Here is a 110,572-nt window from a genome sequence, read left to right as displayed (position 1 = left end):
TTGTCTTCCAGCCTTTTGGTGTTCCTGGTGCATGTGTCTGGGGATAGGGCTTGGGTAAAGGTGGGTGCAGATGGTGGGGGGTAGTATTCCTGTGAGGGTGAGTGTTTGGGTGCTGTAGTGGAGGTCTCTGGAATTTCGACCACCTGGGGATCTTTAACGTGCACTGACATCGCACGGCACACGGGCGCGTTTTGCGTTTCGCCTCCATCGAAACGTGGCCGCCACGATCGGATTCGAAACTGGGTACTCCGCGCTGAGCCACCACCCACAAAACACAAGAAGGGCTACTCAACGTGTAACAAACGTCTACAAAAGTATATGGTAATGTCTAGAAGAAATCTATGTTCAGATGTTCTGTAGACAATGAGGCAAAAAGAGGCGGTATATGCCTGCTAATGCACCGCCAATAAACATTTAGAAAACTTCTTCGTTAGAACTCGTTAAGAACATGCTTAGACATTTTTATTTTTAGAAATGGCTGTTTATATGAAGCCTATAAACTCAAGATCAGTATGCTATATATTTAGAACCCTCTAGAATCAACCAGTGGGATTTCATTAGGTTTAGTGCTCATGCTCTTTTTAGAGCTGCAGATTTTGTTTGCTCAGTTATGTGCAGTATAGTTCGAACTGCAAAGGGCAGGCAACTGCTGTTTGCAGCATAAATACAGATCCAAATGAGGCAAGAAAACCCGCTTCATCAGTCTCTGCCACAGTTTCATCAGTTTCTGCCAGTGGTGTGTGTGGAGCTTGAAACCGGCATAGTCGTAGAAATTGTCTCGCTCTACTACCTACGATACGTCCGACGCGCACTCTATATTGCTCTTGTTACTCATTGTATACTGACTTCGAAGAAGGATGCTGTTTGCAACGTTCGTTGCGTGGGCATTCCTGCTGCCCTAACGGCCGTGCGCAATTATCCTGTTAATTGGCGCTGAGTCACGTACTACATGACTAGCTCAGTTGTCACTAATCAAAGATGCGTAAAAATTCATATGACTGGACTTAGGTTCACTGCGGCGTTAGTTCACATGTACCGACTGTGTACGTAAGTACTTGGACATACATGCAAAGATACGTTCAGAACAAATTGCTGTTAAGAAACCTCGCTAAAATGTTCCCGAGTAAACTTCTCGTCAGAGGAATTTAAACGTTTATGAATAAACCTCTTTAGAAGCGCGTTTTTCAAACGTTTGTGGATGAACCTCCATTGCTTAGATGTTTTTTTAAATGTTTCAATCTAGAGTTAGGTGTTGCTAGATGTTTGGAGTTGTTTGAAAACGTTTTATAGAAACTGTGTTTCGTGGGCGCGGCTGGTCGGCCTATTAATTGCTGGCAACGCAAACGCAAGCAGCGCACATATCTCTCAACTACAACCAGCGGGGCACTTTATTTTTCTTTATTTTTTATGCCCAACCTAATCTGATCACTACGACCACATAGCCAAAGCATGACTGAAGTGTCCATTGACCTAGGGAGCCAGCTATGCGCGGTTCCATTCCTTGAATTTTGCGCACAGAGGAAGGTGGAGATGAAGACGGACGACAGGCAGTGTGCAACGCGTCAGCGTCAATTTCACAAAGGCGTCATCGGTTGCGGGGATAGCATAGTGCTGTCGTGCAGTGTGGCCCGCGAACTTGATCTGTTCGCGAGGGTTCGAAATCCAGTCGCGACAATATTTATTTTATTTCGGCAGTTGTTGTTGCCTCAAATACGATGGCACATACCCACAGTGGCGGGCTGGCCAGGGCAGCCAGGGTTTAGGCAGTTGTCGCTGTTGCCTCAAATACGGTGGCACATACCCACGGTGGGGGATTGGCCAGGGTTTGGTGCAGATTCAAACAGGAAAAATCTCGTCCAGGTTTATCTCAAGCGGCTCATAAATTTAAGTTGTCAGAGAGGCTTCAAACAAGCATCGTTTTTTTTTTTCAGGACTGCTAGTGAAGTAGTGCTTTCACGTCAAAAGAGAACTCGCATGGAACGTACTGGCAGTAATACTCACTATTATTGAATTCCAATCGCAGGCCCGGAGCGGTCTGCACGCTCTGTGACAGAGCGCCTGAATCCGGCGCAGAGCGCGCGACCTGAAATTGCGATTGGAGTACACTTGCTCTGGCCAGAGCATATGTAGGGCGCCGCTATCGCCGCCGCGGGGACAGCACGCCATCTCGAGCTGGGAGGACTGGGAGGTCCTGCTCATGTCTACAGACCCGACATCGCAGCTTGCTGCGGTGACTCGGGCTGCCGATGTCATGTCCCGGCATGACCTACTTGATGCAGTGCGGGACCGCGCAGTGGCCCAGGGACCCAGCTGGGTCTAAAACTCACTTGCTGAATAAAGTTTTTCTGTCTGTCTGTCTGCATAAGAACGTCACGCAAATTTCCGGTCGGATCCGCCGATTTCGGCGGAGCAGTCCCGACTAGCTGCGATCCACGGAGCAATCTCGGCTCGATCGGCAACCGCTCCCTGTCTACGATTGGAAGACGCGATCCGTGGCTCAGATCTGCGTTTGGAATACAGTTGCTCCGAAAAGAGCAGGAAACGTTGCTCCAGAAGTGCTCCGACTCTGCGATTGGAAGTCACCATATATTGACCCGCCGCGGTGGCTCAGTGGTTAGGGCGCTCGACTACTGATCCGGAGTTCCTGGGTTCGAACCCGACCGCGGCGGCTGCGTTTTATGGAGGAAAAACGCTAAGGCGCCCGTGTGCTGTGCGATGTCAGTGCACGTTAAAGATCCCCAGGTGGTCGAAATTATTCGGGCGCCCTCCACTATGGCACCTCCTTCTTCCTTTCTTCTTTAACTCCCTCCTTTATCCTTTCCCTTACGGCGCGGTTCAGGTGTCCAACTATATATGAGACAGATACTGCGCCATTTCCTTTCCCCAAAAACCAATTATTATTATTATTATCACCATATGTCACGCGGATAGTACTACTGGTCTAGAATCACCACACAAGCGACTACACTTTTCTTTCCTTGCTCCATCTGGCTACCTTGTGGTGTGTAGACTCCAGGCAGATCCAGTCCAAGCCAGCATTGGATTTTTTGTGTCCTCGGCTCCTCAGTTTCTTTTAGTTTTAGAAACGGGAGGATATCTTCGGCCTTGCATTTGTTGAGGTCCTTGTAGATTCATCATGGCATACGCTATAAGGTGAGTGAGTCACTGGCGTCAGGCGAGGACTTTGCTTTCAAGTTCGCCATTTAGTAACGAGCCAGTCGCGCCCGTTGTTGAGGTGAAGCATTAAATGTGAAAGCAACTCGCACCCGGTCTGGGTGTCTTTACCACTTTATTTCCTCACTGGGCTGTAAAAGCATGGCACTTTAACAAATACCTTCTTGCATACAGCGAAGTTTTTAATGCGTGCATTTTAACTTCGACCGTATTTGCGAGTGGCAGTGTACTTGCTGTTTCTCTTGTAGTTATGCGGCAAGGTCATGCGTTTATTAAGTGCATTTGTAATATTATTTTCATTTTGATAACTTTTATAATGCACAGTTGCAGCTTTTCTGTGTAACAAGCAGAGCATCTTAACTGAAACAGCTGCATTCAGTTGGGCTGTTGCTGGTCGTCTGAAAACAGTCGCAATTAGTTACAGCTACTAGGAATGCGGAACAGTTGTGTACTAGATTTTACTAGACTATAACAGCTTCCTATATGTACACTTGTGTTCCTTCTTTTCAGGCTTTCAAACAGAGCAAGTGCTGTATCGCTCCTGAGACCGGCGACGGCATTGCCTACAGCATGGTAACTTCCCCTTCTGGTGTGAATTAGTTCTATAGTATAAGCATCAGCTTCTATAGTATAAGGTTAGATCTCAGTGCGTACCCGACCCCTGTAATGTATTCGGTGACTTGTGGCAAGGTTTGTAACTCTTAAACCTAGTCCACCATTTTGAAGCCCATGCAAGGGACCTGTAAGTCACGTTTTAAGTCTCGCCCTAATTATTCTATCAGTTGCCTCACGAGTTTTGAGAGAGAGCAGTCATCTAATTCTTCAGCTGTGAGAAGCATGTATTGTACGAATGTTGCGTTCACAATCTTGCTGGCCAGCAGTGGTTCACTATCTTTATCCTTCGTGCACCAATTTGCTACTGCCTAGCCTATTGACATAGTGTAGTAAATTGCCTTGTCTTTAATTTTTCCCCCTCTGTCTTGTTTCTAGCCTTGCCCCCATGTCTGGCATGAGCCCCAAGCAGGCAGCAGCAACTGAGCATTTCTTCAGCAAGAACAAGTCTCTCAAAAGGCCACTGTCTCCTCACTTGAGCATCTATGCGTAAGCATCTCTGTTTTCTCTCTACCATTGTTATTGCAGCATTGTTTCATTATAATGGTGCTAGTGGGCTTACTAAGGAACAGCCCAGCCCTGTGCAGCCTTGAAACGCCAGCCACTTTAACGTGATCGCGTTTTAAAGCTCCCATTCTACAGAAAATCCGGCAGCGGTATTGTTGGTATTGTGAATTAAAAATCCGTGGGGAAGCAACCTAGGTGGGCCACACAGACCACTTGACCTTGTGTCATCATCACAACCTGCCCACCAGATTGTGAGCAAACTGATTGCCATGGCAGGTGGCATTTAAATTGATTTGTCACAAGAGGTTGCTCGCACAAGCCTCACTGGTGGCAGCACCTACCATTGCAGGGCAGTGGTGTATCCCTTAACCACTGCGCCAGGAGTGTTGTGAGGACTCCCAGGGATCTATGAATGTAAAAGTCGAGAAACCAATTCCGCATATGTGGGCATTAACCCATTAACACTATCACGTCATGCCCTTAAGGCGGAGCTTAAGTGTCCCTTCCAATTTTTTAAGTAACACGCGAGCATAGACTGCCCAGTGCTCCTGTCCTGGAAGGCGAGGTGAAAGCATGCGAGGGCAGAGACATGCCCACAATTCCTGCTACTGAAGTGAATGTCACCTGCCAGGCTGTTCTGATTAGTGTGAAGCAACCCGTGCCCATTTTTGGCTATTATGCATCAGAGCTTCAAGAATTGTGACCATTTGTTTTTATCTGCTGCATATAGTGCGGGGGACACCTAACAAAGCACACATTTGCGATAAACAGCCTAGCATGGCCAAGAAACTAGTTGCAGTCATTTCTTGCGATAAATAATTGTGAAAGACCCTCGATACCTGCGCATTCGTTAGGTTAAAATTCACTCGAGGCACTACCCCCAAATGCAAAGGGGGCTGCTTCATGCTTGCCACGTTATGGGTTTGCACCAATCCAGAGCCACAAACATGCAACATATGGGACGCAAGCAAATTCTTTCAGAACTTGGCCATAAAACTGGCTTTGTGGGGGTGGCTTTGCACGAAGCAGAACGGCAATGATGCTCACTTCAGCAACATGATCGGTGTGCATGCTCATTCCTTCTCCTTATTTCCGTTCTGCTTCACCTCTGTGCCACTGCACTAAGCAGTCAATGCTCCCATTTTAAAAAGTGGCCTGCTATGTGCGGTATGCTGTTAGAGAGAAAAGAATGAATTGGCATACCTGCTGCGATGATCGATGTAGTCACCCCACACACTGGCGGCACTGTAGGGGAGATTCATTTTGTTTTTACCAAAACTCAGGTAAGGTGTGCATTGCACATGATGAAATATCTCTCCCAAGTGTCCCTGTAGTGAGAAAAGCAATGGACAAGGCAAGCACGGCCAGCCTGTGACATTCAAGTTCTATACCAATTAAAGGCGTTCTCCTTCCCTTTGTTTAAGGGCAGGGCAAGAGGCCAGGAGTTTTTGCATTACTATTCTTTTGCTTTATTCTGGGAACGGCTTGGGAAGAGGCGCCCGATACGGCGTCGCTTCGACATGTCCAGACGTGACGGGCGCGTCCGCCAGGCCGGCGCCGGTCAGACCTCCTCGCCTCCCAGTTGGGGAGCTCCTCTCCCCGGCTGCCGCGCTTTGACAAGCGTGGGCACCAACATGCACACACACACACGCACGCACGCACGACGACACGTGGCACTGAAACCTGCCTGGACGCGCTTGGCGGGAGGCGTTGCGGCCGCGATGAACGAAGCCGCGGCGTCCGTTGCATCCGCGCCGGCTATACCGCGCGTCGAAGGCGAGACGTAACAGACCGCCCCGCCGGGAGAAGGAGATCCCGATGGTCAGGGGACTGCATCCGCTGTCCAGAGGGATGTCGCTCGATGATGCTCGTAATCGAAACCGATCGTCCCTCGACGTTGCTTGAGCGCAGCGCTCAGAGAAGGCCTCGTTCTCGGGTTCAGGATCACACAGGACACTGCAAAGTGACTTCGGGAGAGTTGCCATTTTTGTGCTCGTTCCCAGCAAGCGTTAGAACTACGCCGAAACGCAACCGCTCAGTTAGCAAGTACGAGACAACCCTCACTAAGCTCTGCCAGGCTCTTTCCCTTTTTATACTACTGCCTAGTTCCTTACAGTAGTCAAGCAGCACTCAGAACGCGTCCACAAATTGGAAAATTGCACTAGAAAGCACATAATCACTTTGAAACACTAAACAAAAGCAATATGTTAAAAATCCTGCCTCAGGAAGAAAACATCACTAACAAACAACTTTGAGGCGGATTCCTACGTTAGGGGCTTCGACTTAAGCCATCGGCGTTACCGTTGAGACTCCCCTTTTTGTAACGCACCTCAAAGGAATATTGTTGCAAAGCGAGGCTCCAGCGCAGGAGGCGGCCATTTTTGGGAGAGATGGTCTGCAGCCATTGGAGAGGGCAGTGATCCGTCTCAATGATAAACCTCGAGCCGGCTAGGTAGCATGACAATTTCTGAACGGCCCACACGAGACACGCACACTCTTTCTCGGTGGCGCTGTACGCCTGCTCACGACAGGTCAGCTTACGACTAGCATACAGGACGGGGTGTTCCACTTCTCCATTGTCCCTTTGGCACAGTACAACGCCCATGCCTCGCTCACTAGCATCGCACTGAACAACGAACCCTTTTGTGTAGTCTGGCGATCGTAGCACAGGCTGGCTTGTTAGGGCGCTCTTTAGGGCGCTAAAAGCTCTTTCCTTTGTCTCGCTCCAGACGACTGTTTGGGGCTCTGTTTTTCTTAGAGCATCCGTCAGGGGAGCCGCGATATCGGAGTACCTGGGGATGTACCTCTGATAGTAGCCGGCGACACCTAAGAACGACCGAATATCGGTCTTCGTGCGCGGTTGCGGGAAGTCTCGCACAGCGGCCACCTTTATTTCAGAGGGGCGGCGACGACCCTGTCCAATTACGTGACCGAGGTAGACAACCTCGGCCTGTGCTAATTGGCACTTGGGAGCCTTGACTGTCAAGCCCGCTTCGCGCAGGCGGGTTAGCACTGCCCGCAAGTGTGCCATATGCTCAGACCAGGAGGCGGAGAATATCGCTACGTCGTCTAAATACGGTAAAGCGAATTCTTCCTGTCCCCGCAACACTTTGTCCATGAGGCTTGAAAAGCAGTATGGCGCGTTCTTCAAACCAAAACTCAAAACTTTAGGACGGAATGTTCCCATTGGTGAAATGAACGCCGCATACCTACTAGCCTCTTCTGTAAGTGGAACCTGCCAATAACCCCTGACAAGATCTAGGGTGGAAATAAACTGAGCGCTACTAACTTTCTCAAGGCGCTCCTCGATGTTAGGGATCGGATAAATTTGATCCTTAGTAATGGAATTAAGCCTGCGGTAGTCGACGCAAGGACGAGGTTCCTTGCCCGGTACCTCAACTAAAATCAAAGGGGAGGTATAATCACTCTCACCCGCCTCAATAACACCGAGCTGTAGCATTTTCTTTACCTCCGCCTCCATAATATCGCGCTGGCGGGGTGACACCCGGTACGCCTTGGATCGTACTGGCTCTGGGGAGGTAAGTTCTATATCATGCGTAAGGACAGAAGTCCTACCAGGCCTCTCGGAGAACTGACCTTGAAACTCTTGTAAGAGTTGGTGTAGTTCGGTTTTCTGGTCAACTGACAGCGGTGCTTTAATGATTAAGTCACTAATGACCTGATCAGTGTCTTCCCTGTTCGTCACTGAGCCTAGTCCCGGAAGCTCGACCGGAAGCTCTTCGGGAACGTTTACCATCATACACACCACTGCTTCCCGTTGTCTATAGGGTTTGAGCAGATTACAGTGGTAAACTTGCTGTGCTTTCCGCTTTCCTGGCAGACTCACCACGTAGTTAACCTCCGACAGTTTTTGAACAATCCGTGCTGGGCCCTCCCACTGCACGTCGAGTTTGTTTTTTAGCGATGTGCGCAATACCATTACCTCATCGCCCACCTCAAAACGACGGGCCCTGGCTGTCCGATCATAATAAACCTTGGCCCTCTGCTGGGCCTTTGCCATTGCTTCACCTGACAACTCCTGTGCCCTTCTTAAGCGTTCGAGGAGACTAAGTACGTACTCGACCACGACTGGGTCGTCGCCCCTGCCTTCCCACGAGTCTCGAAGCATGCGAAGCGGAGACCGCAGCGAGCGACCGTACACCAGCTCAGCTGGCGAAAACCCCGTAGCCGCATGCGGCGCGGTCCTTAATGCAAACATCACCCCAGGCAGACACAGCTCCCAATCACTTTGTTGCTCAAAACACAATGCTCTCAACACGCGCTTCATGACGGAGTGGAGCTTCTCAACGGAATTCGACTGTGGGTGGTACACTGAGCTGTGTAACAGCTTTACCCCACACCTTTCGAGAAAGGCTGTCGTCAAAGCGCTGGTAAACACTGTGCCCTGATCTGACTGGATTTCCGCAGGAAAACCAACTCGCGCAAATATGGACAGTAGTGCATTGACTATCTCAACTGAGCTGAGTTCTTTAAGAGGCACTGCTTCAGGGAACTTTGTCGCTGGGCAGATCACAGTCAAAATGTGTCTGTACCCCGTGGCTGTTACCGGCAGAGGTCCCACTGTATCAATAACGAGCCGTCTAAAAGGCTCCGTAATGATAGGTACCAACTTCAACGGCGCCCTCGATTTGTCCCCTGGTTTGCCAACCCGCTGACAGGTGTCACATGTCCTCACAAAGTGTTCTACGTCACGAAAACACCCTGGCCAATAGTACTCTTGCAAGAGACGGTCCTTAGTCTTCTTAACTCCTAGGTGTCCGGACCACGAACCGCCATGCGACAAGCGCAACAGATCCTGACGGTAGCACTGAGGCACGATCAGCTGATCGAACTCGACTCCCCTGCGGTCTAGATACTTCCGGTACAAGACCCCACCTCTTTCCACAAAACGAACATTTTTCTTGGCGATACCTTCCTTGACATTGCAGCGCATGTTTTCTAGGCTGCCATCCTTTTTTTGCTCGGCTATCAAAGCCGACCGGCTGACTTTTAGCAACCTATTAAGTCCATCGGACGTAGGCGCGATGAGCAAATCTGCAGATAGCTCTTCTAACTTTCCCGTGTCGGGCGTTTCCTCTCCAGTACCTGGTGCCTTAAGCGCTACAGGCTCAATTTTATTCAGTTCGGACGTGCTCTGAATATCAGCTTGCTGCGCCTCCGACCCTTTCTCATTGTTCGACAACGTCGGCCCCGCAACTACCGCCTTTGCAGCGAGCTCCCGAACTCTCGATCTGGTTAAGGCCTGAACGCTAGCCTCACCAAACAAAAGACCCTTCTCGCGCAGGAGGTGATCGGACCTGTTCGAAAATAGGTACGGGTACTGGGGGGGCAGCATAGATGACACTGCGGCCTCCGTCTCAATTGCTCCGAAAGGTCCTTCAATAAGCACTTTTGCTACGGGCAGACACACGCTGTGAGCTTCCACGGCTTGCTTGATCCATGCGCACTCGCCCGTGAACATATCGGGTTCTACGTAAGAGGGGTGAACTACATCCATTGTAGCTGCGGAATCCCGAAGCACTCGGCACTCTTTCCCATTCACGAGGAAGTCTCGCATGTAAGGCTCGAGAAGCTTCATGTTCTCGTCAGTGCTGCATAATGACAAAAACACGACTTTTGTTTTTGTTTCTGGACACTGCGCCGAAAAGTGACCCGGCTTCTGGCACGTATAACACACGCGCGCTTGCCTCGCCTCGAACCGCTTTCTGCGTTCGGCTTCGGCTGCCGCCGTCTCCTTACGTTCGGTCGGACTGCTTTCACTCGCATCCGCACTACGCGTGTCCCCTTGCTCTCATGGGTGTGAACTTCGGCCTCTCAGACTAGGAGCCAAATTCACCCTTTTGACCGTCCTTAGCTCCGCGAGCCCGACGCGTCACAAACTCCTCGGCTAGCTCGGCGGCTTTAGCCACTGTACTAACGTCTGGCCTATCCAAGACCCAGTACCGCACGTTCTCAGGTAACCGACTATAAAACTGTTCCAGCCCGAAACACTGCAGAATTTTCTCGTGGTCACCAAACGCTTTCTCTTCTTTGAGCCACTCCTGCATGTTTGACATAAGCCTGTAGGCAAACTCTGTATATGACTCATTTCTGCCTTTTTCATTTTCCCGAAACTTCCGACGGAACGCCTCCGCTGACAGCCTGTACTTTTTTAGCAGACTTGATTTCACTTGGTCGAAATCCTCTGCCTCCTCTCTCTTCAAGCGAGTGACTACGTCGGCCGCCTCGGCGGGTAACAAAGTGAGCAAGCGCTGTGGCCACGTTTCCCGAGAGAACCCCTGCTTCTCGCACGTTCGCTCAAAGTTAACCAGGAACAAACCAATGTCCTCTCCAAGCTTAAACGGCCGCATCAGGTCAGTCATTTTGAACGATACCCGTTCTCCTGCACCGTGTGCCTGACTTCCATTACGAGCGCGTTCCATCTCTACCTCGAGACGCTTCATTTCCAAAGCGTGTTGACGGTCGCGCTCGTCTTTTTGCTCTTTACGTTCGCGCTCCTCTTTTTGCTCCCTCTCCTCAATGGTCTCAAGGCATTCCGACAGCTCGTCATCTTCAGCCTCCAACTCAAGAATAGCCCTTAGCAGTTCTGGTTTTCTGAGTTTGTCTGAGACATCCAGACCCAACTCTCTTGCAAGCTCCAGCAATTTCGGTTTGCGCAACGACTTCAAATCCATGGCTGCTCCGAATGCTGCTTTCTCTACTGCCTACTATTGTCTTGCCGCAAACTAACCCGGCAGCAACGACAACCACAATTACCAGCTCTGTTTCTGACACTAACAAAAGCCTGGCAAAACTCAGAAGAAGAAAGTCCCGCATTCACCAAACCTCGCAGCCAAGAATTCAGCGCAGTCGTTCCGCTGCAGGCAACCAGTCATCACACAGGGCTCGTTGCACTGCTCTTGGATGGTCGTTGTGCTGCTCAGCATACAGTTGACCGCATATCTTCGCTGCTGGCCTCCGTTGTCGGGATCTCACCGCTGGCAACCAGTTGTTGCAAAAGGGTTGCAAGCCCCAAGGGTAGCGTTGGCCTGGCGGCCTGGGGCAAAGCTGGAAACATCCGAAGGTCCCGGCAAAGGATGAGTCGACTGGCAACAGAACAACTTGTTTATTCTGGCATCGCCAAAAGAGCAGCCGGTCAGGGCGACCACGTTACTCGAAGGAAGGAATCGAAGTCTCTCTCGGCGTCCGGGGCAGCGGCTTTTATACCCTCGGAGTCGAGGGCAAGAGGGAACGGCTTGGGAAGAGGCGCCCGATACGGCGTCGCTTCGACATGTCCAGACGTGACGGGCGCGTCCGCCAGGCCGGCGCCGGTCAGACCTCCTCGCCTCCCAGTTGGGGAGCTCCTCTCCCCGGCTGCCGCGCTTTGACAAGCGTGGGCACCAACATGCACACACACACACACGCACACACGACGACACGTGGCACTGAAACCTGCCTGGACGCGCTTGGCGGGAGGCGTTGCGGCCGCGATGAACGAAGCCGCGGCGTCCGTTGCATCCGCGCCGGCTATACCGCGCGTCGAAGGCGAGACGTAACAAGGCTTAACTATTGTGAATATTGTGAATCACTTGCACTGTGGGTTTTAAATGGGTCTGGAAAAGCTTTCTTACAGTGATATATAGCTTTTCCTGTCATTTAATTGTCGTCAGCATCTGTTTTAACCATAACACCTCCAGCTTCTGCAAGGAATGTGTGATCGTGCTTGAAAGATGGCCTGTTTCCTCCTGCAGAGCTAGTAGCAGTGGATGCTTTGAAACACCACAAACATCCATTTCCTCTCTATGACTTGTAGCAAGTGCTGTTTTGGAGAGAACAACTAAGCAGTGTGCAAAAAGGCAGACTGCAGCCATATTTTATTATGAAATGTTTGCAATCTTGTGGCTGCTAGCCAGTTAAAATGGCCAGCAGTACAATTGCCAACAGGTGGACCTGTGGGGAATTGTTCTTCTCACTGAGCAGTTTTGTTAATTCAGCCTCTGGTTAACTGGCTTTATTTCTAGCTTTCATAATGCTGCACACATTTAGTGAGGCATGAAAATAAGGCGTTCAAGTGCTTCAGGCTGTGTGCTGTGTGAGGAAAAAGAATAGGCACTACATAATGACGTATCGTATCGTGATGGCATCATGTGTCATTGGGTAGCAAGGGTTGCAGCTTCCAGCATGCTTAGGAAAAACAAGAGGCTTTGAAGGCAGCGAAGTGAGACTTTATGTTCATTGCAAGTCCAGCTATACAAAGTGCTGAAGGAAAATTCTTGCAGGCAGGTTTTTTTTTGGAAGCATCCCCATTTGTGCATCTTGTAAGTTTGTTGAAATTTGCAGAGCCCATACAATGTAGCAAGCTCTGCTGGCCGGTAATCCAACTTTATTTAGTTTTGTTTGTTTTGCAGGCCACAGATGACATCAATGCTTTCACTGACCCACAGGGCGACTGGCTGTGGCATGGCAGTGTGTGAGTATTCGTCACAGCATGCATACTGCACTGTGTCGTGTGCCTAGGAAGAGGGGCAGAGCTTGGAATCATGAAGCAGATGGACACACAAGGCTGACCTCTAACCTTATCTGATGCAAAGGAGAAAAACCTTCTACTTCTTCTTGAGTCATTTGCAGAAGTGGTGTTGGGCGGAAGTTCAGGGACCATTTGGAAGGGCTTTTATATGTGAAGTGGTGTAGTGGAGCTTTGTTTTACTTGATTTAGTGAGTGTTCAGATTCTGCTGGTACAGAAAAACAAATGGCACAGTTGAACCCCGCTAGAACGAACGTCGCTTGAACGAAATTTTCCATTCAACGAAAAATTTACAATTCCCTGTCAGCTCGCCATAGAAAGTAATGGAGCAAATTTCTCATCACAACGAACCATTTTTGGGGCGCGCTTCCGCTTCAGCGAAATTTTTGCTATGCGAAGCTGGGTTTAAAAATCAACCTTACAATAAAACATTATCGCCGCCACTGTGTACTTCCGTAGGTCCATGCTGCTTTGTTTCCCTAAACTTTCGCCGGAACCAATTGATCCACTCATTCAAATGCACATAAACACCGCCACTGCTTGGTGGTAATGACAGTCGGGCTGGCCGCCCTGCGACAAGGCGCTGGTGCAAGTTGCCGTTTTCTTCCAAGCCAGAGCCGCAACTAATCTGTCGCCAAAGGACGCAGCAGCCTGGCAACAGCAGCAGCGCATTTGCCATAGTTTTTTTCACTCATGCTTGTGCACTGCTATTGACACACGAGCATGGCAACTTTGTCTGGGAAGCGGAAGTCCCCTTCTCTTGAAGAGAACGCACGAATTATCAGTGCGGCATCCAGTGGCAGGAAAAAGGGAGATGTTTCAGCGGACTTGCACGTATGTTGCAGTGGAAAATGCACCAGCCCTGCCGTCTGCATTGCATGTGATGGACGCATTTGACACCATTCGTGCTTTCATTGGTGCACATGACGACAACATCGCGATGCAGTTGTTGGCCGAGTGTGAAACTCGCGCCATGATGCTCATGTCCACTAAAAGGACGCAAGCCAAAATGACCTAATTTTTTGGAAATAAATGATAGTTTTGAACAGTGCAGTCAGATCTTAGTTTTTTGGGTTGATTGCTTGAGCATTGGAAGGGAACACTGAGCAGGTGAGCTGTAAAATTGCTGTTAAGTTGCAGGATTCTATATGTGCTGCTCGCAGTTGGAATGCAAAATCAAGTGTGCACAACACTTACGTGCATCCGTGTTCACCACTATAACCATTCAATATTGTCCCAGTCTTAACTCACCTGAAATGTGAGTGATGTGCTGATGCATCTGTTTGCATGATATAGCATATTTACTACAAATTTCCAAAAGTTCTGCGCAGTGTGATATAGTGTGGAGGGCAGCTCTGAGATCCACACCAGCAGCTGTGTCATCTCACCTGCAGCTGTCACTACAAGGCATGGTGCTTGCCTTTTGTGACCATCTAAATTTCGGGAAATCGATGGAAGTTACGATGGAGACTTTCAGCTTGAAAATGAAGCTTCTGCATGGCTGCAGCTGATAGCTGATGACACTGAATGGCTTACACATGTACGAAGCACCAACATGAGCACACACCGGGCATATAGTAAAACAACCGAAAGCAGTAATTGATCCATGCTTCTTGTCACCCGTGTTTAGGGACATTGAAAACAGATGTAAACTGAGAAGGAAATGGGGCACAGACTTTTGTCAGTGTTCGTTGCGGATGTGTCCACCCAGAGTACCTTTCCTCAAGGCACACTGGAGTTGGCAGCGCCGTCAAATTTTTTTTTCTTAGTAAAAATTAATTCTATGGCTCATTTTGGCTATACCAGTGTTTGTCTGTGAGAAAAAGGTGCGTTTGTTGCTGAGCGAAATGGATTTAAAATGGAACATTTTTTTCCCGCCACTAAATTCAAATTTATGACGCCAGCATAGCAAAGAAATTCAGTAAGATAGTCACACCAACTAGCCCAAAGTGCCACTTTCATGTCATCAAGGCCAGAAAGAGCCCAATGGTAACTATTTGGAAATAGGTGACAACGTGGCCTATCCTCTAGGATCCGAGCACAGAAAACTGTCTTGATGCTTTGCATTTTGTTTCCAAAAACAACTGGTGATAGCAATACCTATGTATTCCATATTTTTTATGTTTCTAGGTTGTAAAAGCTCTGTCCAATAAAAGCAGTGTCTTTATTATTAGTATGCAGTAATCCATCGATATACAGACTAGCTTCAATTATCCCTCAGTGTCCCTTTTAAGGCAGGCCAACTCTCTGGACAAGCAGTTGACTGTTACATGTACAAAACAGCTGAAGATGTGCACGTGGGTGTCGGAATAGAATGGCAAGTGAAGGATTTTCATGAGTCAAGGGCACCTGAAGAATTACAGGTGCATTTGCTCAGCTGTAAACAGACCAGGCATGCATAATGTGGCCTTGATGTGGAGAACATCAACCCCAGCGTGTGATTGAGGGAAAGAGTGAAATCTGAATATTGTACCAGTATTCTTGTGTTTGGCAGTTTTCTAGGACATCACTCGTTCAGGTTCCAAGGCAGTGGGGTCATTTAAGCCTGTCTGTTTTAATATTCCTTATTCACATTTCACAATGCCATATGATTGTGTTATGTACCTGACTGAACCCCTGGTTGTAAAACTTAGGAATGTTCATTTTATCATTTACGCAAATTTCACTTAGACTCAACAAATTTAATTGTGCATATTAAACAAGCTCGGGTGCTTTTGGATAACACATTGTGTCTTTTTCAGAAAACACATATTATAGTTCATCTTCTTTTTCGTTTGCTGTTACACATACATATCTGATAAGAGAGTTGCACAGATTATGCTACAGAAGCTATTTTTTTGCGAAGATTGTTCTCTCACATCTGGCACTTAAATTTATTCTGCAGTGCTTGGTGGATATCCCAAACCGCCATAATCACGTCGACTTCATTAGGGTTTATGCCTGTGCGCAGATTTTTTCCCTTTGTTTAATTACTTTCAGAAATATTCAGTACAACAATAACAGTTTTGGGGACAGACAGGTCTTGAGTCTTTATCTGGAGAAACCTGTGTATTACTGCTTCCAAGCATTCTGTGAATAAAAAATGCGAGCACTGTAATCGTGGGCCATGTTGGACAAAATTAAGTTGAGCAGATCTGCCAAGGGCCAAGTAAAGAGGTGTCGTCTTTGCTTTTAACTGCTTCGGGCAACCTGAGACATGGTTAGCTACTTTATTCTTAGCTGAAATTGTTGAGCTAAACTTGAGCAAAATGCAGTTGATAAACTCCAGTTCAGGTTCAGTTGTTTATATTGCATGTGCTGTTGTGCACCCTTTTAAGAACTGAACATTCTGGGGGTGCACTGATCCAGCATTCTGCTAGAAATGTCTTGTATCATACCAGCTGTACCTGTTCAGTTGTGCTTTTAATTATGCGTGTCAGCTGGTTTGGTAGCCTGCAGCAGTTGCATATGTAGTAACAGTGATGTAATGCTATAGATGGCGCTAATAATTACGGAATGTGCGCCTGCAGGCATGATAGGTGGTGCCATCTAGGTAACTTACACTGTACTCTTGCATACTATCGGTGCCACCTGTAGCGTTCTGCTGTAGGAGCCAGAGTCTTAACTGCAGTGTTTCCTTTCCTTGTCACGAAACCAATGCCCAGTTGTATATGGGATGGGTGTGATGCCCCTGGTGTGCTCGCACCACTTCCCACACTACGTGGAGGCCCTGCAGTCCATGCACATCTCACCCGTGCTCACCTTCCCGGTCAAGCTGGGCCTGGCCTTTGCTCTCTGCTACCACACCTTCAATGGCATGCGACACATGGTCTGTAGACGCTGCCTTTGGCAAATTACCTAGTGGATTTAGAGATGGGAGAGACCACGTGTAGACAGATGTCACCATACTACTACTGTGTTTATACACTGTTGAACATTGAATGGAGCTCTGTGGCTAGCCTCATCATAGGTTTTACCAGTGTTCCCGCTGACAGTTTATATTTAGGACCCTTAATTTTCGGGTAAAACCTTGTTGCACCTAATTTTCCCACCCCGAGCAAATTTTTTAAAAATCGGGTTAAGCTCAATTTCTACCTGAAAGTAAGCCTTTTAGGAAACTTAGTTTTCCTGTGGACAAAGCTGTAGACACCGCAGGAAAAGTAGCGGACACGTTGTACAGATATCCAGAGTGGTGTTTTCAGTCAAGGGGTCATTTTAAACTTCTTTTAAAGCTTTTTATTTATGACGGTGCTTAGTTTGAAACCAATGGGATGTCTCATTGGCATCACTGTATCAAGTGCTACCAACACTAACGGTGTCCTGTTCCTAGACTCTTCTGCATTTAAAATTATGCATTTATGTTGAAAGAATGCTGTCACACTGCATAAATAGAGGCAGATAGGTGTTTCATGGACGCACAAGTGCTGTGCAGTAGATTATCATGTGCGTGGCAAAATGATAGCAATAAATAAGAAAAAAAATATTCAATTTATAGAAGGCTTGCTCTGCAACCTGTTGTTTTCATATTGTTCACAAAACAATATACAAGAAAATAGAGCATTTTATGTCCTTGACAAAAACAAGCACTTATAACATATTGTCTTCTGCTATAAAATATGACCTGATAAAACCTGAATTATGGAACCTTTTGTTGAATAACCCGGTTTCTGCCCAAATTTGAGGTCAGAAAATATCGCCAGATTTTTATGGTGTGAATTTAAAAAAATATCTCGAAAACAAAGGGCCTTATTTATATCTCCGCACCATGCAAACATCCAGAAGCAAAGGCAGTGCAGAGCCTTGTCACCTGTCGTGCCAAGTGTGTGCAGTGGTAGCTGCCATATAGTTTCCACTGAACTCCTGCCACTAGCAGGCTTTTTCAGGGACTCCATAACTTTTTTTTTTAGTTGGGAGGAGTTGGGGGGATGCTTTGAGTTTTTTTTTTTTTTTCATTTTGTTTATTCCATATTTTAGTGTGCTGTGCAATGTGATGAGTGCAAGTTAAAGATCCCCGGATGGTTGAAATTATTCCAGAGCCCTCCACTATGGCACCTCTTTCTTCCTTTCTTCTTTCACTCCCTCCTTTATCCCTTCTCCTATAGCTCAGTTCAGATGTCCACTCATATGTGAGACAGATACCGAGTCATTTCCTTTCCCTGAAAACCAATTTTCATTTATGTATTCAATTTTGTTTACTTTTTGTTTATAGTTGTCTGTTATGGCAGTTTACCGATATCCCTCAAGAGATAAGGATACAACAGCTATATTTTACCGGTACTCACCTATGGGGCAGAAACATGGAGACTAACAAAAAGGGTTCAGCTTAAGTTATGGACAGCGCAGCGAGCTATGGAAAGAAAAATGATAGGTGTAATGTTAAGAGACCAGAGACCCGAAGCAAGCAGAGTGGGTGAGGGAACAAATGCAGGTTAATGGCATCCTAGTCGAAATCAGGAGAAAGAAATGGGCTTGGGCAGGGAATGTAACGCGAACGCAAGATTACAGGTGGTCGATAAGGGTAACGGACTTGATACCAAGAGAAGGCAAGTGTAGCAGTGTGCGGATTAGATCAAGAAGTTTATGGGGATACGATGGCCGCAACTGGCAAAGGACAGGTTTAATTGGAGAGACATGGGAGAGGCTTTTGCCCTGCAGTGGATGTATTCGGTCTGATGATGATGACAATGTTCAAAAGTGTATTTGTTAATTCATATAAAATGTAAATTGAAATGGGCAGCTTTGTAGAAATGCACAATTGAGGAGTGATTGACTGCATTAAAAATGTTTGAGCATGGTCTGTTTCATTTCTGCTAATCATGCTCATGAACAGAGTCAGTCAATCAGCAACTTGTGTTGGGACATGACTGGTTTAGGTTACTAAAATTAAATGCTTTACGATGGCTACGAAGTCAACTAGCCAACAACATCGTAAAACTGAAGCACCTGTCATAAATCTGATATGAGTGCGAGCAGTTAGAGACTGGCGGGACATTGCCCCCCTCTGGAGAAGCCCCCCCGCCTCGGCTGTTTTGGAGTCCCTTTGCTACATTAGTGGTGCAGCAGCACGTCATGAGTAAGGCAGTCGAGGCGTCACGTGGTGGAACTGTTGAAATCAGTCTGTTTTATCTGTGAGTCAGTGTCCAGACGAATAGCCAAATGCTTAATGGTGCACAACTTTACTTGTTCTTGTGAATCTTTCTGCCATTTTTGTGTATGTGAGAGAGTGCGAAATCTGCTGAGGCGTTCATTTGGAAACATTGCGTCAAAGTAGGTTGTTGCAGTGTGCTTAGGGAACTTCTCTGATGTACAGTAGCTTTTCAGTTTGTAGAATAATTATAACATTGATATGCACCAGAGCACAACCATATGGCTTCAGTGGAAAGTTATGCATTTTTTTTGTGTTGTTGGTTGAAGGCACATTTGGCCTGAACCTGAGACCATAGCTTGCTTGTGGCAGTTGCTACCATCTAAGCTGACCAAGGCTGAAAACGGTGACTTTAACAGTGGAAATGAAAGATGAACACACTGACACAACAGACAGCAAAGGTGCTGTTGTCTGTTTGCATGCATTATTAGATTTATCTTTATAGGACGTGAACCAACAAGGTCAGCACCTTGTTTTATTAAACTAACCAGAGCATCTAGCAACTGGGAGGGCAAGGCCAAATTGACAACTTGAAGCAGGAACAATGTTAGCGTTGAATTCCTCCTGGTGAAATAGATTTCAAGCAAGAATGGATAATATATTAGAATTCATCTGGCGCCGGGGAAAGTTTTCTAAAATCTGCATTATTGGTCTGTTCTTCTCTTCACCAAATGTGAAGATTCTGAAAGCTTTGTCGCCTTTGTGACTTCCACTTGTTGTGTGGCTCCAGTCAACTGAATGTGAGTGGTAATTATTTCCGTGTATGGATTCCACTCTGTCTCTCAGAATTGCCCTGAAAAACATTGGTCTTATGCCGTTCCCACTTCGAGTTGGTAATCTGGCTTCGCTGTGCCAACTGCCAGCCGTCCTAGTTGGCTTAGTCCAAAGACGAACTATTGCAGAGGTGTAGTGTTCCAGGTGTAAGCGTTGGACCAGGACAAGGTTTTTTTTCAGCTATGATAGCAATGTTATGCAGTTTTCTGGAAAAGCAGCGCTGAACAGACGAGGACAGAGACGAGGCGACAAGGACGGGCGTTTTGTAGCTGTTGTAGCTGTTGTAGCTGTTGTAGCTGTTGTAGCTTTTGTAGCTGTTGTCTGCTGGGTATTCCCGTATTAGAGAAGGATCTTCGTATCATGGGGTATCATACCTGTGAATGGACCTGTGCAGTTTATTGAAGGTTTAGCTGTCCAGCATTAGTGGCACTAGGAACTAGAAGACGTTCTGCTAAGTCCATACCTTGAAAACATCTAATGCCATTCAGCTTCAGGGTTGTGAATCTGATGTGATTACTAATATTACTAATGCGTGTTTGTGCTGGGAGAGCTACGCGCGTATGGATGGCAGCACTGGACGAGGTGAAATTTTTTAGTCATGAAAATTGCCCAGGTATTATAAGCCAGCGGCAAATCTTTAATTGCCGTGAGGTGTGTAAATGTGACAAGACTAGAAGTTAACTAACTACAGGTGACTATAATTCAAAAATGCTTGCTCTTGGTGTTGACAGAACCAGAGTGTCTGTTCGAGTGAACCAGAAGTTTGAATTAATGATAGTACACTGTATTAGACCTGACTTAAGTGCTTACTAATTAAAATATCCTGCTGTTTTTCAGGTATTTGCCATCATTGGTACTACTTTTATGGTGAACCATCCTTTTATCTCAAAAAAGCTTGTTTTAAATATTACCTGCAATCTTTGCTGAAATACCTAGAACAGTCACCTGTGAAATTGCAGCCACTAGTGAAATGTGTTGTTCATGCACTGCCATGAACTTACTTGCAGGCCTGGGATTTGGGCCTGGGATTTGGCCTTAAGGAACTCTATGCAACCGGCTACTTTGTCATCGCCCTCAGCCTGGCTGTAGGAGCAGTGTTGGCATTCAAGTAGACGCAGCCTGAGTGGACCCACAGCATCAAGTCTCAAGACAAAAATTCCCAGTAATTGAAGTGCTTCTTTCGCACAAGCAGAAGGGATGCATAAAGAAGAAAGGTACAGGATGATTCTGGCCTGCATCTGTGTGCCAAATGCAGGGCCCTGCATCCATTAAAGGGTAATAAAAGAACTGCACTAACTGTGCTGCCTTTTTTCTTTGACTGACTGCTGTTTCTGTTACACCTGATATTGATCTCCTTTTGCCTGCTGTTAAAGTAGGGAGAGCTTTTTTTTGCCACTTGCCAAAGTTTTGTTCATGGCCAGCACCAAAACATAAAAAAGTTCTGAAGGCACTGAAGTCTGCTTATATGGAGGGATGCAAAAGCATGTGTTTTGAGGAAAGGAAAGGAGGCAGTAGCCCGACATCTCGGTGGACACCGCCCTAAAGCATGCAACTGAATGTGCATATGTCATCTGTCCGAGCACCTGTCCCATGTCTCAGAAAGCATGCAATTGAAGGTGCATATGTCATTGGTCCGAACCCCTGTCACAAGCTAGCCTCCAACTTGACTAAAACATGTAAGCTACATATACAAAGAGAAATGCTACGACTCCAACCAGAATGCTGTACGACTAACGGTTGCTCAAAGTTCGAAGGTCAACTGGTGCGACAACCTGGTGGACCACATATGGTAAGGCCCATAGCCACACTTGATCTCTGGCTAACTTGAAAGTCAACCGGAAACACACGGCGAAATCTGCTTTACCTAGCGTAGTGAACCTTTCACTTCAAAACGGGTTTGTGACCAGTTGGGTATGACGGGACACGGACAGCATAGAGGTGCATACAGGGAGAATTGCTGGTTCTGTCCACTTCTCTAAACCATTTGTATCCTATGATATCGTTTAAACTCACCGCGGTGGCTCAGCATTTAGGATCCAGGCTCAGTCCCGGCAGCAGCAGCCACATATCTGTGCAAGTGAAATGCACAAGGTGTCCGTGTGCTGTGCGATATCAGTGGTGTGGTTAAAGTTATTCTGGAGCCCTCCACTGCAGCCCCTCTTTTTCCATTTTTTCTTTCACTCTTTCACCCCTTCCATCATGGCGCAGTTGAGGTGTCCACTAAGAAGCAAGGCCCTTACTGTGCTATGTCTTTTTCTCAAAGCCAGTTTTCATTTTTTCGTTGTTCAAGTTGGCCTACCCACAGTACATCTGTGATGCTGCTGTTCAAACTTTTAAGCATGTTATCCTTTTAGCTCCCATTCTCTGAAAAAAACTGGTGAAAACTGGACGAGCTTGTCCAAAAATTCCACCAAACTTTTTGGTCCAAATGGAAAGGAGCAGAAGAAAAGCAAGCTTTTAACCCCCAGTGGGATTCAGACCACCCGTGGTGCACTACTGTTTTATGTATTACAGTGTTTCCATCTTGTGCCAGTTAAGGTGATGACTTTTTGCTCCATCCATGAAGTTCCATTGCTTATTCATTTAAAGCCACCCTGCAATAAAGCTTTACTGAGTACAAAGGCTGCCATTTTTTTTCATTCACATTTACTGTACATGAGATGGAACATGTCTTTAACACGTCGAACTTTATTCCGAGTAGCTGGAGTAGTTCACTGATGCAGTGACAGTCATGATCGTGGAATGCATGCAGTTACTGTACTGATGTGGCTCCTTGTGTGTTATGTTGGGTGTCTATTGATGTCGTGCGTGTGCCCAGTATGTTGCTGCGCAGACTACCTGGTTCTGCTTAAAACTCTGGCCATTCAAATTAGTCTCTTGGCTATCTGATTTGTTGGAGGGGTAAAATTTTGAAGCTTGTAAGTGGGAGTTAAAATAAGTAACTTGTGGCCTTTCATTTCACGCGTTGTTTTCAGAGCTAGGGATAGGGTGCAGAAGGCAACAGCAGCCACTTCAACTCTTTAGGTGTCCATGCCAGTGACAATGAATGCAGCTGTTTTCCCCTGCATTATGGCTGTTCTTCATCAGAAGCTTGGGCATCAATGGTTCGATGCTTCACAATATTGCTCAGTCTACTTAAGCTTCGGGCTTGCACGGGCACACTCCAGTGCATCTTGATCATGAGCACAGGTGATGCCAGAGCACAGAGACCAAGGAGAACAGTGAGGGCATTGCGCCAGATGAACAGTGGGTCGGTGATATCACTGTCTTTTGATTTCGGGCCCTCTCCTTGTGGCACGGTGAGCAGCAGTACAGTTGCCACCAGTGCTGCGGCGAAGACCCCTGCAGCCCTGAAATGATACAAAAGTAAATTGTAACATTACGCCTGCACACTAGCCAGCGGTACCTTTAGATGTTCTACAGCTAGTGTAGAATCATAGGTTGTTCCCAGCTTCAGATTGAAACATGTGTGGTTCATCTCTTCGCACCTGCAAGCAGTGTTTGCAATAAGTGCAATTGTAAACTTTAGGACTGGTCATTTTGGTAAGGTACGGAAACAACTGTGCAGCACATCTCGTACTGACCACAAAATGGTAAGTTCAGCAGCTTTAGGATGGCCGCTTTTCGGCAGTACAAAAAGGCCTGAAAAATTTTGTTCTTGCACCATGCAGATTGTTAAACGGATCCTGCAAGCACTTCCTTGGGATCTGCTTCATGAATATGCTCCAGAAAGAATTTTTCTGAATGTACGTACATCATAGAAGCTGGGTCATCTTAGGTCAAAATTTGAATTTAACGGTGTTTGTGCCTTCCTTTTCATGAATTTTTGTGCCTTCAAAGGTCAGAAACAGCCATTTCTTAGCTGACATATGCAGATATGCAACACAAAGAAAGATGAGAGTTGCTGTGGCTCAGCTCAGCTGAGACAGGACATACAGAGCGAAATCTCTGTCACTTAAGCATTGTTGTACACGGTTTAGCTTTGGTTCGTCTTTATTGTTTCAAGATTTCAGAGAAAGCAAATTGTTTCAGCGAGAGCAAATCGCGTGATGCATCACGTGCCACAAGTACAAGAATGAGCGGCGGTCGGCGAAGTGGCAGACGTGACTGCCAACCTGCAAGAGCAAATCACGTGACATGTACGTCACATGTCACAACTGGCGAGGAGGAGTGGCCGAGCAGTGGCCAGCACAGCGGCGGACCTGACTGTCCAGTGCACAGCTGTGGCGACGAAGGTGAAGATGAAGATCAAGGCGTCTGCCACACACAATTTTGCACATGCGGTGCACCTCCCGTTTGAGGTCAAATCTAAGAGCCATATGACCTTCAGGCTCGGCATGGGAGGAGTGGAGCTTTTCGCTCTAAAAGTCGCTGGGAAGGGCTCGCCAACTTTCGAGTGTCATAAGTTTTCTGCTGTATGCAGAAGTGTATTATTTGCCTCAGATGCCCGTGACAACACAGTCTAGCACAAGGTCCTTTTTTAAGTTCACTATAGCAAGTTTTGGAGGCTAATTTACAGATACCGCACAAATCTGCTGTCACCATCGTACTGTTGCCATAGTACTGTGGCATTTGTGTGACTGCAGGAAAATCTGTAGAAAGGAATTGGAATTTATATTAGGTACTTGTGGAAGCTGAAATAAAAATTTTAAAATTCGAAATGTTATTATATATCTGAAGATGCTGACTAGGCATTTTCGCAGCTAAACATTTGCAGAAGATGTAGCTATTAGAACTGCAGTAGCTATCAGAACTGCTGAAAGATACAAGAAGGACCTAAGACAAAATGTGAATTACTTGTGTGACACGGCACACCTTTCACTAAATGTACAAGTTTACCCTAGCTGACACAGCGAACTGTGGCATATTCAAACATCCCGCACAATATATGGTACATATAGCCCAGCAAACACGCTGCCGTCTTTTAAATAAGTTTCATGCTGCAAAAGGATGTATGTGCTACTTTAGATTTCACCGTGTTTTCACTGCTTCCTTATCTCTTTCGTTCCATAAAGTGTTGACCTGATTTCAATAACCAATGACATGTTTTTCTGTGAAGCATATTTTTCTGTTGCTTTTTGTTATTTTTTGTGTACGCTTCATTTCCTCGTCTTTTCTAATGATTGTGTATGTATGTTGCCTGCTGCCCTGCAATGTAGGGGCCGAGGAGCATGTCAAGGCACAATTTCTGGCTTTTTTTCCTCGACCCTCAACCATGTATACATGGGAAATAAATTGAATTGAATTGAAGGTTACATTGTGCCATATGGAAAAAAATATCTAAGAGGGATGAGTAAGATAAGGAAAAGAAACCTTCAGGAAGCAATCACATAGTAAATATATATTAATCTTGATAAGTGACTCAACATTGTGCGGTTTTGTTGCAGGGGAATGGTTACGTGCAGGTCTACTGCAGTGGAGGAAGGAAGAACAGTCAATTGTGACCTAAGACAGTATCCAAGGGCGGTTCCCAAGGCCCCCCGCCCCATTTTTTTTTTTTTTTTTTTGACGGGCATTACTTCGGAGCATGTACCCAGAGCAACCTCCTCCCTTCCCCCTGCTTGGTACAAAAAGTTCTCTCCCTCTCCGTACCGAGCCCGGCCAGTTTATTTTCGGAAAAAGCGCCGCTTAAGTTACGAAATCTGCCGGACAAGGGGCGGGTTTGAGGGCCACTCGATCAGAGGAGGGCGGCGTCTTGATATGGGTTCGCAAAGTCCGGCCATCTTTTGCCGTAGTAAGGAAGTTAAATTTTCGCGATTCCGCTTTGAGTGTCGCGCTAGATTCAATCTGTGCGTCTTCAAATGTACAGCCAGTGCTGTCAACAACATTCGAAAGTGTGAAAAATTATGGTTTATGGGGGTTTAACGTCCCACTGTGACTCGGGTTATGAGGGACGCCGTACTGAAGGGCTCCGGAAATTTCGACCACCTGGGGTTCTATAACGGGCACTGACATAGCACAGTACACGGGCTTCTAGAATTTTGCCTCCATGGAAATTCGACCGCATCGGCCGGGATCGAACCCGCGTCTTTCGGGCCAGCAGCCGAGCGCCTAGCTCGGCTGCTGCGGCGGCGACAAAAAAAAAAAAACTGCACTCAGAACAAAGCTTACGCTGCATAGCCGCCAGGGTACAGTGTTGGTGGTGTAAAACATTTATTTATACTATTTACAAAAGAGGTATTGCTTGGACCGCGGCGGCCCGGGCTCTTGTCACCAGGGTTCGTTGGTCCATGTGATACGTATCCCCAGACGCTTTCCCACATATTGAACCCAATATTCTAGTTCACTGTGCCCACTCGCCCGAAAAGGCCAAATTGAAACTGCCGGGCACAGTACCGTGTTGGTGTAGAGGCGAAGAAGCCAACGCTACTCCGCCTTCTTGCCTTTACAGGGGGCTGGGTATCGGCCGTGAGCGGTTTGATACAAAGAGATCTGCCGAAAAAAAAAAAGTTGCGAGACAGAGCTTTTGTCCCCTTTGTCCCTTCGCGCTGAATTTACCGCCAAAATGAACTACACGCAACTCACCATTCTTCTGCGAAAACTGATAGCCGGATTGAAATCGGGAGCCGGATCAGGCAGCGGGAGAGGCGCTGCCCGGTGGTTAAGCGCGCGGGCGGTAGCGTCCGCTACCTTATTTCCCTCTATCCCCGCTGGGGCCCAGATGATGGTGCTCGGGGCTGGGAAAGCCCTGTACTCGCATCTATGCAAAATCTGGAAGGCACGATCTGCAAGTTGTCACTGTTCGAAATTGCGGCAAGCTCCCCTGGTGTCGGTGATAACTCGAGACGCTGGATCCGCGGCTGCAAGTGCAAAACACCACAGTTCAAGGCCTTGCCTTCCGTGCCTCCAACATTACATTCGCGGAGGAAGGGTACGGTGGCGACTATGCCTGCAGGCGTTCTGAACTAGGCGCAAGGCGCGCAGCCGTCCATGCAATGCAGGTGCGTACTTAGGTGCGGCCCGAACGCTCACTCCGGTTGTGCACCGGCCTTGCTCTCAAACGCGCGCTCAAGGGCGTCGCACCGCACAGCCACGCCATCGGCACTAGTGTATTGTAATCGAACTCACCGAGAAATTCCTTGTGTCTTCGACAAGAAGACGCACAACAAGCAGCACACAGCCCAGAGCACGGCGAGAATGAAAACACCAATGCCGACATCGAACACGCGTGGCCCAGCCATGCCGTCAACAGAACACTGGCTGCCATGGCAACCCACACCAATCGCAACACCTTCCTCAGGCAATGGGCGCTTTGGATGCCAGCTGTGCAATTCACACTTTAGAAGCATGGCATCTTTTCTTGCACAAAATAGGCCTACTGAATGAAGACTGGTGGATGATATTCATTCAGGGAAACTCACCCCTGCTAAAGATTAAAGAATACAAGGTACATATGTCAAAACATTTATTGACCAGGAAACTACTTCGCAGGTGCCGTTGTCTTCATCTTTATCTGGGCAGCAATCCGATCCAGATCTTTCCTGCCCTGGCTGGTCAGCTTGCGGCCACTGCAAAAGGTAGGACAACGCAGAGATCAAGGACTAGTGTCCTCACGTTTACAATAATCAACTTGCCCTAGCAGCAAATGAAACAAAGAGGGTCAAGTTCTGCAAGTGCAGTAAAACACCAAATGACACACGACAGCCTGCATTGCCTTCTCTCAGGTGGTCATGCCCTGTGCAGATGTCAGGTTCAGATGTGTGCTTCACACTTCATGCACTAATTGCTCACCATTTGCAACAAGTGGGCAACCTTAGATTGAAATGAATTTGAATACCGAAATCAAAACTGATATCACAGGGGCATCCTCAGATGTGGCCACAAATATTGCCAGAAGCCAAACAGCAGTTATTTGTTTACATCGCCTCACTCTTTTATGCATGAAATACATCAGCCCTGAATTTGTGCTTGCGTCACTGAAGGCAGTGCCCAAAATCTTCAAGGAAAAAATCGACTGCATGAAAATGGCATTTTTGAAATCTACAGCCCATCTTCTACATATGTACTATCTACAAATTTATTCATTCCCTGGGTCAGTATTTTCTTTGTCCCCTTTTATAAGGAGAAAATCAGCTCATCTGTTTTTCGTTGTTTCCCCAAAACAAATTTGTTTGCTAGTTTACAAGGAAGCTTGCACCTAGAGCTGATAAAGGAATAATTTTTATTATAAAGTAACATGCTGCTAAATGGTTGAAGTATACAATGTTTGGTACAGATTTCTCAATTTGTGCTTGCTAATTTTTATGCACCCCAATTTAAACTGCTCGTCAACTAAGTCCTCCCTACACTGGACTTGAACATATTGTAAAATATCCAATATTGGCTTAAAGAAGTACATACTTCCTACATTATATTCCTTGCACTGTACACTATCTAGCCACATGTTAATAATAGTTTTCTGATCAGTTTCTTTCTATTGTTTTATCAAAGGAGTGATATTGTCTAATATCTAATTGATATATCATAAAATAGGTTACACATTTTAAATCAAACTTATTAAGACTGCACATTTTCATTGCATTTAGTCCAAAAATAAAAAAGTTCCAAGACCACTGTTCCCCTTGGAGGGGAGATCGTGAAAATTTCTATTTTTTATTGTAATGAAATTAGGTGTGCATATGTATTTTTTGCACATTTTCAAAAATATAATTAACTTCAGTATATTTCGGTTTGGGTTGGTTTATGGGAGTTTAACATCCCAAAGCGACTCAGGCTATGAGACGCTGTAGTGAAGGGCTCCGGAAATTTCGACCGCCTGTGGTTATTTAACGTGCACTGACATCGCACAATACACGGGCCGCAGCCGGGATCGAATCCGCGTCTTTCGGGCCAGCAGCCGAGCGCCATAACCACCCGGCCACCGCGGCGGCCCTCAGTATATTTCAATTAGTTCCCACATTATGGGAAGATAACAAGCCTAATTAGGTAATTTCTTTTAGGTCATTATAACACATTCACTCATTATTATTCAGGTTCTGACTGAAAGGCAACCCCTATTGTTTTCAATTGTGTTGCAGTGCCTTAACTATGAAATATAACTAGGTGACACCATTGTCCACAAAACTGAATCTGTTCAACTCCACTACAAAAAGAATAACAGCTTCACAGCTGTTTTCTAAACTCAACTCAATGGCACAAGGTTGATTTAAATTTCACACATAAAACAAAAACTTCCATAAGGCTAGTCATGTTGACAAGAAACACTACGCCTAGAAAACCTCGTCTAAGTGCGCGTGCCAGCCATTCGGAGGTTGTTGTAGAGGCCTCAGACATTGAAATGCGGACACTCCAAGACAATTTAACAACACGGCCGGGTTGCAGAGATGAGTGACAGATGTGGCAACTGGGGACGCGTTTGTGGGAAGCGACGGTGGCAAAGTTATGCGGCATTTTGCACCCAAACTGCCATTTCAGTGCTTCGGAGACATATAGGTTTTTCATACTTTTACAGGCAGGTACTTTACTTTACAGTATACTGAACCTGAATATGCCCTTTTTGAAAAACTTAAAATTTCTCATTTTCTTTTATAATTTCAAGACCCGCGTCTCTCCTTAAAACTGAGCAGTCTACAGCAACCTCTGAAGGCTAAGCATCTTTCGATGCAGCTATATACCTGTATGGCCTTGCATTTATCACAGTTTCAGGCTTACTGCCGTCAAAACTGCATTACAATCGGTTCTGACAAACCCCCGAACACAAAAACATCCTGAAAGAATTCCTAATATGCAGCAGATAAATTAATAGGCTATAGTATTGAAGTATAGTATCCAGACAGCAAAATGAATAAAATATGCAATGTTGAAAGTTGTTTTTTGATTTTAATTTTACAACTCTGCGAACTTTGATCTTCAAACTGTAGTTACCAACTGGTTCCAGTTAAAACACCAATTATCCTGACAACCAATCAAAAATCTAACATTGAATTCATATCACAATAACCTTCTCATTGCAAAAAAGAATTATAGCTCCTCCACTGAAAAAAGGAGTATCTTGTACCTAAAACTGAATTTAATCGTGACGGCACATTATTGATCAGAAGCATCTCCACACTAAGTCTGCCATACAGTCCTATGCAGAGCCTCTAAAGTTCAGCGTAGCATGACATCAACTAACACTGATGCTACCAACAGCAGCAGCCACTGTTGGCCGTTGTCACCTGAACCACGCAATCCGCCTTTTTCACGACGCGACTGCGCCCACCCCCTGGCGGCGGTGTCGCGAAACATATTGAAAGGGTCGCGCGCTCCACTCGAGACCGGCCGTGGAAGTGTAAACAAACCGCTTCTTACGCGGGGTGTGTTGCTGCAGCCGTCCGGGCGTTCAGCGAGACGAATTTGGCGATGCATACGACATGTGTTACATACGGCTGCAATGCCCAAGGGAAGCAAACTCGGATTTTTTCGCTTTCCGAACGCTTTCCGGGACCGCCTTCGACGCAAAGCGTGGATAAAAGCAGTTCGCCGGCTCGACGATCGTGGCCGCCCTTGGGCACCGTCAAGACTGTGCGAGAATAACTTTGTGACAGGTACGGACGAGGTACTGCGTTAAATGCATGTGCAGTTTATCACGAAAGGTTTTATTCATGGCCAGGAAGGCCTTGAATGTCACCGCGGCACCCAGACTTCGTTCCGACGCTTTCTGCTTTCTCAAGCAAGAAGGCCGAATGGGCATGTGTTGTGAGCCGCTTTCAACGCGCGATGGAGTGGACAACGAAAAAGAAGCTACGAGAGCATTCACGCATGGTGCTAGAATTTTGTCATAATCTCCTATTGAAATTTCCTTGTTTATGCCACTACACCCTGGCCAATCCCCCCGTGTGGGTATGTGCCATGTATTAAGAGGCAGAAGAAGAAGGTGTGTTATGCGTGTGTTCGCATCATATCCATGATGAGGAGCTCATCATATCCATGATGAGGAGGCACAAGAATATGCTGTGGCATCAAGCGCAACACCACAGTGATGGAGCCTGTCATACCATGCGAACCTCAAGAACGATAGCCTGTGGCTGGACATGTCAAAGCCTTCGACAGAACTTGCTATACCATCTTCCATTTCTTTTGGAGACCAAATGGCCTTCATGAAGTGCACAGCAGCCGATGAGACATTGAAATTTGTAAGACATCTTTGCCTTGTATCTTGTCTCCCGTCGATTTCCGTTAACGATTTCCGTTAAGTAGTTCGAAGTTGACTGGCACAGCAGGGAACGTTTCGCTCGCAAGCGTACGAAGACACAAGTGCTCTTTATACTGCTAACTCCTTGTAGGATCACCGACCATCGTGCCATCATAGTTTTTCATCGACCGTGGCGATCATCTGACCAGCTCCTTCAAAGGTTAACTGGCACTTGAAGTGCCACTTAGAGTTGCTCTGCTGTTCGGCGCTTGTAAATCGAGGCGCGTCAAAAACAAAACAATGTTCAGACACGAAGCGCCATAGCAAACCGAAACTCTCCTGGTCGCCTGTGGCGCCACCAGACATCGGCTTTCTTTGCTTCCAACATTCAGGTTGTCCTTGGTCTGTCTTCCATGTGTGATAAAAGTGAACTATCGCTTTCAAAACAAAATTTACTTCAATATTGAACCGCGCAACCTTCCTTTGTCAGCCTCAGAGATTCGTGGCTCCATGGAGTAAGGAAAATTCCTCCAAGGTGGCGTCTCTTGTCCTATAACGTAATCACACTTGTACTTGCGAGAGTGACCTGTGGCGGCGATACCTGTATTTTGGTTCTTGCTATTTTCTACCTTACAAAAGCCCCCTTTTTTCTTTCAATAAGAGTGGCATTTTTGTGATCAGGAGCTGGTATTCTAATGATACAAGCCAACTTCAATTTCTCCTCAGTGTGCTTTTAAGAGTACATTGTGTTGGGCAAGTTGAAAGTAATTCATATCGTGGACCAGCACAAAACGGACAACGGATGCTGTCTAGCACTAAAATTTAGTTGCTAGACAGTGCCCGTGTCGTCTTCTCTTTCCTAGGTCCATTGTCCGTTTAGTGCTGGTTCACAATATGGAAACAGCAAGTTGAACCTCTTTTACACCTACAGCACCTTTTACAGCATGATGAACCTCTTTTACACCTACTTCTGTGATTCAAGGCTCCAACTGCACTCAGCAAGGCATCCAAGATGACGCTCGGCACTGCTCACAAAGTGACTCACCCGCTGGGGTCCTGCTCAACAAGCTTGAGCTGTTCAAGTGCCTGGAGAGCCTTGCGAGCCACGCTAGCAGAGGCTGGGCAGAAGTGGGACGGGCGGACACCACGGCGGTAGCGGCCACCATAGATCTTGCGCATCGACTTGACACCTGATGGCGAGCGCATGTACAGGTGCCGTGCCACTGATGCTGCAAAGACAAGTAGACATTCCAGTTATCAATCACTCCTAGTCAAAGCCAGAAAAGGTAGCTAAGCTGCAAGTCAGTGCAGCTTTACCAGTGTGTAGTAAATGCCTGTTTTGGCAATGTTCATGACATTGAAACTCGAACACAATAGCTGCAAAACTAGGTCATTCAAGGGTCTGCTGGGGCAGCAATTTGTGTTTTCAGTGCTAGGTTTATTCCTGCTGCCACGAGAGCACGCAAGCCTTGACAAATCTGCAGCAGATATGTGCTCCTGGCCTCATTAATTAAAAAGACTAGCACATGTAACTAGGCCACAGACATAGAAGACAGGACGAGCCCAGCTTTGCACCTCGTTGAGACAGGCGAAACAAAAAGCTGAGGGGCGGGGTTTCCCCCAGGGCTGGAATAAGACCACAAGGTCGGCAGAAAAACGTCATCGTAATAAAAACCAGCGCTAAAAAACATACAGAGGACGAGACGAGACACACGTCGTTTTTTAGCGCTGGTTTTTAATACGATGGATCACCACAAACTCGCCCAATCCTCAGTTCTTAGAAAAACGTCTGATGCAACAGGAACAGCACCGCGCAGCCATAAATACGTTTTATAATAAACTGCACACTTCCAACCAAAAATGTTAACTTGAACCTAACCGGGGTGTGTTGGGAAAGGCGCGCGGGGGAAGGGGGGTTTAGGCTGGTAGTCACACTTGATTCTATGGGCTCTTGCGAATTTGCGGACGTCGTTTTTATGTTGCCGAATTCTTTCTTTGAAGCTACATCGGCGAAACCAAAAATTTCAAAGAAAGAATTCGGCAACATAAAAACGCCGGCCGCAAAAATTCGCAAGAGAGCGCAATCCAGTAGCCGAACATTCCGATGACTGGGACCATAGAATCAACTTTGAGGAAACCGGCATCCTCGGAACCGAAACAAATTACCACAAGATGCTCCTTCTGGAATCCTGGCATATCCAGACCACCCTGAACAATATCAACCGCACAAAAGGAAACCTGCCCCCAGTATATGCCCAGGTACTTCGCTCTTCAACGCAACGAAAAAAAGTCGCCATGCAGCACCTCCCTGCAGTGCGCCAGCGTGACTAACAGCCTAAACCCCCCTCCCCCGCGCCTTTCGCGACACAGCTGCCGTTCCTTTGACCCCCCCCCCCCCCCCCCCATAATTAAAAGACGCTTGCTACTGCCCTCAGTCACCCCTGATGAAGGAGCCGAGTCTGCTTCGAAACGTTGCGTTAAAGTTAACATTTTTGGTTGGAGATGGGCAGTTTATTATAAGTCTTCAAACCCAACCAGACAGGTAAATCTGTGAAATTTTTCCAATAAATAAGTTTTGGTCCGAGTGGACGCTGGGCACAATGTGCCGCGACACCTGCGACACGTTCGATCTCAGGCACGTCGCTGAGCATAAACGCACGACAAACTGCCAATACAATAAGTGCTGACATGCGGTAGCAAGAGCACACGGTTTTGTGTGCTTCGCCACAACGCTGTGAAAACTTGCCGGATTACTTTACGACGTGTACGCGCGCAGGGAAAAGCGGGGAACAGTCGCCTCAGAGGAGGCAAGCACGAGTTCCAACTACTAGCTACAATAAAGGCGCATGAACACGGCGACCAGGCAATACCGTTAGTTATAAAAATAAACGTTATAATTAATGGCGTGAACCCCACTAGTCGGTAGAGGCAATTAGGCATGCACAATGCTCCGTCGGAGGTGCTGAACTGACCGCATCGCGTGTAGAACCAGTCCTCGTCGTAAGGGGCCAGCTCCTTATAGATTGCAGTCTTCACGACATCAACCCAGTCAGGAACCTTCAGTTTGCCTGACCTGTAAAGCACAAATATTGCAAGTTGCCAAGCCTTCCTGAATACAAGCTCGGAAGTATGCCGGAACATCCTGAAGGCTTACTTTTTCAGAAAGGCGGATAGCGCCCGCACAAATGCTTGCTGCTCGACGTCTTTGACTCCGACAGACGGCATCTGAAAGATAGGAAACGACACGTTCCGATCTACATTACGGTGATCAGTAGCACGGCATGCATTCAACATGAGCTCATGTCACATGGCAGATTCACCCGATATTAGGCCAGAACAGCGGCATACAATACACTGTGCACTCCCGCTACGTAAAGAACACCAACTCAGCAGCATGATAAGCATCACTACAAGGTTATTACGACGTTTCTGCGGTATTGAATGCTGTAAAACGGCGACCCACAATAGGCTTAAGCTTACCTCGTCGGCGCTTGCGGAAGGAAAGGACAAAAAACGTGTAAGCGCGCAATGACTGTTGGGAATGACGAATGTGTGGATGAATAGAATGAACAGTTCTCTTGAAGCGTGGGGTGGCGAGACGCGCCGCTGGCCACAGTAAAATTGTAAAATTGTCCCTGGATGCCACCCAGTTTGAAACAATAAGGACTACATTAAACAAAAATAAGTGTACACACATAATTTTTGAAAGAATAAAACAGTATACAAACGTTTTCAATTTTTTGCCACTGGATGACACCCAGTTTGAAACAATAAAGGCTACATTAAACAGAGAATAAGAGTACACTAATTGTAGAAAGCATGAAAACAGTATTCAGACATTTCAGTTTTTAAATAGAAAACATGACTTCACGGACAGCTGAGAAATATGGCAGCCTACAAGAGCGCGTCAAGGGTAACCATCATATCAAAGTAAAGCGTGCCGAAACGTGAGTGTGTTATTAAATCACCGCCAATTTAGCAGCGATTTTGGTCGCATTTGCATTGTGAATCGATAGCAGTGGACAACCGGTGAATAAATAACCTCGCCTTGGCGCACTGTCGTGCTCATGACCATGCCATGGTCTAATACTGCGATCCGTAAAGAGCACACACCACAATGTGCCGTTTAAGTGCACTTATTAAGTATCCTAACTAATATTTAAAATAGCTTGATTTCGCTTCAGCTTGCTCAGCATTTTTCTTTACATTAATCTGCACCAGGCATGTTAAACACGACATGTAGTTTAACTACGTTCACTTAACTTGTGCCTGGGGATCTTGGATTTTTCACTTTCGTTTACTTCCAATTTCGTATTGAGAACGTAAGGGCAACATTTAATTTGTGTGATTGTCACTGGCGTTAGAAACCGCAATTAGAAACTGCCGTCCAACATAACATAACCACACTTTTCTTTCCAGTGGAAGCCCGAGTCAAGCCGCCTGACTGTGGAGGGAACGAGCGGCGTCTTCTCTTGGTAGTGCAAGATGAGGCTTACAGCGTTGTTGATGAGGCTGCAAAATGAGATCTACTTCCGCAAAAGGTTGTGGAAGAACAGAAGGACCCTGCGGAAGGTGATCAACACCGCGACGCCGAAGGCCCTTTTGGACAAAGGAGTCGAAATACACGACGCCCGTGACGTCGCGGCGAACGAATTTGTGCCGGAGCCGTGAGTGACCTGCTGATAGTACCTTATCCTACCTCACTGTTGTGAGATGGATCGTTGTCATTGTGCAACAGATAATTGCACTCCTTCAGAGCGCCATGTTTGGGCTGCTTGAGAAATGGTACTGTTTTCTTTACCCCCCGCCCACCCTCTACGTTTTTAATGCCTCTTCAGAGGCCTTTGAGGGCTAATAAATTATGACGGTGATGATGATGTGCAATTTAAAAGTGTCCTTAGTGGCCTATAAGACCACCTTAAATAGAGATGAGCTGTACTATCTCAGTGCCTTTCTTTGTCATGACCTTAGAGGATAAACAGTTGACTTGACATAATATATTTTTTTATTTGTATGCACACATTCTGTAAACCTTGAAGTGGTTGAGACACCAAATTTTGAAACCATAAACAGCTTGTTATGGGCTTCCTCTGTATGTAAGGCCACCCGCAGCTAAGTATTATATGCGACCAGTGCTTAAAATATATTTTAATTAAACTCCAAAGACTCCTTAAATGTTCTTCCTCATAATTGAGACCCATTGCTAGCGCAATAGTGCCATGAAAACTTGGGAACAATATCAGTGAATATTTGTGACATCATAGCACAGTAGCATGACGTACTATAACGGCGATGCGAACATTGGCAGTCCGTAGGCTGATCGGCAAGTATGGCATAGCTGGCACACCAGCCAGCATCAGCATCGGCAGCCAAGCGAAACCTTCACATCGATGAGATGACAACCTGGCTCTTGCCTGTACTTTTGCCATATTACAAATAAGCGAGACGAGCGACTATACATTTCGGATGTGTGGTGTCGGCGATTGTGGAGAGCGAGTTCACATGTTTTGCTGAATACAAATGGTCATTGAGCATAGTTTTGACAACAGCGACCTCAGATCAAAGCACCACTGGTAGGTGGTGTGAGCCAGTCTGCCGACCAATGCTGCAGGCGCCCGACAGCAGTTGTTGGCATCGCATGTGGACAGGGTTGCCAGATTGGCCTATTAATAGCCAAATTGGGCTACCTTTTGCCCGGGTTGGTATCAATTTTTCTGTTGGCTGTGTGGCTATTTTTGGGCGACATTCTATTTTTGAGCTGCAGCCTTTATCGGCTTTGTACCAGCAATCGATGCATCTGTGGAATGGCTATTTTCTGTGTCGAATCTCTCATAGCTGATAACAAACTTAATGTGAAATACTGTGTGGGCCTCGGTACAGACAGGGCAAGTGTCCTGTGTGGGCAGCCCAACAGCCTTTACACAAAAATTAAGGCAAAATATGCGTACTTCTAAAACGTGTGCCATTCCTCAGAGCTAGCTTGTAATCTGGCGATTGATGTGCTACCCATCCACATTGACTGCCTTGTATATAATGTACTAGAATACTTGTACACGAAACTTTCAAATGGATCACATATTCTATAAACAAGCAGCAAGAGTATGGGGAAACGTACGCCACCGTCAGCTTGGGTGATGTCACTAATAAATATTTGGGACATAGCTCGAGGTGATGGTGGCAGTGTTGGACATCTTGTGATGACCATCTTATTATTGCACAGACATCCACAAGCTTCTGTGTGACAAGATGGCTGAGCATTGTACCTGCCTTGCGATCAATTGTTAATCAATGGGTTGCACTGGAAGCCCATGTAGCAAGAGTACATGTTAAGCAAAATGTACACTGATGATAACAAATTTTTTATTCACTTTTTAAGACCACTTATCAGTGAAATTAAAATGAATGAACAAGCTCCTTCAGTGAGAGGCCCCGGCCCCTGTTGGGCTAAATGAGAAATTTATTTCTTTTGTGAAAACTTTAATGGCAAGAGTTGTAATGCTTGAAGCTACGCAGAATGACAATGCCGAAAGGGAGCAGCACATATTACATTTCAGGGCATGTGCTATGGGAGTTCTTTTTCTCGGCAGCCTTGACACGGCTTACCTCAGATCCTCTGACTAACATTTTCTGTTGGACAGATGTGCACCTTTATTTTTGCATGCATTAAAAATGCGCTGAAGTGGCTTCCTGTGAGCGTAAAGATTGTGAGCGTCTTGTGCCTTCCCAAACCAAAAATTGCAAAGTACTTCTTCGGTTTTGTCCGTCGCTCATTCAATGCTTTTAGAGTGACAAATTCAATTTGTGCAATAGAATTATACCGCAGCGGTGGCCTAGTCGTTCGAGCATCCGCCTCGCATTTCGGGAGGTGCAGGGTTTGATCTGCAGTGCCGCCAAGTATCCGCCGGTGATACAATGGGTACAAGCTTTCCCCTGCTTGGTGCTCGACTTCTTTACGGTGAAACGCTTTGGGAATGGGTCTTTGACCCCACCTTGAGAAAAAGAAACCTTGTGCCATGGTGCTCTTCGGCCACAGATGCCCTTGCGCCATAAAAATTCATCAATCATCAGAATCTGAGCATCGACTGCTCCAAACGAAAGTCGACTATCTGGCAGAGGATACCCGGTTCAAGATGAATTTTGGTGGAGCGTGATAAATACAAAAAATGTTGCCGGCAAGCCGACGTCCACTGATGCATGAGCTGGCACTCTCTCTTTTGTCACTACCTTTGTCAAATGCCATCATCGAACAAGTGTTTAGCTAGGTCTCACTCACTAAAACCAACCTGCAAAACAGAATGTCTAACTAGACTTTGCAAGCACTCCTTCGCATGAAGTTTGGCCTGGCCAGGAGTGGAGGCTGCTACATGGATTTTAAACCAGCCAAGAATTTTTGTCCCGTTTCAGCTCTAGGATTTTGTATGGGCCAAGTAGCTCCACTTCAAAATCAGCTTATGATGCCTGAGACTCTTTAGCCTACCTTCTTCCGTCTATTGCTCTGATTTCCTGCTAGCCGCCATCTGTACTAGACTTTGTCCTGCAGTGTATTGTAGTGTTTGTTTATTTTGTTGTGTTCAGTGAAATTGTCATGAGCTGTAACTATAATGCATGGCTGAATGCATACCATTGCTCAGCGAGTTCATTGTGCGAGGCTATTTGTGCGTTGTTCATTTTGTGATTTTTTATTCTTTGAAAAAAAAAAAGACATTTGAGATGAAGATGGCATTTGCCTAATCATGAATTCGCTTGCATTCCAGCTGTCCTCCACTCCTAATAATAATACTCAGATATACATGGGGAAAATAATTTGCACGGCTAAGGGGTTACCTTAAAAAAAAAATACAAAGCTTCTTGGCTACTTTTGGGCTGCCTAAAATTTTCGCTTTTGGCTACATTTGGGCTACTAGGGAGGCCAATTTGGCTACCTGTGGTTGGAGCTACCTTGCAACCCTGCAAGTTGTGGACAACAAATGAAGCCTTGTTAGTTATTGGAAATAGGCATAGTATTTATGAAATAAATAAATAGATAATGCAATTTAAAGTCAAGTTTTGGACACATCAAAAAAAGCAGTTACGAGTGAAAAGTGCCAGTCCTATGCAGTGTCAACAAGCTGGCTATGAAGCATTACTGAGGCCGAGCTTGCATTCATCGGAAATTCTTGCAGAGTTATCGCATTGTTTAACCTAAGTAGAACGCTGCAGATTACAGTTCATGCCGAATGAACACGCAATTGCTACTTGTACGCATGCAGATATGTAAACAAAAGTAGCGCTGAAGTGCATTCATCGCCATACTTGCCAGTAAATTCCAAATCCTGTACACAATTGTCCTGAAGCAGTCATTTAGCAAATGCACAGATTGTTTGCTAAACAAGCAGTAGAAAAAAGTGCGCAGCAAGTATAGTAATCAGCAGCCACGGAACACTGAGCAGTCGCGCAGCAAGGCTGTGCAGGCAGAGCGAAGTGAAGACTTAGTGATGGGTGTTGGTCAGTACGAACATTGAGGCATCGTGTAGTTGTAATGCGACCAGGGGATAGGCCGACTGATGCATTGTCGGCTACAGCCACCAACACAGGTGTCCGCTGTGCATCAGCATTGGCATAGTGTGGCGAAGATAAATACAATGCAGAAACCACATTGGCATACGCGGTATGCCAATCAGCTCAAGCGAGCTGCTTGGTTTCAGAACTCTGTGTAGTCCTGCACTCGCTTGGCTTTTCTCAGCATATTGCAGTGCCGACCAAGCTTGCCGGCATATCGAAAGGCGCTGGTATGCACAGCATGTGTACGAGGCAGACGACGCAGCAGTCTATGTGTCACAACTTTTGGAGCCCACGTTGCTACTCTTCCTCGGTTGTGACGTCATAGCACACCCCGGTGCGGCCGCCGTGGTGGCTGAGTGGTTATGGCGCTCGGCTGCCGGCCCGACAGACGCGGGTTCGATCCCGGCCGCGGCGGTTGAATTTCGATGGAGACGAAATTCTAGAGGTCCGTGTGCTGTGCAATGTCAGTGCACGTAAAAGAACCCTAGGTGGTCGAAATTTCCGGAGCCCTTCACTACGGCGTCCCTCATAGCCTGAGTCGCTTCGGGACGTTAAACCACAATGACAATGACACCCCTGTGCTCAGAAACCGAAACTGATATCTCACAGTGCAAATAATGCAATGATAAATTATTTATCACGCATATATGAATTGTGGAGGATGTATCACGCGCCCTGGGGCAATACGCAACGCTTGAAACAAGGAACACGCCAACCAAAAATTTGGTGTCTCCACTCCTTTTAGTCTGGTATTGTGGTTTGTAATACTAAGCGCAGTGTCTGTCTTTGGGGGGGCCTGCCCTCTCTCCTCGGCTTTTTCTTAATCTTACAACACTGTTATCTGTGTATGTGCACACCTATTCGTTCTTCAGACCAATAACGTATGCTGCAGCTAGCGCAGACCCAGAAGACTGGAAGGCTCAAATGCACTTCAATGTTTGATTTATTATTCCCTGGCTGCACTTAACGTACTTGCAGAATATTCAGTGTGCCTGCTGTTCGTGCTGCTGCAGGTTTGAGCTGCCGGAACCCCATGGCGTCCCAGATGCAATGCGCAAAGACAGCAGGAATCCCAACTGGCATGACAAAGAGGCGTACTTTGTGCACACAAACAGCCGGCTGATCGAAGGTTAGTAGTACTTGTAGTGTCAGACAATGAAGGAAGCCGTTTCAGGGAAAATGGTGGAAAAATTAAAAATATCCACCCTGCTAAAAGCAAGGAAAGCATAGCAGTTTAGCGCAAATAGAATTTCAAGTGATTTCACGTGGCTATGGCCTCGTAAGATTGTGATTCTTTCTGCCCTGACAGTCCAGATTTTCTTCACAGCTGTCATCGATACTTTTTTTTTTGTGTGTGAACTTCAACTTTGTTTTCAGATCGTGTAGTTTCCCTGCAAGAATACTCTTCGAAGTATTTGAACCTACAACCATTCAGTAATTAAGAAATTCCTAATCATCTGAACTCGTGGCCAAACATCGCAGCATATCTAAGCGGCATACTCTAGTCACATCAAATAACTTGTTGTTCTCTCCTAGAATTCACTTCCAGCAGGCAGCAAAAGTGCACTGGTGGTTATGCTAGGCCTTGCATAAAGCCATTGCACTGACTGCAATCAAGAGCCACCACAGTGTGTTCACTGCATGCTCGCAGATCGTGAATCAGCGTGCAACACCGACTTATCACGCGGGGCGTCATTGCTCCATACCAACATGTAGTCGATGACTGCCTGTTAACACGCCGGTAAAGAGAACGGGTGCCAATGCTACTATCGTTTCCTGTCACTGTGATAGGGGACGAAGTAAGCGAGTGCTGCAGTTGTTTCACGGCGACTGCTTGACAATTTTCGTCTATTGGAATCTGGAAGATGTGTATCTTGGGACACTGTGGACAGAAAAGCTTATGAAATATAAGCCTCAAAGCTAGCCAGCACAAATCGTACCATGCTCAGCCACGGCCGTGACACAGCGCATCCCTCGCGCTGTCTTGCAGCGTTTCTGTGTTTTTGGTTTGCAACAACGTCAACAGACATTGCAAGGCTTGCAGTGCAGAAAAACCGATACACGAGAGCTAAGTGGGCTGTGTGTCATCGGGAAAGCTGCATTTTAGGTGGAATTCCACAGCTGGCACTTTGTCTTGAGGTGTTGCAGAGGGGCCGTGAAGGGTTTGTCTCTTTCACATTACTGTCCATTAAGTTGGTGCTTGTGTGTCCGTTTCACAAGCCATGTTGCTGTGTTTTGCCAGCAGCGCGCTGCTATGCACCAAGAAAGGACTGCTGACATTACTCTTCCAGTAAGCCATAATCTGACCATCTTACATTGCTTTGTGGTCTCACTGAGTACCTGACAGCTGTAGCATAAAATTCTTCATGATAGAATTCAGTAAGCTCCTTTGTCATGTGTTAACATTAATGTTTTCCATGGAAACTTGGGAAGGATGGAATCATTCGTGGAACAAGCAAGCCAACGCGGTGCTGACACTGCAACAAAGACACTCGAGAAAAGTGACACAACTGGCCTGCCTCACCTCGGCACACGCTTCAAACCTAATCTCTCACAATCTCATCTCGCTGCGTCCAGTATGCAGTGTTGCGGGTGCCTATGGCAGCTATAGTTAAGAATAATCTCATTGCTTCAAAAATGGTGGTGCTGCGGATTGCTGCGATGGCACCAGTGCAGAGCATGGAGCTGCTGTGGCATTTGAAAAATTGCTTATTCTATTAAAAAATGACGGTTGCCTCGAGCCTTGGCTAAAAAATAACTTGTAATTAAACGATACTGTGGGCTTCCAACGTTCAGTTATCGAGCGATTTTTTTCTATATGATTACATGCAAAACTGATGGGACCAACACTTCACTTCTAATTAATCAAAAATTCTAATTAAAGGGACTATGCAATGAATTAAAAGTCACTTGTAAGTGTTTCAATGCTTAGAAATGCCGCTAAGAGGCGTTCACACTAAGTATGAGTCTTCAGAACTGAGCCGGCAATTTATTATGAATTTAAAAACCGTGTTTTTTAAAATTCGCAGGCCAATTGGTGTGCTCGTAGCGACCGATTTTGGAACTAAAATCATGAAAATAGACATCACTAGTTTATTGAAGTCGGCATGCCACCGCACGCTGTCATTCGTTGGAGCCACGGCAGCCACGACGTTATGGGCACACTTCCGGTAGCCAAGAAAGTCGCCTGCTCGTGCCGCCGCGCATATGGTTTCAATTTACCTCTGCCGCCTCTTTCTGACGGGAGTTCTGGAGCCACTCGCAGTGTCTTTTTCGTCCGCCCGAGATGAATATGCCTTGCTCCAGGTCCATTACTGCTAACTACAACAGACGAGAAGCAAAGAAATCCGACACGCGCCGCAATCCAGGAAGGCGAAGAGAGACCGGAGAGATGCCGCCGATGCTGCTGCTGGGGCGCTGGGTGCAACAACCGGAAGTCTCAAACCGAATGTCAGCGGATGACGTATTCATGGGCGGGACCCAGTCCCAGAGCTGTTTTCTTGATTTTTTTTTTTTTTGCTTTATGTAACCTCAATTAATTTAGTGCATAGTCCCTTTAAGCGAATATTCCAGTTAAGTGGCTTCATATTATCGGGAGTCAACTATATTAAGTGGTAATAAAACATGTACCTTACATAACATGCCCTCTTTGCCAAAAGTAACCGATCAGTGGCTTTTGCTTCTTAGCCATGTGGCAGCACACTTATGGCAGCCCGTAAGCTCTAAATCTGTGTAAGGTAAGAACCCTTCTCCTCCCATTTCATGACTTTTTGGTCCATAGGCGTGGCATAAGGGCTCCACAACTCGGCTGAGAAGCTAACCCCGCTGTTCAGTTAATTTTGGCAGAGGGGGTACATGTGCATTTGGCAAGTTTCTTGACAAGTTTTTGGATATGCAGGTACATGATATGTTACATTGCATTGTCACACTGAGACACTTTACTGACTAAGATGTCTCAATTCATGTTGAGTGATGTGTAAAAATGGATTGAACGAAGCATGTGAATGTGTATAGGGTTTCTTTTTAGCTGGACAAAGTTGGTTTAGTTTTGTTTGTGTTAATTTTCAGTGAGGATGATGTACTCCACGAAACTATTGTACACAATGTTTCAGTGGCTTCCGATGTTAATTCGTTTATTGTTCGAGCTGTTAGAATTATACTCACATCATCTGCATATTCAACAAATCTAGTGTTACTTTCATTGTTCACAATAACGATTACATAGCGATTAAACAGTGTCGGTCCCAGATTACTGCCTTGCAGTTTGCTTGAGCGAATTGGTTTTGTAGGCAATGAAGAATTGCTAATTATTTCCAGTTGATGGTGGTGCTCTAAATATGTTCACATAAGCTGAAGGAAGCGATCACCACAATCCGTACTGCTCACGTTAGAGCAACAAATCTTTGTGATTTATGGATTCAGAAGGTTTTGAAAAATCCATTAAAATGCCAAGATTGAGTCATCAAGTGACTCAATCTAAAATAATTTCTTTCATGGTTATCGAAGCTGTTTTGGTTGATTTTCCTGTTGCAAAACCAAACTGCAAATCTGAGATAACTCTGAACTTATTAATAAAGCTACTGGTACAGAATTGTATTGATTTCTCAAAACATTTGGAAAAGCTGACAAGGTAGAGATGAACTGATAGAAAAATTATGTTTGTCACCACCTTTAGGAATTGCTGTAACATGGTAGTCTGTAAATTTTTTTACAAGGTTCCGGAGGAAAGCATCAGGTTTGTTATGTTATTCTTATAATGATGCAAGTATGGGGAATGTATACTTTGTTGAAATAATTTGGAGATCGTTATTACCCTTGCTTTTACTATTTTTCAAAGATTATAGTATTGACACAATTGTATTAGTTTTAACAGGGACAGAAATGCGGTTTTCCAAACCTTTTCGCTGATACTATTTGTACATTGTTTGGGTATGCCGTAAGCAAGAATATCGGACTTTGAACACTTGCGATACAACATTGGTGTGGAAAGATCATCTCCTTTCTATCCAGTCTCAGTCTACCCCCTCTCTCTGTGCACATGCATGTGTGTGTGTGTGTGTGAAATTGTACCCCCCCCAGTGCCCCTAGTGGATTGCAGCAGATCGGGGCACCTTCTGGGTCCGGGGTGTGCCCAGCAGGGTTGTGTTGTATGCCAGTTTGTGATCCATATTGAAAGTGTGCTTCGCAAGGCAAACAGGGACAGGACGATGGAAGAAAACACACTGCAGGAAATATATTCTTTTTCGCAATATTTAATGTTTGCCATAAACTCCCAGTTTATCACTCTTTGTTCTAATGGCGGCATCACCATTCAGAAACAGTGTGACAGCCCTGACAGCTTCCGCCTGGCTGGCACTTCTGAAGTTGCTGTGCATGATGGCTTTATGCAGGTAGATTGGGATGCATAACATGCGAGCGGCACTTTGCGTTCTCGCATATCGATTATGTCTTGACAGCACTTATTGTGTAGCTTGCCTATTTTGGTAGTACTTCCTGTTGAAATAGTGCTGCACGTGAAAACAAGTCAGTCTTTTCCACCAAAATGTTTACATGACCAGGCACAGTTACTGAAATTTTCAAGGGGCGTTGCTGCAGTCTTCCACTTTAACGTGATTCTCTGGCTTACCCAAGCTGTGTCCATGCTAAAAATGATATACTTGCAATATTAGCGAGATGAGATAACTGTCTCATCTTGCTGGACACAGTATTCCCCTTTAGGGCCCTTTAGCAAGCCAGAGATAAATGCAAGAGAAAATTAATTTGCAGATACACCCACGAAACGCTGGGTCCAGCTGCTGCAGGAATGCATTTCCATTAATTGATCACAGAGGCCTCCATAATCTGTTGTCCATCTTCTGAGCTCTCCCAGATGACACATATGACCTATCCTACTGCCGTTGCGGTAATGTATGCATGGTCATCTACACTGTGTACTATTTTAAACTCATGGATGGTCCCTATTGTTACCCACGTGACCTTGGACTCAGTTGTTATGCAGGGCCTGTATTTTGAAATCGGTAATTATGGTATGTGCCGATTAGTAGTTGGAGCCCCAAATGCGGAGGCGATGTCTGTGTGACAACAGCTGATATGGCTTCCCTGCTACATCATTTCAGCTTAAACTACTCCTTCCATGGCATCAGTAAAGGTAGTGCACTAGTGAATATTACAAAACTTGTTTTGTATATACTTCTGACCTATATTAAAGTTTTCGAAAGCAGAAACAGGAAACTATGTGCGACTTGAAGGAAGCATGAGCTTCTATGCAACTAATGTGGTTCAAGGTGCTGGCAACAGCATTCACCATGTTTTTAGAGCAATAGAATGCACCCAGTTTAAGCCGTGCCCATTTAGACACGCATCCATTTAGCAGGCGCTTCCTGGGTACAGGCCCAGGTAATCACAGCAGTGTGCATGCGAAAGTATTGCCATGGAAAACTGGTGCACAAGCCTGCACCGATATTTGCACGTTAGAAATGTCGTTGCCTCTATTATGCAAGCCCCATTATAGCCCCTGCTCTTCCTCTCCAACAGGAGACAGGCACATGTGTTTGCTCACCAAGACTGTCCGATACGAGGGCCTTCCAGCACCACTTGCAGAGCATATTGCACGGCACGCACTGGGAGAGAGGCACCAGGCAGCTGCCAAGGAGGCCCTTACCCAGGTGCACCTCTATGACTGCACCCAAATAAAGCTGCCCAGGAGGCTTGACCTAACCAAGCCCCACTGGCGGTACGCACGAGAGTTTGGTGTGCCAGTCCAGCGCAAGGTGTAAGTTAGCTCTACTCTGTCCACTTCATTCCTTCACTGCAGGGAAACTGAACTGCAGTCTGAGAAGGTTCTTTCTTGGCTGCGGTTCATGTTGCACTGCTTCGACTTAATAAATTTGTGTACTCTTTCATGGGCAAGCTAAGAGAGAACAAAGGCAACAGCGTGACGCTGGGAACTTGAAAGGTGTAGTGTAGAGTGATACTATGTTTCACGCTTGACTTGTGTGTGATGTGTGCCTAGGTTAGTGTGCTGTGGAACCTTTCATGACAATCAAGCCACCAGCCACACCAGTCCCCATAAGAGCCACTTGTGCCAACCGTACATAGGTTCATAGCGAGGTCTCTTTTCTTTAATGCCCAGTGGCAGCAAGAGAACACACTGCTGCTTAATTGTTTATTTCTTTTTTCTTTTCTTAAAGACCTTAGTTGCACAGCTTTCTGACTCTAATGCAGCCCACTCAAGAGGCCATGTTTACAAGAAGTCATGTCAAGAAGTCATGTACTGTTTGGACGAGCTAGAACTGAAAACGGAAGCTATTGGCCCATTTAATTCCTGGGTAGTTGGAATAGAAGCTATTGTTCCATGCAATTCCTGGGTAGTTGAAGTGTCCTGTTAAAATCATAAAGACACGAGGGAACCTGTTGTGAATGTCTTCTAATTCAGTAGTAATGAATGGAATGAAGTTAGAGTCGGGGACTGGAAGACAATAGCAAACATTAATAAGAACGGAAGAACGTGCCGACCTGGAGCGTACCATGACCCAGGAGGTTTCAACGAAAGATGGCACAAGCACACTTTTAGAGTGAATTGATTTTCGAACAGCCACAAGAACACCACCACCACGTGCAGTACCTCTGTCTGTTGCGTATATGTTGAATTCAATGTGAATCGTCAAAACACACTCCGGTACTTCACTGCTGAGCCATGTTTCAGTGCTTGTTAAAATATCAGTCGCACATGCTGTCATAGAACAGACCAGATCATCCTGCATAGATAAAATACTGCGAGAGTTTGCTGCCAAAAATGAAAGCGGGGTAACACTTACGGGCTTGTTTTTATTTTGAAAGCATCACATCCTCATGTAATTGTGAGCCAGACGGTTGCATAGAATCGGATGGCGTGATTGCCAAAGGGATAACCGTGCCGGAGGCAAAATCAAATCAAAGACAAGGCCGTTAGTTGAAAGGTTGTTGAACTTCAGTTGTACATTTTGTCCCTGTTATGGAATTGTGTACTGAAGTACCACAATCTCTCTCTAATTCTGTGCATCTTAGACAGGAAATCGTCCTCGAAGCACACCTTTTCATCTTTGTGATCTTTTAGTTTCGACGACTTAGAGTGGACTTCCTGTTTGCTTTTGAAGTTCAGAAACAAAATGATGATTGGCCTGTTGAAACAGCTTTTCGGATGCCCAAGACAACGCAATCTTTCAGTGCTTCCTACTCGAAGGTCCAGTTTGCTTGAAAAAAGATAATTTTTTTCGGTTTTGTCCCAAGTCTCCGTTTTCACCTCTGGAATTCCTTTCACATTTAGGGTGTCGCACCTTGATCTGTTCTCTAGGCGCCATCTGTTGTCTATAACGCCCGATAGTTGGTTCATTTTTATTTGCAGTGTAGTAATGCTTGAATGTGTTGCAGTAACACTGATTTTTAACCTGTCCACATCTCTAATCGCAGTTTCAAGAGTGAACACAGGTTTAGCGAGGTCATCAATTTTTTTCTGCAATGCCATTCAGCTGGAGCTTGGTATCCTTTTGGAATTCAACACTTCTTGCGTCTGAAGCCTCTAGTTTAGCAAGAATAGCATCAAGGTGCTTTGCTGTCACCAGGACCGGGGTTGGGCTCAGCGCCACCACAGCACAAGAGCAACCTAGTGACAAGGCAAGCAGTTGAAATTACACACTCTAGGATCAGGGCAAAGCAGAAAATATGAGTTACAAACAGTTGACCGATGCAAATATTTTCTACGTTGAAATTATGTAAACGTGCCTGTACGGGAGCGGTAGGCAACAAGATTGTCGCCCATGATTAACATTCCACGCTTGTCAGACACAACAAGAAAGCAGGGGGGATTTATGACCAAACAGTGCAAAATTTAAGGTCTTTTTTTGTAGCAGAAAAAAACACTCGCCTAGAAGTGAAAGCGGAAGAATTAACGATGTGGTGGTATGGTTGCAAATCTCGATGCAGACGACGAAAGACTGTATTTTATCTCGGGGGTGCTGAGAGGAATAGAGCCGTATGAAGTGCCACCACGATGACACTCCACATGCCGGTTCGGTGCACGCACACTAGTATCGGCACGAGCACATGTAGCCGCAGAATTGTCTTTTAGATGAACAGCAGCCAGAAGCGTCCACGCCGCAGTATACACAAAGTTATTGTGCTTGCATAGGTCCTATATATAGTTCACACTCGTTGGGCGAGCCGCAGGGAATCCAGCGTCCAGGTAGGCCACTGGACGGCCACTAGACTAGAAGTGAGAGTGGAAGAATTAGTGATGCAGTGGTATTGTTGCAAATGTATGAATGCACTGAAACTAACTGGCAGTATTGCCAAGAAACATCTGTGCTAACTTACAACTCCAGCTTTGTTCTTTTGTGAAAGTTGGCGTCTTACTTTTCTTGGCTTGCAGTCCTCATGTGCTTGCCAGCTACCATCACCTTTGTGACAGGCTTACGACCCAGCTGCCAGAGGTCATGGATCGGAACCGCTTCTCCAATGTGATCAGCAATGCTTGCTTCCAAAAGGCAGGTGTGTTCTTGGTGAAGTTGTACTCCGTCTCTCTCGGTTTTGTTTATTCTTTGTGTGTGCTGGCTTGGTCATCTTCACTACTGTTTCAGTGCTATACGAACCACTTTGTTAGCACCATGTTTTGCAACCAACTTCATCAGTGTGAATCTTTTAACCCAAGTTGGGTTATGTGCTTAGTTCGGGCTGCCTGATGTGCCTGTGAAACATTGGCTGGAATGACTGTGCAGGTAGCAGTTCAGTAAGGTGGTGTCGCTTTTGTCATACCAATCACAAGGAGGAGAACATGTGTGCTCTTTCTTTTCTGTATTTATTCATGTTTTCATACATGGTACTCAGCACTTCGTTTGTGGGAAGCAGAAAAGGGGGTTCTTTTGCAATGCTGTTAGGGTTAAATGATTCCTTTGAATGTCGTAAAAATTGTGATGCCTCAAGTCAGAAGATTTTTGCAGGAACTTAGTCTATGGCACTGAAGGGAATTTGAGCAGCTGTGAGGTCAGCTCACAATTTGCTTCTTGGCTGATCCAGCCTGACTTTACCTGGTCCTCCGAATAGATTTGCTAGCATTCCCATGATAGCCTAGCTGTGACATATCAATGCAAACTCTTTTTATTCAGTGTGCTCGATTTCAACTGCAATGCTTGCTTCAGAAAGTCAGTTTCATGTGAGCCAGTGTAAGACATGTTGAGGTGTTCTTTAACCACCAAAGACATTACCATGTCTTGGTGCTGCCAGTGTTATGTTTGCTGCCAGTTTTATATTTTAGAGTGTTCAGTTAGAAAGTAAAGACTACCACTTTCACGTAGAGTGCCATAACATCACTAAAGGACCCAATGGTTTTACCTGAAGGACCGAAACAAAATGAGCCATTTCAGTGTTGCCTTGTCCCGCAGCCCTCAAGGTTAACTTTTATCTTTTATTTTTTTTTCTTGGCTGGCAGATGCAAACACGTTGGTGTTTAAGAGTGAAATTGATACCTTGACTACGAGCAAGGCACCACTGCCAGCCTTCAGCTGCCCACAAGAGGTTCAAGCCACCGCTGATCAGGCGATGCCAGACCTCTACCCTGCCAAGTACACACTTGACCTGGACAAGGGAAACATTTACTGGATGGATGACGTTTATCGTAAGTTGATGAATTCAGAGTTTTATATGTCAGTGCGATCAGTTGAACTTGTGGGGAACCTATTTTGCTGCACTTCATTTCCATTGCAGTTTTAACTGAGCAGGAAGGTTCACTGTGCAATTGCACCTTCTTCTTCCTTCTGGGGTTGTGGAGTGGAGAATTTTTAGTGTAATTGATGTGAAAGTTGGCAATGAACCCACAAATTACTAACTTGTGGTGGATTCAATTCAAAGAAGCTTTGCTCAGTGGGTGCCAATTTGTTTTTTCTGGGCTGAAATGAGCCGCTTAATGTTCTTGTCTCTCTGTGTGGCTGACTGCTGTGCAGCTGAGTTTGTTGCGGTTCTTTCCAACCTGCAGCTGTGCCAAGGATAGCGCTGAACCAGCACCCACACACAGTTAATGTGACACACCCGCACCACTACTTCTGGTTTCCCAAGGAGAAGTTGGCCCGTGCCATCCTTGCCTGCTTCACTTTTGCAGCTTCCAGAGCCAGGCAGCTGTATGGGGTGAGGCCTCTCTTTTAATTTCTCTGATGGCCACACGAGTACAAGACTGGAGTGTGGTCTTGTTCGTTTGAGCTATGTGCTCCTCAAACAAGGCTGCATACACACACGCACGCATGCATGCATGCACGTGAATGGGATAGGAGTATTGGTCTGTTTCATTTTGTCCAGCATAAAGGCTGTCCACATTATTTTTCAAAAATGCTTCGCACTGTTGATCATCACTGGTTCCTGTTAATCATTTACTGGTTTCTGTCCAGGACAGCTAAAAAAGGTTGCATACTGACAGTACAGCACTTTGTTCTGAATGATGAGCAACTGGATTCGCTCACATCAGTCTCTTCCTTCTGGTGTACCGGTATTCCTAACTATAGGTGGTACGTCTCTTATAAAAAGACTCCGCAGGGGCATCTGCTACATGCAGTTGATGTTGAGTTGCAACACCACGGTTTCCCGTGCATCTGCAGGGAAATCCCCAGAGGGGATGTTGTGAGAAGTGCCACCATGGACCAGAGCACCCATGCTTAACCTTGCGTGGCTCAGCTGTGTCCGGAGAAAACGGGATCCTGTTAGTTGAGCCGATGCCGAACATTTAGACCTTTATTAAGGACCCTCGGCGGAGGTAACACACTACTTTGGCCCCGGCTTCCCGTAGACGGCACCTCCGGGCTGACCTGACTGGGAGAAATCAGCACTCGCCTTTTTCTGCCCTCTCCTCTGGCTTTCACTTTCCTACCTACTTTCCCACAACTCTCGTGTCCCCTCTCCTCTTCTTGGCATTTCCCTTTTTCCTGGCAGCTAGGGTTAACCTTGTGTGGCTAACTACTTTGTGTTACGCCGTATTGCGTTATAGCTGGGTATACAGCTGGCATAGGCAGGGCTTGCTTGCAAGTTTCTATTCCGTCCCCCCTTTGGGCTCCATGATGGGTGGCTGGCACTAGCCAAAAAACATGCACATATTTTATGGCTCCCACTCTTTCATCAAATGATGACCCTCTCAAGAGAGGGCAGACCAATGTAACCAAACAGTCCCTTCAGAGAATAAAACATGTCTTCCCGAAATACCAAGTAGTCCACAGGGAAAAACCAGAAAAACCAGCAAGGAAAATATCCCCATTCCTAGTTGCTAAATGTCTTGAGGAAGCCTTAGGCCCCAGTTTTAAGGTGACAAAACTAGCTAATGGTGACTTGCTCCTAGACCCGTGAAAAAGTTCAGATGCTTAAACTCTCCAACATTCTGTCATTCGGGTGCATTAATGTCTCCGTACACCCTATAGGCCACTAAACACAGCCCACGGTGTGATCTCGGAAATCTATTTTCTGGATCTCACCGAAGAGGAAGTGCTGGACGGTGTTGCCGATCGAAATGTCACCAATGTCAAAAGAATGAAAATAAAAAAGGATAACAAAGAAATCTCGACAAAGCACCTTGTTCTATCACTTGTTGCACTCTCCCCGACTTCACTGAAGTGGGGTGCACAAGGATTGCAATGTGTCCATACATCCCAAACCCCAGACACTATTTCAGCTGTCAGATATATAGCCATCGTTCCCAGAGATGCCGCGGCCACAAAACCCATGCAAAATGTGCTTCAATGGAACATGCCTCTGAAAACTGCAAAGCTGCATTCTGCTGCTCTAACTGTGAAAGGGAGCACTCTGCCTACTATAGGTCTAGCCTCTCATGGAAGACAGAAAAAAAAAATAATTACATTGAAAAAAAAAAGAGAAAACATTTCATTTAAAGAGGCAAGAACACATATCCGAATGACAAGCAACTTTTCTCTCACCCTTTATACAAACTTCGCTAATATAGTGCAACAGGGCGATGCATCACACCAACCGCTAGCACCTGCCCAGACCACACACTGAGGCTGTGGCGGGGTCATGCTTATTCTCACTACGCAGGAGGTCTCTTGCAAATCCTGAAGAAATGAGTTGGCTTATTTGCGAGTTAAAGCTAGAATTCACCTGATGTGAGCATGATCTGCACAGGGCATTCTTCAATGCAGCACTGGCTATGCTCCACTTTACCAGCTATGAGTGGGCACAAGAGAACGGGAGTAGGCTTTTTTGTGAACAGGGTGTGCACCGCCAACAGATGTGGTCTTGACATATCACGAGCGTCAAGTCCAGGAATCGAAGCTGATTATCCACAGGAAGTTCGGTCTTTATTGTGACGCCTTCAAGGCAGAACACTGAAGTTTTTAGCTATCTTATACGCTTGTTAGGAATTTTTTATTGTTGCTTGTTTCCACTTGTTTTGTTGCTTTCTGTGGCTTCTTTTTTGAGATCCCCTTAGTAGCCAGTCTGTACATGTGCAGTTTCCTCTATTATGCCACATTGTGCACTTTTTGGAATGATTTTGTTGCTCATATCTTGTCAAACTTATATATGTTCCTGAGCTTCCTAGAATAAAATCCGCCTATTGATAGTCAGCACTCATGATGTCTCCTTCCTTGTGTCCCGTCCGTTGCGCTGTTTTAAATGTGAAAAAAAATGGCACGGCTTTAATGTAGTTAAACCTAGTAGACGAGCGAAAGCATGTGTTTAGCCTGGTTGGCTAATGGTTTTGCTTTGCTGGGTCATCGGCATGTCTGGCGACGGTATTAAGCTCGGGTTAAACTCTGAAGCTAAGCTAATCTGATCTGTTCGCGTCGCAGATGGAAGTTGATGAAGACGTTGATGCGCAATGCACAGTGCAAAAATGAGTCAACACAAGGCATGATCCGCTTGGCATAGTGCTCTGGTGCACTAACCAGCAAAGCACGCCACCGCGGGATCGAATCCCAGTCACGGCAGTATTTATTTATTTATATTTCACACACAAGAAACTAACCTGGCATTGCTGTTGCTAAGCAACAGCTCCAGACTATAAGATCGGATGACAAGATTGATGGTCGGAGTTGGTAACGGTATGAGTGCTTTCGCACTGAAATAATAGGGGGACATTCCATTATAGTTTCTAGCTTCTCACACTACACACAGACATTTTTAAAGTATAAAAACACAGCCGAAAAACAGACTTCCAACTGGTGGCAGCACGAACATACGTTTCAATTACTGTAGTTTAATTACACTCCTAGAGTGTAATTGCACAATTAGAGTGCACAATAATTACACAAATTACAGAATTATGCAAAAAGAGTGCTGTCTGCTGGCAAACAGACTGCTCCAGCCCCCGACGAAATATTTCACAAAATGTTGGCTCATCTGTCTGAATGCTCTGTAGAAGCACTTTTGAAACTTTTTAACAAAATATGGACACTAGGAATAATACCTGAGGCTTGGAAAAAAGCCTTTATTGTTCCATCCTTGACACCTGGGAAACTGGCAGCCTCCGCTTGCAGTTACAGTCCCATAGCCCGTACGAGCTGTCTCGCTAAATGTTTCGAAAGCGTTCCTAACATTAGATTGATGTTTGTCCTCGAATCCCGTGAACTTCTCAACGTCCAACAGCACAATGGCACCCTTGTTGCAGGCAGACACGCTGGCCCTCCCGGAACCCCTGGCACTGCAGTGCACGTACAGCGATGTTGAGACATTTGGCTTCTTGGCATACCAGCTGAACACACTCGACCTCTCCAACGACGAAGGCATTAAGAACCAGGTCTGGGTGGAAGGCGAGCCACACAAGCTCTTTGACCACTGCAGCCACAAGGAAGGCATGGTGGGGCACAATCCGGCTGTATTCCAGCGCGTCCTGGCATTCTACACCAATGGGTTTAGCCAGCTGCCATCCACTGAGGCATAGTGTGTGACACATTAGGACACCTAATAAAGTATAATTGTACTAACATATGCCAACCAGCCTGCAGTATAACGCTATGTGGTTTCTGAACGTGTCGAAGAAATTGTGCTACCACACTCAGTGTTGCTGAGCAGTTCCAGATTGAGTGGTGATGGTGCAAGTAAAACCTCTGTAATTCGAACTGGTATAATTCGAAGAATTTCTGTGGGCCCGTAATTTCTAATATAAATTTTACAGGATAATTAGAAGCGACGGTGTGCACCAGCCCAGTTAATTCAGAGATCTGAGGTGCTATGCGAGGATGTCCGATCCCGATTTCATCGCAGAATGATAAAGTGACGGCCTCTCAGAGCCACGAGACGGCGCTGCAGAGCAATGCCGATTAGTGATGCCGATGCTCAATGTGCGAAGTGCCGCAGCCCCAGTACTCTCAGCACAAATACAAATCTGGTACGGCTTGCGGACTGCTGAAGCACATGCCTGCAGAGAGGACATGCTTCACTGCATTGCAGGCATGGCTACTGGTTCCAAAGTAGCGTACTCTAAGTGTTCCGTCAATGCACAGCCGGACTGGAGCAAAAGGTGCATGCGCTAGTCGGTCCTCTCCAGCCTGGCTGTGGTCAAGGCAGCGTCTGGCAGAGGCACTGGCATTGAAGCACCGCCCACTCCTAACAGCGTCGGTGAGTATCATGCGATGTGATCATTCTTGCTTCGTGCTCACAACGGGTTGACCGTGCGCAATGCCGTGGTTGAAAAGTTAGGTCAATCTTTCTTAAAAAAGGACCATCCTAATGCTCTGGGTTGACATATACACAGAGGTGACCTATTTGTGAGGTCTCGGGTAGTTTTAGACTAGCACCTTATAGTACGTGCCTGTGCTGGTGCCCGTTCCTGGCAGGACGCATGACTGGGCTCCTTACGTTAAAAAAAATGTCGTTAATTAGTGTGCAAATTGGTTCCTCTGAAAAAAAATTCGATTTGCGCGCTGTGTGCTGGCTGGCACTTCCTTGGACGAGCGGTAGGTAGCGCGAGGACAAACTTCCGATTGCAATCATCTCGCCAGAATTTGAAAAACCCGAAACTACGGGACTGCTTGCAGTTCATTTCACCGCTATACAATCTGACCGGACGCGAGTGTGGAGGTAGGGTGGAACGCCGCTTTTTCGCTTTTGATCTCCACTGGCTTCGGACTTGTGTCCTTGTGAATGCATTGTTATGTGTTGCTTTGGGTTCACTACAGAACAAAAATTCATGCAGGTTTGTCACAATTCTTTCGAACCTTAACGCAGAGCAAAAGCTGCTTTTCTGAAATTCGTTGATACCCTCGACCTTCTCTCTGCAGCAGGTGTTGTTGCTGTGTATCGCTGTAGCCGGGAGGTGAACAATGAGCGGGTGCCAACGGAAACGGTTATTGCCACTTCTGCGGGTACTGCCCGCCCCTCAGAAATAAAAGCATGGCCCCTAATCTTCCGTGTAGATCCCCTTCCGTCTAAGCCACTGCAGTGCAGCAATTGCTGGCAATATGGCCATAGCGCTCGTGGCTGCAAGTCCACCTTGCGCTGTTGCAAATGCGGCAATGGCCATCCAGCAAATTTATGCTCTGATCAAAACGAGAAGTGTTGCCTTTGTGGTGGATCTCACGCTGCAAATTCCATGGATTGTCCTTCTCGGGATCATGAATTGCAAGTTCTAGACATAACCGACCGCGAACTCTGTTCGCGGCGCGAGGCAATATCAGAAATTAAAGAGAGAGCTCACGGCTATGCAGGTGTGTCAGCCCGTTCAGGAGTGACGCTAGATTCGTCTATCTCTCAGGCAATAGTGACTGCTGTGAAAGCCTGTATGGCTAAGATGGTTGACAGGATAGTTTCCACTGTCACAGAGTGCATATCTAATGCTCTGGCAAAGCAGATTACCCAGGCCATGCAAATTGGAATGACTTCTGCCATGTCAGCCATGCCTTCGTTAATGACCCAACACTCCTTGCCTGAGCAGTCTCAGCCCCAAGAACAAGTTACTGCTGTTTCTCCACTTCCTCGGTCCACTAATTCAGATAATGCTCAAATTATTCATCATGCAGAGATGGTGGATTCGGATATGCGAATCCTCAAACGCAGTGTATCCCCCATGTCTAACCCTTCTTCTTCACATCCTCAGCCGAAATCAAAGAAGCAACAGATTGGCTCTAAGCCGAAAGAAACTATTTTAGGGCAGGCAGTTAACGCAGAGCAAAAGCTGCTTTTCTGAAATTCGTTGATACCCTCGACCTTCTCTCTGCAGCAGGTGTTGTTGCTGTGTATCGCTGTAGCCGGGAGGTGAACAATGAGCGGGTGCCAACGGAAACGGTTATTGCCACTTCTGCGGGTACTGCCCGCCCCTCAGAAATAAAAGCATGGCCCCTAATCTTCCGTGTAGATCCCCTTCCGTCTAAGCCACTGCAGTGCAGCAATTGCTGGCAATATGGCCATAGCGCTCGTGGCTGCAAGTCCACCTTGCGCTGTTGCAAATGCGGCAATGGCCATCCAGCAAATTTATGCTCTGATCAAAACGAGAAGTGTTGCCTTTGTGGTGGATCTCACGCTGCAAATTCCATGGATTGTCCTTCTCGGGATCATGAATTGCAAGTTCTAGACATAACCGACCGCGAACTCTGTTCGCGGCGCGAGGCAATATCAGAAATTAAAGAGAGAGCTCACGGCTATGCAGGTGTGTCAGCCCGTTCAGGAGTGACGCTAGATTCGTCTATCTCTCAGGCAATAGTGACTGCTGTGAAAGCCTGTATGGCTAAGATGGTTGACAGGATAGTTTCCACTGTCACAGAGTGCATATCTAATGCTCTGGCAAAGCAGATTACCCAGGCCATGCAAATTGGAATGACTTCTGCCATGTCAGCCATGCCTTCGTTAATGACCCAACACTCCTTGCCTGAGCAGTCTCAGCCCCAAGAACAAGTTACTGCTGTTTCTCCACTTCCTCGGTCCACTAATTCAGATAATGCTCAAATTATTCATCATGCAGAGATGGTGGATTCGGATATGCGAATCCTCAAACGCAGTGTATCCCCCATGTCTAACCCTTCTTCTTCACATCCTCAGCCGAAATCAAAGAAGCAACAGATTGGCTCTAAGCCGAAAGAAACTATTTTAGGGCAGGCAGTTGCTGCTGCCCGGATTTCTCAACCATAGGGGTGTTAAGAGTTCTCCAGTGGAACTGTTGGTCACTTCTTTCAGCTTCAACAGACTTCGTGTACCTTATATCTCAACATAATACAGACAATTATTTTACAAGAAACTTGGCTTACATTCGAAAAACACTTCCATTTGCAAAATTATTCTTCATTTTGACAAGATCAGCAGTCAATAGGAGGAGGCTTACTCATACTAGTCTCTTCTAAATTTTGTCACAGGGCCAAGATTACTTTTCAGTCCTTTACTATAGACTGTGAGTTATTGGCTTTAGACTTTGAGATTCCAGGGTGATATCTGTTTTCATTAGTAAATGTTTATTTTCCTTGTGATGTGCAGGATACCAGGCTGCTAGATCTCCTGCTCCTTAATTGTCGTGGGGCTTTAGGACAGATTTCTGTGGTAAGCGCCTTTGGGATTGGGTTACTGATAACAACCTTTCGTGTATGAATTCAGGTTCGGCCACATTTCTCCGCGCACAAATTCGATCTGTGTTAGATTTAACTTTCACCAGCCCTAGTGTTCCTGTACTCAATTGGTCGACTGTGGATTGTGGAACATCTAGCGATCACATACCTATCGTTTATGATGTTAATTGCCGCTTAACTCCGGTGTGCTCTCAGCTGAGGTCATATATAAACTATGACCAGTTTCAGTCCTCTTTGCGCTCCACTCTTGCTTCAGCGGTTAATTCTGCTGAAGAACATACAGCAAAATATGCTTGGCCATTGAGGAATGCTGAAAGAAGTCCGAATTTTTGGTACGTGCATCAAGAGGGAACACTTTGGCTAGATGGTGGAATGCACATTGCTCGCGGGATTACAGACGCAGAAAGGCTGCATGGAAGAAGCTCCTACACAATCAGTGCCCAAAAAATTGGCATGATTATAAGTTCATTGCGGCTACATTTAAACGCACAGTCTCACAAGCGAAAGAAAATTATGAATCCGAGCATTTTGATTTCCTATCAAAATCAGGAAATCGTCGCACACTTTTCGGTTTCTTAAGATCACGGAAAAAGATTCCAGTTTCAGAAAATTCACTCTCATGTGTTTTGACCCCGCAAGAAGCAATAGAAACAGTTGAGACAATTGCCAAAGGATTAGAGCAGCGTTTTGCCTCTGTACTTCCTTTGCGCTCCACATTTGTGGCGTCAGTGGACAAGTTTCAGCATGTTCCCCCTATTACCCTTCCCGAGCTTTCCCCGATAGTATCGAGGTTACCAACTGCTGCTCCTGGCCCTGATAGGGTAACATCGAAAATGTTAAGGATCCTCTTTGAGGAGTCCCCTACATCCTTATTGCAGCTGGTTAATTTTTCAATCAAACATGCATGGATTCCTCCTGAGTGGAAAATCGCAAAAGTGATCCCTTTACCTAAAAACAATTGTGGTGGCTATTCACTGGATAATATTAGACCCATTTCATTGACATCAAACGTGGTTAAGTTAATTGACAATACTCCTATGTGTTTCGGAGTTTGTGGACCGTAATAATATCCTTAGTCCCTGTCAAATTGGTTTCCACCAAAAATGTTCCATATGGAATGCTCACACCGATCTTGAGAGTCGTATTCGTCTTGCGCGGCACCAAAAGCATGCTGCGTTGGTGACATTAGATGTAGCCAAAGCTTACGACAGCGTAGACACTACATATTATTGCAAAGATTATATACTCTGCAGTTTCCGAATTACTTACTTGCGTGGATATCTGCGTTCCTTGAAAACAGACAGTTTTTTTGTATACTAAATGGTGTGAGTTCTGGAAGATATAAACAATCCAGAGGTGTTCCACAAGGGGCAGTCTTGTCGCCTGTGCTCTTTAATATTCTAATGAGCTCTATATCCAGCCATCAAAACATTTGCACGTTCGTCTGTGTGGACGACATTGCATTTTTCACTGCTGCAGCTGACATTCAATCTCTGTGTGTGCACCTGCAGTGGTACCTGAATTTGCTTGAAAGCTGGTTGTGTGACTTACGTCTCACCTTAAATGTAAACAAGTGCGCTGTACTTGTTTTTCAAATGAAAGATCCTGTTCATCTGTCTCTCAGTTACCAGCGACAAAATATTCCTCAAGTTAAGTCATTAAAATATCTTGGTGTAATTTATGATGACAGCCTCACATGGCGCTCCCACATTGACCATGTCGCAGCGAAAGGGGCTCGTGCTGTGGGCATGTTGCGTAGATTAAGTAATCCCCGGTTTGGAATGCGAAGAGGTGCACTTTTGCTGATATATGTTTTGTATGTCTGACCAATTTTAGAATTTGGATCTGTGCTGTTCTCTGGTACGGCTGCCTACAAAATTCACCCACTCGTTCTTTTGGAGCGGGAAGCGCTTCGGTAGTGCCTTGGCCTCCCCAAATGTGTGGCCAATAACGTGCTTTATCTTGAAGCCCGTATTCCTCCTTTATCATCTAGATTTCAATTCCTAACTGTTCAGATGTACCTAATGATATATGAATCAGATTTACACTGCTCCTTGTCTGTTTTTTGTTGCCAGCCGACTTCCTTTTTTGGAGTCCACTGGCCTAGATTTCATACCCCGCAGGTAGTTATGGTACAAAATTTGCTTGAACCTTTAAATGTGCTTTTGTATAACATCCTTCCATCAAAAAACAGTGGGTGCTCTGTAGAAATTGTCTGTGATGACATTTTCCTGAAAAACGCTAAGCATTTACCTCCCCACATTTTAAATGAATTATTAGAAGACCATTTACAAAACCTACCTATTAGCTTAACTATAGCTACTGACGCCTCCCAATGTAGTGAAAAGGCAGGGGCAGGAATATATTGCCCGCTTCTAGATTGGCCTTTTTCTGTGTGGCTTCCCGACTACACCCCAATTTTCCAAGCGGAGTTTCTGGCGGTGGTGCTTGCTCTTCGCAAACTAGAGCCAGCTTTCTTTTCAGTGGCTGTCATTACAGACTCTCTTTCTTTGTGTTCGACCCTTGCTTCGGCTGTAGATTCGCCAATCCTAAACACCTTCCATTCATTACTCCCTCCGCATTTGAGCCTTGTTCACATGATATGGGTGCCAGGTCATAGCGGTGTGACAGCCAATGAAGTTGCAGACTGCCTGGCAAAGGTGTCCCTCAATGGCCCCATGCTACCTATCGTTCCGGCTACAGCGTACATTACAGCTGCGAGGTTCCGTTGACAAAATTTGTTAAGAATAACAACTGGATCTCTTTTAAGATCTGATGATTACCTGCACCTGAGGTATTCGTGGAGCAGGCAATCATGCCATTCACGGCAGGTTGAGGTATTTCTATAAGGCTCCGCTGCCAGATCCCACCCTTAAATTTTTGTTTGCACAGGTCTGGGTTGGCGCTTAATCCCGTCTGCGTATTTTGTGGTGAGCACGAAACCATAGACCATTTTTTGTTTTGTCGCCAGTACACCATGATGCCAAGACGGTTTTTAGAGAAACCTTTACAACAGCTTGGCCTTTGTTTGAGCAGCCCAGTCTTATTGTCGTTTGGAGCCACCATACTTGGGTACAGCCACAAGTCTGTTTTTACTGCTGTGCAAAATTTTTTAATAGAATCAAGACGACTACCTTGGTTATTTTTTTTTTCAATATTATTTTTATTCTTACAATTATCATTATCATTCAACTACTCGGCTATAAACATCAGTCTCGATCTCCTGCGTGCGTTCTGCATTTCCCATTTCATTTCGTTGTTCCTTTTTGTTTACTTCTTCCGTCCTTACCATTCATTTTAATTTTGTCCAGGAATTATTTACCTCGAAAACTCTCTGTGCCCCCCAATTCTTGGCCAATCCCCCTATGTGGGCATGTGCCATAGTACGAGGACAACAACAACAACAACAACAAACTGCATGGTTATTGGACTGATCTTTGAACGCAAAGACCTGAATGAGCTCGTCGGTCGTCGAACAGAATGCCTGCTGCTCTCAGTCGCGCTCAAATTAATGCCAATATAAGACACCAAAAGCAGCTAAAACCATTTGGAACAATGTGGAAGCAGTTGTGCATGGCCGCAATCAGTTGAGATAAGTCTGGTCACATCTTATGTCACAAGGAAAATGATAAAGCAGAGTGCCAGCAGCTTTATGATTGTTTGAACGTTCTGCATGTTCCCAGCGCCGATCTAGCCTAATCCCTGTTTTCGACAGACTCTTCTCCGTTTCTTTGACAATTTTCTAGTTCGCTTCCTCATTTTGTGTCAACATCCCTCCAGTACAAGCAACTGCAAACTTTCCTCACTGTTTTTCCCCTATTTCTCTCAACCACTCTTCAAATTCTATTTTGCTTCTAGCTTCCCTGTCCTCGAATAATGTTCATCCCATGTCACCTCTCTCTGATTTGGTGCATTTCCATTTGCTTCCAAAACAAGCCTACTTAGCCCACGCTGCTTAATCTCGAATGAACGAAGTATCGACATACACAGAGCTGCCGTAGCACGCAAGGCATTGCGGCACCGAGCAAACGGCGGGTGGCGCGTGTCTGCAGGCAAAGGTGCCTGTAGCGTGAATGCACCTCATCCTGGTGAAGTGTTCTCCAGTCGGAGTCTGAGGTAAACCTTTATTACTGCAAAAGCACACAAGCAGGATAAACAGTTAAGTGATAAAGAGTAGAGAGAGTGAAGAGAGTTTATTTAGGGTAGAGCTCTATAGTCATTTAATGTCCTCACGTAGCTGCTGCGTACACGCTGTGACCAGGGAGCCTGGAGCCGCGGGAATGCATGGATCAATAGTGGTATTCAGTGCGGAGCGGCATCGAGGCACCCTAGGTGAACTTTGTAATGACAGTCCTCTTTCGGCAAAAAATCTTTGGCCTGTGTCCACGAAGCCTACCTCCAGAGGGTTGGATGGATGGTTGGAGGTTCGTCTTTGAAACGGGGTGGTGGCACTTGCCACCATGCCTGGAAAAGCTGAGGCACATGTAATCGAGCTTATCTTGTTCTATTCCATTCAATTTGCTCCAGTGTATGGCTGCCATGTAACAATATTACAGCTTCGAAATATAAGTTTTGTCTTGATGAGTGAAACAATTTGGGCGAGTTGGTACATATTCATTATTCACAACAGCTCAGGAAACAGTGCTTGTTTTGTCTATTCTCTCCTGCGCTGTTGTGAATAATGAAGTTCCATCTTCCAAGCCAAAAAATTCTTACCATAGCCATGAGGCACTGCACACAATAATTTTGAGCAAATTAGATTTTGTCACAGGACACATTCCGACCTTATTTGGAACCACTCAGCCGCTGTCAAGGTCTCCAACGGCAGGGGCTCTCCGTATATTTAGCTTCAGGGAAATCGGACCACTTTCTATCCCATGAGGAACCCCATGTGTCCTGGCATCCGATGGCTAGCAAGCATGCAAAAAATAGCCTGCAGTCACACAGCCACTATCGGAATGTTGAAATTGAATTAATGACTAGCTATGTAGCAAAACAGTCTTTTGAAGCTGGGCCAATTTGTTACCGATTCCCAGCCAACAGTAGGCTGTGTATACTAGTCCCAATATAATCTCTTAATCTTATCTGGGGAATATGGGCAATCCTGATAAGAAAATGCCCACACATCTTTTCTATGAGACAAAATTTACCTCTTTAATCTTACCAGCTGCAAAACTTTCCATAGGGTCCTTGTTTCAAAAAGCTGGTCAGAGTTCACCAAAATTCGGGCGTTTATAGATTGCAGCAGCATCCATAGTCCATAATGCAAACTGCACAACAAAAATCCATAAGCTTAAGGCAGCTTGAATTTGCAGCTTTCAGGTAGCACTGCCCCCTCCAAGCACGTGAAAAGTGGCTTCTGGGACTAAGTTCTTTTTGGAGTTTCCAAAAGGCATAGCGTAAGCCTCCCTTGTCCTTTCGCTCTGTACTTCTTGCTGGCTGCAATTCGGGTGCTTAAGACATTTGATAGCACTTCCCGCAGCTGGCAACATTTTTGGATTTTTCATCAATAAACCACTACATCCAAGAGCTCTGGTTTACGAAAGAAGCCACCATTCACTCCATTCAGATATTCCCAGATGCCAGACCAGCGACAGCTGCTCTAGTGGGCCTGCTGGATCGTGGCAGCACATTGAGCCCTGGACTGAGGGCTCCACTCAGGAAGAAAAGAATACTAGTATAATGGAAGTTTTTCCTCCCCCTCCTCTCTACAAGACAAAAGGGGGCAAAACTTGCGTTAGAAGTACACTTTATTTAATCTGTTTGCTGGACTGCTGAACGATTGCAGGCCGTTGTCATCCCACGAGTTGTGATCAGCACAATGTGAGAAAATTTTGTGTTCTGTACACTGGTCCACACTAAAATGCACCCAAAATCACTCCTAAAATGCACCTGAAAGCACTTATGTACAAGTCCACTAGAAAGGTGCAGCTATGGGGCACTACATTCTGCATTCTTTGTGATCCATGGGTGTGACATCACTTCCTCTAGGCTTGCCCTTTTGTTCGGTTCCTTCTGCAGTAGCTGCAAGAACAAAAAAGTGCACCAAGTCAATGCTGGAGCAAAAATGGCTTAAACGCATGTTCACTTACAATACACTAAAGACAAGCTTTCATCCTCAAACCCAATGCATCTTAAATAGAAGATTGCCACACGTCACCTCACCTCCCCTACCCCCATGAAAATAGCGATGGAACAGGTAGACAGCACTTGTGCCTTAAACTACTTTCTTTTTGAAGCTACAAATTCAGGAGAAAAACTATACGTATTAAGGCCGATTCACACGATGGCCCGTTCGCCCGCGGCCCGCACATAACGTGTGCATGCGCCACTAAAAACTGGTCTGCGATCCGGTGACGTCAAGCAGATGTGACAGACCAAAAGAGCAGACTACATGCTGGGTGTACCACTGTTGCCAGATTACTTTAAAGCATTTGGCAACACTTGTCAAACTGGTTTTTCCTCCTGACCCATGACTGCAATTGAATGGTGCAGGTGCGGCCATTTGTCCAATTCCTAAATGGCCTGGGTTGTCTTGCTAGCCCAGTATCAATGCAGTGCAGCTTGTCAAAACAGCGCGCCAGCTCAACGCCACTCAGCAAAATGTGGCAGCCGAAATATTGACAAGAGCAGTGGTTGCCAGAGCTAGCGTGTGCGTCTTCGTGGGCCACCGCTAATTTCTGCGAGAGGAGAGGCACTTGAAGGAATCGTTGTGAATCGTTGTGTGAATCGGCCTTTCCTGTCACATGAGAACTATGAACACTATTACAGGTGCAATGGTCAAAATGAAACCGAGGCTGGCACAAAACCTCACCTTAGAAATGAGGTCCTTGGCATCATCAGAGACATGAGCAGGGAACTTCAGGTCCACACGTCGGATCCTGTCATAGGTAGTCTTTGCGGAGCTGGACTCAAAAGGAGGCTTTCCGACAAGGAACTCGTAGATTAGAACACCTAGAGCCCAGAGATCCACTTTCTCGTCATAGACGCTGCTCTCAACCATTTCGGGTGGCAAGTAATCCATAGTTCCACACAGAGTTTCACGCCTGCATAAAAGAACAAATGCTGCATTCCACGCAAGCTCTAGTGTCATGCAGAATGGAAGCTAGCTTTGAACGTTGAAGCACTGTTGCCACTTTCACTCTCTCAACTTGGCATAAAAACAGGAGGCTGTGCTGCATACTGCTGAAAGTGAAACTTGTTTGCTGCCTCATTAAGCTGCTTTTATACACCAATGGTGTATGCAGAGCATTAAAAAATACACCAAGAAAAGTGAAGCAGGCCTATACCGATTATTGCACTAACGAAAACTAATGCAGATAGGTAAAAGACACTACTACGTATTGGAGTGATAACTTTAACCAGGCGATTTATGTGCAAAAATTTTCAAATTTGTACAACAAGTTTCATTTCAAAGCTAGTGCCTGCCCTTTGTCTCTGCTGATCAAGCCAGTCTGATGCAACACGCCTTTCTACCTTCCTGTGCCTAACTTGGATTGCTTGCACGAAGATAGGTTACTTTACACAAACAGGTAAGCATGTCGCAGGGTGTCATTTCATGCCTGGGTAGTTTGTTAGCCAGCATGTATGAATGTTCAAGCATAACGAGTGTTCAAAGCCTTTATGAAAAAGAAGCAATTAAGAAGGCACCTTGAGGACGGAGCATGGACGGACCAGCCAAAGTCTGCTATCTTGAGCACACCGTTGTAACCGATCAGGATGTTCTCTGGCTTTATGTCACGGTGTATGACTTTCTTGCTGTGGCAGTACTGAAGTGCCTTGCAAACTTGGTGGATGTACTGAATAAAAAGAAGAATATTTATTTATTTCATTTCATAATACTGCAGGCCACTGCTTGGCCCAAGCAGGAGTGAACATATAATGTTACATAACCAAAAGAATAAAGTTATTCAATATTAGCAGCACACGGAAACCAAAAGAATAAACTTATACAATGTTAGCAGCGCACGGATACCAAAAGAATAAACCAAACAAATAAACTTATACAATATCAGCAGCACACGTATACAAAACATACATATAATCAATATTAGCAGGTAAATAGACGATTTAACGCATCAGAAAAATTTTGCGAGGAAAAAACAGATTCCGGTAACGAATTCCAATCTTGCACTGTTCTAGGGAAAAAACTGTATTTAAAACTGTTAGTTTTGGCGAAAAGGGGAGTAAGTGAATGTTCAAGAACGTTCAGAGTCCTTCTCACTAGAGGACGCTTAATGCACTCCGGAAGCTTCAGTTTATTTTTACCTGTTAAACTATTAAACAAGAATACCAATCTATTAATCTTTCGGCGGACTTCTAGTGTAGGAATGTTATTTGACATCATTAACTGTGATGGAGAGTCTTCCCTTTTGTATTTTCCGTATATAAACCTAACCGCTTTCCTATTTACTTTTTCAAGGACCATTATGTCCTTTTTCGTGTACGGGTCCCAAACGATTGAAGCATATTCAAGTAAAGACCGCACACAAGTTTCGTAAGCCAATTTTTTCATGTGTGCTGGGGCAGTTTTTAGCTTTCTTCGTAAAACCCATAGCTTTCTCAATGTGGCTGTAGAAATATTAGTAATGTGTGACGACCATTTTAACTTACTGTCAAGTGTTACACCTAAATATTTATATTGCTCAACTTCCAAAATCCTATTACCGCGAATAAGGTAAGGCAGCATACTTGGAGACTTTTTTCTAGTTATACGTAAGACAACATTTAATTCACTATTAAGTTCCATAGCCCATTTAAGACACCATTCTTCAATGGCAAAAACTGCTTTTTGTACAGAGCTGTGGTCATATTCGGATGAAATTTGTTTAAACACAACACAGTCGTCTGCGAATAACTTAACAGAAACATCTTCAGGTACGACCGCAACTAAATCATTAACATATATTAAAAACAACAATGGCCCAAGCACACTTCCTTGGGGGACTCCTGATTGAACATTAACAACACTTGAAGCGGTCTTATTAATTTCTACATATCGCGTGGGGGGAGGGGGTATACAAGACAGGCTGCTAGCACATGAAAAAACAGTGCCCACTGCATTAGCATGCTTTATCATTTAAATCAAGCAGCATAGGTGATCAGACAATCAGTCATGTTCCGGGCAGAAGGAAAAAAAAGCACATCTGCCAAGCTGACATTTCATTCACAAAATTTCCAAACTTGGGGACTTACAGTAGCAGATTTCTTGTCATCAAACATCTTTTCCTTGGTGAGCTCCTTGTATAGCTCTCCTTTGGGTGCATATTCCAGAATAAGATAAACCCTTGTTTCGTCATGGAAGTAACCATATAGCCTCAGGATATGAGGATGCCTGCACAGGAGATGCAAGCCTTCAATGTGGTAGAAGCTTGTTATAAATGCAGATTAGAAGGAAGGAAAAAGTCTGACTCAGCAAACCTGAGATGTGACTGAATTTCTATCTCTCTTCGAAGCTGATGTTCAACATTGTTGGTCTTCAACTGGCACTTGAACATAACCTGCAAAAGTACAAAAAGAAAATCCAGAGATGCTGTCACTGGTTTGCCGAGACGCGATGATTTGCACTGCTTATCTGCCTAAAGACTGGTGAGAATGCATTTATAGCTGTGGAACCGTTGCAAGATGTCCGCCGCTTCATTCAGCACTGTGCAGGCATCCACTATCAACGTTAAATGAAATGCGAACATCGGAACGCGTGGCGAACGGTCCAGCTTAGGCCGTCTGCCTGCCTCTAGCAGCGATAGGCGCCCGCATCCGGTTATCGACACTTTTGCTTCTGTTTTTTTCTTGACTTCGTTTTCTCGCTTTGCCACTGGAGTGCAACTGAGCGCAACTGGCGTAGCGGCTGTCGCTCGCGTATATAAAGCGAGCGTTGATAGAGCCCTGGCTTGCAGAGCTTCAATTTTTCTTCCATCATCGTGGTGCTATAAGCACCTGTTCTGCGGAAAAATAAAGGTTGACCAGTTCACGAAAAAAGGTTTCGTCGTTTATGATCGTGCAATGGCGGTACTGTCCACAGTATTTATACGTGACTCCGTACTTTCTCCGTGCGGAGAAAAATGACTCATATTAACTGCAACGATTTTGCAAACACAAAGCACCTCATTTCCGAGACACTCTCACGGAGGCGTTGCCTATGGTGGGGTGCATTAGGCGAGAAATTTCAAGCTGCCTGACGAAGCACCATAGGGAGCTTTAGAATAGAACTACTTACAACTGGCCCTATACAGCGTGCTGTTAACCCAGGGAGATAGGACCGCTCGCTTCACTCGCTGCCGCCTGCGAAACCACGCTGTGCAAGTTGTGATCGGTGAAAAGCATGAATGTGGCGCTCCAGCAGCAAAGCGAAAGTCAAATAAAAGAAAACTATCGCAAACCGGAAAAACGCGCCTGTAACTGATAATGACAGGCAAACGGCCTAAGGTGGACCGTTTGCCACGCATTCCGCTGTTCATGTTTCATTTGACGCCGATAGTACAGGCATGAGCAAAAGTGGAGACACCATGGAAACTGCTTGTCAGTGCTATCTGACAGCACATGCTTGATGAGATGTGCGGTGCACCCTCCCAAATATGATGGCCTGTTTGCACACGCATTTTCCATCATACATTGCTTTTTTTGACAGAAATACTGCAGATATACAGCTCTCAGCTGCGAGGGACTGATTTCCACATCCATGGATGTCAGGGTGAGTTAGCACTCTCAAGCAGTCTCACAGCAAGGCTGCAGCATATGAGACTACTGTACAAGCTCAAAAATCGCAACATAGTTGCAAGACAAACACTGAGCCCAAAGGATACACAGTAGAAATAACCACTACATTCTTGGTATGAGAGTGATAAAAACGGGGGTGTGGTGTAGCACTAGCAGTTGTGTGCATGGTGTTAAGGTCACACCATCAAACAACCCATGCAATTTATTAGATTATTTACGCAACTTAAAAAAAAAGTTTTCCACAAGTGGTGGCAATGCCACTTGCTGTGAAGCAAGTGAAACATGCAACAACCAATTAAACGGATGAAGACATGCCGTAAGCAACGCGTCGCGATAAGCCTCGGCGACAAAGCCGCTCCTTCCTCATTGTAAAAGGAATGGCTGCGATAATACCGCTTACCTTCAGTGCAATGACGTATTTACTTTTCTTCTCTCGCGCAAGGTAGACGTTTCCGAACTTTCCTTTGCCTAAGGGTCTCCCAATCTCGAAGTCGTCGAGGCTCCATTCCAAGTTCGCTCTGCAACGGACGAAGGCATATGATCTTCCGCTTCGGACGCAAGAAGCGAACGAATACAGGGAGCGCGTTTTAGATCTTGAAACGCGCAGAGCGGCGTTCTCGTGGCGTTTTGCGGTGAGCAATACAAATGGACTTGCTTTTTTTTGTTGGCGCCGGCATCAGTGCCGGCATCAGTGCATGCCGCTTCTATGGCGCCAGCAGCCATTGCATTCTCTGGCTGAAAAAAAAAAAAAGATAAAAGCACTGGTCATGTGCAACATGACGACGCCAAAATAAAGGCGACGACGCCAAAATAAAGGCGTCCGTTGGAGCGCGTGATTACCTGATTTTCTTTATTGGCCATTGCAGGGTAAGGAACTGGAGTAACGAAATAAATAAAAACAAAGTCAACGGCAGGACAGATTTGCACCTACGCCGCGACATAATCAGGAAAGTGCGCTCTGTGAGCACCGACAGAAAATTAGGCGAAACCACCAGCTGCGATAGAATGACAATTTCTAAAGATTAAGGTAATAAATGCAGCGCTGAAGCAGCGGTACATATCACGGTGTGCGAATTCGATAGGCGTTCAGAACTGGTGCTCTGCTAAGGGGCTCACCTCAGGGAAAGGAACTCACGTCGGTGAAAGACTTCAGGCACAAGCGACTACCAACGCCTGATGACAGCAGCAGGCATTACAGGGAGTCAGCTAAAAGTGTACTGCACTGCACTCATGACTGTGATGCACTGACGGGCGTTACGAGCGTTATGTTTTGGTTTGAATTCTCGCAGCGAACATGCACAAACGTCCTATTGGCTACCAGCCGGCACGGGCACAGGGACTCCCCCTGGCACAGCTTCTGCAATTCTGCAATGCCTGCAAGTCCATGGCTCCATGGCTTCTGTTAGCGAAGTTTGAAGTATCGCAATCCAGAAAGCAGTGTGCGAAAGTTTTGTTTTTCATTTGCTTTGTTCTTGTTATGCGGTATTCCGAATAAACTTAAATTTTACAGTTTGAGCAGTGAAAAGGAAAGCGGAAAGCAGTCATCTGCAGCCAAGCCAAGAATCAGCCACGTATAAAAAAAACATGGCGCTGTGCGTGCGGCTGCATGTGCGAGATGTTTTATTACTTTGTCTAGTAAGTTCATTCGCTATTCCTCCTCGTGATTGCGGTAATAGAAATAGTGTACTTCGCTTGTCCCACTATCCACTATGCAGCCTAAATGATTCTTTTGTTGTGCTTTTATGTGTTCAACGGTGCTTACAGCCGGCTCTTGTGAGCGGGCGGATGCCGGCTCCCAGCTTGTCATCCGCTCGAAGTTGTTGATACTGCTGCGGAAGTATTGCTCTCGTGTGTGCTGTTTTCGTGCTAACTGAGAGGGTTGAACTGAGCAAGCTATACAACCTTGCAGACCAGCAAGTTACCTGTGTCGTAGAAGTTTTTGTTTGACCTGTCGCCATAAACATAACTGTAAGGTTCAGGATTTGTTGTGCCACGTAGCCTTTCTCAGATGATTTCCTGAGCTACAGATAATCATGATAAAAATTAGCTGTTGTTATTTCCGGCTCGTCGCATGTCCAAAGAGCAACGATTTTTGCTGTCACAGTGGTCAAAGCTGAAGTGCTTGAAGGCGACTCTGCAACCGTTTCCTTTCAGATGTTAGTATGCTGTCTGGAAATTGAATCAAAAAAAGTAAGCGGACGAGACCTCATCGAGGACATTGTTGATATAAAGCAGCACAAAAAACTTCTGCGTACAAAAAAGAATGTTCTCATCTTGTACACGAAAAATGGTAAGCCCTGAGAGAACTTTGCAGCGAGTTGACCACAACCGCTAAACTATAATTTCTAGTGAACTTCATATGCTTGTAGGTGCTTCAGTGCCAACTCCTCGGCTTTTGTGGAAAGTTTAAAATCATCCTCTCCCAAGTCTATTTCACCAGAAAGATTGAACGCTTAAAACCTTTACTCAGACATGCAAAGTTACCTGTATGGTGGACACAGGTGGTACTTGGACAGAAACGCAATTGGCACCGTCGTGAAGAGTATCGTTAGCTTTATATCTAAATTGTTTAGGTGTTGTATACTAATGATGCAGTTGAACAGACTGGCATGACAAGTTTAGCATGCCCATGGTGACAGCATTTGTCTGCAAAGCAGTGTTTAGTTGTAAATGCAGTCTGAATGAGGCATATGTGTTCCACTGTTTGCTTTTCTGTAAACAGTGCATAGGAAACTGTGAGCAATACATAGTAATATTACCATTGACATTGCTTACAACACATCAGCATGCAGTCATTGAAGCTGTGAAAGCCGACCTCTCAACTGTGGCATTATTTCTGCGCACCTTAACACTGCTGTTTTTATTTACAGCAAGAGAAGCAGCTGAGCCATTGCGGATATGCAGTGATGTTGCATTGGAGCTTAAGGGTCAAGCCACTTTGGCACACGTTGATTGCACTGGGTGTGTTTTACAGCATTTTAGTTTTAGCCATATCACCTTCTTGATTGTTTACTTCATGAGTTCCTTTCATTTTCAGGGAAGGAAAAAAACTTTGCAAGAAGCTCAAGATAGCACCAGAGACTGCAGTTTTAAAGCATTACAAGTAAGGCATCATGCGTGCTTTGTTGTGGGTCCCCTTGCATAGCTCTTAGCCTCATCCCATTGTGTGGGTATTCTCTTCAGTTATGCCATGAAACAAGGGCAGAGCGTCCATTGCAGTTTTAAGATTTATTGTGCATTTTATTTGGTTCTTGGGGCACTTTAGTTTTTTAAAATATGTGCTAACTATTTCTTCCTCACATCTTGTTACCCAAGTGCACATTGACTTGTGCAAAGGCCATTTTGCAATGTTTATTGTTTGGAGAGGGCTAGCTCTCAGTGATTATTTATTCAGTTTTTGAGTAGTTGAAATAGTTCCATTGTTTTCAGAATAAGAACCCTTACGTTGCACTGATCAAATAGTTATAACTTTTCTGTTGCTGAAATGTCAGCTTGGAGCTTTCTGTGTTTGAATATTAGTTGGTTATTGCATATCTGTTTTTGTTGTTTTCTGTTCATGGCTCAGATCTCTTTTTATGCCTGTGGCAGTGTTTGTTCTGCCTTACATAATTGCACTTTGTTGTGGCAACTTGAGCAGTCTGCTGCAGTCATTTTAGGGCTTCACTTGTGTTGTCGCTTTTCAGGGATGGCGAGCTCCACAAGGACTATGACCGGAAGCTGACAGTCACGGTATGCCTGAAGGGTGTGAGATATGGGTTTCACTTGCCAGTTTACGAGAGCCTGGCTGACATCAGACTAACACAAAGCTTCATTAGAGTTGTTAGAGTTGTGTCACACTGCTGCGAGGACGTTGCTTAATCAAGACCTTGGTGTGGGTAGGCAAGGAGCATGAAAGCCTCTAAGCAGGAAAGAGCAAAACTAGACACATTAAAGACCATGGGAAAATAAGTAGTTGTTTACAAGCTCTGGTTTAAAGCATGATGTATAGTAGTCTAAAAAGATAATTGGCTTACTTAGTAACATCTCATGTCTGCATCTATGATTATGTTTATGAATGTGTATTATGTGTGTATTATCTATCTGTGGTATCTCTGAGAAAGAATCAAATGAAGGCTGCTTCTGCAGACATTGAATAGCCTCTGAAACTGTTAAAACATGCTTTATTTCATCGTTCCTGGGATGAAAAGCTTCACTCATAGCAACAGTCTGCCACACAACTGGTACAGAGCATTGCAGTGAGCCAATAAACTGCAAGGGCTTACAGATGGCTGCAGAAGGAACATTGGAGAAACCAAATTGCATGAGAGAACACATTTATATATGAAAGGCAAGGCTCTAGTGTTGGTGTGGAGTGTCGTGGCATTGCACGTCTGGCTGCACTGCCGCATTTGTAACTGTATTACTTTAGTGGGACAGATGGTTTTGGTTCTTAGATGGAAGAAAAAAAAACTGGTCAAGCGAATGTGTGTATGAGAACACTGCATGCATTTGATTTCTGTCCTTTTCTATAGCTTTATTGTTGTTTTAGTGCCCACATTGAACTGCATACTTGTCCTCTGCCTACAAAGTCATTTCTGACCATTTTCGTTGCAGTCAATGTCTAGCTTCTTGAAAGACCCCACTGGTGACATACCTTGGGAAGAGGAGGAAAATAGCGTGGATGTCGCTCATATTGCTAATATTGAGGTAAGTATTCTTCCCCCATGCTAGCTTGGTTAGAACAGCAGACGCCAGTAAACTGTCTCTTCTTTTGTCATCAAGCTGCTTACAAGCTGTTCAATAGTTTTAACCGTGTGTTATGCTTTCAGGAGCTGAAGAGGCTGTTCCAGAGAGAAACGGCCCCTGTTCTGATCATGTTCTATGCTCCATGTAAGTGTGACACTTTCTTTGTGATGAAGTGCACATATCTTGCATTTCTAGTCTTGATTATTGTAAGACTTTATGCTTAGTTTCTAGGCTGTGTAATGGAATGGAGTGATGGCATTTAGAAATCCGATGAATGAAGCTGCCGGGCCTGCATCACTTTGATGACTGCCAGTCTGCAGCAAAGAACCACATGCACAAATATTTGTCTAGCACAGTTGCTAGCAGATGAGGGTTGTATAAGCTGCCAAAATTTGAGTGCTGCCTGGTTATTGCCGTGAGGTGTGGAGCCTATTGGCCTTTGGTATGGTTTGAATTCATAGCAATTACCATGTTTGATTGCTTTTGTTTTCAGTATTTCCACTGCTTTAAGCAGAATTTTTAAAATTCTTTCTTGTTTCAAGTTCACTTGCCTGAAAACTCAGAGGTGTAAGCCATTTTGAATTTTTGCACTTGTTTAAGGGTGTTCATTCTGCAAGCGGCTCAAGCCAGAATATGCAAAGGCTGCCACTGAGCTCAAAGGCCATTCGGTAAGTTATTTAACCTCCATTATGTTTTGTGCCACTTGAACACACACTGCATGGCATATTGTCACTCTTTTGGTCAGCCACTGAAAGTAACCTTCCTGCTGAATTCTAGCTCAGTTTTATACTTTTCCTGCCCATCTGGACAGAAAGAGTAAAATTAAATCAATAAATATGCATGCTAATCGTGGCGATCAATATTTCGGCATGTTTTGCTTCCCGACCTCCCTGTTTTGACTTCTTTGCTGCAGTGGGCTTCTTTTTTGCATTCCTGCTGTAGTTGTGAAATGTGGTTACCAGGAGCATTTGGTGCCGCAGTGCTTTCAGTTTATTTTTGCTTGATTAAAGTGAACTCATTTGATGCAAGTGGGGAGGGACTGGCATACAGGCTTGCTCACAGTCTGATTGGCTTCAGTGCAGGAAGCACCTACTTGATATACATATTGGTCTAATTACATAAATTAAGCAAATTCAACAGGTGGCAGGCTACCACTTTTTAAACACGTGTGTGATGATGAGGTGGTAATCCCTGATCATTGTGCATAGATTAATTTTGGCTGTGCGGATCTTTTGATTAGGACTTTCTGCAGCAAGAATTTGTTTCCTATTGTATTATGGCTAAAGGATGCTAATTTGAAACACTTCCTGCTCAAAATTTTTGTTAGATTTAGTGTTACAATTGTATGGTTTTTTATGAGTTGGAGCATAGTCAGTGTTCGAGGGGGTATGGGGTCGGAGATTTGACAACTTTGAAGAGGCCACAATTTATCCTTAGCATTAAATCTGTCCTCCTTTTGTGGAGGTCATAACAGTTGTTTTGTCCACCTCCACGTTAATGAACATAAAACCGCTATGTGTTTGCCTTGACTGCTTCTTCAGAATGCCCATGGCATTACATTAACTGTATTTTTGCAATAATTGAAACTCTAGATCTATTGGCATCAGGCATTCCTTATTTTTCGTATAAGTTGGTTTAAATTGTATCATGAATTTAATATTCTAAATCAGGAAAAAAACATACTGTTTTAATATACACTTTTCTGCATTGTGCATGTTTGCAGGTGCTTGCTGCTATGGATCTGAACAGGCCTGAAAATGCAGCCATCCGCCGGCACTACAACATCACAGGTTTCCCGACGTTGCTCTACTTTGTGTAAGGCTTTTGATTATTTGGCCACTGCCAAAGTTATCTGGCTCGTTAACGCGTGTTTCTTTCTTGTTTCAACCTTTTCAGGGCCGGGAGCCTGAAGTATCGCTATGAGGGAGAAAACAACAAGGATGCCATTATAAAGTTCATGAAAGAGTGAGTTCTTGTTATCGTGTGAAGTAATGAACAGTAGGGCAGAGTTAAATGTGCAGAGTGAACTGTGGACACCGTTATGAGTGTTCACGGTTTCTGGTGAGCAGTTTCACTTTGAGGAATTGCTTAATGATGGTTGGAAAGGAAATTCTATGAAGGTACAGCGTAGCTACACTGTAGCTCACAGAGCACAAGTTTCACACATAGCATTTGGCAGCACTTCCAGTTGACGGACTGCTGCCATCACTAAGTGCGTGTAGCTGTAATGCAAGTGCACGAATAAGGGGATTTTCATTGTGCTTTGCCACTTTGCACCATTAGGAGCATGCTTTTTTTTTTCAAAAGGTGGCTGACCTGTGTGCCATGTTGTCTTGCTGAGGCCTGACAATAGTGACTGACTAAGGTCACAGTTGCAATGCTGCTTGCCTGAATCATTTAGGACCATGAGGACAACAGGCAGTTTATGGAAAAAGGTTATGGAGCTATGGACAGTGTGTTCTTTTAGTAAACTCTGAGGAAGCTTGTTGGGTGATCCCTTGTCTCTCTTTGCTGTAGTCATAGATGTGCCTTTTTACTGCAAGTGAACTCCAATTGACCATTAGTTTGTAACTGCTCATTGCCACGCCTTCCCTTTTTTTATTACTGCTGCTGTGTGCAATGATATGCACTGCGTGCAGTGGAGCAGAAGTGTAATCGCTTAATTTATAAACATTATTTTAACCAGATTGTCCTCTTTCATTTTCCTTGCAACAAATTGTCCGTGCAAGCCTTGAATATGAGAATTCTAGTGGGCAGCTGCTTATTTAAATCTAATTATTTCGCAGCCCTCAGCAACAAAATAAGAAGCCCAAGGAGCAAGTGTGGTCAGATGAGCCAAGTGATGTTGTCCACCTGACTGAAGAGACATTCGAGTCAACGCTTCAGAAGACTCCGTCAGTTCTTGTCATGTTCTATGCACCATGTAAGTGCAGATTCTTCTGCACCCTTATTTCTAGTCTTCAGTGGCTGCATCGTTTGCTGAAGGGTTGTAGATATTCTGGTTGTATTGCAGAGAAATGTCCCTATCATATTCAGGCTAAGTTCATTTGAATAGCAGCCCACTTTGAATCACTTTATTCACTCTTATTGTTCAGGTGGGGAGGCTGCTCATTACAGTGCCTAGTTGCTTTTTAACTGGATGGAATTCTGGTTATCACCAGATTTGGTATGAAGGGCGCTATTTTTTTTGCTTTGATGGCCTTTCAGTTAGCCTCGATGTGTGGTCTCTTGCTGCTAGCTTATTCATATAGCACTTGCCCTTAGGTTCAGGAGGATTATAGCAAGAAGGTGGTTGCAGTTACGGTGTGCAGAAAGATTAAATGGTTGAAAAAGTTTTGTTTATAATGACTAAAACAGACTTTCTGAATATATTCAGTATGATGCGAGTGATGAAGCATTTTAAGGATTAGTTCGTCACACTTGTAATAGTAAAAAAAGTTTAAGAAATAGCACTAAGTATGAAATTTTATAGGGAGACAACAAATATAGACGTTGAGGCTAACTCTTATGGCTGATAGGCTGGCTGTTTGGCTATAATGTGAGCTAATTAAAGATGTCTGAGTGAAATTTTTATTGAATGCGAGTAATAAAAAAGGGTTTTGAATTGATTCAAATAATTTTGAATATCAGTACAGGTAGTTGAAACTAAAGCAGTTTTCCACAAAGCACAGCTACAAAAACAATGTATTGCAAGTTTTGTTTTCACCCACTATGAGCATAATTTAATTTACCTGTAACTTACCTGGCTTTATTAATGGGATGCCAAGCTCAACCCATTCCAGTTTTTGTTGCCAGTAAAAATCGATTCTGTTGCTTTTTTTGGATACGTTGACATTTTTCTTGCTGCAGAAGACGCATTTGTTGCCGAAAATACTGCGTTTAAAAATTTTCCCACCACTCGGTAAATTTGTGACGTTTACACTACAAGGGACTCCATGATTACCATGTGAAGTGAATGGCAATGTAGCCTAGCTTCTGGGATCCATGCCCAAAAAACGGTGTTTATTCATTGAAGTTTACAGTATATACTCGCGTAATGAACCCGCCCCCTCTTTTATCGTCCAGAATTTACTTTTTTTTCTACCGTGTGCTTTTTGTAGTGGATTCCTCAGTTTTCGTGCCGTCCTCAGCGCAGACCTTGGCAGTGTGCCGATAACATTACGGTTTGTTTGTTTATCGTTTGAGAAGAGCTCCTGCCAGAGGGGCGGGGCACGGCGCAGCATGGCGCGCTCGGAAAACTTGGCAGAGTGCCAAGACGTTATGTACCTTAAGGTAAGGCTTAAACATTTGCATTACACACCTGACCGTCCTGTGAGTTTTGTGAGTTTCTTTAACCTTGCATAAAAAGCACACCACTGACCTTGAGGGCCAATCTTCAGCATATTCGCTTTATCTCGCCGTGATAGGCCAGTGCCGCCGGCTACTACAAAATTGTCGGATCGCGTCAAAGTGAAAGGTGCTTAACACCAGCGAAACGAACGCGTCTGAGCGCATGCTTTTGTTGATGACAGAAGGACGGACGGACGTATATGAAATTTCGACCCTCCCAAAAAAATCTGTTGGAACTTTTTTCCCATGTAATGAGCCCTCCCCCAAACTGATATCCACTCTTTGGGAAAAAAAGGGGGTTCATTACGTGCGTATATACGGTTTTTGCGATATTGGCTGGTGATGGCAACACCTATATGTCATGCGTTCTCCCTTTCCAGCTTCTCCATTCCACTCAGGCCAACTTCAATTTGACCTCAGTGTCCATTTAAAGGGGGAGGAGGCGGAAACATGTAGTAGTAACAGTAGCAAGCTTGTTGTAGACTATAGCCAATATCTTGCTTACAATTCTTTCAGCTTAATTTTGTTCATTGAGCACTCTATGACATTTTGACTTAATGCCTACATGACAAAGTTGCTTACTGAATGCTCTCATGAAGCTCTGTAAGACGGCATTACTGGAGGAGTGACATCAGTGGTTGATTTTTGTAGGAGCAAGGCACAGTACAATTCTGGCGAAGGGCTATAAGACAGCTCACGAAAGGGATCAAAATCAGGCAGTTTGACCTACAACACGAGCGGGATCGCACGCCTGAAGGGAATGCGCCCAGCTGAGTAATGCTGCTCCAAATGCAATGTTCACAACACATAGCCTGCTAGCCCTCGCATGCTAGTTTCACTGGACTTCATATCTCTTGAATACTGTCGCAAACTGAATGCATGAAAGCTGAAACCATGCGAGCCACGCCGCGTAGTTGGCATAGTTTTGTTTTCCTCTGAGCGCGGCCCGCGCTGTACATGGTGCATGTGCGCAGGCTGTCTTCGAGGTTTGTTTTTCTCATGAGCTTTCTTCTTTTCCTCTGGGACAAAGATATGCAATGTCTAGATTTTGGTAGACAAATATTGTGAAGGATAAAAGCAGTCGCCAGGAAACAACCGCACCAGCACTCACGGAATACAGCTCTGCCTGTTCCGCAAGCCCCTCTTGTATACCCACCGCGTCTCTTATCATAGTGATAAAAAACGAGAATAAAAGGCACGGTTCCAGAGCTGGCGAGCCGTGTATTCTCCACTGTTACCTTGGCAGCGGGCAGGTCTTTCCCTTGGCTCGTGCTTGTCCGCTTTCGTTGTTGGCATGTTCATAGTCAATGGTCAACTGGATTTGATGAGGAAGTAGCAAGCTAACTGATGTGTCAAGAGCGAGTTACTGTAAGTAGTGGGAGCCACTTGGTTATGCTGTAATGTTTGGCTACAAGTTACTATATTCGAATACTTTGAACAATAAATGTGCAGAGCGAATCGAATAATAAATGCCATTCACAAACTATTCTAAGTTTCGGATATTCGCACACCCTTAGAGATAATGAACAAGTGGAGCTATTTTGAACAAGTTCACAAGATTTTACTAGTTTGATGTGAGTTCCATGCTTTTAAGACATACCTTAATTTCACACATATCAGTTTACTGAGAACTTGTTAATTTGCTAAAAAGGATCAGTTTTGAGGAGGATGGGATGCTGGAAAATTTGTGATATTACCTAACATAGGATTGAGTAAAAGTGAATTGTTCCTATCAAATTTGTTGCAGTATATACACTATCTGTTGAAGCTATATTGGATTCTGAGGAGTGTCATTTGTGTAGAAGGTGCAGGGACTGGTATCATCACTTGTGTGACTATACATTTGTTAATACTCATTTCTTTTAGCCATGTCTCACACTAATTTGTTATAACAAGTTAATTAGTTAAGAAAGTATGATGTAGATATCAGCAAGAAAAATTGATATTAGAGGTCACTGTAGAGGGAAGGCCATGTGCATAGAAGGGTAGAAGTTTGGGCGAGTCGGCTGTTCATGATAAGGGTAGTCAAAGCGTGCTGTACCTCACACAGGGGTACACTCTTTGCTCGGCAAAGAACTTTCTTCCATCTGCCTTGAAGGCAGCTGATGGAGCAACACTGGTAAAACTGAGACAGTTTTTGACAAGGAGAAGGCAGGAAAGTGGCTTGGGTTGGTGGTTTCACTGCCCCTTCTTTGGCTTTGCTTGTAGGAGTATGTTCGGTGCAGCTCAGCAGTATTATCTGAACAAGTTCCATACACTAAAGCATAACAGGGACTGATGCTTTGTGATGAAAATCCTTATGTATCTTATTCCTATGTGTCTATAATGCCAGTGAGGCCACATGTACAGCTAAGATCCTTAGCATAGTATTCCTGTCAGTGCTAAGGTACCACCGCCAATAGATTTGTGCTTTTGCCCGCTGTTAGGAATAAGTTGGAGAGGCACTCTCTGTGTTGTCGCTGCGCTTAACAATCTTGTGCCCTGTAGGGTGCGGCCACTGCAAGAAGATGAAGCCAGAGTACGTTTCAGCTGCTGCCACACTCAAAAGTGAAGGGGTGAGCACTTTTTTGCCTCCTCAGAAGCTACTGACACTTTTATTTATGTTGTACTCTCCAGTGAAGCAGCGAGGCCTGTCCTGCTTTCTGCTCATAAGGTGCATTCCTTTTCCTAGGTTGCTGGCATCCTGGCTGCTGTTGATGCCACAAAGGAAAAAGCACTCGGTTCCAGATTCAACGTCAGTGGCTACCCCACTGTCAAATACTTTGAGTAAGACACATTCTTCCCGCTAGATTCCTTGATTTCATGTACTGAAAAGACGTGTTCCTGATGCCTTATAACAGGTACGATCAGTGTGAATGGGAATGCTTAGTTGGCACTCAGGAGCCAATTTTTTTTGCTATTTCTGCATCTAATCTGCAAACACATTAAAGGGATTGGGAACCTGGAGGAAAACTATGCCTAAGAGAAAGTAATGTGCTTCTCATCCATATCCTTCTCATCCACTAACCATTGACAGCTTGGTGACAAGGCATTCCCTTTCATATTGGTTCTAGCTATGCTTTTGCTGGCAACACTTGGGCCAGCTTGTTCGTTTTTACTGTGGCCAGTCCCATTCATGGCGCAGTGGCTGTGTGTCTTGCAGGGCCTTGAATATATCACGAAGTGTGCCATGTTCTGCACTGCGTGAAGTACTTGTTTATGCCAGGTGCGAATACAGCTGAACAAAAGGTCTATATTTAACACTTTAAACGTAACATACCTTCTGCACCATTTCAGTGCTCTTGAAAAGTTCTCTGGCCAGAGTGCTCTTTCACTGTGTTCAGCCATGCTGCATTGATTGTGAAGCATGGCAAGCTTAAGCATTCAACCCTAGCTGCTTTTTTTGCGTTATTAAGAGGTCTGCTGGTTTAGGACGGTTGCAGCTTATGCAGGATGGGGTAATAATTTGGAGGTAAATGAGAGAAGCCCTTGTCTCACAGCGGACATAAATATGATGATAATGATGCGACCTTTTTCATACGGTACAATTTGACCATGCTGGACTCTGACTTTTTTGGTCTTTAGAAAGCATTTGTAATCATCCACTCCGTAATCAGGATTGCGAGCTGTAGTTTTATTGATGGAATGCTTCTTTATTTGCCCTGGCTTTGTTTCTTGCTAAGAAAGAGGCACAACTTTAAGCTAAGCATATTTTCGTTATTTCAGGAATGGTGCCTATGCATACGACGTTAACCTAAGGGTTGCATCGAAGATTGTGGAATTCATGAAAGAGTGAGTATTTATGGACCCAGTAAGAAATGGAAAAAAAGAGATCTTTCACTGAACTGGAGGCATTAAGTTCAGGATGCTGAATTTTTCTTTGTGTAGTGCCTCACCGAGAACAAGCCTTGTTTTAGCTCACCTGGCACATTTAAAGGGACTATGCAATAAATTAATTGAGGTTATATAAAGCAGACGAGAGATAGGCATGGACGATTAAAAATTACGCTCCTCCTCTCTCCCCTCAACTCGTACACGCGGAGCACCAGAAAAAAATAAATAAAACAGCTCTGGGACTGGGCCCCGCTCATGAATATGTCATCCGCTGACGTTCGGTTTGCAACTTCCTGTTGTCGCACCAGCGCCCCAGCAGCAGCATCGGCAGCGTCACCGCAGTCTCTCTTCGACCTTCTGGATTGCGGCGCGCGTCGGATTCCTTTGCTTGTTGTCTGTTGTTGCGGACGAAAAAGACACTGTGGATGGCTCCGGAACTCCCAACAGAAAGAGGCGGCAGCGGTAAATTGAAACCATATGCGCAAAGGCAATGACCTGGCTCGCTCTTGCCCGAGGGGCTCGCGCGGCGGCACGAGCAGACGACTTTCACGGCTACCGGAAGTGCGCCCGTGACGTCGTGGCTGCCGTGGGCCCAGCGAATGACAGTGTGTGGTAGCCTGCCGACGTCACTGAACTAGTGACTTCTATTTTCATAATTTTAGTTGCAAAATCCATCACTACGAAAACACCAATCGGCCCGCGAATTTTGAGAAACACTGTTTTTAAAAATTCATAATAAATTGCCGGCTCAGTTCCGAAGACTCATACTTAGTGTAAATGCTTCTTAGCATCATTTCTAAGCATTGAAAACATTTACAAGCGACTTTTAATTCATTGCAAGGTCCCTTTAAAATAAGCTATAGGATAAGATTTATGCATGCACGAGAGTGCTGTCTATTTCCGGTGACTTGGAGAAGAAGAGCCCTTTTAATAGCAGAAAGTTTGTATGAGTAATGACTGCAGCCTTATTTTCTCTTTGGGAGATGTGAAATTTGAATGGTGGCCCATGTAAAGGTTGACTAATATATTTAAGTAAATTGAATTGCTCAAACAGTCCTGTGAATGCCTCTATGTCTAGCGTGAGAAATGTTTCAGAACAGGCAGAGCACTTTATGAGCGATGCCACAATAGAGTTGTTCCCGAATGCACAAGAGTAGAGGAATTGCAATTGCCATTCCATCAACTCAATTCCTGTGGGAGCAACATACTGCTTACTACAGCCAAGTCCAGTTGTAGCTGCCCATGGTAATCCTGTTCCCACCACTATCTTGAAGTGTGTACATTTGCTGAATGCATCAGAGCATAGCACTTATGGGAACCACTCCTTGAACATGTCAGGTTAACGGCTGTCAGGTAGGGTCCTGTTGAAGAATTACATTTAGTGAGTGAATATGCTCAAACGATAAAACGTGAGAGAGAGAGATCACCAATGTGTTCTTAGTCGGAACAGTGGGGCTCGCATGCAGAAATAAAACACACTTATGGCTTCCATTGCCTGAAAAATTGGCAATGTTTGCGGTATTTTCTAGTGCAAAACACTTAGTAGCAGTGGCCTAGTGGCAGTGTTCTGCAAGTTTAGAGAGGGAGATTTGATGAAATCTTAAGCCTCAAAGTGGAACCAAAGATCATCATTTGCACCCAAGAAGGTTTCCACCTATTCCTTACAACCAAATGGATTTGTGTTTTATTTTTCTATTGTTTGCTGCAGCCCCAAGGAGCCCCCTCCACCCCCGCCCCCAGAGCAGCCCTGGAGCCAGGTGAAGAGCGAGGTGGTTCACCTTGATGATGAGACCTTCAAGCCATTCCTCAAACGCAAAAAGCATGCCCTCGTTATGTTCTATGCTCCGTGTAAGTGCTTACCTATCAACCATTTCTGTTGAAAAGACTGCCACGAGAAGCTTTCTTGTGTACTGAATGTTTCTCACAGTAAGATTGCTCTGTAACTCACTGTCTACAAAGCAGCAAAGCAAAATTAACACTGGAAAGCTGATGATGCACGACAGCAAAGACGCTGTCTGTGTGGGCATGGGTGAGGCTTTGTCAGTGTCTCTACCACAGAGGAGCTTCAAAGGCTCTGAATGACAACTGCTTTTTATCAAAGGAGGCTTTGCACTGTGAAGTGGGCAGCAGAGTAAAGAGCATGCAGCCCTGTGGCAGTAGGTAGGAAACCAGAAGACACAAACAGCACTATAGTTGAGCCCTTAACAGGGAACGGTATGATGTGAAGGGGGACCAGTTGTTGCTTGCAAGTTCTTCACAGGCTCAGTTGTTTCACTGTTAATTACAACTCATTGTACTTATTATTTTATCCAGCTTGAATTAAATGAGAAAAAATATTTGCATGCAGTGAGCTGGATAAGCTGGATGATTCTTTCATGTGGATAAGCCTTTATTACAGTGAAAAGCGGAATCGCACTTATGTTTACCAAGGCTGCATGTAAATTCTGATAAAAATGTAGTACAGAGAAGTAGTATATAAAAACACTTTCTTCCTTTAGCCTGAAATGTGCAGCACTTTGCTTAGGAGATATTTATCTGCTTCTCTTGGAATGCCAGTCAGTATTATCACTAAATAAACACCACAACCACATGATATTGGCACAAAGCATTGTTTTCTCCTCCAATCTTTACTTTATGCTTGTTTATCACTGGGGGCACATGTCCTTATCATCTTGTTTGCTGGGCAAGGAAGGACCAGAGCTTACTTGAAAAGTCATAGTCACGCTCTGCTGTTTCCACATTGTCCAAGTTGGCTGTTATTCTTCCATGCCCCTACTCTCGAATGTTTGATGCTGTCTTTAAATTGAGCATTGGTGAGTGTCAGCATTAGCCTGATCTTTGACAACTTTGGAGCACGCTTGCTGCTATCGCTGTCGCCAAGTTGTTTGTGGGCACAGGTTAGTCCAATAAGCAGTTCGGGTTTCATGCCAGTCTGCAGCCAGCTTCCACATTTGTGTTGTCAGCACAGCCGTGTGACAGTATGGAGATCCAGATGCAAGACATGTGGTGTCCATCTTGTTCGTTCACTTCTCTTTTTTTTTTTCTGATTTGTGTGTGAATGTTCACCTGTTGCCTTGAAGGGTGTGTTCACTGCAAGCGAGCCAAGCCTGAATTCCAGTCTGCTGCAGAAGAATTGAAAGATGACCCAAAGGTAATATGTTAACGGGGGTCACTACCATCCTCCTGCCTTTTTCTGAACTGGTTTTACTATATATTGGCAAACTGCTGCTTTCAAAACAGACATGTTTAAACCTTTTTATTATGCTTTACTTTTAAGCACAAGACATTTAGAAAATGAAATTCAGAGTTTGACGGAAACCCATCTTCATATTCAGACGATGGCACACGGCACTCAATCACAACAAAGGCGATCTACCCCTGATATACACCCACTGCTTATGTCACATCATGAAGCCTATATAATCAACCTCACCTCCATCCCTTCATTGTGAACAAGGCCCCCATAGTGGGGCCATAACATATTGTATTTTAACAAGATTGTTCAGTGCTCGATACTTTCCGGCCATGTTTAGAAAATATGTCGTGAGATCATAGAACTGAATCACTGTAGCGTAGCATGGCATTGGGGGTCAGCCATGAAAACACAGTAATAAAACATGCATGAGTCGGAGCAGAATGGTACGTTATAACAAAAAGGAGACGGCACAACATTTTGAAATTGGAAGGTAAGAGAAACGGCGTGTATTTGAATTCAAGTAAAGATGATGAGCTCTTGCTAAAAGCAGTTTAAAAGTAAGGTTTGAACATGTGAGCAATCATGATCACCTTATTTTATAGGTGAAGCTATGACTGTACAATTGAGCCTACTCGCAATGAACCTGACGATGCACCGATTATGTTCATTGTATCTGAGGTTCGTATTAAGCTTACAGGTGCCCACCAAAGTTTTCGGAATGCCGAAACCACAAAAAACATAAATTTCCTCGCTGGCTAGAAGCGCAGCCAGGCACTGAGGGGTGCATTCTGCAGGTCATGCTGTGAGCTACCAAACACGCACATCACTTCATGGCTGCATGCTTAGGCTACCCAGTAATTAGGCTTTGTTGCAATTTTTGTGTTCCGAAAACTTTTTTGGGCACCTGTACTTGTCATTTTGCAGTCAGAAATACGAATTCCAATGAAACGCATTTATTTCTCACAAAAGTTCATTAGGCACGTTTGTCTCCTCAAAGGAGACCATATCATGGCGCTTTCCAAGTCTTCAGTAGCGTTCATACCCTAATATACCTCGCTGAGGCCCTAAGTGTAAACAATTAAACTTCTTTAAGAACCATATATAAGTAATCATGGTTAAAGCATTCACGACAACTAGTGACTGGTTGGCCTCCTCGTCATCGTCATGAGATTCCCGATGGTCTAGTAGTGCTCGTACTTTGCATACAATGGCTGCTTCGTCAGTGATGACTTTTTGATGTGTGTGTCATAATCTGTGGCAACAAAGTCATCTCAGGTGAAATAATGTTTGGCCATCTGTGCATCTTGAACGCGTTGCTACAAATCCACATTCTCAGTCATTCCTTGGCCCATAAAGCATGCTTTACAGAAACAATTCCTGATGCACTCCGCAATCAGTCTCAGCCACACAGATTTAATAATTTCCACAGCAGCGAACAATAGTATCCAAATTGGAACATCACCATCTGGTGTGGGGAATTGCCATTAGCATCAGTTGGATGATGCAACGATGAGAGGACATCTAAGCGCATGATTGACACCCATGTTCTGTTGCTGGGTCTTGCACTTGGAATTTGGTGGTGATAACCTTGTCACCACAGCCAGAGGGGGCAACATGCGGTACGTTGCAAAGCTACTAATCACAAGTCGGAGTTCGTAAGGTTGGAGCTCGTAACTCAAAAGCCACTCGGCAAGCAAATCGTGCGCAATACCCATCACGCTATTGGTTGCACAGGGCACTAAAAAGCTTGCCTTGTATTTCACCAGTGCAAATGTCACCTTTTAAGGCATGCGTTTTTGACGGCAACATTTGCTGAAACTGTGCTGTTTTGTTGGCAATGTCTCGTCTGTTTTTATTGCGTTTTCAGGTCCCCGAGTACTTTTTTTGGGGGAAGGTGTCGGAACGCTCGAAGGCCTGGAGATGCTCTTCCATCTCCTTCCTTATCAGAAGTGCGAGTTCTTTAGTTGCAGGGCCAAGTTTATAGCACCTCCTCATTCGTTCTAACCAAGTTACGCCCCCACGGTTGTTTGTTGTATCTTAGGCGCAGTCCCATTGCCTTAATGCTTATTTTGACAGGAGCACTGCCCTCTCTTGTAATAAGCGAGCATTAGTTATAACTGCGGCCATTATAAGTGGGCTTGACTACATATGGATTCACTACCATCTGGTGGATATTCTACCTTTGAAGACTATAACATAGACATTAAGTGCAATGGCATGGCAGTTTCAATTTAGGGCCCTGTATTTATGAAAATAGTATAGTGGTCGAATTAGGCCTTGCATCTTTTTAGGCAGGTACTTTAGAGTGTATAGATCCCGAATATGCCATTTTTGCAAAATCGAAATTTTCCAATATTCTGATCATTTCAAGACCTGCGTCTCCCCTTAAATACATCGGCCTGATGAACAAGTGGTGCGAGCACTTATAGGTGTGCACAGGCTTCTCCATAAAAGGGGGTGGGGGTTGCAGTGTTAATGGTAGTGCCCATTCATGTCTTCTGGGTAGCAGAGAGCAATGGGGGACAAATTTAGTGCTCCTTCTACCATGCCTATTAAGGGGGCATCTTCCCCCATCTAGAAGCATCTAGAAGCCTGTGTAGTGAGCAATGTCAGTGTGTGTTCAGAACTCCAGGCGGTCGAAATTATCTGGAGCCTGCCACTATGGCGTCCCTCCTAGCCTGAGTCGTTTTGGGATGTTAGACCCCATAAACCATCTTTGATGCCAGGTTGCCCACCTCTGACTACCACAAAGGTTTGAAGCTGTTAGGTGAACTGCAGTGAACTCAAGATGTAAAATAAATTCTGGAGATTTGTGTGTGCATGGTACGTGTGTATCTCACAGTACTTGTGCATGAATGGACATTGCTCACGGCGCTGTCTCTGCTTTTCAGGTGGCACTCGCAGCTGTGGACTGTACAGAGCACAGTGGCATCTGCAGTGCCTATGATGTGGCCGGCTACCCCACGTTCAAGTACTTCAGCTACCTCAAGACAGTGTCAGAATACACCAAAGGAAAAATGGTATGAGTCACGCTCATTTTTTGCAGTCCAAATTCATCATGCAATCTTATACTGTATAAATGCCTGCAAGGGCTGCGCCCTCCGTGTGCAGGCCACACCCTGTTTTCCCGAATGAAGTATTAAAAAAAAATATATCCTTGTAAGGACCGCACTCAACCTTTCCACAACCCACGTGGGAATACCCTTCAAAATGCATGCGCACAGGAGCTTCCAGGTGCCATCCATGAAGGTTCAATGGGAAGAGCGTGCCTACCTAAGTTGTTTTTGATGTGTGGACACTTCTTGTGCGTCAGGGCATTGCACAGATGACAGCATAGTCCATGTATGTTATGGTAGAATTCCATGGAAGTATAGTTCTGATCTCACCTGGCTTGTATATATTCACTAGCTTGAGTAGTATGTCCTTTGAGGATTATCTGCCAGCGTAATGCTGCAATATGAAATTTTATTTTTGTGCCATGATGTGGCACACAAACCAATTAATCAGTTGTTAATTGTAGAGACATGGGAGAAGCCTTTGCCATGAGTGGGTGTAGTCGGGCTGATGATGATGGTGTTCTGCTGTTCTTTGGTCATTATCACACTGCATAGTCATTGTCTTGCAGTTTATGGTGAAAGTCAGTGTTCCGTTTAGAGAAACTGAGCATCTGCCTCGTACTCAAGGGGTTTGAACCCCAGTGCCACCTTGTACCCACCCGTTTTTCAGTGGGTGTTTGCTTCTATTGAGTGAAATGCTTGGAGGAATGGGTCTCTCACCCACTTTGTGCAGGCCAAACACCTTTAACATGGCGCTGCTTGACCAAGCTGCCCTTGGGCCATCAAAATTCAAATCGTAATCAGCATAAAAAATAATAAAAAAGAAAACTAGTTTATTTTTTATATAGATATGTATGTGAGAATGGACTAAAGCTTGCAAGTTTTGCATTTCATGTGCCAGCAGCTCTCTTCATGAGGTTATATTTTATGTTGTTAACTGATATTTTGGCATTTCCAGCAGGGTACACCTTTCTCATGCCTATGATTGTGTACATACGTGTGGGGACTTCGTGCCACACCAGGCTGCTGTTAAAATTTCGTGGCCTGATGCAGGACTTCTAATATGCTCTCCTACTCGGCAAGATGAGCCCAGCTTATTCAGCATACTTTTTTTTTTTTTCGTTTCCAAAGAGAAAAGTGAGTGTCAGCAAATGACATGAGTACATTTCTTAAGAGGCATCATGGGTCATCAAAGCTTGCAATTCCAAGTGTTGCATTTTATGTGTGCATTGATTTTTCTGGCATCAAGGGCACTTCATCCTATGCCAAATGTATACAGTGCCTTGTATTCTTGTTACATGGGCAGTTTGAGCTTGCATTGAATTGAATGGTGGTCAGTTGTATTTATGTGCTGCTTTCGTGGAGCCGGGGGGCCAAACTCACGAGACATTTCGCTTTGGAAATGGCTCGCTTCTACACGGATCACCATGCGCGATTGGCCGCGTCGCTGCGTGGCGACACGTGGGGCGTGTCCATTCATGTGTGGTGGCCCATAGAGAAGAATCATCTTGGGTTTCTGCCCCAGTTCACCTTCCCACTTACATAATCATGCCACCTGCTGGCCATTAACTGAGAGCATTTGTAATTTGGGTATTTTATTTTGAAACACATTCACTTATTCTGTATTTGCTATCTTAAACTGCTTCAGCTACGCAAGTTCTTGCTGGAATCTAGTAACGCCATCCACTGGCGATTTAAGTGAACTGTCGTCGCCTCAGTTGAAGCAGTGGCCTGCTTTGTTGACACATGTTGTTCACGAAGTAATTACCATTTTTATACTTGCATAATTTGTGCGCCCCCAATGTGTATTACCTGGATTTATAAAATAAAACTAACTCGCATATTTTACCCTCCCTGCTGCGCCAGACCACCAGCATGCATGCGTGTGTGCTCAAGGAAGGTTTGAGAGATCGGCGCAGCCATGTTGCCATGTGCTGCTGTGAAAGATGTGGGTGGAGAGGGGCAAGCACCACCGGCGTTTTTTGGCGAGTGCGCAAGACTAGGGTGCCGGTACCAGCACGCCTTGATTGCCTTGATAACGACCAAAGACACACGAACACACAAGTGGAAACGAGTCAGCACCAGCTAAATAGCCATGAAGGAGATAATGACAGTGTAATGGAAAGAAATAATATATATGTATAAAGTTATTTCGTTTGTAGATTAGTTCCGGTAAATAAAATTCGAATTGCGTGCTGTTTAGCTGTCTCGCTCACGCTGGCGGTCACTTTTTTGCCTTTCCCGGATGAACAGTTCTGAGAGGAAACTTATATTTGGAGTCAACTTTTCTTTTTTTGGCCAGCAAGGGGTGCAAGTTGGGGAGGCCGACGTACAGGCGGCAATATATGGTATATAATGCACGTTATTACCTTTGTAGTTTTTTAGGGCATGCTCTTGAAATCTCTGCATAATTCGTGCACCTCCTTTTTGAAGCCTTAATTTTAAGAAGAGAAGTGTGCAAATTGCGTGAGTAAATACGGTACCTTTGTTGATAGCCAACATTGTGCTTGTAAGGAGTCTGGCTTGGTAATTTTCTATGACTGATTCTTGTGTTTTATTTCAGACAGCTGGCTATCAACAATATATGAGCAAGGTGTGTGCTGTGCTGTTGTAAATGTGTGTGCAGGCAGCAGATTTCGTGAACTTCATTCGGGACCAAAGTGGCACAACAGCTCCACCCGCCTCACTGCCGCCGACTACGCCACCTTCACCGACACCAAAGCCAAAGGGGAAGCCCAAGTCATGGTGGGATGACTCACTGGGTGGTTCCTACGTTCAGTCGCTGAAGTCCGGGAATTTCCAGGCCTTCCTTGATGGCCAAGACTCTGTGTTGGTGATGTTTTACGCCCCATGTAAGTAGCCCATTTCTGTTGTGTACATTCCCTGAGGTGCAGTCTTACCTTTGTCAATGTTTTGTAGTGTTGACATCAGGCAGGCCGTAGGTAGAGACATTTATTCATGACCTGGAGTATCTGTATACAGGGGAGATATCCCGTGACCACAGGGTATGAACATAAGGGAAAAAACACTCAAAAGTAGATTATGCACAAGTACGCAGAAGCCAAAAATCTCAATACAACCCAGTCATATGAAGCATATATCTCATCTTGAGCTGTGCAATGCATTCAATGACAATAACTGCACTTTGCAGTAAAATGGATACTCCTAAGCTTGGAAGAGTCTTTTGCAGGTTGTAGACTTCTTTGCTTTGTGACTAGTACGCTTAACAAGTAGTACCTTGTTTATGCTTCAGAAAAATTAATTTTGTCATTGCAGGGTGCAAATTTAGCCAGGAACTGAAGCCAGCTTTCGCCGGAGCTGCGTTGCGGCTGCACAGTGAGCAAGTAAGTGTGGGGAACGTGCTTCTGCTCCATCATTTGTTTCATAAACCAAGTGTGATGGTACAAACACTGGAGATTTATTTTGGCCAGGTACATTCTGAGTGAAAAAAAATATATTCGTTATCCTCGCCATTGCATTTTTGTTTTAGACACTTTGGGGCAGTCTTGGAGAATTTTTTTGCAGTAGCTGAACAGGGGACTTTTTGCAGGCGAGGCACATTGCTGTCGGTGTCCCCGTCACTGCCATGGTAATGTTATCTCTTGTGCTTAGCTGTTACCCGACAGAAATATTACCCACAGAAGAATACTGGCACTCTTCTGGCTGTACCAACTGTGTACCTGGAAGTGGACCCTGTTGATCGATCATTTCAGATTTTTGTTTGCGGAACCTTGCATTGCTATTAATGCTGTAGCAGGTATTCATGTGGTGTCACGAGTGCCATTTTGTTGGATGGTGCATAGCTTGAGTAGTGCTGGTGAGAGCAGGTGGCAGATAGACATGCACACGGCCTTTCATTGTGCTCAGTGTTTAACAGAGTGGCGACCACTGTATCTTTGGTGAATACTGCCTACTCCATGCAGCCCAAGTAAGGTCTGTCGGTTGTAAAGTATACTAGTTGTTTGCTGTCGACAAGCTGCTGTAAATACACTAGCGTTACCACATGTGCTCTTGCATTCTTGATGGGGTTAGCAGCAAAGCACACATAGAAGCAGTCACTGTTTTCTAATTTAACAAGCTATGAAGCGTTGGTATTGTGACTGAGTTGAAAACCAGTACAGTAAAAGCTCGTTAATTCGAACTTCAAGGGAGTGGGAAAAATGTTCGAATTATCGGAAAGTTCGAATTATCGAATGACCCCCCAAAAAAAGTGTCAAGAACACTTTGCATCACAGCATACTCATTTGGTGAAAGACTGGGCAATGGTTGCTTGATTTAAAGATGAGAACAGCTTGGCAATGGCGATTTTTCATGCTTCCATTAATGCATTATTGCGTGAGTACTGCCTGGAGCATTGAAGCGGAACTGCTGCAAAATCGTAAAGTCTTCACAATGTAACGAGCATGCAGATCCATCATCACCGTGTCACACCTGTCATAAGTGGCACCATCGTGGGTGAGGAGGCTTCACTGCACAAACTGCGAACAGCATGTGACAGGTGCGCGGTTTCGATGTACTGGACGAATGAAACCACGTGGACGCAAGTGAAGGAAACGGCAAGAAAATAAACTCACAAAACGGTTACGACTATGTAACGTGAGGTTCACTGATAGCTGTTTAGGCGTTTAGTTTTGGGGATATTTTAAGGTAGAAAAGATAGTGACCTCATAGCGCACTGTTGTAGTGTTCGAGTGATGGACCCCTGCACTGGCAGGCAGCTGTTCCAAACGGAGCCACCCGTAGGCTTATGCAACCCAGGTTGACCGTGATATAAGGTGAGTGCATTAATGACCGGTGGGTGGATGTCATTAACGCACCCACCAGTTACGCTGATGGCGACGAGAAGGCCAGGGACGGGCGCCTAACAGCTATCGCTGTAAAAGGGGGGTGGGGGTAGAAAAGAAGACACCTGTGGCACGCCAATCAGCTGGTTTGGTTGGCTGGCTGGCCGATGCTGGTTTGTCAAGCTGCCGTCGCTGGGGGCTGGCACAAAGCTTAGAGAAGCGAAACCGGAACTAAACGGTCGTGATGTTCGCAGATAAAGGGCAGCCCGTTTGTCCTCAGTCACTTTTCTTTTGTGTGCCACTATGAGAATTGAACTAGCCCACTGATAATGACCATTAACTGCTAGACCTGTGAACTGTTTTTCAGCCAACCAGTGTTTCCCTGTAATATTTCTCTCTCTCTTTTCCCCCTTTATCTCTAGGTGCTTGGGAAGCTGGCAGCAGTTGATGCAGCTGAAGAGAAAACCCTTGCTTCCAAGTGGAAAGTGAACAGTCTTCCAGCGCTCAAGTATTTCAGGTAATACACTGTGCTGCATTCATTCCACGTACTGACAGGCTTGAGCCACAAGCCACTTAACTTTCCCTTTAGTTTATTACAAACTCGGTTGATGGGCTTTGTATGTTGTTTCATGGTTTTTGCAACTCATTGGGCAGTCTTTGGTGCCATTTTTTTCGTGGTTCAGCATTCATTTTATATATAGCAGCACTATGCTGTTTGGAGCAGCAATGTCACCAGGAGTCAGGGGTCAAGGACCAACATGCGAGGAGCGGTTGGGTGCTCCTACTAGTCAGCGGCACCAAGGGCATTAGGCACCAGGAGGGGGAACAGGGGTATCCAGTTGAAGAAGCAGAGTTTAGAGGCGGTGAAAAGAGGTTCATGCGAAACATTTCGTCCAGCACTGAAGAATTCTAAAGATGAACGGATCAGAGTGAACTGAAGCGATAGACAGTTTGAGTTGTCCGTCTGCAGAAGCCCTGTGTATGCAAGGAGCTTGCAGTAATGATAGTGTGCATATGCAAAATGCCAGTGCGAGTCTTCCATCTTCCGTACACACATCGGTGCAAGCTTCCACTGCTGCCACAGCCATTCAGTGGGAGCACGATCAGCTTCACATGCAACTGGCCAGAGCCTCAGCAATGAACAAGTAGTGAGTCTAAGGAAGACTTTGGAGGCTTCAAAACATGGGGCTGTATGCCTGCATTTCTGCTGTAGGGTACGCCAGCCTTAGCAGTTATTAAGTTGCAAATTTTTCAGAAAGAAAGGAAACCATTACTAAGGTTTTGTGCTGATATGATGAGAAAGCTCGTCTAATTTGGAGGCTGTAAAAAGGAAAAGTGAGTACTATTTGAAACAATCCTTGACCAGTTAGTACAGTTTGCTGTGCTTATTATGTTCATTATCACTTATATAGGTGTTTTTGATTCATTGAACCATTTTTGAAATGTGAAGTTAGATGTAGCTTATGTTGGACTTAACTGAGCAGTGCGCACTTCTGGTTCAGGATCCTCCAAAGTAGGACTTCTGTTCTACGGGAGGATGTAGTGGGACACACATTAGACATTCCTGGTCAAGGTGGTGGCACATTGTAAATATTCAACCAGGACCACTCACTGCTTATTTACTCGCAAAATTTGCACACTTTTTTTTAAATTAAGGCTTCAAAAAGTGGGTGCACACATTTAAAAAATTTGGTGCACAGATTACGCGAAATTTTTGTGACCACAAGCTAAAAACTCTGCAAAGTTCATAAAGCACAACATATACAGTATAACACCGCGTTCCTGCTCCTATAAGTCAACCCCTTCCCCCCAACTCGCACCCCTCAGTGGCCAAAAAAAAATTAAAAAATTGACTCCAGATATAAGACGTACACCCCCTCCTGCCCCACCCCATGTTATGTAGTTCCCCGCGGGATGGTATGAAGGCGGGTGTGCAGCTCAAAGCAATAAACACGCAACAATACAGTTGCGAAGCCAGCAGTCAAAGGCAAATGGAGATAACAGGTGATAAAACGGTGCCCTCACGTGCGGCCCGGCTGACTAGCAGTAGACCGCACAGCAAACAGTTCAGTAGTTTCGGGTTCCAGCACATGCGCAACTGTTCGACAGGGAAAGTGACCGCCAGCACTAGCGAGCCGGGTAAACGGCCACTCGTGTCTTTCGCAGCCACACACAACAACGCGGCCGCGCCAATCTTCCCAAGTCTGCTTTGCGTGCACTTGCATACATGCTGGTAGTCTGGCACAGCAGAGAGCGCAATTTTTTCTTTTTTTTTTTTCAAAAATTCAGGTAAAAAAGTTTGGGGTGCATAAATTACGTGAGTAAATATGGTATCGTGCAACGGGGCATGGCTTTGCTGCCAACTCAGCCCATATTCTAACTTCAGTCCTCAAGGGATCAAAATAAAAGCACCAAACAGTCAGAAATTACTTTGTCCTAGTAAAATCGTGTTAATAAAATATGGCTGGGTATATCATGCACCTACTGCTGTGATGTCCAAGTTGCTTTGATGCCGTAAGAGGCTTAGAACTGACACCCGTCTGAGACTTCCACTGCTGTGGCTTCACCTGCCTGCACTGTCAAAGGCCCTACAACCAGAGAAAGATTCGCGAAATAAAGTGGGCTTTGGTAGCAGCAGGCTTGACCACTGGTCCCACAAAACTCTGCATCATATCTGAGTGCCACATCCACTTCCACTGCTTCAGCCAAATGGTGACCACTTTGAGGGGTCAATACCTAGAGGGATTGAAGTTAAAATGCGGGCCCTGTTTGTGTCAGCAAGTGCACAGAGCATCACAAAGTGTGCAGATGGACATGAAGAGTATTTCCTTGTCGACAGGGTCGAAGCTTGTTGTATTCAAAGAAATGTGCTGTCTGGCATTACTCAGCCACATTGTTCATTATTACCTGCTTACTACGACCTGCACAGCTGACATGGTTGCAGGCAGCTGTGATCAAGTTCCTATAGATGTTCTTTCCAAGGTTAGGTTTGTAAGGAATCTAGAATATTTTGCAGGTTCTTTCCGATTCAGATGTTTTCTTTTTGTTTATGCGGAAAATGATCACTGGGAAGCATTTTGTAGGGGTGCTGTGACATTTTCTTTCACTGACGATTATTCTGGTGAAAGAGATTCCTCATGCGTTCCAGACACCAGTGCAAAAAGAACTGTATTGAAATCTAAGCATGCAAGCACATGCGGTGGAAGCTTATATGCAGTTGTCGTCTTGCCAGGGCAGCTCACAGCCGCGCATTCTGGTGGCGGTGCCGTTTCGCTTGCACCTCGGAGACAGGGCAGGACGACTAACTCAGCAGAGTTCCTTGTAATCCCTTTGTTGTTGGTAGGATGTCTCCTGTTCTGGTTTTCTCTTCACATTTTTGGCCACAGCGTAGCAACCCTAACATTATTCTTAATAGTTTTTGTTCAATTTTACTGCTTCGTTTCATTTTTTTTCGAGCGCAAAAAGCTTATAACACTCACGGACATCATATACTGGATCCATTTCTTGAGTATAGTGATACCAAGTCCAAACTAGATGCTTAGCCAATCAGAAAGGCTGCTCCTGAAGGTCGCCGCTGCGTTTCGCCACCGTCGGCCTGAAACGTGACTTTTTGGAGCAGATTATATTAAATATTAAGGTTTCAGTGATCTCCTTAAGCTTTCAGGCATTGCAGTGTCCCATAGTATACATACAGAGAAAAACTGCATGCTTGATCTGCATTTCAGGGCCCATTTAAGGGAGGTGCGGCTTTTGGAGGTGAATTTTTAAATTTTTGGCTTAGAGCAATGAAATTGGCATGCTTAATGGGAAATACACTAAATAAATGAATACAAATGTTCACTCGTATACCTTCAGTAGTTTTGACATAAAATTTTATCTGGTTCACTCCTATACCAAACTTTCAGAAAGCCTGGCATGACAAGGAAACATAATAGAAGCGTAGAGTCACTCTTGATTTTTAGCCTGAGGAATGGTTCATGCCGTGGCTTTCTTTAAATATTTTTATCGACCAGAGTTTTTGTATGCAGAACATTATATCCATGCTTGCATAATGCACTCATTATCTTCATGTCAGATTATTGACAGAGCAAAAAAATGAGAAAGTAATTTACAAATGTATGAATGTCACTGCAATAGAATTTATCAAGGAACATAATGCAACAAACCGCATGGAAATCCATGAAGCCATTTTCATGCTATGCTTTCTGCAAGCAGGGCAGTCATGTCAAAGAACACTTTTGAGAAAATTGGCATTTTTACGTAGACCTCAGCCAGTTTTTTGCTATAAGGTCACAAAAAACAATTTAAAGTTCTGGGTTGTTTTAGGGGAAAATCTTTTGGGATATAATTTGAAAAACTTTATGGATATGAAACCTGGTGTTTTATAAATTCAATTTTTTTTCTAGATTTTTGTGAATTAAAAGCCGCGTTCCTCTTTAAGCTTTGGTAACTATGATGCTAATACTCTTTATAGAACTGCATTGAAGTACATGATTTGTGTATGTAACTCGTCAACATGCAAGAGGTTATAAACACTCAAGCATATGCACCTGTCATGTGCATCCTTTGTCAAAAGTAAGGAGCCCAAGGTGTTTGCCTGCAAGCTCTGTAGTGCAGCTTTTGTAACATCTGGGAAGTCCTGACTTTTGAAAGGTTCAGGGTCGTATCCAGGAGGTTTGGAATGTTCGAGATGCAGCCATAAAACATGATCTAAAGCCAACCGCTTAGGGTCTAAACTTTCACCAAAGATTGTACATTTCCTTCATTGTGCACGCTATACTAAACCCCAATAATCACAGTTCATATATATAGTTTCATTGCTCTGTTCCTTCCTTTTTCTGTAAGGCGTGGAAAGTTTGTGGCTGACTACAACAAGCAAAAGAACACTGTTGAAGACCTGGTGGCATACCTGAAAAACCCACCGGCTTTGGCCAAGAAAGTGGAGTTATGAGATTGATGTGCTTTGTGTCACTGGGTGCACCTTCTAAAGGTATGTTCCTGTGGTGGATTTATTCTGTATTGCAGCTGCTGACAAAGTTCAGTCATATTCAAGCCATAGAGGAAGGGTTAGCACTCACAGGTCGGAAAACTTCCCACTGTCTGGACACAAGCAGAAAGCGCCAGACAAAGAGGAGGCACAAATGAAAGTACTATCGTGCTCAATATGCCTTACAACACATCTGGAGGGAACGAGCTGAGGATTTCACTTTATAGTAAAATAACACACCCTTACACGGGGCACCTAGTAACTGCACGAACACTTGGTGTATTATGTTCTTTACATCAACAGCTGTGCGTACTGTCGTGCTCAGTATGAGCTAAACCACGCTAGCACGTGCCCAGGCACTCGCACGGTGTAGCTCATACTGAGCATGACAGTGCACATTTCCAGCAGCGCTGGGCTGACACTTCTTCAAGAACTGACCTCCTGCCACAGCTCGTGTTGCTCTTATTGAGCATGATAGTACCTGGTGGATTGGAGAATGGAGACAAAGGAACCCTGAGGACAAATTCAAGTTGGCCAGTATTGATAGATTACCTTGTTCTAAAGACAGAGAGGATGCATTCACTAAAAATGGAGCTTTTATAGCTGGAAAAGGTCAGCAAATTAAACGCAGATTCCGCCACCATGGGGTGTTTTGACTGGGCGAGGACAACTGTCTTGACTTGGAACTAGTCATCTGATGGCAGCATCTGACACCAGGAAGGACAGGCTTCCCCACCCACCCACATCTTTCATAGCAACAATGTTTACTAGGCAGCTAGTCATAATGGTTCTTGGTCTAATGAAGACACTTTTCTAATGACCCCTGGTAGTGCTGCTACTCCCATAACAAGGCACAAGATGGGAAGCTTCAACTCTATTCCTCGTGGTGCTGATTTCACCTGAGCCCACACCGGCTAGTACCTGTAGTGCAGGGCTTCCTCTCAAAATTGTTTTACGTTTTCATAAATTGAGAAGGCAGTTCTGCGGGTTCTATAAACTCTGAGTGAGTGAAAGCACCTACGACTCTATCGTGTTTGTGCTGGAAAGCAGAGTTTTCCTCCCTGTACATTCCCGCTCCGTCATTTTGACTATGCAGACATTTTGCAACCACTACTGTCATTCATTCGTTTTTATCGCCGACACCTTTTTAATTCTAATCCTCCCTGTGGTATTGGTGATTGCAAGTGACCCGAGGATAGCACTGGCCTTTGTCCGACCACCTCTGATACACTCGGACACCCTCCTGGAATTTAACTGCATGGACTGGGTCCCTTATACTTTCGTTTTTCGTGTAGGCCACTTTGAACTGTAGCTGAATATGATCATTTGTATGTGGATCTTGTTAATCTAGGCGTTGTGGGTTTGTGCATGTGGATGACATTCGGATTAGCATATGAGATTCTGTTTCAGACAGAGTGCACTGTTGTTTTCTGTAATGAAATTTGGTTTCCAAGTTTATATTTTATATTACAAGAGGCAGAAAATTCTTAGATATCATGATGTTAAAATTTGTGGTCTCACTTCAACACTGTTCTCATAGACGATGTCAGGCACCCATCGCACATTGCTTGTGCTGGGGTAGATGAAATTCCGCAAAGAAATGAAACGTGAAATTAGTAGCTGCCATGAGTGCTTTCTGTAGTTCCTCGTGTGCTGTTTTTTTTTTTTTAAATTACGGCTTCATAAAAGGGGTGCATAGATTATGCGAGGATTTTGCGAACACGACCGAATAAACTTTACAAAGGTCTTAATGCACAATATATACTGTATATTGCTGCCTATACATTAACACCCATCCAACTCGCACCTCTCGGTGCCCCCCCCGCCCCGCCCCCCTCCAAAAAATTGACTCCAGATATAAGATGCACACCCCCTCCTGCCCCACCCCATGTTATGTAGTTCCCCGTCTGATGGCAAGATAGCACGGGTGCAGCTTAAAGCAATAAACACACACGCAAGTTATGAAGCAAGCAGTCAGAGGCAAATGGGAATAAAATGTGATAAAACGGTGCCCTTGCGTGCTGCTTGGCTGACTAGCTGCAAACGGAACAGCAAACGGTTCTGCAGTTTTGGATTCCAGCACATGCCGGAGATTACCGGAAGTTTCCTCTCTCGGTTGTTCGTCCGGGGAAGCGCCCACCAGTGCGAGCGAGCCAAGTAAACGGCACACAGTCTGGCCTGTTGCCATTCACACCTTTCGCAGCCGCACACGGTGGTGTGATCGCACCCGTCTCCCCAACCCTCTTTTGCATGCACCCACGAGCATACTGATGGTCTAGTGCAGCAGGGAGTGTGAAATATGCAATCAAAAGTTTTGTTTATATTGAAAGAGGGTTTGTGTACAAATAGATCATGGGAAAGAGTTCACGGTGGGCGACACAAAACGGCGAGCAGAACGGCGGGCAGCGCCAACGGCCAGCCCAAAACCAAGCGATCTCGTGCAGCGCGGCGACGCTTCGTCTTTCATCGGTGCCTTGTCTTCATCGGCGCTTCGTCAGTGATCTGCCTATGCGGCATCAGGCGCGGCCGTCATGGTTTGCTACAATATATATAAAGCCGGGTAATAAATTAGCAATGCGCAAATTATGCAGGAGTGCTAATTATGCGAATAAACACAGTATATTTGTTGACAAGTATATAAGGGCCACATGGGTTAATACATCAAAATATTTATATCTATCTGTGGCTATATCTCAGGAAAGCTTCAGTTTCTTTCTAGATTTTAAATCTGTCATGTGGTACATATAACCGTGCTCTCACTTAAGGAGCATGCTGTAATCTTGCATCATTTTTAATTTCCCTCAAGAGAGTAACGTCATTTCCTTTCTCCCTTTGTTCCCTCAGCTCAAAGCCTCTGCAGTGCTGCTGACTCCTAGTTTTGGTCTATTGGCCGGCATATGCTTGCAGAAGGTATTTCAGGGGTTCTTGCAAAATCAAGCCGAGTCCAGGGACACTCATCACCCTGTGCAGCAAATCCATTGGGGCTGTATTCCTTGCATATTGATGTGCCCTGTGCCAAGGAATGGGACTGCAGCACTGTCTTTTTAAGCTTTCGAAAGTGTTCCTTTCTGTTCCTCCTTTACCGTCTCTCTTAGCTGGTTGAGCATCCCCTGTTTCTGCGTTAATTGTGCATACAGGCCTCAGTGGCTTTCTTCTGCAGCTTTGAGCCAGTGCTAGAACAAAAGTGTTGTTGCATCTGAACACATTGTGGAACTACTTTGTGAGGCTGCTTTCTTGTGCTGTTTTTTTCTTGCCTTTGCCAACGGCTGCTCATACTTGCTTTATTGCTGCTTTAGTTTGATGAATGTAATCAAAAGAATGTGGTATCAAAGTAAGAGAGGCTGCAAACACTGAAGCTGGAAATGGCATCTTCCCTTTGCTAAGCTCTTTGTCCTTACGGAGTGTTGAGAGGTCACGCACTCTGCACTAAGTTTCCCTACTTGTTGTAACTAGTAGTCCTTCTCAGTTAACATTTATTGGCAGTCTTTGATTGGCAGCTTTTATAGGGCATGAGAAGGGCTCATTTCAATGCGGAAGTCCCGTGAAGGTGTGAGGGCTTCAGCAGTTACAGTAACAGCGACTCTGCAGGGATGCCTGCTGTTGCACCCAAGGAGGCCAGGCACAGAAGACTGCCAGTGGCATTTTATGCATGAATCAATACTAGAGTCATAACTGCAAAGAGCAGAATTGGGCTTTATATCGCCTGTAACAGTTGATCTGGAGATGTGATCCTTTCTGTGGAACAGGCATCCCAGAAGTCCATTTAGAATGCACTTACACCTCGTCTCGCAACTTCAGTTTGAACCTTTGGGAAAACTGACTTATTTTTGCGACTAAATGTCGTCATGCTTGTATGCTTAAGGTGAGAGTGTCTTATGCTAGTTTCTTTGTTATCTTCTCCAGCGGTGTTGTTTGCTCTGATGATTGTTTTAAAGCAGCACTTTGCAGCATTGCCCTTGCACTTGCATCAGAGTTTTTCTCTAACTGGGTGCTGGCGGAGGCAACCTATTGGTGGGTGCTCCACAGCACAAAACTATCCCTAACCCTACTAGTACTCCTTGCTGCTGAGTAGCTGCGTGGTTGTTGACAATATTCTCCCGGTATACGTGATGTGTGCAATCGGATGGAACATGGCTTTAGCCCCTTTTCGGTTTTTGGGGTTGTTTCGGTGCCCTGTTAGGCCACAGGAGCTGGCTGTCCTAGGGCATTATGCAGAATAGCTATCTTGCCACTGCCTAATTTTGGCACAGCTGAGAGATCTTCCTCAGCAAGGATCTCTTGAGGCCTAAGTTTCTGTGTGTGTATGGATTGTGCCAGTAACTTGAGAAAGTAGTGCCAACTGTTGTTCCTTAAATGTTCTTTGTTAAACGTCCTGTCATGCATTTGTGTAGGTAGCATGTAGTGGGTGCCAGCAGCTCTATGCATACCATTTGTTCTAAAGCGCACACAAAGTAGCCAGCATACTTCACTCATGGTGGCCATTCATTGGGTGCTGCTTCTGCAACCATGGCTTTGTTGTTAATTTTTTGCAGAAACAAAGCACCAGAGCTTTTCTATGGTTCCTATATTTGCATTTTAGGTTCCATTCCAGCCGGTGGAACAACCCACGACCACATTTTCTCCCTTTTTTCTTGTCTGTCGTGATTTTGTTTTACTACTCTGTTTAATTTCGTACTTTAGGCACAATTAGATCAGCAGTTTATTGCCTGTGTATGTAAATGGCAGCATTGATTTGTACCATTGTTGAGTTCAGCCGACCTCGTGTGTTGAGACAATCAAAATGCATCATCTTTGTCACATTTTTCTTCAGCAAGATTGTTCAACTTTTGTGGTGTTTTTTTTTTTTCAGGGGGAGGGGGGTTCTTTGTGTTGTGTATGCTGTAAATGCTTTTTTGGTGTTCCTCTAGTGGAAGTTTTTGCCAACACTAACTGACGAGCTGTCTTTTCCTGGTTAATAATCACTGTCAGTCACAGTACAGGGTCATCCAAACTGAGGGTAAACATGCAAGCATGTGACCTCGCTTCTTGGTGCCAGTGCGTCCGACGCGACCGCATATCGAAGCAAAGTGGCACAGGCAAAAAGAGACCTGGAGGTGGTGCTTCGTGTCATCTACCAGTTGGCTTCAATATACGGTGACACGCTCGCATGTTCACACTAAGAGTAGATGACACTGCACACATGTGCGCACGAACTCACATTAACCGAGGTGCTGCTTGTATGTAATAGGATTGTTTCACATGCATGGATGTTTGCTTTTGCAGATGCAGTTTTTCTTTGTTTCACGCTGTCAAAGCCGCCACGGTGGCTGAGTGGTTATGGCGCTCGGCTGCCGGCCCGAAAGACGTGGGTTCGATCCCGGCCGCGGCGGTTGAATTTCGATGGAAGCGAAATTCTGGGGGCCCGTGTGCTGTGCGATGTCAGTGCACGTAAAAGAACCCGAGGTGGTCGAAATTTCTGGAGCCCTTCACTACGGCGTCCCTCATAGCCTGAGTCGCTTTGGGACACTAAACTCACATAAAGCATAAACCACAATCACGCTGTCAAAGTACCTACCTTCCTTCTAATTGTGCTGTTATGCATGTCCATAGGTGTCCGCTAATTATCGGCCAGGCTTTATTTTTGTACAAGAAGCCAGACCCATTGCTTTGCGTGTGATACATCAAAATTTTCTCTTTGCATGAAATAGCTGGCGATTTTTAATGATTCTGCGCTCCTGCAATCCTAATTGATATTCATCCTTTCCACTGCTTTAATTTTTTATGAACAAAACAGAAGCCATATTGTGAGCCATTGTCAACAGTTGTCAACGTCCAGTGCATGAAGGAGCAGCTTGTGATGTGTAAAGCATCCTCACCGTCTTCCATGGTGATAATGTAGTACATTTTCCACTTGTATCTTTTAGGTACCTCAACTCCATAAAACATAAGATAGTTTGAATCGCATAAGACTGTGAGCAAGACATCATGGTGTGTCAGGTGAAAGAAGCAGAAAAAACACACAATTTTATTACGACTTACTCTGTTTTTCTTTGCCTGTTTGTACATGTGAGATTTTCACTCTTTCCTCTCAAAACTTCCTTTTTTTGTGTGTGTTACCCAAAGGTGTGCTTATTAGGGAACTGCTCATTGCTGTTTAGTGCCGGTGTAATGTCCTTTTGGACATGTCTCAATGGATGGAGAGGTAGTGATATGTGACTTTATATGAGGCCTGCATGTGTAGGCCTTGTGACATGGTGCATGCAAAGTACGGCTTGTGTACGAGGCTGTAGTGATGTCAGAACCAGTGCCTTGTACGCACTCACTTTTGTGAGATAAGAATGCACACCCATCTGGAAAAATGAGGGAAAACAACTTCTAGGCTCTTGTGCACAATCTGCATTTTTTGAATGACCGCAAATAATTGTTGCTCAGCCAGAACAACTGTGACTTGACTTCGTAGATCCTCTGTAGCAGTGTAAACACTGAGGCTGCATTAATAGTTGTAGTACTTTCATTATTCATGAATGATTTCCCTAGGTAATGTGTCAAACTAGGGGCTGAAGGCCTGTGAGCAAACAGCACCCGCATTTGTACATTCTTGCATATTGTCTCTCAGTGGTCAGTGGCTTTACTCCAGTTTTATTTCCTCATGTTGTTTATTTGGCTTTACTTTCTGCGTGCGTGTGCTGAGCTATGCGAAAAGGCACTCAAGTTTTGTTTCTAGCTGCTCCAGTGTCCTTGTAATTTCAGCCATAAAGCCATTCCTAGCACAATAGTTTGTCACTGGTAATTTCATTTGTTTCTATTGGATGGAAAGTAGTAGCAAGATATGTGAGAATGGTGGTGAACTGCAAAGAGTCTTGACAAACTCCGCAAGCGTTTGTACTTCAGTCAACTGCATGATTTGGTTGCAGTGTAACCTGTCACAGTTGTCACTCGCCATTTTTTCATATTTACAGGTGTACTGGTTCTGTTTGTACCTAGGAGATTATTTTGTTGAGGTGTTTGGCGGTTCAGTAAGTTCCGCAATACCAAATATGTTGTCAATTTACGCATGGGGTGCTTTTACTTCTCAATCTCTTGCGCTGGGCTGTCAGTCTGTGTTGCAGTTATCTTTTGCTTTCGGTATGCAAGACGTGTTGTTATGGCCATTTGTTTAATGTGGTCTTTTGCTGGATGCATACACTGCTTGATGGACTCTTTTTATGTTCTCACTGTATATGTTTTGAACGATCAACTCCATAATAAAGGTTACAGTTTTCTACCTATCTGTACGCGTTCGCTTTTGCATCATGCTCCATCTGACCTGAGGAAGGCCTTGTAGAGCCAATTCTCTTTCCACTGCATGACAGAAGCCTATGCAGAAGCTGGTGTGCACACATCTTAAGTTCTATCCCCACTGTCTTTTGGCTATCATATAATGATTTTGATTCGCAACGGAAAATTGTGAGGCGTGTGAGTGGGAGGGTCAAAAAGGAAACGAATACTTTGCAAGCAAAACTCAGAGCACTACATCTTTCTGTACTCGGGTACTGCTTCCATTCGGGGGCCAGCTTTTAAGATTAGGCACAGATGGCATAGAAAACAGGATAGGGTACAGTGCTGGCTTATGTCAGTAAAGAAAGGTCAAACTGAGTGGAGATATATACTGCGTTGGCAGCACTTATGGGAGACTAATGTGCATGGAAAGGAAAGGCAGAGGCCATGGTCAACAGTGATGAAGCTAAGCAAAGGTAGAGGATCAAGTCTGCTAACATAAAACAGGAAGGGTAGTGTGCAATGGTCACACCACTTTTTTGCTTTGAGGCAGAGCGAGATGTCTGTCCGAATGCTTTTGCCTAGTTTGCAGAGGATAATTCTATATCATGCTTACTAAATATCGTGCTCGATAATCTGCATTTTTCTTTGCTGCATTAGCAGTATGGCCTTCATCAAAATTTCTTGGGAGCGTTCTGATAGGAGGGTTGTTGGAGAATGAGTGCGAGAGGGAGAAGAGGAGACGGTAGGATGCCCTCACCGCTGCTCTGTGGAGGGTTGGGACATCCTTTGAAAGGGTCAGTGCCGCCTCGGTGAGGGCGTGCACCATATTTGCGCCCACTTCCTGTCCCGCCTGCGTCAGTTGCATGTGCAACAGCCTACTTCCCGCCGATTGCAATTTTTCTTGGCCGCAAGACGGGAAAGACATGCTGGGGTATTGCATGCCTGCGTGTAGAACTCACTCCCGAAATGACTAGAGAATGTTTGCATTTCGAAGAGATCTGAAAAGAAGGCTCCTGTGGACTGTAAAGGTGAAATGTGACAAGTGGCAGCCAGCCAACACTTTATGCCTATGCAGTGTTTCGTTTGCTTGCTACGTTCAGTGCTACGTGTACTAGCTACGTGTACTGCTTTAAATTAATACCCAACGTGTGTGCTAAAAACGGCGTTGCAGTTTTTGCAGGCATTCATTTCTATTTTGTGCATGATGCTGGATATGATCGTTTATGCCAGCATATACCGCGGAATTGTGCATTGTGTTTAAAATGCTTAGCCAATGTACACTTCAGAATGTGCAGTTTTGTTCATGATCGCATATTTAGAATAAAGAGGCTAAGTTGCAAGGAATAAGGGAACCTTGATCTGAACAGAACACATGAAATACAAGCTTGCGTTGCAGTGGCGCCTGCACCTTTATGCTCTAGCCCTCTGCCACTTGTAATCTATTTGCCTAAAGCTGCAAATGTCTCGTTACTGATTAAAATGGATATGAAGCCGAACACATCAGGGATCGTTGCACCGTAACTTTTATCCTAGGTTCTGAAGAAAATAGGTAAAGGTGCAAAGGCTGTGCCACAAATTATTCAAGTTTAAGATTCCATTGGTTGAGTACCAATATAATGGCATCAAAATATTTCGAGCTGTTGATTTTTACTGCCTCTGTGATAAGCAGTTCTAATACTAGACCAGTGATTGTTTTATACACAATTTGCAAAATTCCGATAGCTAACCTTCTTACACAGGAAATGCCCCTTCACCATGGCAGCCTGGCCTGGAAGTTGGATGCAGCTCTGTATTCTAGTATTTTCAGCCTCATACCACTTTGCTCGTGAAACTAGAACATGCACGTGCTGTCCTAGAGTTCGACAAAGAAAGGGAGCTAAAACTCTGGCTGAAACTTTCTGAGGCACATGTTTCCTCAGGACATTTCTCAAAGATGAAAATGGGACCTGAAATTGAAAGTGAAAATTGGTTTTTGAGGAAGGGAAATGGCGCAGTAACTGTCTCACATACCTCGATGGACACCCCAACTGAGCTGTAAGGGAAGGGATAATGGAGGGAATGAAAGAAGAAAGGAAGAAAGAGGTGCCCCTCTGCGGAATAATTCTGACCGCCCAAACACCCCGGGATCTTTAACCTGGGCTGACATCACGCCATGGTCGGGTCTGAACCCGGTACTCTGGCTCAGTACACAAGCGCCTTAACCTGATCCAGTAGGACTTGCGGTGCAGTTTTTCAAAGAGACCCCCACTGCATGCAATCCGGTACTTGGTGAAAGAAAAAATACTGGAGCAAGAAGCCGAAACTACAGCATGGTTTTTAGAACTTGTATCAAAGAGGTATACTCTGATGTCATCATGTCACCCCTCCGTTTCTTTTAGTCTTCAAGACATGGAGAAGCATTATGAAGCTGTCTGCACTCTGAAGCTAGCCATCAATACATTTCAATGCATGAATATGGACCAGTGGAAGCCATCACAAGCAGGCCTTTTAATCACCACTACAGCTGTACTTCAACCTCCAGGACATGCTTTTGAGCTCTGAAGGTTACACTTTTTTTCTCGCTGGCAGAATGCTACAAGATTGCCTGGAAAACCTTTTCTCTGTTGTTCGCCTGGAGCAGCCGGTTTCATATGCATTGGACATGGAATGTGCGTTCAAACTTGTGTGCATTAGCCAATTTTTGCACACGCTGAAGACGAGCTGGTGCTGTCGATGATTCGGAGTATCTGGTCCATACTCCATATGAAATTGAAGACTCCAAGATACTCTTCATTGAAGAGCTGACATCTACAGAATGTAGCTTATCGTGTTTCACACTGCTGGATTCCTCGTGAAAGGCATTATCAAAGAGATAAACGGCTGTGAGCAGTGCAAAGCTGCTCTGCTAGGCTTGACAGACAGTCAGCATTCATACTTGACAAGGCTAAAGGAATACATCTGGAATGGTGACAAATTACATTACCCCATTGCTCAAGTAATGAGTGCTTATGTCGTGCAAGGAACTTTTCAAGGGGATCACAGAATGGATCGAAAGCCTTCTTACTGTACAATCTCTTTACAGGCAATTGTAACGTACTTGAGTAAAATGGTAAAGTTCAGTGTGAGGGATTGTCAAGAACACAATGCAATCGTTCAGAAGCTTCTCATCTCCACCTATGGTTAAGCATTCACCTATGGTTAAGCATTCACCTATGGCTAAGCATTCATTAGGTTAAGCACTCACCTGCATCAGCTTGAAAAAAAAAAGGTCAACGGCCGCGGAAGCAAAATGTGTGCTACAGTCAACTTACAGTGACACCACAATTTTGATAGTGTGCATAAACCTTGTGTGTACTTTATATAACTTTTCTCTAGAGTATTTGCATATTTTCACATATTATTGTAATAAATTGATGGAGTGGTGTCGCAAAGCATTTTTATCACTACGCTATACTTTTTGTGCATTCTTTCAGTGATTACACATAAGTGGTTTGCGGTAATGGAAAAATAGTCAGTTAATGCGACACGGACTTATTGACAAATTGTTCGTTTGATTGGGATTTTTTAACGGCTGCGCTTCTAGCAAACTTTTTTAGGTAGATTAAGAAAATGCTGTTAAACGCTGTCTCGCTGCAACAGCTCAGTGGTTAAGGCGCTCGACTACTAAACCGAAGTACGAACCCGACTGTGGCGGCAATCGGTTTTGATGTTGGCAAAACGCAAAATGCGGCTGTGTCAGGTGTCTGCCGAGATGCGAGACCTATACTGCGTCATTTCCTTTCCCCAACAACCAATTATTTATCTGTGCTGTGCGATGTCAGCGACCTTTAAAGGGACTATGCAACGAATAAAAGTCGCTTGTAAATGTTATCAATGCTTAGAAATGATGCTAAGAAGCATTCGCACCAAGTATGAGTCTTCAGAACTGAGCCGGCAATTTATTATGAACTTTTAAAAACTGTTTTTAAAATTCGCGGGCCGATTGGTGTGCTCGTAGTGACCGATTTTGAAACTAAAATCGTGAAAATAGACGTCACTATACCCATGACGTCAGCAGGCCTCCATACGCTGTCATTCGCTGGAGCCTCGGCATCACGGGCACACTTCAGGTAGCCGTGAAAATCGTCTGCTCGTGCCACCGCGCGACCCTCTCGGGCAAGCGCGAGCCAGGGCATTGCCTTCGCGCATACGGTTTCAATTTTCCTCTGCCGCCTCCTCCTGTCGGGAGTTCCGGAGCCACTCGCACGGCTCTTCGTGCGCACGCATAAGGCTCGATGCCCATCGCGGCCGTAAGAGCGAGCAGTCGCGCCTCGAGCCCCGGGTTTATTACTGCTAACTACAACAGATGACAAGCAAAGAAACCCGACGCGCGCCGCAATCCAGGAAGGCGGAGAGAGACCGGAGAGATGCCGCCACGCCGCCGACGCTGCTGCTGGGGTGCTAGGAGCGACAACCGGAAGTTTCAAAAGGAACGTCAGCGGATGACTGCTTCATGGACGGGGCCCAGTAGCAGAGCTGTTTTATTTATTTTGTCCGGTGCCCCGCGTGTACGAGTTGAGGGGGGAGAGGAGGAGCGTAATTTTTATTCGTCTATATCTTGGCTGTTACTGATGCTAGCTTAAAAATTCTTGCGTTGGGGTGACGAGTGATGAAATGCCTATCTCTCGTCTGCTTTACGTAATCTCAATTAATTGCCTAGTCCCTTTAAATATCACCCGGTGGTCGAAATTATTCCGGAGCCCTTTACTACGGCACTTCTCTCTTTCCCTACTCTACTACTTCGCCCAAGGCATAGTTGAGGTGTCCTCCTTAAGTGACTGGCACTGGCACGCAGTTACCCAGAGACGCGCAACGGTAGCGCCTCTAGCGGGGCACGAAATCGGAAAGAAGCAAATAAAAAGGAGAGTATTCACCTGTAAATTTTTATTTGTGCATGTGGACAAGCTGACATGCAGCTTCACCCTTTTTTGGTGCCGCCAAGTAGGCGCACGTGTTTAGTGGGGGGCCCTCCCTCTTCATGTCAAGATATTTTTGTCGATTAATACCGCTGGGTGCAACAGTCCATAGAAGCTTGTGTATTACTGTGAAATTAGGGTATCTCTCTGTCAATGGAAGCCTATGGAAGGCGTCAGTCAACGGGAACCAACAGAAGAGGATGTGAAGGCCCATCGTGTGACAGATCACACGATTCGAGTTTCCGAAAAACAAGGTCAGCCAGGGAAACAGGGAAACGTACCTCTCGCTGCGTATATCCTGGCATAGCCGAGTTAAGCCACCGCCAATTTTTTCACTCCCACCTCCCTCCCTTACCTGATCACGGCGCGGTTGAGTTGTCCACCGAGAAATGAGCCAGACACTGCGCCATTTCTTTTCCTTAAAAACCACCACTACTACAAGCAGCACGCTTTGGAGCTTGATATTTTTTTTAACGGGTTCTTACAGGAGACAATGGTTTCTTTGGTTCATGCGCGAGCGCACTGGCGATATGTGCTAACATATGTATGAAGTTATTTATAATTTTCGCTAGTTAAGGCGTGACAAGAGTTTCATCGCCGAAGTGCGCTACGTAATATTGTGGCTGGGACTGCATACCATCTTTGCCAAAGTAGCCAGGCTGCAGGGTTGGTTTTCAGTCGCACTGTGGAGTACTTTGTCACACCTTAAGCTCTAAATATATGTGAGGTAAGGGGAACCCTTGTCCCCACCTTTCAAGACCTTTTGATCTTCAGGGAAACCGTAAGGACTCCAATATACGAGTGAGAAGCCAGCCATGCATATTGGTTACTTTTGGGAAAGAATGCTAAGAAGAATGGAGAATGCTAAAGCAATAAAATCCAAAAGAATAAAAAGCGCATCGCAAGAA

General features: G+C 45.1%; 6 protein-coding genes across 12 annotated transcripts; 3 read left to right on the top strand and 3 right to left on the bottom strand.

Moving 5' to 3' along the window:
* The first annotated feature begins 2,994 nt into the window (after positions 1–2,994).
* On the top strand, positions 2,995–21,013 carry LOC144136241 (succinate dehydrogenase cytochrome b560 subunit, mitochondrial-like). Of its 3 annotated transcripts, none has more exons than XR_013315582.1 (6): positions 2,995–3,153; positions 3,685–3,747; positions 4,165–4,275; positions 12,702–12,763; positions 16,463–19,917; positions 20,013–21,013. XR_013315582.1 is itself a non-coding variant. In XM_077668412.1 (6 exons), exons 1-6 carry the CDS (start codon positions 3,137–3,139, stop codon positions 20,826–20,828), a joined length of 522 nt encoding a protein of 173 aa, XP_077524538.1. In that variant the 5' UTR covers positions 2,996–3,136; the 3' UTR covers positions 20,829–21,013. The 3 variants fall into 3 exon arrangements, 2 of the variants coding, with proteins under 2 accessions (XP_077524538.1, XP_077524539.1); XM_077668412.1 differs by having other exon boundaries at positions 2,996–3,153; positions 16,463–16,626; positions 20,724–21,013; XM_077668413.1 differs by lacking the exon at positions 2,995–3,153 and having other exon boundaries at positions 3,692–3,763; positions 16,463–16,626; positions 20,724–21,013.
* Positions 20,723–26,905, bottom strand: LOC144136244 (transmembrane protein 218-like). 2 transcript variants are annotated; one of them, XM_077668415.1, is made up of 2 exons: positions 26,785–26,905; positions 20,723–23,066 (listed from the first exon to the last, which is right to left on the bottom strand). In XM_077668415.1, exons 1-2 carry the CDS (start codon positions 26,895–26,897, stop codon positions 22,784–22,786), a joined length of 396 nt encoding a protein of 131 aa, XP_077524541.1. In that variant the 5' UTR covers positions 26,898–26,905; the 3' UTR covers positions 20,723–22,783. The 2 variants fall into 2 exon arrangements, 1 of the variants encoding a protein (XP_077524541.1); XR_013315583.1 differs by lacking the exon at positions 26,785–26,905 and adding an exon at positions 26,242–26,693 and having other exon boundaries at positions 22,943–23,066.
* Positions 26,906–27,104: 199 nt separating this feature from the next.
* Positions 27,105–34,439, bottom strand: LOC144136242 (small ribosomal subunit protein eS19-like). Its single transcript, XM_077668414.1, has 5 exons — positions 34,310–34,439; positions 33,984–34,054; positions 33,802–33,902; positions 31,875–32,058; positions 27,105–27,224 (listed from the first exon to the last, which is right to left on the bottom strand). The coding sequence occupies exons 2-5, from the start codon at positions 34,052–34,054 to the stop codon at positions 27,137–27,139; spliced, it is 444 nt and encodes a 147-aa protein (XP_077524540.1). The 5' UTR covers positions 34,310–34,439; the 3' UTR covers positions 27,105–27,136.
* Positions 34,440–34,625: 186 nt separating this feature from the next.
* mRpL37 (mitochondrial ribosomal protein L37) lies at positions 34,626–54,322 on the top strand. 2 transcript variants are annotated; one of them, XM_077668410.1, is made up of 8 exons: positions 34,626–34,776; positions 35,249–35,496; positions 40,384–40,499; positions 45,905–46,142; positions 48,777–48,895; positions 49,833–50,018; positions 50,376–50,524; positions 54,003–54,322. In XM_077668410.1, the coding sequence occupies exons 2-8, from the start codon at positions 35,315–35,317 to the stop codon at positions 54,273–54,275; spliced, it is 1,263 nt and encodes a 420-aa protein (XP_077524536.1). In that variant the 5' UTR covers positions 34,626–34,776; positions 35,249–35,314; the 3' UTR covers positions 54,276–54,322. The 2 variants fall into 2 exon arrangements, with proteins under 2 accessions (XP_077524536.1, XP_077524537.1); XM_077668411.1 differs by lacking the exon at positions 34,626–34,776 and adding an exon at positions 35,133–35,151.
* A 9,295-nt stretch (positions 54,323–63,617) lies between these two features.
* Positions 63,618–69,935, bottom strand: LOC144136239 (aurora kinase A-B-like). The gene is made up of 9 exons (XM_077668409.1): positions 69,718–69,935; positions 69,442–69,476; positions 69,257–69,336; positions 69,002–69,119; positions 67,306–67,385; positions 67,081–67,219; positions 65,536–65,684; positions 64,700–64,931; positions 63,618–63,909 (listed from the first exon to the last, which is right to left on the bottom strand). Exons 2-9 carry the CDS (start codon positions 69,460–69,462, stop codon positions 63,817–63,819), a joined length of 912 nt encoding a protein of 303 aa, XP_077524535.1. The 5' UTR covers positions 69,463–69,476; positions 69,718–69,935; the 3' UTR covers positions 63,618–63,816.
* Positions 69,936–70,078: 143 nt separating this feature from the next.
* Positions 70,079–104,740, top strand: LOC144136238 (protein disulfide-isomerase A5). Of its 3 annotated transcripts, none has more exons than XM_077668405.1 (22): positions 70,079–70,236; positions 70,756–70,891; positions 71,472–71,562; positions 71,639–71,704; positions 72,285–72,330; positions 73,195–73,287; positions 73,410–73,470; positions 73,927–73,994; positions 75,050–75,141; positions 75,223–75,291; positions 76,113–76,249; positions 80,143–80,210; positions 80,327–80,421; positions 81,361–81,426; positions 83,177–83,316; positions 84,549–84,619; positions 87,556–87,684; positions 90,347–90,572; positions 90,997–91,064; positions 92,927–93,021; positions 97,350–97,494; positions 100,336–104,740. In XM_077668405.1, the coding sequence occupies exons 1-21, from the start codon at positions 70,186–70,188 to the stop codon at positions 97,453–97,455; spliced, it is 1,974 nt and encodes a 657-aa protein (XP_077524531.1). In that variant the 5' UTR covers positions 70,079–70,185; the 3' UTR covers positions 97,456–97,494; positions 100,336–104,740. The 3 variants fall into 3 exon arrangements, with proteins under 3 accessions (XP_077524531.1, XP_077524533.1, XP_077524534.1); XM_077668407.1 differs by having other exon boundaries at positions 102,460–102,597; XM_077668408.1 differs by lacking the exon at positions 100,336–104,740 and adding an exon at positions 99,841–99,973.
* The last annotated feature ends 5,832 nt before the right edge of the window (positions 104,741–110,572 follow it).

Source organism: Amblyomma americanum, chromosome 6, assembly GCF_052857255.1.
Source record: "Amblyomma americanum isolate KBUSLIRL-KWMA chromosome 6, ASM5285725v1, whole genome shotgun sequence".
Classification (NCBI taxonomy): Eukaryota; Metazoa; Arthropoda; class Arachnida; order Ixodida; family Ixodidae; genus Amblyomma; species Amblyomma americanum.
The sequence above is the reverse complement of the archived record's forward strand: the minus strand, read 5'-3'. Positions and strand labels throughout refer to the sequence as shown.

What these genes read in the sequence shown, in the direction of transcription:
- LOC144136241 (XM_077668412.1), top strand. An exon ending in TGGCTGTGGCATGGCAGTGT is followed by an intron (nt 12,764 to 16,462) that starts GTGAGTATTCGT and finishes ACCAATGCCCAG; the next exon opens with TTGTATATGGGATGGGTGTG. An exon ending in TCAATGGCATGCGACACATG is followed by an intron (nt 16,627 to 20,723) that starts GTCTGTAGACGC and finishes ACTTACTTGCAG; the next exon opens with GCCTGGGATTTGGGCCTGGG.
- LOC144136244 (XM_077668415.1), bottom strand. Translation starts at nt 26,897, where the DNA reads ATGGCTGGGCCACGCGTGTTCGATGTCGGCATTGGTGTTTTCATTCTC. An exon ending in AAGACACAAGGAATTTCTCG is followed by an intron (nt 23,067 to 26,784) that starts GTGAGTTCGATT and finishes GTATCATTTCAG; the next exon opens with GGCTGCAGGGGTCTTCGCCG.
- LOC144136242 (XM_077668414.1), bottom strand. Translation starts at nt 34,054, where the DNA reads ATGCCGTCTGTCGGAGTCAAAGACGTCGAGCAGCAAGCATTTGTGCGG. An exon ending in CTATCCGCCTTTCTGAAAAA is followed by an intron (nt 33,903 to 33,983) that starts GTAAGCCTTCAG and finishes TGTGCTTTACAG; the next exon opens with GTCAGGCAAACTGAAGGTTC. An exon ending in CTGGTTCTACACGCGATGCG is followed by an intron (nt 32,059 to 33,801) that starts GTCAGTTCAGCA and finishes TTGTCTTTGCAG; the next exon opens with CATCAGTGGCACGGCACCTG.
- mRpL37 (XM_077668410.1), top strand. Translation starts at nt 35,315, where the DNA reads ATGAGGCTTACAGCGTTGTTGATGAGGCTGCAAAATGAGATCTACTTC. An exon ending in AACGAATTTGTGCCGGAGCC is followed by an intron (nt 35,497 to 40,383) that starts GTGAGTGACCTG and finishes GTGCTGCTGCAG; the next exon opens with GTTTGAGCTGCCGGAACCCC. An exon ending in AAACAGCCGGCTGATCGAAG is followed by an intron (nt 40,500 to 45,904) that starts GTTAGTAGTACT and finishes CCTCTCCAACAG; the next exon opens with GAGACAGGCACATGTGTTTG.
- LOC144136239 (XM_077668409.1), bottom strand. Translation starts at nt 69,462, where the DNA reads ATGGCCAATAAAGAAAATCAG. An exon ending in TGGCCAATAAAGAAAATCAG is followed by an intron (nt 69,337 to 69,441) that starts GTAATCACGCGC and finishes TTTTTTTTTCAG; the next exon opens with CCAGAGAATGCAATGGCTGC. An exon ending in CCAAGGACCTCATTTCTAAG is followed by an intron (nt 63,910 to 64,699) that starts GTGAGGTTTTGT and finishes TTGTTCTTGCAG; the next exon opens with CTACTGCAGAAGGAACCGAA.
- LOC144136238 (XM_077668405.1), top strand. Translation starts at nt 70,186, where the DNA reads ATGGCGCTGTGCGTGCGGCTGCATGTGCGAGATGTTTTATTACTTTGT. An exon ending in ACCGGAAGCTGACAGTCACG is followed by an intron (nt 72,331 to 73,194) that starts GTATGCCTGAAG and finishes TTTTCGTTGCAG; the next exon opens with TCAATGTCTAGCTTCTTGAA. An exon ending in ATTATAAAGTTCATGAAAGA is followed by an intron (nt 75,292 to 76,112) that starts GTGAGTTCTTGT and finishes ATTATTTCGCAG; the next exon opens with CCCTCAGCAACAAAATAAGA.